Genomic DNA, 129,988 nt, shown 5'->3' on the forward strand with positions numbered 1-129,988 from the left:
GCAAAACATTCCTTGGGGAATCCCGCACCCAACAGGACCCCAACACAAACATCATGATTCGCCCTCGAGTCACTCTATCGGTGTGGAGATATTTGCATGAAGACCTCCCAACTCTGCCTAGATTTCTACAAGATCGGCAGTGCACTGAGAATTTGCCTGCTGCACTTCCTGGACACGCTGTTCAGAGACTACAGTAGTTGAACTGCTTTCCTGAACCTATTCTTTTGTTCCATGCATCTGCATAAGATTGGCTTCAATCAAAGTGGTAATGAAAAATTCCTCATCAATCCATGGTTGTACATGTACCTTCAAAACAACTTCCTTGTTTCGAGCAGCATCCACTTGCTCCTTGAGTGCTTTCGCCTGCTGCATCCGCACGAGCCTCTGTGTAAGGGCCACCGTCTACGCTATCCCTTTTATTTCATCATACTTCTGCTACAACTTGTGTGCCTATGTTTCTAGGTTTTGTATATCTGAGTCCTCATGCAGAGTAGTGAGAACCTTGAATGCCTCCTCGAACAGCTTTGTATAGTCCTTCACTGCACTATTGATCTCCGTTATTCTTGCTGTAATGGCGCTGGCATGTTATTCCTTCACCTTTGGTCGGGTTGAAGACTGTGCCTTCAATTGTAGCTCAGCTATCTAAAGGTTTAGCTCTAGTTGAACCTTGGCCATCTCTTCCTTTGCCTCATGCACCCCTACTGCGAGTTTTCGGATGTGCACCTTCACTAGGTCTTCTGCTAGGATGGCCAACTCCGGGAGCATCTGGCAGGCTTCCTTGACCACCTGCACAATATGTCGATTCTGCACCACTACCTCGTCGCGCTGCAAGCTCAACTATTCAATATTTATTCGCTACTCACTCATGACCTAGAGCACGCAACCCTCCCTGGCTTGCAGTTCTATAGTCACTCCGTCCTGCAAAACATAGAGCATCTCCTGAGGGAGTGCAGCCATATTTATTCCAACTCCCTTCAGCGCACTAACCATAGGCCTGTCAGCCTCATTTTCTGTAACCAGTGCTCCCTATGGCAACACTATAGTGTTGGTCATAAGAGTGCGCAACATTTCCTCAGCTGCGGTCATGCCTACTGTGAGGGTGGTTGATAGAGTACCAGTCGGTGGAGTGCACACCTACAACTCCTGTATCTACACCCGGAGGGCCCCCAACACCATCTGGTTTTCCTCCGCGAACTACTAGAGGGCCTCTGCATTGACATCCCTCACCGTCTCCCCAATGTCATGTAGACCCCCCTTAGTGAGGGTGATTAGGTCGAAAGAATCCTTTGAGGCCTTCGACTTCTTCCGCAGCCCCACCTGCTCTCTTTGACATTGTCGCTTCAGCTGTGTGGACGCTGTCTGTGGGTCTGCGCCACCTTCCTCTGTATTTGTTTCCTGTTCAGGCGAAGTCGACTTCTGGCCCTCACACTCCTTATTTGTTGCCTTCTGCTTCTCTTCTGTTGCCTTCGTAGCATCCTGTGCCTCCTGCGCCTTGGCTGCTTCTACTTCATTCCTTCACTTTTTTGCCAACTGCACCATCTGCAGTTTTGCCTCTGTGTAGCGGACTTCTCTGATTCCACCAGGGAGTTGGTTGGAGCGCGCCACTCCAGCAGCCACGATTCAAGCAAGGCAAATATGACATCGTCCGTCTCCAGATAAAGGACCTTGTGCCACATCTTCGCGGGGTCCTTTCGCACCCTGATGTATACGTGATGAAAGACTGCCTTGAACTCCATGAAGCTTTGCAGACTGTTATAAACCATGGCTTGCAGTTAATCCCCATTCTAATGTTCATCTCCATGAACACCTAGAATATTTTGTTGCCTTTGATCCTTTGTGCATATTTAGTTACCCACAGCAAAGCGTACTTTGTTGCCTCCGGAAGATCTTGCACAATCGTTGGGAACTGGCTATCCTCGGGTAATTCCCAAGCCATCAGCACTGTGGATAATAGAAGCCATGCATAGTGGAAAGTCTTCCCCTGTTCCTGTGCGTCGCAACAGTTCTCCAAGAAATCTCTGCACAAGTAGTCTACCTAGTTAAATTGGACCCCTTATGTGTATTGCACGACAAGTGCAACCACTGGCATGGGCACCTCATCCGTGCGACACTTCCGCATAACCTTCCCAGCCAGTATCTGTGTCACGACTTTGACCAAAACGTTGTTTATGCTAGAGATCGCGTACCCTCTCTTCTTCTTCTCTAGCTTGAACTTTTTCTTCATGGCCTCTGCGATGGCCAGATCATCACTTTTACCTTCCGAGATATTCATTGGGTCCTCCCCTTTGCAAGGGATTAGGTAATTCTATGAATTAGGTGGTTTGTGATGGGGATTAGCTCCTCCAGCCACAAACACCCATCATGCACCACGCAGAGCAATTGCCTGATGACAAAAATAGTCACTGGGGTGCGATGTTTATGTGACACCCAGAGCAAGTTTAACAGGGCTGCCTTTTCTACACCTCGCAGCCACTGGTGAGGCTCCAACTCGATGACTCTCGGTGGTGTGTTTTTCTGCTGGTGCATGAGCTGCATGGTTGCCAAATGTGGGAACTTCTTGTGGTCTACGAGATCCCAGTCTTCAAATTTTAATACCCGCACTCGCCCCAACTGCGATCTGTAAAAAATGATGTCGTCGGGGAGCAGCGAGGTCTGCAGAGAGATCTTGCTCTCATCTAAGTCCTTGGGCACCCTTTCTTTCCCCTTCTGCGGAGGAACATAGGTGGGCAGCTTGGTCAGAGGGTCCGCAAGCAGAGTTTCCACCTCCATCTCTACGTCTTCCTCCTCCTCTACCAGGATTTCTTCAAAGTCTTCCTCCTCCTCATCAACTTCCAAATTGATCACCTTCCCCTTTTCTTCCATGGTAAGTTTAGTTCTCAGTGGGTTTCTAGGGGACATGAGCACTGGTACCATAGGTTGCTTGTCTTTCTAGGGTCTCGGCGTGCGTGGCAATTTAGAGATTTCTGCGACTATCCTGGCACTTTTTGGGGCTTCTCCTACTGTTATGGCCTACGTTGCCTCCTTAGCGGTCATTGCTCTGATATCCATGGCTTCTTCAGGTGTTGACGTCATTCTAGTTAGGAGGTCATGCGTCTCTTTCAGCAATGTTTCAAACAATCAGCTTGCTCTCAAAGCCTCAAAGTTTGAAAGGTCCATAAACAGTTGATAGCGCAACAACTCAATTCTCAAATGGCCAAGTGTTGTTTGCTGGACAACCCTTTTCAATTTATAGTGCCTTTTTGAATTTGAATTCGATCGTTCCCCCCACTTTTGGTCCATTAATGCTCCCTTGGTGGTAGATTTTCCCAAATCTACCCCATAAAGTTCACGTTAAATGCCTGCCGCCCGCTCCATTTGGTCTCAAACCAAGCATCACATCATGAATAGTGACTATAACGGTCACTTTCTAGCCAACTCGCGTGGCAGTGCAACTACCCTCGCGTTGTCGCAGGCCCTATGCCACTTCACTCCTACGCGTAGTCCTAACATCACGCGGCTTCCAGGCATAGTATTTTATAGTTCTGCGCTTCCTTCCAGCTACTTGGAGCACTATGACTGTGCTTCCTGTGGCTAGTCAGATGGCCAAGCCACCTGTGTATGGCTTCAAATGACTACCATTTACTTTTCCTGGGAAGAGTTTGCCATTTAATTTCACCAACTGCACCATGCCATCCTCTATGATTTCCTTAACAAAGTAAGGTGAATGATAGCGTGTAGTACCCAATTCAATGCCTGGAAATGTTGCTTTATTGTTACCTCCCTTTCAAATTTGTCCAAGAAGTTATCTACCTCGCTTAACCCATCATAAGTAGGCAGGTCTCTTACCTTTGTCGATACGTAGTGCAGTGATCTTGTCATCATATTACAATTCAGCATGGTTACTTCATGTAACCGATTCTGCCATCATTCTATCTCTTCATCAAAATATAACGTACAGGAGCTCTCGCACTCCCATGAAATTTGCCCATCCGCAGTGGGATTCACCCAATCTTCCTCTTGCTCGGTTATCTTGTAGATGCACTCCAATTCATCATCACTTTCATAGTCATGCATAGGCTCTGTATAGCGCGATCCTTCAGCAGGGTCCAGGGGTATAACTACGCGTAGAGACTTCTACTCAAAAATCATCTTGTGCTTCTTCAGATTAATCACCCCGTTCATGTCAATGGCCCAATCAATTCCTAAGAGCGCGGGGTAGGGATTATTGTCATCAAAAATCTCTATCACTTCGAAGTCTGCTAGCGTGATCACTCCTTCAATGTCCATAGTTATTCCCTGCAATCACCCCATGGGTATTATCTTTTGTTGGTTCACCATTCGCAGTTGAATAGGAGACCACTGCAACGTAGGTCTCCCCATTCTCTCCCATGTTTGTTTTGGCAGAACATTTGCATACGATCCTAAATCCAAGATTACTTGGTCCATTTCATATTCTCCAATCTGTGCAGTAAGTCTCATTTCTCTTCCCGTCCTTGTCTTATGCTTTCCAATCTTTCGAACTACAGGCGGCTCTCTTGGCGCAGTCCCAGCGCATCTGTTAATGAGTTCCTATAATCCTTTTACAGCCTTATTGTCGCATAGTAACTTCATACATGTTTCCAGGAACATCGTGAGCATAGATGGGTCCATCTTCGGCTCCGGTCTATCTTTGCTTCCTGAAGTGGAGGCATCAACGAAGCTCTTCTTAGCTTCCATAAAGGTTTCCTAGGTGCACTCCAAATCAAACTCCGCTTCTTTCACCGGAGATTTGCCAACCCAAGTACTATCTTCTGGTTTTTTTCCTTTGTCATCTCCCATCGTGATTCCACTTCAGAGCACAATATTCACATTTGGGTCTTCCTCATGCGACTCAGACCTCATCATCTACAAGTTCTGAGTCAGTGGAGGCGGTAGTGCTCCTTTGTCACAAATCCTAGCTATTAGTGTAGGATAGTCTTCCGTATCGTGATCAAACAAGGTGCAATACAAACATGATGGGAGCGTTTGATTCATACAATCACGGGCATAATGTCCTAGCCCTCTGCAATTGTAGCATATCAACTATCCACGATCTCTTCTAGGTCCTCCTCCACCTTGGCCTCGTCCACGCCCCTGAAATCCTGTTCGCGCCATGCATGTATTCTAGTCTAGGGGCCACGATTCGACCTGAACCCTGTAGGTAGGAGTTCTATCTATCATCAACTCATAGCTTCTACAAGTGTGCTCATCGTGTCCCACCGACCTACAAAAATTACAGAACAACTATTGCTAATTTTGTGTATACTTTTGTAACAAATGGCAGTTGTCTGTAGCATGCTTTCCACCTATTTGACAAATCGCGCATCACAAAGCAGGTGCCGCGCTAGGTCTTTCTTGCGCTTCTGACCTTAACGGCATCGGTCCTCCTCATGCAAGGTAATTTGAGAAAACCGGGCAGTGGTCCTTGTCATGACCCTGACCCTTGAATTTTATACACCACACCTCTTCACGCACTTCTGGTTGAACTGTCCTGTCCTGTTTCAAACTCTGCATCTCAAGGCATGAATTCTTCAGTTGCGTGTGGATTTTCTAAAATCCCAAGTTGGGATCCTCCATCAGGGTCTCATGCAGCCTCATTGCAATCTCTAAGGCCTCTGCCTGAATTGTTAACTTCTGCTGCAATAGCGCACTCCTTAAATGTGGTGTTAGTGATGCTACAAACCACTTGCAGTGCTGTCCATCCGTCAGATTCATATTAGCTTCGCGAATCGTACATTTCAGCCTCTGATCCAACTCCCAAGGAGTCTCACCTAGTAGCATTGTGATCTCTTTGAATCCAATGATGGACTGTGCTTCAGAATTTGCCCTGTTGAATTCCTTATTTAGTGCAATTTGGATATTTGTGATTGCCGCATTCAGATTATCATTAGAATGCTTAATATACCATGTCAGTGCATGATCCTGCAGAGTGCTAACCAGTGTTTCTTTCTTTATATTTTCATCTGTAACTCCTTGCGCTTCCCATACAGCTCTCACAACATACCAAAATTGGTCCAGATCCTCATTTCCCAATCCCTTGAACATAGACGACTTTATTTCTCTTGGCATATTCAATCGCGGTGGTAGCGGAGGTGGTACGGGTGAAGATGGAGGTGATGGTGGTGATGGTGGTGAGGCTGGTGGCAGTGTGGGTGGAGGTGGTATTCACAGAATTCTTTGCCTTATCAAATGGATCACACTTGGCAAAGAGACCTTCGTGAGCTCTTCCTCGTCCCCTCGTGGAGGTGAAATCAAGGGGCTATTTTCAAGTCCCTTAATTCCTTCGTTCCTGTAATATTTTCCACTTCGTGTAGCCCCGAACATTAATGTAACTGCATAATCATCTTTTCATACAATAACATTTTAATCCAAGTATTCAGAGACTTTATGTACTTACCTCACGGTCCTTTGAGAAAGCATTGCTCTACCTCGTTGTAGCTGACTAAGGTGTCAACCGCGAACTCAGTAATCAATCCTCCTATAATCTGATCAAGCCAGTGATCAACAATGCACATGATCTTATCCTCTGATGCTTCCCATATTCACACTAACTCCGGGGTCCACACAATAGGACCATCCAATTTCCACCTTACTTGGCTATCTACTAGCTTCGCGATCCACTCGTACAGCTCAGTAGGGAAGGACACGAAGAAGATTTTGTGGATCTTTGTGTATAGGTAGCAGTCTAACCACTCTTCTTTTGTCAGTCACAGATTCATGTTCTGCTGTGCCGCAAAATCGTGAATTCTCTTGTCCAACCAACCTTCAATTTCCTTCTTAGTTGGATTCCAATGATATGACATTAGAAATCTCTATGTAAATTCTGGTCTCGAAAACAGAACCATTTGTTGGCTTGATGGGGCCTAGCCCAAGTTTAGAGTTAATTAGCCAAACAAATCCCTACACTACTAGCCCTTTCGGCATTAGCCCGTGGAGCACAGACTGAAGTCTCACCCGAAGCAGTATGGGGGGATGCTGGAACCAAGTTCCCACACCCTTGAGATGTCTAAGGTGTTGATTTAGTCCAACTGTGCCTACTTTGGCGTAGGTCACTTCGCACACTAGTCTGACCTATGAGACCTTTGCGATCTATTAGAATTACCTTTCACGCAACCCTAACTGTTATAGACATTTTTGTGCCTCGCGTCAAGGAGCAAGGAATGTCGATAATTACAGGGATCCTCAGTCCCTAAACATGTTTTTCTTACCCCTAAAAGAACAAGGTCATCAATCAACAGCACTTCCAATCAGTTCTCCACCTGAAAACACTTCAGAACAGGCTTATTTTGGATCATGTCAGCTGCTAAACTGAGCTTCTGCGCTGTATTGCAACTGTCCCACTCTGTACCTGCGCTGGAAGTCAAAAACTATGAAGGCTACCTGCGCTGGGCGAGATTGGCCAAGTGGCACAGTCATCCTGCAAGGTGTCAATTGCCCAGGAAGCTTCCAGACTGACACTTGGTTCATGAGATTCGCCCTGTGATGAGTAGGAGGTACTTGATCACCATGTGTAACCAAGGATCTCCAAGTGGACACAGGAACTGAAGATTAACTGAAGATGGAGAGGACACAAGGCAGCTTCATGTCAGTCTCAAGCTGACTCATCTTTTCCTCTTCTACCCTATATATAGAGCTCTTCTATGAGAGCTAGGGAGGCTGGAATTTTGTATAAGCAAGGAGGTGCTGTTGGTATAACGCCAGGATTATTGGGTGATTGTTTTGCTAGAGGTTAAGAAGAGAGTTCTTGCTGCCGAGGAGGTGCTGCTGGATTGGAGCCAACATCATTGGTTGTAACTTCCTCTGGAACCCTGTTACTTTCTATCAATAAAGTTTGCATGTTCTCCTATTCACTTGTTTTACATAGATGCTTTGTGTTTACATGTGTATTCGATGCAATCTAATCCATGCTTTGATTATGAGTGCTTGTATCTGTTAGTTTGCTCTCTCTTGTTGTGCAGGTCTTGTGTGTAGCTGGATCGGGTTGGAGAGCAAAGAGCTGGGAGCTGGATACAAAGGAAGAAGGATAAGGATCAATCAAGCGCAAGACACCAGGTTGGTTGACCCTCTTTCCATTCTATCTGTATACTCATAAAGAAGAACATGAATACTTTATCATTCAGTTGTTGCTAGATACTGTCACATCTAGAAAGGGTTAGGGTCATCCGCATCGGATACTTTTCCCCACAACAAACCGGCGACTCCGCTGGGGAGATCCTAGTATCTTGTTGTTGTTATTTGTACTATTTTGCTATTTCTATCTTGAAGAACCGAGTACCGAATCGAAAAGCTTTTGACTATATCAAAAGTGAAGTAGAGGGTTTGCTACTCTTGCTCCTTTGCTGAGCAACTTCAAGATTTAAAGAGCTAATCTACAGGTAGATCTTTACTCTTTGTGATAGATCTTAGTCCTCTTGATCATCCCTTTACCTGTACTTAACCCATAGCATTTTGTTTCAGTCAAAACAGTACATTTTTGAGCTTTTTATGACCCGGAATTGTTAGCAGACGTAACTCTCGTAAGTCAGTGCAGGCTGTCCACAGGCAGTCTGCATTACAGCGCAGGTAGCCCTTTCGGGAACTGCGCTGAGAGTGAAACTGGCAGACCAGTACCTGCGATGGTCCAGTTGGCCTTAGGCTAGCTTAACTCTTCCTCTGTGTCTTGGCCCTGTTTGCACTTGTTTTTGGCTGATTGATTGCTGGTTAAAGTATTTGCTGTATACCTCATCTCCTTGACTTCATTCTGCCTCAGTTGTGTGATGAAATTGTAAACGTTCTTTCAGTATTTCTTGTTTCAGTTACAATTTCCCATAGTGAAAAGCAAGCCTACAGCCTTGACCTCTTAGATTGCGATCTTATGAGTTTGTGTTATTGCTGTTCATAGCTGTTTTGGATTGGTTTGCTTTCACTTTATGGTTTGAATCTGTATTTTCTTGTATTTTAAACAAGTCTTTCATAAGGTGTTCTTCTGATTGTGGACAAGCTTGTTTATTCATACTTGAAAGTTAATTCGAAAATCATACAACAGTTTCCTTTTGTTAAGCATCAACAATAAGGAAAACGAAAAGAAATACATGCATTGTGCATTTTGCATTTGACTGTATATATGATGATTTAGGGAAATGTGCATTATAGTGTGTGTTCTTTGATCTGTGGAAAAGTTGTGTCTTACTCTTTCCTCAAGTAGATTAAGGTTTTCAAAGTTGAAAGACTGAAAAGATTTTTGCTTCTCATTCTTAGATTGCATATAGGAAGTTGTATATATACATCTCGTGGCGAACCTGAAAGGCAAACTACTAAGAAAGATCAACATTAAAATAAATTCAATTTACATAACAACGCTTTGGAATTTAACGCAAACATCTAGAGGTCTAGGTAGAGACGTGTTCCGGCGTCGTTAAACATAGTGACTGTCGATCTCTACGAAGGTGGGTGATTCCTCCTGAGAGTCGGTGGCACTAACACGGATTTGAGCTCCCGCGTACCGTCGAGTATATTGGGAGACCCCTATAGGCTTTTATCCTTTTATCCTTAGGAAGCCGTGTCGACCGCCCTACTGATCGCGATGCAGTGAACACAGCATTCACGAAGATTGACCACCCGTACCGTAAAACGTATTCTGTGGTTTCGCGAAAAGTTTGGCACTCCCTCTGCCTAGATCTCCAGAGCAGTTTCTTTTGGCCTTTTTCAAACTCTATAACTGAAAAAGTCCAACCGAGCATTTGTCACTTCGGGCTCGTTAATACATCGAAGGCGACTAGAGTCATCTTTAGCTTTTTCTCGACTCTTAAAACATGAAAAAGCAAGTTTGTGTCTAAAAGCGTCGTAAATAAAATTTATCTTAAAGCGGAACATAATCACCTGTTATTCCCACGTTGATCTTTCAGTTGAAAAGTATGGAGCCCACCAACCAAGGAAGTAACCTTGGCGGAAGTCCAAATCCCTTCTCCTCTTGGGGAGATGTTGGTGCGCCTCATATGGCCACATTGTCACTTCCAGGATTGACAATTGGCCTTCCTGTTTGGCTCTTTTCAACTAATGTAGTCCAAATCGCCACTAATCCTGAGCAATTGAATCAACAGTCAGAACCGTCTGAAACTACCCACCAGCCTTCCACTTCTTATAATACTTCCTCTGATCCTTCATCTTCACGGGGTAGAGCCGGCAAAAGTCAGCCTCCCAAGGAGAAGAAGGAGAAGAAGAAGAGAGGAAAGAAGCAGAAGGAGCCTCTGGCGAAGGCGACTGGGGGCAAGCAGAAGAAAACTGACAAAAACCCACACACTGCACCGACCGGGCCTAAATCGCCATGTGTCATTTGCAAAGGGATCCATTTCCATCGTGATTGTCCTTGTATTCCCCGGATACTGAAGGACTGGTCCCCAAGGTTGCACAATCCGGTAGCATCAACCTCTGGTTGTCAAGTTGATTGCATTCTGTCAACTAGCGAGAGTGAAGGACGAAGAAGGGGACCAAGATCACCCTGTCTATTGTGTGAAGGTAGTCATGCCATCCACAAATTTCCATTCTTAGATGAGGCCAAGAGAGTTTTGGAAGATCGCCCGGTGTCACCGTTGCGACTTCCGCCTAGATATAAAAAACTCGCGCCTAATCCCTCGACAGTTGTAAATCCAGTTGGCCCTCTTAAGTGGTCAGCTGATGTGTCGGTCATTGACAATGAACCTACAGAATCTAGACCAGACGAAAGTCTGAAGGTCGAAACGGCAGTTGACCCGGTTCTTCCTTCAGAGGTTCTATCGTCCAATGACCCCGTCGTTGAAGACCCGTCTTCAAATGACACCGTCACCGAAGAGTCATCTTCATGTGGCACTCTCACTGATGAGAACAAGGATGACACCATCCAGGTTCTCTTTATCAGCACCGACTCCGACGAGCATCTGGGCAATGCGCCCATTCCTTTATCGCAGGAAGGAACATCATCAGAGTCGTATCCGGCCGTATATTCGGTCCCACCACCAAGCAACCTGGTTGTATCCTTTGATTGGAATCAACTAGGCAGACCCCGGTTACCAGCCAGTATACCATTTAGAATCATTGTCCAGATCTATAGAATGATCATGGCTGGGACAATCATTGATGAAGGGGCATCTGTGAGTATCCTTTCCTCTATTGCTTGGAAAGCACTGGGTTCCCCAGCGCTTTTACCTGAATTGAGAAATCTCTCAGGTTTTGATAAAGGAACCAGTCGACCATTAGGAATCCTCCCCGATGTACCTGTTACGTTGAAGGGGAAGACCGTTAGGATGAACGTGTTGGTAGTTCAAGGACCCTTGGATTATAACCTACTCCTTGGACGCGACTATATTTATTGCATGGGAGCGATAGTCTCCTCACTCTTTAGAGTAATGTGTTTTCCACACGAAGAAAGAGTGGTCAAGCTCGTAGACCAACTTTCATTTCCGGGATCTCACATCGCAAATAGTCAAATACCAATTCTAAATGGTCTGTTCGCTCAAGATTCGCCTCCGCCCCCAGTCCTCCTTCCCGATGAATGCGAGTGATTCGGAAAGAAAGACTAGGACCCAGGGGGCATGCACCCTGGTCTGCTTCGGGCAGAAGAAACTCCGGGTATAAGGAAGAATTTCCGCAGAAGAATATGACTAGTCCGTACCCCGTCCGTGGAAGGAAGTGGGGTTGTTCTGGAATAATAATCTTTTGTTAAAGTTATGTGTTTGGCAAAAGAGTCATTCATCTTTGTTTAAAAAAGTGGGCAATGCCCAAGTGGGATTTTCCTTATTGCAACAAATAGTAAACATCCTTGAATTCCAGCCTCGCCCATCAAAACGTATGTTTTGAAGGATAAGCAGGGGCAGCTTACAAGGAGGGGGACTATTTTGTTTTGACAGAAGGTAACCATCTTAGGACAACCAAATGATAAACATCGCCGAAGGAAGGGATTGATTTGCGGCAGCAAAACGAACCCTCTTCGAATAATAAGAAAGAGGCAAGCCTCCCTCGATAATACTTATGTTTTATCTTTGAGTAGTGTTCTTCTATTGTCACAATAGCTGTTTGTTAAAAGTGGGCCGACAGGAAGTCTGAGTACTGCGTAAGACCCCTTAAAATAACGAGAAGACTAGTATCGTTAGCATTAGATTGGCAAGATGACAAGTAACTGTGAACACCCATAGAAAAACAAAAGTAGAAGAGAGGAGGGGCAACCTCGAAATTCTATCCTATACCTGGGGGCATGCAACCTTTTGGAATGCAAGCAAGGAACGACTATTGATTTTTTAAATTTTTAGGTCCTCTCTTTAAACCTGTAGGTCTAACCCTTTAAACTCGTAGGATTAGCCGTTTCCGAACTTGCACAAAGAAAGCCTGTGGGGCAAAAGTAAAATTTGCCAAAATAAGAGCATAGCTGTAGTAAGGCATAAGCTCTATAAAAATTGGTCCTTATAGGAGGCGTTCTTATGACTGGTATTTCGAGCAGTTTTAGCATATAGTTCATGCTCGTTAAAAAATAAACGCGAAACTCGAGCAGTTTTAGGCCTGAATCCATGCTCGTTAAAAAATAGAAGAGGGTGAGCAAAAGTTTCCCCCAGAGTTCAAGCTCATGGAAAAAATGAACCGGTAAATAACCTTTTGAGATCGTAAATTCATTAGCCATAAGAACCTTGATCGTGTTTTCATCCACCACCTCCATCGTTCATTTGGCCGAGCATTCACTTCCATTTGTGTGTTTACCTCTTTTGAGAAACAGCTGCGAAGAGTGATTTCACCTAGCCATCCTTGTGACACTGCCGTGATTGGAAATTCCAACCTGTACCTGGAATCTGTAGCTATCCCTGTTTATCACTCGTTCCTCAAAAGACGAGTCTTCTTTCAGCTCTTTTCACTGACTCGTAAAATATGAAAAGTTTGCCGAGTTTTGGCCTTCCAGCTCGTTAAAGGACCGGAACGCTATCCCTCCTCTAAATTTTAATCTTTTTGGACCTGAGGGATTATTACACAAAAGGATCGAGCGCTTGTCTTGTTCAGCTCGTAAAAGTATCGAACAGCCATCCCTTCTGTATTGTTTTATACTTTTTCGGACTTAAGGGATATGCTGACGAAAAAGGAATTATGGAGTTGACTTTCCGTACCTTTTCAGACTCTCTAAAAATGAAAAGGACCGAGTTTTCTTTGTCGTTAGACTCGTTAAAATAATTAAAATAGCGACAAACTTGTCTTTAGACGAGAACGAGTTTCCCTATCGCTAGGCTCGTTAAATCTTAGCGATGGGCTTGCCCGAAGGGCAGGTTATAGAACAAGCATATGTTATCCTCCTCAAGCTTGACAAAAATAAAGAGGTACTGGTCAGAAATGACTGGGGAAAAATTGGGAGAACATCAAAGTTTAGAGGTAGCAAGTCACTCTTGAACATGACACTTTTCCTCCGTATCACATCGGGTTGGGTTGTCTCATTCACCGGTCTCATCACCATGGTCCTCGCCACACCATCCATTTGGGGTAATGCTACCGATCCATCGCATCAGTGTCGTTATATGTTCAAGAGGGGTCATTCAGAAAGTGTCAACCGTGTCCCATCCACTACCATACATCGTCCTTCATCCATTTTCATGATCGCCACCCTGATTCATATATCACAGTTTGTTTCCACCTCCACTAAATCATTAGCTCCGTTCCGTGTCATTGATGTGGGATTCATTAAGGCCCTCCTTTGACGGATCGCTTCTTGTCGACATCAGCTCATTATCCAAGATGTTGATCTAGGAACACCCCCATCAGTACTTTGAAGCTTGCATGCCTCAATGGCAAGTTTCTCACTTCCGGCGACAGGTATACCTCAATGACCTTCGACCAGAAGATTTTGCGTGGCGTTCGACGCCAAGTCCTTTATTCACGCCACGTGAATTGTACTGCAGTACCTTGAGGGTCATTTCCATTATTGGTGATTCCTCTCGCGCTTGTTAACGGTTTTCATTATTGACCGGTAATCAAGCGATGTCTTTCCATGTTCGACTTCGACGCAATTCTCACATGGATCGACTTGTACTTAGAGTGAAGATCGAACGAGTTTGAAGACCCCGGATCTAGTTTCATCCATCCGGGCTGCGATATATATTCAAGAAATATAAAAACATTTGCCATGTACATCATTGCAGCAGATGATCATCCTATCAAAGGATGATAATTTCAGCAGAAGATTATCAGTCTGTCCACAGACGATCGTCTGTCATATGTATCAAAATGTATTTATAAAAGCTGAGCATGGGAATGCCCGCCTCAGCCAGACCATGAAATTGAATGAAAGATAATGTATTGTATTGTATTGTATTACAGGGCACTCTCCTCCGGTACTGGAACGAACTTCGGACCCTCTAGCTAAAGCATTTCACCCGATTAACGGCCTCATACTTTAGGGGGCAACTGTTATAGACATTTTTGTGCCTCGCGTCAAGGAGCAAGGAATGTCGATAATTACAGGGATCCTCAGTCCCTAAACATGTTGTTCTTACCCCTAAAAGAACAAGGTCATCAATCAACAGCACTTCCAATCAGTTCTCCACCTGAAAACACTTCAGAACAGGCTTATTTTGGATCATGTCAGCTGCTAAACTGAGCTTCTGCGCTGTATTGCAACTGTCCCACTCTGTACCTGCGCTGGAAGTCAAAAACTATGAAGGCTACCTGCGCTGGGCGAGATTGGCCAAGTGGCACAGTCATCCTGCAAGGTGTCAATTGCCCAGGAAGCTTCCAGACTGACACTTGGTTCATGAGATTCGCCCTGTGATGAGTAGGAGGTACTTGATCACCATGTGTAACCAAGGATCTCCAAGTGGACACAGGAACTGAAGATTAACTGAAGATGGAGAGGACACAAGGCAGCTTCATGTCAGTCTCAAGCTGACTCATCTTTTCCTCTTCTACCCTATATATAGAGCTCTTCTATGAGAGCTAGGGAGGCTGGAATTTTGTATAAGCAAGGAGGTGTTGTTGGTATACCGCCAGGATTATTGGGTGATTGTTTTGCTAGAGGTTAAGAAGAGAGTTCTTGCTGCCGAGGAGGTGCTGCTGGATTGGAGCCAACATCATTGGTTGTAACTTCCTCTGGAACCCTGTTACTTTCTATCAATAAAGTTTGCATGTTCTCCTATTCACTTGTTTTACATAGATGCTTTGTGTTTACATGTGTATTCGATGCAATCTAATCCATGCTTTGATTATGAGTGCTTGTATCTGTTAGTTTTCTCTCTCTTGTTGTGCAGGTCTTGTGTGTAGCTGGATCGGGTTGGAGAGCAAAGAGCTGGGAGCTGGATACAAAGGAAGAAGGATAAGGATCAATCAAGCGCAAGACACCAGGTTGGTTGACCCTCTTTCCATTCTATCTGTATACTCATAAAGAAGAACATGAAAACTTTATCATTCAGTTGTTGCTAGATACTGTCACATCTAGAAAGGGTTAGGGTCATCCGTATCGGATACTTTTCCCCACAACACTAACCAGGGCCTAAGATACTTTCGCACCGTTGTGGCCGTGATCTACACTATTTCCCCTAATTACAACATGTATCTTACTTATCTTCTTGTAGATGTTAGTTAACTTCGCTCAAACAGATATTTCAAATTCAATCAATCAACACAGATACATATGTTTGCACATCATATAAACAGTAGAAGTGCAATTTATACCCAATACATTCAATGCATAAAACATGAAATAAATACATAGAATTGAGGTAAAACTTCTCTTTATTAATGCTCCAACTGTTACAGACTCGACTCGCCCTGCGCACTCAGCTGCAAGGGTCCGCGCACTCAGCTGTGGACTACTAGGCCTCTACGCACTCAGTTGCAAAGCCTTCTCCTACTCTACGACCCAAAGACTTGACTCTACACTTAGATCTTCCACTATGATCCTATTCCATGATCATCAATTCACTGATTTACAACTTAGAGCCTTGCGCTATTTATACAATCCCATGGTTCGCAGACCATGGGTAGATCTCTATAGCCGACATCACATTACAAAATTGAGGGTGGACAACCCTATGACTCATTGAAAACTTCACGCTCTGTGCCCACAAATTGTGGAGTCTTTACATCGGATTTACATCTTTTGGCCAAAATCTAGGCTTTAAGCCCCAAAAATTTCCTTGGGGTATCCCGCCCCCAACAAGAGAAAATTTGGGTAATGCCCCACTTTGGGTTCGGTTGCCAGGGTTACCTATGAATTATTGGTTTGACACAAGAGAATTAGGGATCATCAAGGGGGTTTTTTAGAAGTGGACCATTCATTGGAAGTTATAGGGAGGATGGGAATCACTCGAATCCTAGTAAACATTGGTACTAGTGAATACATTTACCCAGACATTAATATAAGATTCAGAGGTATCACCCACAAATAGAAGTTGGATTATGAGGGCGTCCTATATAGGTCTTGGTGTTGTCACAAAGTGGGCCATTTGATGGAGGATTGTCTGCTCAGGTTTAAAGGAAAGAGGAATGTTAGTTCAAACACACATGATAATATTCATAAGGAGGTTGGTTAGGCATTTACGGAACAAACCCAACTAGTTTTCCCGTAGGGAATATAGGGACTCCTGATGGCCCAATGGACATGATGGAACCAGGTGATCAGGAAGATCAGAAGCAAAGGAATATCAACTTTGATACCCATTGTAATCTTCGTAAAGAGGTTGGTCAAGCATCTATAGAATAGAATCAGATAACGTTTCCCACAGGGACTGTAGGGACTATTCAAGGCATAGTGGAGATGATGGATTTGGGGTGCCAAGCTGAATGAAAATAATCACCTCAAGTTTCTGGATATGTACCTATTGCAGCAATCCCCCCATTAGAAGTCGAGAATCCGGTTATAGGATTTGTTCCTACTATTTCTTCTTTAACAATGTTTATTTCCTATTTAGAAATGGATTATGTTTGGAATAAAACTTATGCCTCTCAAGCTAACAAACCCCATCCCATTGTATGCCCTATCTTGTCGACAACCTACCTCTTTCACTCCACCCAACCCATCTTGAATTCGAGCCTCTATTTCTTCAGCATCTTCCCATTTGGGTTACTTTCTCTACTCATCGTCAAAATATGTGTCACACACTATCATGTCAACTAACAATTCCAGTAAGGGACGGGGCCAAAAAAATTATTATCTAACGCTAAGAAAATTTCCAACTATGAGGTAACCATGGGCCAACAATCTACCATCCCCGAGGTGCATAGATTAGTGTCAACCCCTACCCATGTTCCATCATGATCTGCTTATCTTTTAACTATCGAGGTTTGGATAGTGCCCTTAAAAAACTAGCACTAAAGAAATTGGTAAAGTTAGCAAACATTGACATTATATTCCTGCAAGAATCCTTAAGTCCCTGCGACTCTATCTCTTGGGCTTTCAAATATCTTTTGATAGAATGGAATTTTGTAGCATTTGATGTGTAGGGAAGGTATAGAGGCCATGCACTAGGGATATTTGAGATCAATAAAACTTTTATTAGCGCGAGGCTTTAATTTGGAGTTGGGGGTTGATATATTTTCAACTGAGGTAGGGATGGCACTAAAGGTTATGAACATCTATGCCCCTTACCAGGGGAGGATGGGTTTTTGGGACTCTCTTTTGGGTCAATCCTTTATGACGGAGCAAAACCTGGTGATGGGAGGTGACTTAAACTTCTCAATTGTGTTATCAAAACTTTCAGGCCCTCGTGCCTATCTAAACCCTCTTTTAGACTATTTGTCTCATACAATGGAAGAGATGGGTCTCTATGATATTGGTTTGGTTAAAAATAATCCCACATGTAGGAATAAGAGGAATGGGGAGGCTATAATTTCTAGAAGAATCGACTGGTTCCTAATAGTTGATTCCCTTACTGAGCACATCCCCTTGTTCTGTCAATGGATTGGGCAGGGAGGTGAATCTGATCACCACCTAATCTTTTTGGAATTGAAAGGTGATTACACTACACTAGGAATCCCTTTCAAATTAAACTCCTCATGGCTAAAATAGGAATATTTCCGAATTCTAGTAGTAGAAAACCGATCCAATCATGATCATAAGGTTGATAATTTGATAGCCTTAAAATTTGCTAAAAGTTTGGAAAGGTTAAAACAAAAAACCATTTCCTCGGCTACGAAAAAAATAGAAAAAGGATGAGGTCGAACTTAAATATATATAAGTGTAATTGGAAATATTAGAAGACCCGAAAAGACAGGGATACATCTCAAACAAGTCTAAACAAAGAGTGATCCATCTTGAAACAAGCAAGAGGAAAAATTTGGCAAACAAGGAGGAGATGTGGCATCTCAAGAGAAGAATGCTCTAGCTTAAGAGTGGGGACAAAAACACCGATTTTTTTCAACAATATGCAAAGGGCATGAAAGTTCAGAATACTATCTGAGAACCGGAAAACCAAGAATTTGGTAGAGCACCTAAACATAGAATCTGGAGTTCTACCAGTGTGTCGCCAAGTGTTGACGCTCCATCAAACACTCTCTAAAGATTTTCCTACATTTGAATTTTGGAGCCTAAATAGGATCTTTTGATCTGTCATTCCATGGTCCCTTCATGGTCAATTTATTTTTTATTCTTCTTCTCATATTCTAAGTATCAAAATCACTTTCTCATACATGCTCATTCCTCGAATAATTTACAAATGAACGTATTTTTACGCAATCTTAGATAGGTATTGCACAACTCCTTAATGTCAGTCTTGCATAATTACTATTGATAGTGACTATGCAATAGTGTATTGTGCAACATACGTTGATGATCAGTGTGCACTCTCCATTGAAAGTCTCTCTCACTTTGGCTGCAATTGTACTACTATTCCAATGAGTATTCTCAACTATAGCTTTCACTTTCGTGGATGTCCTTTTTTCTTACTTTCATTTAACAAAATGTTTTTGTCACGTTATCTTCACTTTTGCATGTGTCAGTTTCATTTTCTTTAACTTTTGCATGCATCACTTTCATTTTCTTCAACTTTTGTAAGGGTCTTTTTCACTTTTTCTTGTTGTTGCAAGTGTCACTTTTAACTTTTGACTTCAAGTATGCATCCCACCTTCGCACATCACTAGAGGCACTTCTAGAGCATTATTCCACAATAGATGGTCCTATATATCATGAGAATATGTGATAGCTAGATTCTTGTAGCTTAGTGCACTTTCTGGTGCCAATCGACACTTGTGTCGCAACTTGTATTCTAAGTGTCGCAATGCTACATTTTAACTATCACACTTAGAAATAAGTGTTGTTTTTCTATCATGTCAAGGTGTGATCATTCATTTTGAATCTTGTGCGTTTCCCTAGCTTGTATTGATGGAAGTCATGTGTGTGATCTTCATTTGAGTCTCATTAGAATGGGTTTCTTTCTCTCACTCTACTCGGCCCACACTCAGCCATTATAAATCTCTTCTTGGTCCTCCTACCCAATGCAAGTTATTAAGGGTTTAATATTTCACCAAGTGATTAGAACTCCCTATCCATGAGCTTCATTGATGAAACCTTTTCCTATGAACGTGAGCACTAGATATTTTCTCAAGTCAGCTCCTTTCATTGTGCATTAAGAACCTTCAAAGCATAGTCACTAACCCTTGTTTCTTGTACTGACACACTTCACTGAGCTCTAATCAGTTATGCCTTGTATAGAACATGGAGAATTTCTAGTTGATAGCAAGGACTTCTCCATCTCCTTTAAATGATAAACTGCACAATACATAGGCTCCCTCTCCTTCACAATGTAGTGAGAATCCTCCTAGCAAAGTCACTTGACTTTTTGTTGCTTTCCTTAGCTAACTACACAACTCTCTCTTATAGTGAGCCTCCCTCAGCTTAGTTCACATTTCTAGTGGACAATGAGTCCACCTCTGATCTACTACAACCCTTAACTGCACTAGCATGGAAGCCTAACCCTCAAGCACTACACATTGCGTAGGTACAATGCCTAATCTTACCTTCTCTACCGAATGAAACCCATTACTGCACCATGCCTTGTTATAACTTGTCTACCTCAATGAATTAAGTAGTTCTAGTGCACATTGAGGTCCTCCCATAGCCATTGAGAATCTAAACTATGCTATCATGGTCTCCTTCTTCCTTGAGCCCTGAGCACTGTGTTGTTTCACTCAAAAGGCTCATCAACCTTGTCCCTTGCACTTTCTCACTATGTTGGAACCTAAAGAGACCCTCCTTATAGCACATTGTGCATTCCTAGTGAGCAATGGTGTCCTCCCTAAACCACAATGAATCTCAATTGTGAAATTCTCAACAAGCCTTTTTTTCTTAGCCCTCACACAGGCTCATAACAATCAACTTCTTCCATGAGTAAAGTAGGGGTAGAATAGATTATTTCCAAACTGGTCTTTTCTTTTCATGAGTGAACTTAATTAGTAGGTGTACCACCTGAACAGGGCAAGGTGGTGCTCAAGGAAGAAACCTCTTAGACTTTGAAAACATAGCCTTGGATTATCTAGCTTGTCATATGAGAGAAGATCATTATTTGGAGAAGCAAGAAGTGACTTAATGCTCAACTATTGGAGCTAATGTCTCACCATTGTAACTATGTACTTGGATATTTCACTTAATAATTAGAAGCTCATTGGGCTAACATACTTTTATGCATGTATCATGAATTTTGTAAGATTATTCTTTAGATGTTTGTAGTATATGATATGTTCACATGTACTAAAGAAATTGAACTACTTCATTGGCTCTGGTGCTTATCTTGTTGGATGTTTGTTGTACTTTCTTTAATGATTGTTGTGTCTATGTGAACTACTTCACTAGATAACTAATGAATCTTTTGTTGTTCTCATGTTCCTCTCTTAGGATATCACTATTAATTTCCTTTTAGAGACTCGATGTTGTCTCCCCTCTCGTGAAAGCCTACTTTTCAAAGGTTATGTGCATACTCTCTTATGTTATTGATTGCAACTAAGGAAAACCGTTGAGTTATGGTGGCCAGGTCGATACTCCATATGGGGATCCTACTCCAAATGGTGTGAGGTTTAATTGGGACTTCACATCGAAGAGACCCCCTTGTATTTTGGTGGTATATAGCATAGGTGACACCACGGTAGCCTAGTGCTAGGTCAACCTGTTCTCCCTTGAACATTGTGCATGGTTACCTCTGAGAAATAGACTATGGGATAGAAATATTATTATCAACTATTGTGATAGAATTACCATCTATGTAGGCCCACCTTAAACCTCCTAACACCATGATAGGCCCGCTTTACATGGGCACTAGTTCCTCCGCCAGATAATGCATGTCCTCCACGTCATCTTAGCCATCGTTGTGATGTAGGCTACACCACACCATCTTGGTCCTTGTCAGCCTGGGTGTTTCTCTTGTGCAACCTCTTGTGAGCTTTCGAGATGTAACCTCTGGGCATACATCATCTCAAGATGTCTCTTCCTCTTAATCCCAGTCCCACCTACCTGCTTCTATTCTTGTTGCTTGCCCATTTAGATATTAATTACTTACTGCAAACAGACCTAGGGATGTGAACACGGCAAGGACACAGTCATGCCTACCCACCTCTTGGTTGCCGATTTCTCACATTTAGTATTGTCCCTTCATTACACTAGCCTCATGCTTGGTTATGTGTTATGACCACATGGTCAATAACCTAGATTTATTGTTGGGCCTTAAAATAATAATAATTGTGGATCCTCTGTGCTCCACCCGCATGCTTCAACTCGTCTTTGTTAAAGCTCTTAACAGAAAATTACAAGAATATTTTAATATTCTCATGAACAACCATTTTTAAAGTATCAAGGCTCAGTCCCACTCACCACATTGTCTATAAACACACATAGGTTTGATTCAGTGGTTTTTATGGGCACTTGGACCTAAATCTAGGGCTAAGGCCATTACACTGAAGGTTTTATATGGCATGCCATTGGAGTTATCCCTCTTAATATTACAACAGCTTTGGCCCAACCAACGAGTGTATAGTTATTTAAAAACACACATATATATACACAAGTTGCAATGCCTCTCATGAGCTTAAATATATAAACACCAACCAGATGAACAAGCTAGTTGCGCATGTCATTAAAACAAAAGGAGAGAGAATTTCAATAGAAAATATTTCTTCTTCATGCTCAGCTAATTAGATTAGTTTCAAGCTTCGAGTAAGGACAAGAGTTGAACCATTCCTTCAACAACGCAACAAAATGATAATATCACAGAGATCTACCCATCTCTCAACACACATTCCATTGTTAACCAATTTGTAGACTTTCGATGAATACATGAATAAAACATTCCTAAGATTATATTTTGGGCACTTGCAATACATTTTCATGCCAATTTGACCTCCTTGGCCATTAACTTGAGTAAAATAATTGCCTGATGCCAATGTATGATAAGTAAATATATTAAGCATAGGAAATCATGAGTATATTAGTCCTCTAGGGATGAACCATTCCTCGTTCATTGCTTATATATTTAACATTGTACAGGAATTCACATTCCTAATTATTCCATAAGAATTAACCAACAAAATGAACCAATATCATCATAAGCATTAAACCCAACAAATTAATCATATGCATAAAGATACATGCATAAAGGCTTGAATATACTTATTTATTAAAATGTGATCAATAAATGGATTAGGACTTCAACTCTCCACCCAACCATATACAGTTGTAGTCAATCCTTACTTGCAATTCTCACCCCTAAGCCAAATTCACAAGCCTGGGATGGGGTGCTTATAGGTTCTTTCAACTAATGAAAACAATGGAAACAAGATGTCATAAGGCCATGGTTTCCTTCATCCACCAGTTAATCTCATTACATCTCTCACAGTTCATCCATACATACATTCATGCCAACATTTCACAATAAAGAGAATCCCAGCTCACTTCTAGGAGAAGAGAGGCCACTATCAAGAAGGTTCATTAGTGGTGAAATTTTCAATTGTAAATAAATCACTCTCTAGGTGGTTCATCAATGATTCAAGAACCAGAGTTTTATCCCAGGGAAGCTCCTGGTGGTTCTTTTAGTCGTCACAAGAACTAGGGTTTCTTCAGCCTTACAAGTAAGCCATATTGTCTAAACCATTCAAACAACAATATTTTCTTAAAAGGTTCCTCACATATGATCCTTTTTCAAGGATTTGATACAGTTCCAAAGACCACTTGATCTCTCTCTCTCTCAGCTTTACATTCCCCCACACACAATAGCTCTAAACATCCTATTTGTTGCCAATACTTCACGACTTGTGTACGCGTGAGAGAAATATGGGGCATGTATTCCTTAATGAAAATATCCTCGTCACCTAACGAATTAACTACCTTGTTCTTCATACAAGTCACACAACAATCACGTCTTGACAACACAACCCATGTTGCTCTTAATTTTTTTCCTTTTCTTTGCTTGTTATTTGAGTTGAAGGACACTTGGACTGGTTATTCCTCTTTCAATTACATTGAATGCATAATTGTCACAATAAATCCCTTCATTCAACCAGGAATGAGTTCTAAAAGAAAACCATTTCCTCAAGCAACCCTCTTCCTCAAGTAAAGGAATCAGTGTCCCTTTCTCAACCATTTTAAAATAATTACAATTATTTACAGAAGGGGGAAATTTTAACCAGGGTATATCACAGTAGGGAAATGAGAAATCCTTTAGAATGTGATCCGCTTTGTGACACCTACAACATTTGAATGGAATTCCCTCATAGTCCATAATCTGTTTGTGGAATAACCCTCAATAAGTAATGTTAAAAGTTAAATCAAACCCTCTCACATATCCAAATTGACCATAATTATAGAAATTTCCATTATTTTTCTTCATAGGATCTATCCATATCCACAAAAGATCCCTATTTATCCTTGATAATCCGAAGATATCTTGAGATCAAAACTACATGGGAAAACCTAGGAGCCTCACCCATTAGGCCAAACCACAGATTTTCTTTGCTAGCATTGAAAACAGGACTCCATTTCTTCAATAAGACCAGTGATGAACCAATGCACCATGTTTTGCATAACACCTAGTTTGCATCTTCCATGAAGTTGAATCTTAATGAAAACCATCCCCTCCTGAGAGTTCTGACCACTAGCAACTCTTTGAGATACTTATCCTACACTGTCTTTACACATACATGAATATTTTCTACAGTGAATTCCTTTCCATGAACACAACATACTAGTACCCTATCAGATGTTTCCATAGCATCCCCAAATTGTACTCCTTCTCCAAGAACCAAATCCTCTAGTTCATATTTTACCCTAGTACATTTTACTCTTTTTCACTTGTTTTTAGTCCTTAGCATAACCTCTAGGCTTGATTAAGCTATTGGGGTTCACCATGTCTAAGTGTACACCTTTGTCCTTCCCCTTGCACTATCATAGGTCTCCATGGAAGCACTCCCATAATTTATGCAACTTGAGAGTCCTTCAAAATTAACCCCTATTAGCTTAACTAGGAAACCCCCACTAAAAGTCTCTTCCACCCTCTAAGAGTTTCCATACCCTATCCCACCTTACTCAAAATTAGGTGAGATACCCTTAGAAAACTAAGGCTCAAAACCAGACCATTCTACCTCTTCCCTTACAGCTCAACTTGAAAATCCCTGCTAAAATCATATCTTGCCCTTTGTGAGATGCCAAACACTGGCCCACCTACATTTGAGAAACCCCTAGAAAAATAAGGCATAAAACTAGACCTTCCCAACTTTTCCCATACTTGCTTAACTTCAATAAAAGACCCTTGGAAGGAACTTTCAACTAGAGTATGATCTGAATGGAAAATGGCATCCACCCATGGTATTCATCCACCCATAGTATTCATTCACCCATGAAATTTACCCATGGGATTGTAAGTGGCATCCACCCATGGTATTCATCTACCCATGGTATTTATCTAGCCATGGAATTCACCCATGATATTGTAAGTGGCATCCACCCATTGTATTCATTCACCCATGGTATTTCCCCATGGTATTGTAAGTGGCATCGACACTTGGTATTCATCCTCCTATGGTATTTATCCACTCATGGAATTTACCCATGGTATTGTAAGTGACATCCACCCATGGTATTCATTCACAAGTGGTATTTACCCACTCATGGAATTTACCTGTGGTATTGTGACCAAAAAAGGATATAAGTAACAAGTCACATTTTGTAAAAGGACAAAAGGTCCACTACAATGTAGCATTTACAATTATTATATGTTTTAATAAAAAATGTTTCTTTGTAGTTTTTATATTTTGTGTTCTCCTGTTTTATTATGGAAAATTTGAATTTTTCAGATCTTGGGGGCCTCACCCCAAGATCCAGATAAGTTGTGGCTTGTTCCATGCACTCTAGATTTAACTCTGTAGATGTGAGTTTTTCTGCAATGTTTGATGTGTCCAGTAATGGTGGGAAGTATGGTAGAAGGCATACCACATTGAACACTGGGTGCAAGCCAAGGAATGGGGGAATGCTGAGCTCAAATGCATTCTCTCATATAGCCTTGGTAATGGTGTAAGTACCATATGGGAGTGGTCTAAGTTTCCGATAGGCTCCAGTAAGGTGTTCATTCTGCAAATGAAACCAAACTTTTTCGCCCATCTGAAACTTGTGTGGCACCCGATGTTGATCATGTCATTGCTTGTACTTGGCATTTTGATTTCTCGAGAATGTCGTGGACCTGCTGGCGTATCACTTTATCAGGCTCAGAAAATACGTGTGTGGATTCGGTCTACATATTTGTATGAGGCATGGCAACATTAATCAAACACAATGGTTGAAATCCAAGACCCACTTGAAAGGGAAAGCAACCAATCAAGCTATGGAAAGCTCTATTATAAATGTGCTACACATATGGAAGACTCTCATCCCAGGTTCAAGGATGCTTGGAGTTGTACATGCAGAGTATGTGCACTATCATCCTATTGATGACTTCCATCTAGCCATCAGTCTAAGGATGGAAGGCAGTCAATTTTTTGAACGCATCCAACAAACTTCAGCCACGTGCTATGACCTCCATAGAGCACTTTCTTGGAAAAGCGGGAAGAATTTTTATTTTTTCATTTTTTTGCAGGAATTGTTTTTGGGTGGTGAGTTTGCAGATAAGATTTGAAACTTTTGGTCCAACATTTACAAAAATAAATAACATATCTGGATTCCTTGCGAAAAAAAGCCAAATTCAAAAAAAAAAAAATCGGTTGAATCAAAGTCGAGATGAGGGAGATATCACTGATTTAAAATAAGCTATGTTGCAGAAATTTTTCTGATGACAATTCGTGGATGACAACTTTCCTATCATTTTTTGCAGTTATTGTGCAGAATTTCAAAACAATTATTGTAGATATAAGTTCCTCTCGAAAAATTTCCCAATTTCAAAAAACAAATTGGTTGAATCAAAGTTCGGATGAGGGAGATATCGTTGATTTAAAATCGACTATTTTTTGATAACTTTTATGACAGCAAGATAGTTGTAGCACGAATCTGATTTTCCAGAGTGTCCAGGTAGGGATTTCAATCACATGGGAAGATGCAGAATGATCATTCTATTTCCAAAAATAGGTTTTAATAAAGATTTTGGGTTAAATTTATCGAGTTATGCCCATTTTAAATCTGGAGCGGCATTTGAAGCGGGTTCCCTTTGGAGATGTGCCCTCCCACCCGCTTTAGTAGGCACCTGCTTCACATTCATCAATTTCAGAATAGCAGCATTCAACTTGGGTTCTTTGGAGACGTGCCCTCCCACCCTAAGCTATGTAGGCACCTGCTATTTCATCAACAACCAACATCACAGTTATGGGTCAACCACCCAAAATCCTTGGCATCAAAGTCCATTTGCTAGGCCACACACTGTTAGTACCATAGTTGGTCATAAGCATTACAAGGTATCTCTATCCTTGGATATTTGTTTTTCATGGTTATGGGTCATCCACAAACCCACACTTCATCGAAGTCCATTTTCTAGGCCGCACACTGTTAGTATCGTTGTTGGTCATAAGCTTTACAAGGTATCTATATCCTCGGATCTTTGTTTTTCATGATTATGGGTCATCCACAAACCCACACTTTATCGAAGTCCATTTGCTAGGCCACACACTATCAGTTGCATAGTTGGTCACAAGCATTACAGGGTATCTCTATCCTCATATCTGTGTTCATCATGGTTATGAGTTAACCATGCAAAACCCTTCTGTTTAGTGGCTCTTCATATTCAACAAAGGTTTCTCATGAGGAACTCCACGCAATGGGGACCATTTCGTCTTTAGGAGGGAGGAATGACCCGAATGGAAAATGGCATCCACCCATGGTATTCATCCACCCATAGTATTCATTCTCCCATGGAATTTACCCATGGTATTGTAAGTGGCATCTACCCATGGTATTCATCCATCAATGGTATTTATCCACCCATGGAATTTACCCATGATATTGTAAAGTGGCATCCACCCATGGTATTCATTCACCCATGTTATTTTCCCATGGTATTGTAGGTGCCATCGACTCTTGGTATTCATCCTCCCATGGTATTTATCCATTCATGGAATTTACCCATGGTATTGTAAGTGACCTCCACCCATGGTATTCATTCAACCATGGTATTCACCCACTCATAGAATTTACCTATGGTATTGTGACCAAAAAAGGCTATAAGTAACAAGTTGCATTTTCTAAAAGGACAAAAGGTCCACCATAATGTAGCATTTATAGTTATTATCTGTTTTAATAAAAAAAGTCTCTTTATGGTTTTTTTATTGTGTGTTCTCCTCTTTTCTTCTCGCATTTGAATTTTTCAGATCTTGGGGGCCTCCCCCCAAGATCCAAATTCGAGTATCCAAGGGGAAATAGTGGGTTAGGTCTACACTGACGTCCAAACTAGGGTCTTGAAACCCTAGCGAGGATGGCTCCTCTGGCACCGAAAATAATTCATAATTCAAATTAGGTGACATCACTAATGAAAAGGGAGGAAAACCTTATGAGACTGCCGATACCGTTTCCAAGTTGGAAGGGAGGAAAAAATCCCTATGTTTGGTGTGCCAGGTGTCACCATGGTCTCCAGATCGAGTGCATGAGTTGGCATCTTAGTCCAAATGAAGATATTATCATATGGGTCGATGGAATAATCCACCTCATCCTCCATTCCACCCTTTCTCCACACTTGTTACAACCCTAAACCATTAGCAACATCTAAGGAATGAATTGTATTGCAAACCATACATCATTTTTCGTCTAACAACCACCGACTTCTGGATCAAATACTATCAGTGTCACCTCCCTCTGACACTTTTACCAACCCTTGACTGAAACCACGATCTGACAAATACTGCATAAGGCATCTCTTAAACCACAAACCCCTATATCCATGGTTGCACATATATGTCTCCACTTTGCGAGGTTATCAACTTCACTATTTTATTTGTTTATTAATTTTTTTTTCAGGAATTGGATGTTATTTTACTTTTTTAATGTATTTAATGACTATTAAAATTTCTGCAATGGAAAAGGGTAATTTTTTCTTTTTAAATAGTAAATTTGAGATGTAAGTATTTAAGTTATTCATCATAAATCTTTCATTGGTTAAATTACAAGTTTACATATAAAGAAGTCAATGAGCACTATCTCAAATCTAAGCATTTGTGGAATCCTTTTGAAATTGTGTTCCATCAGTGTGATTGGTGTTTTTCTTATCATATATACTTTTCTTCACTTTTAAGAGATAAACACAGAGACATGTACGAAAACACGATGTTTTCCTAGTTTCAGTAATAAATCAAACGAATTGTTATTCCTAATTATGCTAATAAATCCCTTTTCGTGTGATCATTCTTTCTTGTTATTTTCTTTTACATAATGTTCACCAACTTGCGCTAACTTGTAATAGACATAAAATAAGAGGTAAAAAAACAAACGACCTTCACCAATTTTAAATTTGAAATTCCAAATCTAAACTAGATGGATAGATGCATGCAGGGGAGATGAATATGGCCATGCAGAGACAAACTTTTGTTATGTCCTTCCTATTTAATTTTAAAAACATTCAAATTTATTTTTAAATTTAGAACTTATATATATATATATATATATATATATATATATATATATATATATATATATATATATATATATACATGGATAATATTTCCTATTTAAGTTTTAATCTCATATCTGATATGGGGTGTTGAACCATGAAGTACACAATGGACAAATACATGTGGGAGAGCATGTATGTTATGTTGCTAGAAGGTTGGAGGCAGTGGATGTAGGTCATAATTTCATGGTATCTATCTTGTATGGGATAGTAAATATTAAGCACCATGCTCTAAATTAATGACTGTTTTAATTGGTTTAATATATTTTCATCTTATTCATTAGATGAGAATAAAATGATATTAAATGAACAAGATGAAAGGCACTAAGCCAATAATTGACTTAGTGCATGATGCTTAATACTTATCGTTTTTAAAGTGTGAGCATGTTACTCCTCATTGAAATACCTTTTAATTTCCATTCCTTAATTTTCCTCCAAGTTTTAGTTTTGAGAGAATGAGCATGTTAATATTTAGACAAATGTAATGCCATACTACTCAAATCAAGACACTTAAATATGGAACTAACACTTAAGGAATGTAAATAACAAACAATTCCAAATTAATTAAGGAATGCAAATAACAAACAATTCCAAATTAATTTAGTTGAGAGGCTCATTCTATAATCTAGTATGAGGATGATGTGTAATTTCGTTGGTGCACAACTTGGAGTTGACACTTGTCCTTTAAAAAATACTTTAAATAGAAAAATATTCTCAGTTATAATAAAAACTTAAATGATTGTACATATTTGGTTAGTTTTAATTAAACCCATTAAAGTAATTTAAAAAAACAACTTATATTTCTCTTAGAGAGATGGAGAATGTGTGTTAATGTTGACCTTAGTAAAATATTTTAATGCTCAGAAGGAAAAACTAATTAAAGGTAAAATAATTGAGGTGTAGACTAGTAGGTTTGTGTGTGGTTTAGTCCCAAGCCCTCTTAATCACTCATTTATCAAGTCAAAAATGCAATTTGAACAATGAAAAATTACACATGGTCTATATAGAGAAACACATAAAACCACTATAGATCCATTTTAATCATTGATTTCTCTACATTCTAAAAGACAATTCTAAATTAATTTAAAATTGAATATGTTTTTTTTATTACATTAAAATTATGGGTAACAACATGATCATTGTGTTATATTTTTTCTTCCAAAAACATGTTAATATTTTTAATACAAAATTTATACTTACAAAATTTTCATTAACTATTTGATGGAATCTTATTTTAATTATGACTCTACAACAAAATTAGCACACATTCATCATATCATCCTACAAATCTTTGGCCAAATGACTTCTAATATTAATAGGACTTCTAATATTAATAGATAGGTTTTGTTTGTTTATATCTTACGATTTCCAGTACACTATTTTTATTTATCAAATTTTTAATATACCTTATTGTATGTTTTGAAGTATTTGATTGGAATTAAAAAATAATTATTTATTATTTATTTTTTTTAAATAAATCCAATTGGCATAAAATTCACAAATCAAACCTGCGAAATTCAAAACAAACTTGACTCAGGAAATATGTGTTTTATAGGTCTCTTTTTAATTGGGCATAACGTCAAGTTGTCCATTAAATATTAATGTGTTCTGAACACACACAGTAAACACATATTTTAGTGATTTTGAATAAATGAATTTTATATTAGTGCTCGACAAGATGGACGACTTGCAGTCAATAACGAAAAATATTGGTATTGAAGAAAAATATTGGTATTGAAGAAAAATGTTTTTGATTTGGAGAGATTAACTTCCATACTTGAAGCCAAGGCAAATAGATTCAGGATTTTTTTGTAGGCTGAAGCTTCTTTTACTGTAGGAATACCTTGTAACATGGTGTCATCTACAAATTGTTGGTGAGTTAGGGCCTGACCATTATCAGTTAGTTGCAGGCCCTTGATCGTCCCTGTTACTTTGGCATGCTTGATAGACCGTCCTAGTCCTTCCATCATGAGGATGAAGAGAAAGGGAGAGAGCGCGTCTCCTTGTCTGAGTCCTCTTGAAGGATTGAAAATCTTAGAGGGAGAGCCATTTACTAGAATTGAAAAGCTGGGAGACGTTGCCAGAGCCATTACCCATCTGACCCAATTATGATCAAATCCAAAAGCAATAAGAATTCTTTTGATATAGAGCCAGTTTACTTTATCATAAGCTTTGGCTATATCCAATTGCATAATCATGCCTGCCTTCTTCTTGCTTGATATAGAGTGAACCCACCTCGTGAGCTTGAATGATGTTGTCAAGAATTTGTCTGCCTTCCACATAACCGGATTGTTCCCCTGAAACCAGAACAGGGAGCAGAGGTTTGAGTCTGTTGGCCACTACCTTGGATATTATCTTGTAAACCACATTGCATAAAGCTATGGGTCTATGCTTCTCCGGTGTTTGAGCATTATCCTGTTTAGATATCAGGGCAATAAAGGAGGTATTGAGCACTCTCAGAATGGTTCTGTTCGCCTGGAATCCTCCACATCCAGCAAGCTTTAAAAAAATCCACATTGAAGCCATCCGGGCCTGGTGCTTTGCCATTCTACATATCTTTGAGGACTTCACTGATCTCCTCTTCCGTTATTGGCATGTTAAGGTTGAAATTATCCTCTCTGGATACCAGCTTCAGTATATGACAGGTTACCTCCCTGATGAAATGCTCTCTGTCTGAACTGTTCTCCTGCGTTATGCCTTGGAAGTGCTGGACTAACACCGCTTCTATGGCCTCATGGGAATTCTGAAGCTCCCCCTCCTCATTCTTTATCGAAGAGATTCTTTTGTAAGCTCTATTGGCAATGGTGGTTTTGTGAAAAAATTTTGTGTTATGTCCTCCTTCTTTTAGCCATTGAACTTTGGACTTTTGTCTCCAAAAAATTTCCTCTTGTTTACATAGATTTTCCCAATATTGATGATGCTTATCAACTTGCTCACTTTTGACTTTATCAAAGCCTTCCGTGATCAGAGCTTGGTTGAGAACCTGCATTTTGTTTTCAACGGATTTTTTTCCTCAAAAATATTACCACAATCCTTCTTGTTCCACTCTTTGAGCCGGAGCTTGATATGCTTAAGTCTTTTATGAAGTAGGAACATGCTTGTCCCCTGGATTTGCAAATCTTTTGACCACCATTTTTCAATATTGTTTATGAAATCTGGGTGGGTCAGCCAGATGTTTTCAAATCTGAAAGGTTTGTTCCTGGGAATACCAATGCCCTTGATCTCCAATTGAACCGGCCAGTGATCTGAGCCTCCAAAAGGAAGAACTATCGCTATAACTTCCTGATCTGTTAGGATAAGGTCCTATGAGATAATAAATCTATGTAACTTGGATGCAACGTGGGCTTCTCCTCCTCTTTTGTTGTTCCAGGTAAAGAGGCCCTTATTCATATCTGTATCTACTAGTTTCATATTATTTATAAAGGTTCGAAACTATAAGGAATCTTTGCTAAGAGTTCTGGTTCCCCCCTTTTTCTCCGAAAGCGATTGGATCATGTTGAAATCCCCTCCCATGATCCAGGGAATTCCTGTGTGTCTCTCCCTAAGGTCCTCAAGAGAATCTAGGAACTTGAGTTTGTCATCCATTTTTTGAGGGCCATACACATTCGTGACTAGATAGGTATTCCTTTCTCCTACAGGTTGAATAACTACTGATAAATAATTCCTTGATGCCTCCGCATCTATTATGTCAATTTTAAGGGGATTCCAAAGGGTGAGAATGCCCCCCACTGTGTGCTCTGCTTTAAATTCTAAAAACTCAAATCTACTAAGCCATTTGCTATGGAGTTGTCTTAATTTCTAAATGGAACACTTCGTTTCTTGGATGAAGATAATATCCGACATTGCTTGTTTCATTCTATTACTAAGCAATCTTTGCATTCTTTTACTTCCTAGACCCCTAATATTCCAAGATGTTAACTTCATAATTAAATATTTGTGAAGGAATAACTAGCTAGGTCTTTCATCTTACCTGAGTCTAACATTAGCTTTCCACACTCCATCAAGAGTTCATTTTTCTTTTTCTACCTCTTTTTTTTCACACATTCATCATATCATCCTAAAAATCTTTGGCCAAATGACTTCTAATATTAATAGATAGGTTTTGTTTGTTTATATCTTACAATTTCCATCTGTATTTAATATACATTATCTAAATTTTCTATGTTTTGAAGTATTTGATTAGAATTAAAAAATAATTTTTTTATGATTTATTTTTTTTAAATAAATCCAATTTGCATAAAATTGACAAATCAAACCTGCGAAATTCAAAACAAACTTGACTAAGGAAATATATGTTTTATAGGTCTCTTTTTAATTGGGCATAACGTCAAGTTGTCCATTAAATATTAATGTGTTCTGAACACACAGTAAACACATATTTTAGTGATTTTGAATAAATGAATTTTATATTAGTGCTCGGCAAGATGGACGACTTGCAGTCAATAAGGAAAAATCCGCGAAAGATTTGAGTATTAGTTAGTTGAAAGGGACGATTTGAGTCAACAAGAAAAGGAAAATCCACCCAAATCCTGTATCAGATACGACTCCTTATGACAGGAATTTCAGGAATCTAGTTGATATCCACAATAGCCCAAACCCGCAGAGCCATCTGAATTTTATCGATCGCCCATCTGAGGAGCCGATGGCAGCTTCCACGGATTTCATCCTCATCACCTCCACACTCATGCTCATCTTTGTTTCTGCAAACGCCCATCTTCTTCATCATTATCATGAGAAAAGTCGTGAACGACTGCAGGTCGATATAGAAGCCCTGCAAGCATTCAAAGCCTCCCTCACATATGATCCTTCTCACGCCTTGGCCAACTGGGATCTTGGTGCCAATCATGTCTGCAATTGGACTGGTGTCACCTGCAACCCTCACAAACTGCGCGTATCTGGCCTAAATCTCTACAACATGAGCCTGCAAGGGACTATACCTCCACATTTGGGCAATATCTCCTTTCTTGGCGTGTTGAACCTCACTTTGAACAGTTTCTCCGGCACAATCCCGAACGAATTGGGGAAGTTGCATCGCTTAAGACGTCTGTTACTCAATAAGAATCACTTAATTTCGTCCATTCCAGAGGCTTTGAAAGATTGCACATCTCTCAGGCTGCTTGATCTGTCCTACAATAATTTGACAGGGACTATTCCGGGTGGTCTCGGCCAATTGCAAAACCTGCGAAATTTTTCACTGTATAGCAACGGATTGACTGGGAAAGTGCCCGAATCCTTGGGAAATTGTTCTGCGCTGGAATTTCTGGTTCTAGCAAATAACTTCCTTAGCGGCACTATCCCTTCTCAGCTTGGCTTGCTCGCTAGAATTAAAGTTCTGTCTCTTTTTGGAAACCAGCTCAGTGGAGGAATCCCGCCTTCACTGCTTAATTGCACGGAGTTAAGCGAATTATTATTGCATGAGAACAGGCTTACCGGAGAAATCCCGTGGGAGATAGGAACCAAGCTCTCTAAAATTGAGACTCTGTCTCTTGGAGAAAACCAGCTCAGTGGAGGAATCCCGCCTTCACTGCTTAATTGCACGGAGTTAAGCGAATTATATTTGTATGAGAACAGGCTTACCGGAGAAATCCCGTGGGAGATAGGAACCAAGCTCTCAAATTTAGAGTATCTGCTGCTCTGGGGAAACCAGCTCAGTGGAGGAATCCCGCCTTCACTGCTTAATTGCACGGAGTTAAGCGAATTATATTTGTATGAGAACAGGCTTACCGGAGAAATCCCGTGGGAGATAGGAACCAAGCTCTCTAAAATTGAGATTCTGTCTCTTGGAGGAAACCAGCTCAGTGGAGGAATCCCGCCTTCACTGCTTAATTGCACGGAGTTAAGCGAATTATATTTGTATGAGAACAGGCTTACCGGAGAAATCCCGTGGGAGATAGGAACCAAGCTCTCTAAAATTGAGATTCTGGCTCTTGGAGGAAACCAGCTCAGTGGAGGAATCCCGCCTTCACTGCTTAATTGCACGGAGTTAAGCGAATTATATTTGCATGAGAACAGGCTTACCGGAGAAATCCCGTGGGAGATAGGAACCAAGCTCTCTAAAATTGAGACTGTGTCTCTTGGAGGAAACCAGCTCAGTGGAGGGATCCCGCCTTCACTGCTTAATTGCACGGAGTTAAGCGAATTATATTTGGGTGAGAACAGGCTTACCGGAGAAATCCCGTGGGAGATAGGAACCAAGCTCTTTAAAATTGAGACTCTGTTTCTTGGAGGAAACCAGCTCAGTGGAGGAATCCCGCCTTCACTGCTTAATTGCACGGAGTTAAGCGAATTATATTTGCATGAGAACAGGCTTACCGGAGAAATCCCGTGGGAGATAGGAACCAAGCTCTCTAAAATTGAGATTCTGTCTCTTGGAGGAAACCAGCTCAGTGGAGGAATCCCGCCTTCACTGCTTAATTGCACGGAGTTAAGCAAATTATATTTGCATAACAACAGCCTTACCGGAGAAATCCCGTGGGAGATAGGTACAAAGCTCTCAAATTTAGAGTATCTGCTGCTCTGGGGAAACGAATTAAACGGTACCATTCCGAATTCTGTAGGAAATTGCTCTCAGCTTTTATTTCTCGATCTCTCTGAAAATTTCTTAATGGGAGGCATACCTCAGGAATTTGGAAAGCTCCGTCTTCTACAGGCACTTAGGCTTCAGGATAATCATTTGTATAGTGAGGAATCCATTTCCATCTTTGGAGCACTTTCAAACTGCACTAATCTGCAAGCACTCGATCTTGCGAAAAATGATCTTAAGGGCAACTTGCCTGGAAGCATAGGCCGTCTTTCTCAAAATCTGCTTTATCTCTATTTGTGTGGTAATCGTTTCACTGGTAAGATACCCCAGGAGATGAGCAACCTCACTGGATTGATCCTGTTAAATCTAGGTGGTAATTTGCTCTCTGGAAGCCTTCCTTCTGCACTAGGAGGGCTGTCTACTCTTCAGCTGCTGGACCTCTCCGGGAATAACTTGGAAGGTAATATATCCTATCAATTCAGTCAATTGAAAGCTCTGTATGAACTGGACCTTTCTCAAAACGCGTTTTCTGGAGAAATTCATCATGTTTTTGCAAGTTTACAGCAGCTAAGAAGATTAAATCTCAGCTATAACAAATTCAGTGGTAATATACCAGACAGCATAGGGGATTGTTCCAGTCTCGAGCTTCTGGACCTCAGTTACAACCAGCTAAGCGGCTTGATGTCTTCGAAAGTGGCTAGCCTCCATAACCTACAGTTCTACATTAATGTCTCACATAATGCACTCACAGGAAGGGTGCCTGCCGAACTGGGAGGAATGCACATGGTTCAAGCAATTGATCTTTCAGCGAATAATTTTTCGGGTAGCATACCCGGCCAATTGGTGAATTGCGCTGAACTGGACTACCTTAATCTTTCTCACAATTCATTGGAAGGCACCATTCAAGATCAAGTTGCAGGACTTCAAGATTTGGATCTCTCTTTCAATAAGCTTTCCGGTCCCCTGCCTACCTCTATACAGAAATTACAGAAGCTTACGCATTTAAACTTGTCATACAATAACTTCACAGGAGAAGTACCATCCTCTGGAGCTTACAAAAAAATGAATTTTACATCATTCTTAGGAAACAGTGGACTCTGTGGCAGATGGATAGAGTTACCTCATTGTAAATTGACGACAAGGCACCATCATGATTCCAAAAGAAGGGTAGTTATCTTGGCCACTTCGGTTGGTTTAACTTTGCTATTGGTATTTTGCCTAGCCTTAATCATGGTTTTGATATATTTGCGTAGCAGAAAGTGTGCATTGTTGGAAATTATTTCAGCGAGATTAGGGAGGATGCTGAGGAGCCAACTCCGCGAGACGAAGATTGTAAGTGAGGAAGAGGTGAACAGAGCAACTAATGGTTTCAGCCCGGATAACCTAGTGGGGCGTGGCGGCCATGGGTCAGTGTATAAGGGCGTATTAGACAACGCCACAATCGTTGCTGTCAAAGTTATAGAGTCTGCCACACCAGGAGGTGCATACAAGAGACTGATAAAAGAATGCAAGACATTGGGAAGAGTCCGCCATCGGAATCTGGTGAGAATGGTGGGCGTATGCTCAAGTTTGCAGGTCAAATCTTTGATTATGGAGTTCATGTCGCAGGGAAACCTGGATACGCATTTGCATTGTAGGGAAAATAATTGCAGGTTGGATCTGAAAAGACGGCTGAGCATTCTCAAGGACGTGGCCCATGGAATGGCATACCTTCACCATCACTGTTCTCCGGCCATTGTTCATTGTGATCTGAAACCTTCCAACGTTTTACTGGATGAGACGATGACTGCTCATGTTGGAGATTTCGGTATTGCACGCCTCATGAACGATTCAACAGCAGCAGCAGCAGCCTCAGGGGACACCTCCAGTCATGTGATCGGGTCTGTTGGTTACATTGCACCAGGTAAACACTGATACACTAGATTGATTATATGGGAAATATTTGAGTGAGTGATAAAGGTTTTATATATGAGTCACTAATAAAGGTTTTATATATATAAAATTGGTTACAGAATATGGTACAGGAGGGTTTTCCAATGAATCAGGTTCCTAAAGATGAATCTCATGTTGAATGTTATCCTTTAAAATCCCTATGAAGGCATCAATCTTCTGTTTATCTGGAATATCATTTACCTTTATATTCAATTTTTGGAAGTCCTCAATGTGCTCTTCCATTGAACCCTTTTGTTTGAGATTTATCAATTGGCTAAAAAAGGTGTTGCTCTTTGTATCCTCATAATGTGCTATCATTTCCTTCGTGAAAATTGACCAAGTGGTTTACGAGAACAAAGCCCTTTATACCATAAAAATTCATTCGGTTCTAAATATAAAGATGAAATACATACCTTTTGTAACATCATGTAAATCAAAATATTTGTCCATCTGTAGTATCCATGTTATGGGATCCTTTCCATCAAACTTCCTCATATCGATATTTGGAATATGGTGGGTTTTCAATCCAATGTTAGATTCTATGAAATCATTAGTAACATTTATTTTTTTCTCATCATGAGTTTCCTCTACTACCTTTTCGTCATTAGGAGGCCTTTCTTATAGCAGCTTTGTCCCACCTTCCTTCAAACCTTCCATATCTTTCTTAAAATCTTCCATGTCTTTCTTCAAATATGCTTCCATACCATCGATATTAGCTTCCATGACACATATAAAACTATTTATCTTAGATTCAATCACATTCTTGAAATCATCCATTCAATTTTGCTTACTAGGTGTTTCTATTTTCTTGATTTGAGTCATTATTTTTCTTGCTTTTAGGAGCTCAATATTTAAACGATTGTAACTCTGTAATTTCATATCTTAAAGTTCTGAAATTGTGTCCTATGGTAGCTCTATAAGTCCTCTTTCTAACCCCACCAGTCTAATCGATATTGGATTCTTCAATAAAGAGTTATGCTAAATCTCCTACAATGACCCGATTATAGACTCGTTCAGTAGAGCTAACTTGTACGACCTGCCATGTGTCACTATTTCGACCTTCGGACCATAAAAACATACACCGAAAATAAAAATCCATCCTCTTTCAGTAGCTTCTCATGAAATTTCAATCTTATGCTCAGAGAGAAAGTTATGATGAGTTTCCCACGGTCACCTGTTTGGAATGTAATTCGGGAGTTTGAAAAAACCCTAAATGTCTTGGACCGTATCTCCGAAAATATAGCGCAACAAGATCTGAAATTTGGACCCGAGATTCACTAATATTTCAGCTCAAATGGGTTATAATTTCAAAGTCTGAACCTTCGCAGAAAAAATATTATAGCGAAAATTCCATGATAACCTGTTTGAGATGGAATTCTAGAGCTTGCAAAAACCCTAACTTCCTCAAATCATATCTTCGAAAATATAGCGAGACAATATCTGAAATTTGGACTTGACGTTCATAACGATTTTGGATCAAATGGGTTTTCTTTTAGCTTCTGAAACTTCGTAGAGAAAAATTTACAGCGAAAATGCCATGATGACCTGTTTGGAGTAGCGAAACCCTAGAATCCAAAGCTTTGATACCAAATGTTATGAAACCAGCTCACAAAAAGATAGAAAATATAGATCAACAACTTCAAACTCAGCCTCTTCGAGGGTGAAACCTCCTTTACGTTACACAAATGAGAAATTCTTTGATGATACAAATGACAATACCTCCTTTCTATATATAGGAGTCTAAGTGGTCCCAATATAATCAGAGCCTACATAACAATAATATTGTAGGGGCACAACAATAACAATAGTGGGCTTCTATGGGGCACAATAATAACAACATGGGGACTACATGGGCACAACAATACCATAAGGGGGTTGCACTAATAATAATAAGGGGCTACACTAGTAGTATAGGGACCTAACAATGCATATATAGTAGTTTCTTCTATGTTGAAAGCTACAACTCCTATCAAGGCAAGGAGTAGTATTGGTATGCGTCCCATTGGGTACTTGAGCAGGTAATGTAGCTCATACATAAGGATTTTCCAATGTCTATTATTTTTGGATGATATATCTAGGTGTTGTTCTTTTCTCCTTGTTTATCATATGATAGGAGTATCTCAATGCTTATACTCTAGCTTTGGCCCCTTGGATCTATTTAATTAAATTTTGTATAAATTGTAAATCAGTCATTATGATGAGGGTCAAAGCATATGATCTTAAATAAATGAACATATGTGAAAGTCATGTAAATATTTCATGTCAATTCCTAGTGTATAACACAAGGCCAAGTCCCAACTCGTGAGTGGTTAGGAATCTAATTGTGCTAAACAGGTTTTCTATGTACCATGTGGTTGTACCTTCCAAGATTTACTCAATATATGTAAATATTATTTCAAAATGTAATATAACATGGTCCAATGCGGCTATGAAGAGGGCATGAGGGTTATGGGGAAAACTAGTCGAGAAGAGGAAAGGAGGCCCAAGGGCAAGGGTTTATAGCAACATGAGCATCAAGCACCATGCATATGCCTGAGGATACTATTTTATGTGATTTCATTAACTATGCCCTATTGATCTCATCCAATCCAGTGATTTTCAATTATCATTGAGTTGTATTGCTAACCCAAAAAAAAATTACCTTAAAATATATTGATGACCCTCAATTCCTTCTTAATTGTGACATTTAGTGAAGCCTCTATTGAATATTCATGGACCATCCAAAAACTTGACCTCTTATCTTTGATAATTGTAACCATTTGGATTAACGTAGGAAATCCTTTTCCCATGTTGAGGGTATCCTACTTACGCTAATGGAAGTTGTAAAGAAATAGTCTAAACATTATATTTATTGAATTTTTCCTCAATACTTTTTTCTGATCACTTTTACCCAAAACCCAACTAGAAATTTAATCGAATTGTTGGTTTTTTTGTAATGACGGAGAAAATTCCTGGTTACAAAGGGGCTAGTGCCCAGGACATCTACAAGATTTATAAAATATAGGGTCAAAGAAACATACCATGAGAATAACAATAAGTGATCTAATTCTGAAACCTATCTTTACAACTGGATTGGCCAAGATAAGTGAGGGTTGTAGTGCTTAGGGTGTCAATAGATTATTAGAAGCAGATGGAGAAAACAAGGCTTAATCACTAAGGCACTTAAGAATCTCAACCTTTGTCCTTGTATAGTAAATGATGCAAAGAACAAGAAACATGGGTGAATGCTTGGTATGGTGGAGTTCCCATTAAGGGATTCAAACCAAAAATATGAGTGCCATTAATTCCAGGAAAATTCATAAAATTGATTTGAATCAACCTACTGCATTGTTACACTCATATTAGTGGAATAAAAACAATAATGAATGATAAAAACATAAGAAGAAAATATTTTTGCAATTACCCCAATAATTGGAATCAAAACTGGTATTTATTTTTAAGTTTCAGAGAGATGCTTTCATTACATATCATCATCAGCTTCACACTCCAAACCCCTACTTTTTACTCATTTCTGATCTTTTGCTTCTCCCCCCTGCGACCGATTGTCTCAATCAGTTTCAAAAACGGATTCTTGAAACACTTATAAAAATGATTTTTTTGAAGTGTTTGGAAATAATAAAATTACAAGAAATATTAATTTAATATCATATATATTAAATATAACCCCTTGTTAAAAATAAAACTTCGGCCCTTTTAAAAACAAATGAATACAAACATATATCGGGTATTCTAACTAAAACAAAAATATTAAATCCATGCATGTCTGATCTTTGTCACACGCCATGTGGAGATGATCTAGATGTATGGAGACCTTGGTGGCAGTGGAAAACTATGTGTGAGTCCTAGATTCGTTGTGTGTATATCATCAAAAGTCTTAGTGGTTTTATAAAACCAAAAACCATTTTTCACCACCCTCCTTCATGGTTTTGGAAAAATGAGGTAGGGATGGTGCAATAAATCTGAACGTCCATTAATCATATTGTTGGTTTTGAAATACCATTTTGCGAAACCTTGAGTCTTGTTAAACTTTGGATATGTAGACCCATCAAATTTTGGTCATCTGGAAAAGGAATATAATAAACATTGATTTCTTTTGGTACTCACACAAAAGTTAACTAATTTTTGTCAACTCATGATGCTTCAAACTCTTCATCCAAGCAACATCCACCAAATCATTATGATTTTTCAACTGAGCCCAGGTTGGTCAATACTAGATTTCAGAGTTTTGGAATCTCCTTTAAAACCAAAACATGAACATCTTGAAGTTGAGATAAATTCACTAGAAAAACATTATCATCACTAAGTTGAGTGCCAACATGGTCACCTATCTCAAACTCCTCATAAAACTGCAACAAATTCATTAGTTGTGCATAGAGATTCTCTTTTCACTGCTAACCGTTTGGTTAAAACCTACGGTATGATCTGTAGTTGGTGAAACATTACAGATACATGAATCAAGATAAGAATTGATAGTACCAAGCTTCCACACAAAGAATGTATGGTCCTTTAAAATATTAGTGACCTTCAAGATTGACTCAAATCCAGAAAAAGTAGAAGTGACAATCTCTGTCTGACCCACTTAGCTCTTTCTCAAGGAGGATTTCTTCCCAAAATAAGGAAACTTTCAATCGTAGGGTTCCAGTTTAGAGAATGGCCTAGAAAATGTTGCAAGTAAAACTTTTACCCCTTATAGGATGCATGTCTCCATCGTGTTCAATAGTTATAAGAGACTCAAACTGTAGTTCAGTTGCGAGAAAATTACCACGTGCACTTGTCTTTTTCTTCATAAGTGTCGAAGCTTGAGAATCTCATTGGTCCCATGCATCCTTCTGTTTATCCAACTAGGCTTGACTTGCAAGCTCTCTACTTCGCCCCAAGAAAGGTTTCCCTACACTTTTCGATAGCCATTTTAGGTGACACTTTCCATTTAGTGATTTCTTCAACATTTTCATAGTAGGATATCTCAAGTTCTAATAAAGAAGCCCTTTGCATTTCAATGTTAACCAATTGTTCATGTGCCACATCAACAACTCCTCTTTTTTGTGAAAGTGAACCAAATGCCTCCATAATTGTAGGGTTGTGGGAAATAATTGATCTTATTAATTCTATAATTACACATCCAACTAGGTGACGCACTAGTCTACGAATTTTAGTTAAGTAACCTTGAAAGCTCAAATTCCTATCTTCATCTACATAAGCCATTATATCCCACCATCCTAATCCATGTCAGATTGAATTTTGTCTACTCATTCGCTGAACTAAATTCACAATTCCTAAAATAAGCATACATTTTCCAACTTGCTCCTCCAAATTAGGTAAACACCATTTCCAATTTTGGTATCCTTTATATTCTCTCGAACCTACCGTAATTCACTCTATCAAATAATTACAAGTATTAAATATCTTGCCTTTCATCTTGTTGTATAGAGCAACTTTTGTAGAACAGTTAATACCTTGACCTTCCTTGACTGCAAAAGTGCACTAGTTACATGCATATTTGTTTTGAAAACAAATATCCCACATCTATGAGGCAACAATGTACCCTTTACATTTACCATCATACACAATGCCTTCCAATGCATTGTGCACATATAATGTTACTTCCACTTGGCCTTGGGCTCCTGCCTTGGTGTCTTCTATGGGTTATGGTTATATATTGGTGGACTTTGGTTGGAGATTGGGATAAAACCCAATAATATTAATAAAATTAAAATCTCAATAAAAAATTAAAAAGGAATTTGTCACGTGATATCATAGCCCCCAATGAAAATGTTGTCCTCCCTATGAGATAGAAAACATCCTATGAGTTTTTCTTGAAAAGTATTTATCATTTTTTCTTGGTAGGATTTGGCTACAATAGGTTTCAAAAATATGAGTTGTTACAATTACATAAGTCAGGTGTGATAGGGGTTTTTCAAGGCATTGTTCCCTTAATTCATTCAAAAATACAATTTAAGAAATGGAAATTCTAATCTAGCCAGCCACTACTTAGTCAAATTTCAATGATGATTACTAGAAAAGGTTTAAAAGTAGAATGATTATAATTGTTCATTCCTTAAGGGCCTATTCTTCTCCAATATCTCATCATTTTCTAATTCCCTATGGAACATTTCCATGTATCCTTGTTCTATAACCTATTACAACCCACCACACATCACCGATATGAAGCACCGACAAAAATTTGATTGGTGGATGTTTGATGAATTGTTGCATCATTGTTTCCCATGTTTGACCTACTAAACTTTCCTTCTACTTAGCGAAATATGTTTCATGGTTTCTTTATTCAAACATATAGGATTTACACCTACTATTTTTGAATAATTGAAAATTGGGCATTGCAAAGGGAAGATAAGGATTCATATTTTTCATATGAAATTATGTGTTTACAATTTGCATAATTTTTCCCTCATGGAAGTTTATTTATTTAATTTTGATGTTGCACAAGAAACATCACACACAAGGGAAACTTATGTAGTTAGAGGTGGTAAAGAGTTTTGAAATGTTATCAAGTGGCAAGCCACAACCATTAAATATGTAGCTTCCACCTATCAAAGTTAGTGCTTCCCACATGATGAAGGCACCAAAACCTATCAAAGTTAGTGCTTCCATTGTTTATCTCTACTAACTTCCTTCTACCTCATCTTGTCCCTCTAATCTGATTTAGAACATTAGTTTGTAGTGCTAAGATCTTCCTCAGATTATTAACAAAATGCTTTCATTATGCTTAAGGATTCATGAATTTTTTGCAAGTGAAATGAAGAATTTTTATGTTAATTTTATAAGTAATTTAACATAAACCAGAAATTGAAGAACAACATAAACATGTAAAAAACATCATCAAAAACACATTAAAAAAATCACATGATAAAGGAGTTCACCCCTCCTGGGCTACGTCTCCTTGGTCTAGCTTCCAATGGCTTGGGCCTCTCTATTATGCTCAAAAATGTAAAAATATGTGTTTACAATGCTCAAGTGCTTTTGAAACCTCCAGTCAGTCCAAAATACTCAAAAATGGCTATCTAGCCTCTTTTTGCATTCAATTTGGTGGAAAAATGATGAAGTTATGACTTCCACTTGTTTTCCCATTATTCGCTTCACAAATTTCTCCACATCTAACAGGAACCCACATTTTCGCTCCAAAAATCCACTAACCGAGCGAGAATTTTGCCACGTGGCGAGCCATAATTCGTCGGCACTGACTGTCCATCACAAATCACAATCAGCAAAGTCTATTTGGTCTTATGGTTTGTGAACATGGTGAGTGATGTGCGATTGCAATACGATGGACCCGACGAGACATTAAATTGCAGCCTAACCTTATCACATCTGGGATATCGCAATCGACAGAAAACCAATGGTCCTATACAAATGTAATACTTGTCCTGTTGTGATATGTGATTGCAATATCACATCGCAACCCTGATATTACCAAGGGGGTGGGGGATTTTATAAGACCTCCCTTTTCCGATGTGCGATTGCGATTCATTGCATCATGCCTCCAGCTGATTCTTGAATGCCTTCCCGCCTGCCTTATCGCATCACAACCCTTTCCTGTTCGGGAACCAAGTTTTAATGTCAACCTACCTGCGATTGCAATTTGCGACATGCAGGTACCAATGGTGGCTTGCCACTTGGTGCCTCCTCATTCGCTGAAGGACCTTGCCACATCATCCAATCCTGCCATGTGTCCAAGTCAAACCTGAACTTTGACTTGCTCTAACTTCTGCATATGAGTTCAGATTTGAGTGTCATTCACACCATTGGAATCAGAATGGTGAGCTCTTCGATATGAATCAAAGTTTAACAAGATTCTGACACTTTTATTTTTGAGCCTAATTTTGAGCACCTGATCACTCCTCCGCACTAGAAGCCTTTTGGACCCAAAAAGGATCAGTTTCAATTGTTCAACAGGTGAGGGTATAGTTCCCTCACATTTCCAACCTCTGTCCATTTGGATTTTGAAGGTATTGTACCCTTGAGCCCCACTCAAAGATAATCGATACTTCCCCTTTTTGTTGTCCTTTTTCTTCTGTCAAGTATAGTGTCTTACTGAAGCACATCATGGAATTCTCGAGAAAATTCTTCAATAGATGGGATTTGAATATTCTCTCCTTTATCTTCAATCAAAGGAGGATCATACAACCTTAAATTCTCAACATTAACAATAACATAAATTTGCATATATGAAGGAAAATCCAACCTGAAAGCATTGTTACCAATCTTTTCCAAAATTCTGAATGGACCATATCTAATTGGTTTGAGATTTTTACCTTCTCCTTGGAGCCTCTCTTTGTTAATGTGAAGCCAAACTTCATCTCAAACTTGGAACTTGTGATCTTGACAATGCTTTTCGTGCCTTGCTTTGTACTTGCCTTGACTTTTCTTAAGCTATCCTTGAACCTTTTGGTGTACTAATTTTATTTGTTCAATGAACTTTCTTGCTTTGTCTATGTCGTTATGACCTTTAATAGCAACATATTTACCAAAAATAAAATCCAAAGGATATTTAGGCAAGTATCCCATGTGTTGTCACTCACTGCATTGTGGGTTTCAGTTGGTCAGGGTTGCCCAAGAGAAGTGAAGTTTGAAGCCACATTCCTAGGCCACAGAAGCTCGCCAAGTCAGTCCCAGTCCATTTCATAGTGCCTAGAATGAGCTTTCCAACAATATATAGAAGTCCCAAAATGGACTTTTGGATCAGAAGATATGGCTTGTTGAAGATCAAGAGTTTTGTTGCCTTAAAATGAAGGAAAAGAGCTTATTAGAGGACCCCGGGCATAGTAAGTCAAGCATATTGGGCACCCCACAATCCCGCAATCCCGCATCTCGTATCATTTCAATCTCGTACATTGGCTTATCGGGCATATCGGTGGGCCCTAGGAGTTCATAGGATTATCGGCGATTAGCAGTGGGAAAATCCTGCATCCTGCAATCCTACATGGCCCCCGCAATACTTGATGGGCCATCCTTAAGGAATTGTGCAGGGGAACCGCCGATTTAATGTGAAATTGCCAAGGAGGGCCGAAATAGTTTAACAAAGGAAATGCATGCAAAGACAAGGACAGGCGGGCCCTTTCTCTATCCTCCACGTGGCAGTAGGGTTTATCGGAGGTCGGGGGCCCCAGGCACAACGAAATGAACAGATCAGCCATGTCAAAGTCCTGCATCTTGCAATATCACAGTCCCGCAAGACTGGAAAATTAGTGATCAACGTGGCGGAGAGGTTCTAACTTAAAAATCTTGCGATGTCGTTGATTTGTGATATAGTGTTAGATCACCAAGAAGGGGTCGATTCTATTTAACAAAGGAATTCACGAATAGACCAAGGCCAGGTAGGAAATTTTCTCTCTCCTCTAGAGGGCCACGTGGTGGATATGATTGACCCTTATAACTGACATGACAGCTAACGTCATTTTTGATGTGGCAGTACAGGTGACATGTGGCACACAGATTTGGCATTTTCAGGGTCCTATGGGGGCATTTCTGGGTGACATGTGTCACCAATCACAAGGTGACACGTGGTAGTGATGACATCACCCCCCGTAGATCGGTGATCGGCGATCACACAACTTAAAGTGCTCCTACACCAGAGTTCCTTCCAGGCTTGCGATTGCGATAAGCAGGGATCCTCCTGGACGCAATATATTATGTGATCTGGCTTATAAAGATCCTGCGTCTAGACAGGCAACCCGTGCTGAGAAAGAATGTAGAAGTTCCCCCTCTCTGGTGCTATGATTGCGATACTTCAGGTGGGCCCAACCCCGAAAATCAGCGATCACAAGGTTCATGGGGAAATAGCAATGGCAACGCATGGAAAGCACCGAAGTGCGAGATTTCATAAAACAAAGGAAAAATGCCTCGGATAGGAGCCTGATAAGAAAAGAAGAAAGGGATTAAACCAAAATGGGATATGGAGCATCAGAGCCCACCACTCTGCAACATTTTCAAGATTAAAAGTGTCGCTGTCGCGCAACCCCAATAACATGCTACATGGCTCTTAAGGCGGATGGGTCGGCAGTTGTGGCATTAAAGTAAGTATGACACAGAGTGTTGAAGACAGTATGGGGGGCTCGGTAATATTAAATGACTCGTCATGGAGCCTCACTCCTATACACAGCGAAGGACCACCAAAACAGGTACTTACAATCAACCCACTCCATACTCCACATAACAAGGCATTCAAGCAGTAAAGGCAGAAGCGACGGGGTCAGTTGAGCAGCACAAGAGGCCATACCGGGAGAAAATTACAATGTGAGGCAGAGGAGATCACATGATGGGAACAAAGGCTTTTCATTTACTTTTATGTCTGGTTGTTGACTTATTTTTGTCCTGTAACATGCCTTCTTTCAATGTGGTCATTAATTCCGTAATATTTTTGGGCCACAGAGCCATCGCAGCCGAGACAGCTAGTCAACCTGACAGTTGAGACTCGGCCAAAGATATTTTTTTGTAATGAATGTCCATGTGCCCCTCTCCAGAATAAATAGGAGGAAGCAAGACTTCATTCAGGTTCAAAAATCTACAAGAAAAAGACATGTTGTTTCAGATTGTATAATTTTAAGATACAGATCTTTAAGAATATGAAGAAATGGTGGTGATTCCCTCTTTGAGTATTACAATATGTTTTTCTCTCTTTTAAACCCCATTATGTTCATGTTTCTTTTGAATTCATGCAATTATAGACGCTAGAAATGTTTCTTACCTCCTTATAGATTCACGTGTATTTATTGGTTGATGCATGTGCCTGTGAGGATTTCTAAAACCACCTCTTTAAACTACGAACATGAATCATAGCACCCATTTTCCCTTCAGTCCATTATATCTTCTTGTAACTCAAATAAGTATAGGATTTCTTACTTACTTCAAGCTCTATGTGTCAAATATAGAATTCTTGATGCCGTGAGCTCTAGATGATGAGTTATCCTTTCTCCTTATCCTCTTGCATTTTCTCTATAAATCTTATTGAGCTGTAAGTCCTCAAACTACTCGGCCTCCACTCCTTTATGTTATATTTTTGTGAGTTGTGTACGAGAAGAAATACCCGAAATACATAACTCATATCTTTGTATGAATGAACCAACCCAATTCCTATATATATATATATATATATATATATATATATATATATATATATATATATATATATATATATATATATATATATATATATATAATATATATGTATGTATGTATATCATCTAGGTGGATGTTGGTGGCTACCCACCTATCCCATTTGGACCCCCACAATTGTCTCTTTCAGTTTTTTCAGTTTCCTAAACTGGAGCACAATTTACTATTTTTAGCAGTTTTGCGGGTCCTAAACTTCAAAAGCCGTTTTGAGGCCCTAAACGACGTTTTTTTGGGAAATCTAGGGGTCCCAAAGTGGTAGTGCTCAGATAGATCTTTCTAACGAGCTATTGTACGTGTCAAACGGAGATCGTATGCCAAAGTTACGGCCTCGGGAAATTGATGTACCAATTTACCCAAACGAGGCCCGCAATTTGGTGTTTCATCTTCTAGGGTTAGGTTTTGGAGGTTAAGGGTTTTCCATTGTTTCTCAACAATAAATAGGCCTTCGAGCCTCATTGTAACACAGTTCAGAGGCAGTTAGCCACCACATCTCTTCTCAGAGATAAGCTACCATCGCCTTAGCTATTTATTTCCATTTTCTGTTTGTAAGCATATCTCAGTGTTTTACATTAATGAAATGAAGTATTATTTCCACTGCCTCTTTGTGTTTATGATTATCTCTGTAATTTTTTGCGTTCCTGTTTAAATCCGAATCAATAGAACATAAGTGATGTCTCTAGTTTCCTGCAAATCATTTTAGACACACAAATCTAGATGTGCCCAGGCACTGGTCTTGTAAGCAATCCAAGGTTGTCTCTGGGAGCTACAACATCTTTTGGCGCCATTGCCATGGAATGTATTGAAGGATTTTTCCCCTGGGATATGACAAGTTGAGCACTCTTTGCGTAGGTGAATAAAGAGGTTCTTATTGCATTCATCATCACCTTGGAGACTCCACAAACCCCCATTATCATTCATCACCCTGGCGACTCCACTATCTGAATATTAATTGTAAACACTCTAGCGGCTACATTTGTCAAGAAATGGAAGAGACAATGGAAGAGATGGAAAGCTCAATAAAGAACTCCTTATATAGACTGATAAAATTGGAGTTAGAAAATATAAACCTTCGACGATAGTATTCCTCTTTCTCTGACGAAGAACAAGAAGTCAGGACGCATGAAGAAGAGGAGGATGATCTTGATGTAACGCTAAATGATGATGAGATGGATGATTGCTGCAAGTAGTTCTTTGATTTCATAATGGCTTAGTTGCATAATAGAAATGCTCTTCGGTCATCTAGAAAGACATCAATGGGACACGACCAAAACGAAGGCACTCCCTCCAAAGAGCCTCTGAGGCCAGCTGAGAAGGGGAAGGTACTTTTAGATCCAAATTGCTTTAAGCCCGAAGTCCTCAAAGAAGAGAAGTCACCCTCCCTTTCCTGGCCCATATGTGAAGAAGGAAAGGAGCCAAGTAGTCTTTGTGGCTACCCTGATCAAAAGGATATTGATCAGCAGATATTTCATGAAAATAAGGCAACTAAAAATTTCACTGGTCAGTTCTATGACCCTGTGGGTGACTACATAACGACATTCTTAAGCCAAAAATAGAGGATGTTTCAAGAGAATGTATCAGGTTCTTTGTTTGAAGACTTCTCATGGTGCATGCTTGTTTTAATTTTTATTTTTCACAAGCATGAGGACACTAGGTCCAACACCCAAATGTTGGCTTCACTCCATTGGAAGGTTGAACTCACTTAAGTGAATTGAGCCCTGTGCGTAAGCGAGAATGTACATAAATAATCTCACCAGATATTATAGCAACATTTACCACCCTTGTAGATTTGATGCTCTATGATATTGCCTAGGGCAACCCTTCCCTACCAAACTTGGTCCATTTTTTAAAAAACAATGTTTTAAATCCCATACACGATTATGCCCTATCTAAATCACGTGTACACGTCGGTCAACCTATATCCAACCCAGGTATATGCGTTAAAACATTAAAAACTATATAATATACCTTAATTTGGGCGGGGTTTATGGGTTTGACCCGATACCCACCTACTATAGCCCGTGGCTCAACTGTTTCCCAATTGAAAAAACTAATTTGGAGAAGTATAAATACATCTCCATGGGAAGGCCTAAAGGAATGGGAAGGATTAAATATTGATATTATAGTTGATTACATCCATGATCAAGTCTGAAGATATCCCTATGCCTTCTGCACTCCTAGTCATAGGAAACCCGTGTTTCCTTCTTGAGATATTCATCATCCCTTCATGACATCCTTGTGCATACTTATGGAGGAGGATTGCTGAGGCCTGGGCAGGATGGATCTGGAGGACGGTTTTTCTTGGAGCCGACAGATGACTCAGGTTGTAGTTCTGTTGTATTTTCTTTAGTTTACATTAATAAAGAGGTGTTGTCGTTTTCTTGATGATTATGGTCTTTATGCATTAATTTATGTCATGATTTGCTTATAAAATATCATGTTAATGCTTATTTTCTTACATGCTTATATGATCTCACCTTGATATTATACATGCTTTCAATTATTTTTTGTGTATATTCTTTGCCTTGAATGAATTGTAGGTCTTAAAGCGCAAGAAAGAAGAAGAGGGTTTGAACCCTATAGGAACGACCTCAAATGTAGGATCTACGGGTAAGACCTTATGTACCAAGTTTAACTGTTTAAGTATTAGGATTGCTTTTTTATGTGTATCTTTATGTTGTATGCCCTCCGCTCTGGTGGGGTTCCCAACCCAAGACCCTAGGGTGATTCTACTAGAAACAGAATTGGTGACTCCACTAGGGAAAGCATTCTTGTTTTTCCTAGAATGGGTTGTTTCTTCTTGATCAAGGCCTGCTTGATTGATTTCTTTCCTTTACAGTGCCTGTGTCTTGTTTTCTTCCTGGGCATCAAGTCCGATCTTTTGGATCAGGCCTGGATTTTTTGTTTTTCTTTATTGAGCTTTATATACACGCTTTTCAGAGGATACAATAGTGTATACACACTAGTTTCTTCAAAGAAACTCGCGTATATGCGGGTTTCATTTGTTTTAGTCGCATATACATACTTCTTTGTCTTTTCACAGTCATGTATACCTTATTTTGAATAAATTTTTCAAAATCTTGGACCTAGTTAAGATTGTTTCTTGGTGGTTTTTGTTGTTTTCTAGTCATTCACTGTCAGTAAAACTTTGCTTTCATGCAAGTTTTCAGTTTCTAATCTTCTTCTTGTTGAAAAACCTAGTCAACCTAGGGTTTGCTTTTTGAGTAAAGTTTCAGTGTGGGCTTTGGGTTCAAGGCTTCTTGTAGAATTTCTTGGTTGTTTTGACTTTGCGGAACAAGAAATTTGTTGCAGTTTTGTTTATAACCCAACTTTCGGATTGCTTTGCTTTTCTTTCCTTTTTTGGTTGACCTATTTTGTTTTTCATGGTTTTTGAGTGCCTCTTTGGCGATCTTGAAAGTCTTTCTTGACGTTCTTTTGGTTTTTTGAAGTCCTTTATACTATAGTTCAAATTGATCTATGCAATTCTTTGTTGTTTCAAGTTTTATTATATTAATGATGTGCATAACTTGTGAATTTTGGGACTCTTCATGCTTGTTTTTGGTCTTGGAATTTTAGTACTCTTTGTGTTCTCCAAAAATCCTTTGGGTTCTTTAAAAAATAAAAAGACGAAAACATCATTCTTGCCTTTCTTTTTCTTTTTAGTTTTTTGTTTTTGGTTTCTTCATTATTTTTGAGCAATTGTGAACTTTTTTCGATTGGTTTTGCTTGGTTTCGAGGGAAGTTTGTCACTGAATTTGTGCCCCCCTTGTAATCAAGTTGGCCTATTTATCTTGTGAAGGGACACATTTTATTATTTTATGAGCATCCATAGAATCTTGCACCATTGTTATAGTTTGCATTAAGTTAATTTGCACTGCAAGCATTTTAGCCTTTTTGTTAGATTTTGAGTGTGTGGAGCATGTTTTCTGAAAAAGAAAAAAAAAATTACAAGTTTATTCATATAACCTTATAGAAATCTCATTTCATCGAAGAAAAATAGTTGCATTTTCATATAGCTAAGTTTCTATTGATTTCTTTTGTGTCAAAACACCACAAGTTTCACTCCCATTTTACGCGTAACCTAAAGAACAACCTTTTAAAATCAAGCACTTAATTAAAAAGAACCATAAATTTTTTTGATTTGTCATTAATTACATCAATAAGTCTAGCTCTTTAGGGCCTTGGAATAGGTGAGTGGAGATTTAACTATCCAAGGCCACTCAAACTGTTAAACATAGATGTTGAATAATGAGTGAAATCCAGTGTCGTTAGAAAGACCAGGAAAGCTCCATTCGACTGGGAGTCAAGCACGAGGGAGAGTGATGACAAGGAAAGAGAGATACCCCCCCTCCTACTTGTTGGATCCTACCTCAAGACTATTCCACCCGACTTTTGATATGAATTGGTGTCCATTGTTTTTATTCCTAGGGACCACATACGTCGCTACGGAGGGGAATCTCGCAGCACCTGAGGTAGATGTTGCATCACGTTCATTAGTACTTCTAGAGGGTACCCTTGCAAAGCTTGGGTACTTTCATCGGCAAAGGATTTTGTCTGGGGATCAGGTAACTGTTTCTGTCACCTTCACTGGTAGGTTTGGGTCATCATTATCCCAAACTATCTTCGGAAGGTCATTGATTTCACTTTCTTGTATTTTGGTGTTCGGTCCTCATCACCCGAAACGAAAATACTTGGAAGTTGCTTGATTTGGAGAGGAACACTCCAATCCTTTCTAGAGTCCTCTTCCAATCAGAAGACGTTATAGAGGTTGAAGAACTCCCTGAGTCTCCTGTGACTCCTTCTTCTCCTCTCCCTCCCGATTATCCAAACGTTCTATTATACATTGGGACCCCAACCCACAGGCCTTCGAGCCCTGTTCTATATCAATCTTTTCCTTCAATGGTCACTGTTGGGAGCATGGTTTCAACTATGAGTGCTACTAGTGTACATACTCCTTTCTCAGTACAAGGAGGATGTACAATTTTCGTACCTTCCATCACTCCTAGCACTACAATCTTTGGCTCTATCTCCATTCCATCTTCGAGTGGGGGAACCCAAGCTTTTTCCTCCAACATTGATTCTTTCCCCTTTGGAATTCCTTCCAATGTAATTCCTTCGGTTCCCTTAACTTTTCCATCCACTGTTTCCACGTCTATGACTTCCATGGCGAGTGGATCATCTTGTTTTCAAGGTTTCCCTTTTGGGAGTGGTCATATACCACATTCTAACCTATCTCTAGGATCAATACATTTTCCCTACAAAGATCAAGGTTATAATCCTTTCCAAGGATGGACTAATCCAGATGTTAGCAACTTGGGAGTTAGGAATCAATTCTCTTTCAGCCAATAGGGGAACATGTCATACTCCTCCATGAGTTCATTTCAGATTTTTTCTCCTTTGCTAATGCATGGAACCTTTACCAAGGGCTCTCTGCTCCATTTAATACCTCACTAGGGGGAAATTTCACAGGATATGGCAATTTTTCGGTAGGAGTTGGACAAAATCTGAATTTTTCTAGGCCACGAGGTTTTCCTTGTGGTTCAGGCACTTCTATGAATCACCTCAGGCAACCTGGTGCCTTCACAAATCCAGGATATTCTTTTCATAACATTGGGAATTTTGCCCAAAGTGGGTGGAATCCTCAAGGTCCTCCACGCTTACCTTTCCTGGAAATTTTAAACTTGCCAGATCTATCAAAGTTGACTAATGATCCTATCTGATACAACTCGGTTTGGCCTCCGGTTCCAACCAAACTTCCATTTGACATACACAAATTCGAAGGGAATACTGGTGAAGATCCGACCGACCATTTAACCACTTTCCATTTATGGTGTTCGTCGAACTCCCTAATTGATGATTCAATCAGGTTGAGACTATTTCAACACACCCTAACTAGGAATGAGGATAAATGGTATATTAAGCATCCACAGGGAACCTTCGCTTCATTTGGTGACTTGGCCACCATATTTTTAAACCATTTTTAGTTGCTCATTCGTTATGATGCTGGAACTAAGCTCTTAGCTAATTTCCACCAAGACGAGGCAACCCACATTTATGATCACATCCAGGAATGGAGGAGAAGGAAGAGGCTCATTAAAGCTAATATTCCCCAAGATTTCCTTCTTGAATGGTTTCTCAAATCTTTGTAGCCTGAAATTTCTAAGGATGTATCGCTCTCTGGTGTATTCACCGAAGAACAAGGTTTTTTTAAAGCCCAACAGTTAGAACTCATATATTCTCAATTTGGGATTCTTGAGAAAATTTTGCCTGATGATCCTAGATCTAAGGTTGATTTTTCCAAGCTGAAGTTGGGTCCCCATGCTGACGGGCTAGTCAGATCAATTGATAATAGCACGGCTAACCTGCTAAACCAATTGCAACAGTTGTCTTTGCAAACTGCTTCTTCTATTCAAGCATCACCATTAGTGCCCATGACTTCTCAACCTTCGTCTATCAACGTCATTCAAACTTCTAACCCCAAAGGAAATCAACAATCCGATGGGAAGAAGAAAGGACGTGGTAAGAAAAAGAATCAGGATGGGAAGGGAAATGCAAATAAGCCCAGCAGTAACGTTGGGGAAGGTAAAAATGAGTCCAAGAAGAAATTCAAGTTTCCATTCAGGTTATGCAATGGTGACCATTTGACTCATCTTTTCCCAAACATTTAGGATGCTCAACACTTGTTGGTTCTGAAAGGGTCTTCTAGCTCCCAGGTTGTGCTAACTAACCCTTTTCCCTAAGGGCAGCAGTTGTTAGCTGGCGTGAATTCTAGTACTTGTACCCCCACTGGGGGAAACAAGGAAGGGGAAAATCCATCAAATCTTTATATGATGAGTTCACATGTTGACATTTCTACACGGTCACGTGATTATGATGAACTAGAATCATTTAAGGCCAAGAGTACTCCTGATGTTTCAGAGCCACTCCATATCGAGAGGCTTGTAGTTGAGCCTATACCTCGGATGCTGAAAGGCTTCGCAAAGCATTTGAAAATCAACCCCAATGCCAAGGCAGCTCAGAACTACTCCATTGTAGAAGATCTAGCTCAGAGTCCTTGTGCCATGTCAGCGTTATAGGTTCTCCAGTGATGCCCAACACAAAGGAGTGCGTTGCTCACTGCGATCGGAGTGGTAGAACCAAAGAACTCTCTTATCCTTACATTCGACATGTTGAATATTAAGAAGAGACTCCCACATCATATGGCTTTTCAAATCAAGTCTACATACCGAAAGACCAATATCTTTCAAACCATAGTTGATGAGGGAGTTTCTGCATGCGTAATTTCTATATCATGTTGGGAGGCTATTGGATCACCTCAGGCTGTTCCGTCACCTACTCTCTTAACAACATTTGATGGTCATTCTCATAGGCCACATGGGGTTATTTCATCCTTTCCCGTCTGTGTTGGGGGCAATGTTGTAAATATCGAAGTAGAAATAGTTGGTGCAAATTTGGATTATAATCTCCTTTGGGGAAGAAATTAGGTTTACGAGATGGATGTTATTGTATCATCGTTATTCCACATCCTCTATTTTCCTCATGAAGGGAGAATTGTAATGGTTAATCATATGGATTATTCTCCGAGTGAATCCAATGCATCTTTTGAATCTACAGTTCCCTTAGTGAACAATTCTAAGAAGCCTATTGAGAATCTAGGAGTTGGGATGTATTCTTCATTAATGGCTACCTTTGATTTTCTTGCTCCTATTTCTCGTATTAGTGCTATTTCATCTTCCAAGGCACCTTCTCGAAGAGAGTTCTTTGGAACTCATTATTTTTTGGATCCTTGGCCCTTGCCCTCTTCTACCACCATGTTAGATGGGGGCAAAGTGGGTGGAATGGCATTTCCTATGTATGCATCTTAAATTGATTATGAATCTATAGTTAACAGTGCAGACTCTGATCCTACTCCTCTTTCAATGAAGGATCTGAATGGGGATGTGGCTTTGTCTTGGACTCTAGATTCAGATTCTACTATGGATTTCCTAGATACTATTTTTCCATCCAAATAAGCACTTCTATAAGAAATGATGGGTATTGAGAGGTCATGGGATGATTTGCATCATCGGTCATGTTTCCTCCCTGATTTGCAAGTAGAATCAATATTTCCCAGTCCTTCATCTACTGGTGATGTTTACGCAGTTTTAAATCCTTTGGCTCCAACGCATGTTTCGGGTGAAGGTAACATGTCTATCATTTCAAAAATTGTCCAGTGAACATCTTTAGGAATCCCAATGTTATCAAGAATGTCTTCATTGGAGCTGATTGGTCCCCTGAAGAAATTTTAATTTATACCGATCTCTTTAAAGAGTTTTTAGATGTGTTTGCTTGGTATTATGAGGAAATGCCTGGGATATATCCATCTATAGCCTAGCATGAGATCAAGACATATGAAAATGCAAAACCTATTCGATAGAAGCTTCAACCAGTAAAACCTAGGAAAGCAGCAGCTATCAAAGCTGAGGTTGAAAAGTTGCTTAAGGCGGGTTTCATATACCCCATTCCTTTAACTGAGTGGGTCTTGAATCTAGTCCCAGTTGACAAGAAGCAAGGAACGATCCGTGTGTGCATTGACTTTAGGGACTTGAATAAGGCTTGTCCTAAAGATAATTACCCCATACCATTTATTGATCAGATTATCAATGAGTGTGCAGGTAATGACAATTTCTCTTTTATGGATTGATATTCCGGTTATAATCAAATCATTATTCCTCCCGAAGATCATAATAAGACAGATTTTATTTGCCCCTGGGGTACATTTGCATATAAGAATATTCCTTTTGGACTTAAGAATGTTAGAGCTACCTTTCAGCGGACCATGTCATATGCTTTCCACGATATCAAACATATTATCGAAGCCTACTTGAATGATTTGGCTGCTCATTCTCGAAAGAGGATTGATCATCCCAAGATTCTTCGATTAATTTTTGAATGATGTCGTTTCTACAAAATCCGTTTGAATCTAAATAAGTGTGTTTTCGCTGTCACGTCCGGTCAGTTGTTGGGATTCATCATTTCTACTGAAGGGATTCATGTAGATCCCTTCAAGGTTGAGGAAATACTTCAGTTGCCTCCCCCATCCACTATTCATCAACTTCAGAGTCTTCAAGGAAAAGCCAATTTCTTAAGGAGATTTATCACTAATTATGCCAAGATTACTAAAGGATTTATGAGACTTCTCAAGAAAGGGGTCCCATTTCTATGGGACGATTTCGCGCAACACTCATTTGATGCTTTGAAAAAATAATTAACCTCTACTCCTTTATTGAGTCCAACTGATTATAGCAAACACTTCCTTTTATTTCTCACTGCAATAGATACTTCCTTAATTTTATCAACTGCCCATCTGAGGATTGATGGAAGCTTCCATGGATTTCATCCTCATCATCACCACACTAATGCTCATCTTTGTTTTTGCAAACACCCATCTCATGATTTACATTATGATGAGAAAATTTGTGAATGATTGCGGGTCGATATAGAATCCATACAAGCATTCAAGACCTCCCTCACATATGATCCTTCTCACACCTTGGCCAACTGCGATTTTGCTACCAATCATGTCTGCAATTGCGGTGGTGTCACCTGCCATCCTCAGAAACTGCGTGTATCTTGCTTAAATCTATACAACATGAGCTTGCAAGGGACAATACCTCCACATTTTGGTAACATCTCCTTTCTTGGCATGTTGAACCTCACTTTTAAAAGTTTATTTAGCACAATCTTGAATGGATTGGGCAAGTTGTGTCGCTTAAAATGTTTGTTACTTAATAAGAATGACTTGATATCATCCATTCCAGAGGTTTTGAAAGATTGCACATCTCTCAGGATGCTTCACTTGTCCTTCAATAATTTGATAGGGACTATTCCAAGTGGTCTCGGCCAATTACAAAACCTGCGAAATCTTTCACTGTACACAAACGGATTGACTGGGAAAGTGCCTAAATCCTTGGGAAATTGTTCCGTGCTGGAATTTCTGGTTTTAGGAAATAACTTCCTTAGTGTCACTATCCCTTCTCAGCTTGGCTTGCTCACTAGAATTAAAATTCTGTCTCTTGGAGCAAACTAGCTTAGTGGAGGAATCTCGCCTTCGCTGCTTAATTACATGGAGTTACACGGATTATATTTATTCCAACACGGGCTTACTGGAGAAATCTCATGGGAGATAGGTACAAAGCTCTCAAATTTAGAGTATTTTCCACTCTGGGGAAACGAATTAAATGGTACCATTCTGAAATATTTTGGAAATTGCTCATAGATTTTAGTGTTCCAACTCGATCAAAAATTTTTAACCGGAGGCATACCTCGAGAATTTGGAAAGCTCTATCTTCTACAGAAACTTACACTTCATGATAATCATTTGTATAGTGAGCAATCCATTTCCATATTTGGAGCACTTTCAAACTTCACCAATCTGTAAACACTTGATTTTTCCATCAATGATCTTAAGGGTGACTTGCCTGGAAGCATATGTCATCTTTCTCAAAATCTTATTCATCTATATTTATATGAGAATCGTTTCACTGGTAAGATACCCCAGGAGATGAGAAACCTCACTGGATTGATCCTGTTGAGTCTAGTTGGAAATTTTTTCTCTGGAGAAGTTCCTTCTGCACTAGGAGGGTTGTCTACTCTTCAAGTGTTGGACCTTGGCGAGAATAACTTGGAAGGTAATATACCCTATCAATTCAGTCAATTGAAAGCTCTTTTTGTACTGGACCTTTCTAAAAATGCGTTTTCTGGAAAAAATCATCATTTTTTTGCAAGTTTATAGCAGTTGAGAATATTAGATCTCAGCTATAACAAGTTCAGTAGTAATATACCAAATAGTGATATAGGGAATTGTTCCAATCTCGAGCTTCTGGACCTCAGTTACAATCAGCGAAGCGGTGTGATGTCATCCAAAGTGGCTAGCCTTCATAACCTACAGTTCTACATTAATGTCTCACATAGTGCGCTCACGGGAAGGCTGCCTACTGAACTGGGAGGAATGCATATGGTTCAAGCAATTGACCTCTCTGCCAATAATTTTTCGGGAAGCATACCCAACCAATTAGTGAATTTTGCTGGACTGGATTACCTTAATCTTTCTTACAATTCATTAGAAGTCACAATTCTGACATAAATCGATCAACTTGCAGAACTTCAAGATTTGGATCCCTCTTTCAATAAGCTTTCCAGTCCCCTACCTCGCTTTATAGAGAAATTACAGAAGCTCACGGATTTAAACTTGTCATAAAATAACTTCACAGGAGAAGTACCATCGTTTGGAGCTTTCATAAAACTGAATGTTACATCATTCTTAGGAAACACTGGACTGTGTGGCATATGGATACAGTTACCTCATTGTAAATTGACGACAAGGCACCATCATGATTCCAAAAGAAGGGTAGTTATCTTGGCCACTTCGGTTGGTTTGACTTTGCTATTTTTATTTTGCCTAGCCTTCATGGTTTTGATATATTTTTGTAGTAGAAAGTCTGCATTGTGGGAAATATTTCTGCGAGATTAGGGAGGATGCTCAGGAGCCAACTCTGGGAGAGAAAGATTGTAAGTGAAGAAGAGGTGAATAGAGAAACTAATGGTTTCAACCCCAATAACCTAGTGGGACATGGCACCCGTGGGTTAGTGTATAAGGGCGTATTAGACAATGCCACAATCATTGCTGTCAAATTTATACAGTTGGCCACATCAGGAGGTGCATACAAGAGACTCATAAAAAAATGCAAGACGTTGGGCAGAGTCTGACATCGGAATCTGGTGAGAATGGTGGGCGTATGCTCAAGTTTGTAGGTCAAATATTTGATTATGGAGTTCATGTTGGAGGGAAGCCTGGATAAGAATTTTCATTGTAGTTGTTATCACTCAGGTTGTCCCTTGGCTCCTTAAGGGATACGACCGAGGTAACCACAAACCAATCTTTGGACTGCAGGTGCTAGCCCACCAGCAGTCAGAGAGGGCTCTCTCTTTAGGATTTAGTTTTGTTGATGATGATTTTAGGCTAGTTATTGAGTTCAAGGGGTTTTGTTTGAGTTTTGGTGGGAAGGATAAGAGGCAGGGATAGCATGAAAGTTTTAGAACCATTGGGCGTGGAGTCAAGGAGTGGGACTGTCGGTGCATTTTCTTAGTCACAAGAGGGAATATGGAGCAAGCTAGCTGCACATGAAACAATGATTCAAGCTAAAAGGATGGAATGAGGGGTAGGAATGAGAGGAAGTTAAGAATCTCTCGTTCAGCTTAGCAGAGGGAAGGTGAATGAGCTCTATCTAGGAGCAGTGAAGAATCCCTAGATAACTGTCAAACATGAGTGAATTAGGGGAAATATGAGCCATAGGGAATTCATATTCATTACTAATTCAGATGAAAACATAAAGAAACAACAGAAATTGAGCATAGAGTGCAGTTAAACAAGTTCTAAGCTAACCTTTCTTTCTGCTATTTAGATGGTGATACAGGTATGATAAAGAAATATATGAAATTGAAACAGAGATAAGAAGCACTTATTGAGTCATGTTGCAGCACAAGAATTCCACACTCAATTCTTCAAAAACATTAATACACAGCACACAGTCATTCCTCCAAGCTTTTCAGCAGTCTTTTATTAAGTAAAACATCAGGTATGCAGAGCGAGTCTCTCTTGGAGCTATACAACCAACCAACCCTTTAAACAGTGAATTAGGGTGGTTTTATAGATAAAATATCTACAAAATCAGATCCCAGTCAGATCTGCTGTAATAAGTGTCTTTAACCTAACACATGTCTGAAATAAATGCAGGAAAATATCCTCGAGCTGCGCTGGGTGCAGCTGTATCAAAAAAGAATTTAATGTGTTGTCTTTATGGCTCTGTGCTGGCCACTTAGCCATAACTGTGCTTTGGGTTTTGATCCATGCTCCTGAGTGGTTCTGAGGTGCATTAACTGTGATGGGAGAGCCTTGATTAAAGCTCCACCGTTTTCTTTGACTTTGTTGGAGGTCATTCAATGTTCACCTGCATTGGGAATAAAAGTTTTTCAATAAAAACATTCGACTGATACTCTTTGTCGCTTCCTTGATATGCTTTGGTACTGAATGTGCGCCTTTCTCACTTCTGATACTCTTTAAACTGTTGCATCGACCTTTCATGGCTGTTGTTCAGCCCTCTGCTACTTTACAAATTGTCTTTGCCCCTTTTTGAATGCTGCGCGAAGAAATTCTTGTCATTTTGCGACTTTCGGGCCTGCTGGAGGCCGAGCCATGAAAGGGCTTTCCATTTTGGCCTATTTCCCTTAGCGATGCGTGATTAGCGCTAGGCGCTAATCGTGCATCAAAAACTGCCTCAGATTTTCATTTTGGGCTCTCTAGGCTGCGATTTGCGCCCTTCGCGCTTTTTGATGATGACATCAGCATGACATCAGCGGTGGGTCCCAGTACGGCGGTGACGTGGCAGGGTTACATCAGCAGGGTGACGTCAGAAGTACAGCCAGGTGACGTGGCGGTACGGTGGAAGAGATGACGTGGTAGTATGGTGGCAGCTACGTGGCAAGGACACGGTGGTAGGAGGCCGACGCAGGATGATGACGTCAGCATGATGTATTGCTGACGCAGGAGGGGGGAAGGCGGTTTTAGGCACACTGCTTTTGTGCGCAGGCGATTTTGGAGGAGGGGGCTCCGCCACAGTAGTGAAAATAATTGGAGGTTGGGTCTGAAAATATTGTTGAGCATTCTCAAGGACGTGGCTCATGGAATGACATATCTTCACCATCACTTCTCTCTGGCCATTGTTCATTGCGATCTTAAACCTTCCAACATTTTGCTAGATGACACTATGACGACCCATGTTGGAGATTTCGGTATTTCACGCCTCATGATCTCGCCGCAAGCTCATGACGATTCAACAATAGCAGCCTAAAAGGACACCTCCAATCTTGTGATATGATATGTTAGCAACAAGTAAATACTGATACACTTGATTGATGAGCCATATTGTATATGGGATATATATGAGTCACTGATTTATAAAGATAATATATATAAATATTGATTATATATATATATATATATATATATATGTATATGTATATGTATATATATATATATATATATATGTATATATGTATATATATATATATATATGTATATATATATATATATATGTATATATATATGTATATATATATATATATATATATATATATATATATATATATATATATGTATATATATATGTATATATATATGTATATATATATATATGTATATATATGTGTGTGTGTGTGTGTGTGTGTGTGTGTGTATCTATATACATATAAATTGATTACAGAATATGGTATAGGAGGGCGGCTGTCCATGAAAGGGGACGTGTATAGCTACAACATCTTGGTGTTGGAAACGATCGCTGGAAAGAAGCCGACAGATGGAGTGTTCTCAGAAGAAGGGCAATCATTGCAAAGTTGGGTGAGCGATGCATTCCTCGAGAGATTGTTGGAGGTTATTGACATGAATTTGATGGAGGAGAAAAGAAAGGAAGAAGAGTATGAAGAACAAGAATCACATGATGTTATGGGGCATGGAATTGTTGTGTGGTTGGTGAAGATAACTGTGATGTGTAGCAAAGGTGTTGCAAATCCATTTGGGCACATCAATCCCATCATCCAGATTAGTGTTTTAGGGTTCATCAAATGCTAATTTCAGTTGCTACATGCCCTAAACAAGTCACCCCTTTGAATGCCTCCTTCCCAGAAAGTTTCATGACCTAAGACATCCAGAAATGGTCTCCAAAGGGACCAGCGCAGGTAGATACACTGCCAGGGTGCTCTACAGCGTAGGTAGATACACTGTCAGGGTGCTCTGCAAAGAACCTAAGCTCTCTTTAGGCTATGTTGGGCGAATTTGAGCGAAATCCAATTGGGGTTTGGGGAATATTCTTATCTCTCGGAGTCATCTAGAAGCTTCCCTCATTTATCTATTCCTATGAGCTCGAAAATGGATGAGGAATGAGTTAAGGTGCATTCTATCCTCTCATCCCTTCCTCCATGGAACTAATTCTAAGTATGGAAGGCCATTCAATGCCACCATTTATGACAAAACCTCCTTCATTCTCCTATAAATTGACCACTCATTTAAGTGATCAAGGGCTGGACTATGTTGAATTGTAAGGAGATAATGTTGTTATGAGATTTGGCTTTGAAGCAAGTGTTGTGATGCTACAAGTTTGTCATGCTTTTAATGTGATGTGGATGGGATCCAAGCTGGAGGAATGACCTTGAATCAAGCACTGATGGTTGTAGTTCCTTCTTCTATCTAATAAAGTGTTTGAACCTTTTTCCATATGTTGTGTTCTTTCATAATGCTTATATGTGTGAATTTCTTCTGATTCCTTTCAGTTATATTCAATGGATAGTATGCTTTGATCAGTTTTTGTCTTTTTTCATGTTTATAGGGTACTTCTCAAGCGGATTAAGTATGGGAAGGAGCGACGGAATCGATACAAGGGAGACGAGAGGAAAGCGAAACTACAAGTAGGCCTTCTATTTTCTTATCTTATCCATTGCTTATAGGAAAAGTCTAAAACACTTTCAACTGTTGTTCTAGGCATAGCTACTTGTATAGTGAATTAGTGTTTATCCGTAGATGTTAAATTCTCCAAATCAAATTAGCAACTCCGCTGGGGAAACTATCACCTTTCCTAGTAGCTTATTCACCTCCTAAGACATTCTTGTAGACCCTATTTGTGTTCATTGACTGTATTTCCGCTCTTTTGCATTGAATTTTGGTAAAAAATTGAGGTCAGATGACTCTTGAGTGACCTCTTAGAAATCAGAGCAGGCTTGGTTAGGGAACAGTTCTCTGTAGAGCACCCTTGAGTGAGAGAAAGTGCTCTGCATCGCAATTAGGCCCTCTTTGACCTGTGCTGATCAACCTTAGGTCAAATTCCCACCTTTGGAAAGTGATTTTGCCAACTTTTCTCTGTTTGATTTCTCGCTGATTGATCAATGAATGTCATGTCTCAGAGAACAATTTTTTATCTCCTTTGCCAACCCTACTTTGATTTGATTGATTAATGTTTCTTTAATTTTTTCTTTTTCATTATCAGTCTATAGTCAAAGTTAGAATATAGTTGATTAATCTTTGTTCAAAAGAAAGTGTCGTAAAGTCTTTTTTTCCTTCGAAACGGAATTGTTGTAAAAGTCTTCGTTCTTATTAAAGATTGATTGATTGTATGTGCATATTTCCTTTTTTGTTCATCATAAAACTAAGGGATTCGAAAATAAAAACGTGCATCATTCATATTGTAGTTTGTGAATGCTTGAAAGGAATAGATAGGGAAATTGCATTAGATGTGCTCTTTGCTTTTTGTAAAAAATATGATTGCTCTATCCCTACTAGCTAAGGATTTTCATTGTTAAATTAAATGGAAAGAATGCTTATCATATTAGTTGCATTTTAGGAATTGAAAACATACATCACCTAGTGAACCTTGAAAGGCAAATTCTAAAGAAGATCAACTTAAAATTTATTTGAATTTTCCTAATGGAGCATTTTCACATAACGAAAAACATTTAGAGGTCTAGGCTAGAGACATGTTCCGGCATCGTAAAACAAAGCAGTGGTCGCTAACTTGTCTGCAATACATCCCAAGTGTGATACCTCATTCCACATACGTGAGTATATCGTAGCTCGCCCACGTACCTTCAGGTATATAGGGCGGTGTTACAGTACGTAAAGTATATGGGAATGCTCTCACTGTGCGATTTTGCATTAGACAATGCTTATACGTATTGGGCCTCCACGTACTTTCAGGTATATATGAGAGGACAACACTAGGTTGCTATCCATCCTTAGGTAACCAAGTCGGATGCCTTGTACACTGTGATACACCGAACACAGCATTCGGGGAGATTGCCTACCCATACTTATCGGTTTGTCGAGAGGTATTTTGTAGTTCGCAGTTGCTTGGTAAACCTTTTTCCTAGATTATCCCTCTTTTGTTTTGTTATGTTACTTTGATTAAAATAAATTTAATTCACCATGGATAACATCCTCCACGCTCACTCCTTAGTTGATCTTAGGCTGAAACATATGGCGACAAATCCGGAGTCCACTGATCAAGGAATTCCTTTTGATGGGAATCCTAGTCCTTTTCCTCCATTTGGAAATATTGGTGCTCCATATATGGCTACATTGTCCCTTCCGGGATTTACCATTGGCTTGCCAGTATGGTTGTTTTCAACCTCCTTCGTTCAAAATTTCGTGATTTCTCCGCAATCGAGTACTCCTTGAACTAGAAAAAATCAACCTCGAGCTGATCCAAAAGTTGACCCGTTGCCTTCTTCCTCGGTTGTTTCTTCCTCCCCTTCTTACTCTTCGCCTGGTGAAAGTATTGGTACTAGTAACCAGGTGGCTAAGAAGAAGAAGAAAGGGAAGAAGAAGAAGAAGAACCAAATTCAGCAGAGGGGAAACCAAGCAACCATTGCTTTGAATGCAACATCTAATGAGAAATCGTTCGTCAAGCCTCACAAAGTTCGATATACATGCAAACGTTTTGTGGGAGACCATCTTCTTTGAAATTATTCTGATATTCCTCATATCTTAGAAGAATGGTCTTCCCGTTCACATCATCCTGTGTCATCAACTTCTGGAGATCATGCTCATGACACACCATCAACTAGCAGTAGTAAAGTTCATGGAAAAAAGGGTAAAGTTAAGTTTCCCTGTAGTTTATGTGAAGGGAATCACCCCATTCACCCTTGTCCCTATCTGGACGAAGACAAAAAAGTGTTGGATAACCGTCCTACTTCACCGCAACGACTTCCATCTAGTTACAGGAAACTCTCCCTAAATCCTTCACTAGTTGATAAATTGACTAACCAAAATCAACCGTTAGTCAAACCCACTCTCTCTGAAAGTGAATCCTATGAGTCTATTCCCGACCCAAATCAACAAGTCAAAGAAACAGTTGACCCAATTTCACCTTCAGTTAATCGTACCTTTTCCAAAGAGAGTGAATATGATACCACTCAGGTTCTTTTTGTCTCTTTAGATTCCGATGAGCTTGGGGGAAATCCTCCTATTCCATCAAGACAGGAGGAAAATCCTCCCGCACTTGTAACTCAAGGGGTTAATCCTTTTCCCCCCTCCAAGTAGTCTGGTCACTTCCTTTGATTGGAATCGACTGGTAGGATTTTGTCTTCCTTCTTTTGTGCCTTTCCAGATCATGGTACAGGTTTGTAATATGATTGTATCAGGCACTATTATAGATGAAGGTGCATCAGTGAGTATCCTTTCCTCAACTGCTTGGCAAGATCTTGGTTCATCGCCGCTTGTGCCAGTTACGCAAAACCTATTGTCTTTTAATAGAGGAACCATTCAACCATTAGGGATCCTTCCTCATTTGCCTATTACTTTGGGAAGAAAAATCGTTTATCTGAATGTGATGGTAGTCCCAGGCCCTTCAGATTACAACTTACTTCTAGGGTGTGACTATGTTTATGACATAGGAGCTATTGTTTCAACACTCTTTCGAGTGATTTGTTTCCTGCATGAAGGCAGAATTGTCACCTTTGACCAGCGTTCATTTCCCGGTCCAAATATGGCTCCCAGTCAACCATATTCCCTAAATGGTCCTTTTGTACCAATGGTATCATCCCCGCCATGGGTTAATTATGTGGCGACTCGTTCCATACCTACATCAACTGACGATCAATTTAGTGATGTTGTACATTATGTACTGGGGGCATTGGAACCAGATCTCAGTTTCCTTGATACAAATCCATTCTAGAGCATTGTTCTCCCATAAGATGAGAACCTCTTGGAAGTCATGACCTTGTATGGTTCATGATCAAGGATATGAGGACAGTTCCTAGTTTTGTGTCAACCTCGTTAAAAAATGAAACAAGGAATATGAGGATAGTTCCTGGTATTGTGTCAACCTCGTTAAAAATGAAACCAAGGATCTGAGGAGAGTTCTTTGTCTTGTGTCAACCTCGTTAAAAAATGAAACAAGGAGTATGAGGATAGTTCCTGGTCTTGTGTCAACCTCGTTAAAAAATGAAACTAAGGAGTTGAGGAGAGTTCTTTGTCTTGTGTCAACCTTGTTAAAAAAATGAAACAAGGAATATGAGGATAGTTCTTTTACTGTGTTAACCTCATTAAAAAATGAAATAGGTCCATGAGGATAGTTCCTTGTATTGTGTCAACCTCGTTAAAAAATGAAACCAAGGATATGAGCATAGTTCCTTGTCTTGTGTCAAGCTCGTTAAAAAACGAAACAAGGAATCTGAGCAGAGTTCCTTGTCTTGTGTCAAGATCATTAAAAAATGAAGCAAGGTCCCCTAGAGAAAATTTCCAAGTCAAGTCTTTGATTAGATCTCGTAAAATCCTAGTCGAGTCTTTCACTTGATCTCGTAAAAGAACCTTCATTCCATCCACCTGATAGCCACCAATAGTCTAATTAGGTGAATGTAATGAAGCTTAGGGGGCATGGACCTAGTGGTAAATTTAAGTTTCCCTGTAGGTTATGTGAAGGGAATCACCCCATTCACATTTGTCCCTATCTGGACGAAGCCCAAAAAGTGTTGGATAACCGTCCTGCTTCTCCACAACAACTTCCATCTGGTTACAGGAGACTCTCCCTTTCATCTTGCTCGGGGCATGTAAACCCATTTCATGCATAGTTCTTTGTTTCAAGCTTGTGTAAAAATGGAATTGAACTCAAGCATAGTTCTTCATTTCAAGCTTGTGTAAAAATGAAACTGAATTCAAGCATAGTTTTTTGTTTCAAGCTTGTGTAAACATGAAACTGAACCCAAGCATAGTTCCCTATGGTTCAAGATTGTGTAAAAATGAACCCATTTCCATTTTTAACCCTTATGATTTCCATTCTATCAGTCTCTTTCATCATATGAGCCTTGGTTTTTTTCATCCCATCGCCACCATCCCTTTGGTCGATCATACGCTTTCACTTGGTTGTTTTACCCTTTTTGAGGAATAGTTGCAATGAGTGGTCTTATGAGCCAGCGTCTTCACATAAATCAACATGTTTTGAGAAGTTCCAACATCACCAGGAACCAGTTGCTACCCTAGTCACCACTCGTTCCTCAAAGTGGAGTCCTCTTTAAGCTCTTTTCAAACTCTCTAAACATGAAAATATTGTCGAGCGCTTGTCCTTTCCAGCTCGTTAAAGGATTGGAAATGATATCTCTCTTGTATTATTTTATGCTTTTTTGGACTTGAGAGATTAATTTACGAAAAATAACTTGTGGAGTTTTCTTTTTGTCCCTTTTAAAACTCTCTAAACATGAAAAGGACCGAGTTATCTTTGTCGTTAAACTCGTTAAAACATCAAATAGTGACAAACTTGTCCATCTAGACAAGACCGAGTTTCACCTTTGCTAGACTCGTTAAAACATCAAATAGTGATGGATTCACCCAAAGGGTGAAATTATACAACAAGCATATGTTATCCTCCTCAAGCTTGATAAAAATAAAGAGGTACTGGTCAGCAATGATTGGGGAAAATGGGAAAACCACTTTATGGTAGAAGGTCGCTTTTGAACATGACACTTTCACTCCATCACTGTGACTATCTAGGTTGGGTTATTAGCTTGATGGTCATCACACAATTGGTCTATCATACCATATAGCACTTTGGTTTTGGATCAATGCTGCCAATTCATTCAAATTATTTGGGTTGGGTTATCTACTTGATGGTTATCACACTATGGTCTATCACACCATCCATTACTTTGGTTTTGGGTCAATGCTGCCAATTCATTCAGTGTCGCCAATATGTTCAAGAGAAGTCATCTTTTGCAATACCATAAACCTTCATTTTCATGACCGCCATTCCTGAACCTTGTGTTGTCAGTCAAATTCCATCTCTAAAATCACTACACTCGTTTCGTGTTGTTAATGTGGGATACATCAAGGACCTCCTGTGATGAATCGCTTCTTGTCAACATCAACACATTATCCAAGAAGTTGATTTATAAACACCCATTCAATACCTTGAAGCTTGCATGCATCAATGGCAAGATTCTCGCTTCCGGCGATAGGCATACATCAATCTCATTCAAACGAAATACTTTGTATGGTGTTCGACATCAAATCATCCATTCACACCATGCGGAATGTACTGTGGTACCTTGAGGATCATTATCATTATTGGTGATTTCTCTCGCATCTGTTAACAGCTAACATCATTAGCTAGTAATCAGATGGTGTCTTCCCATGTTCGACTTCAGATCACATTTCACATGGTTAGACTCGTACTTGAGCAAACTGTTGAACGAGATTAAAGACCCTAGATCTAGATTCATCCATCCGAGCTGTTAGTGTCAGTCTTTCCAGCCTTCCTCCAGTGATCAAATATGCTCTTACAAAGTGATTTTAAAGTGTCAAGGTCAAATTTTGTCATTTCAGTGAGTCTTCAAGCAAAATTTGGTCACTAGGCATTAGGTCTAGGGTTTGCTTTCACTCCTTCTAAAGTTGTCCAAATGTCAGTCCATGTCATCATTCAGCTGAGTCTATCATCATTCATAGGGTTGTCATTATCATCTCAGTGTCTAATGAGTCATTGTACACCTTGTTCATGCTTCAGTTGCGCCTAGGTAAGGTCATTTCCCTCTCCTAGGGTTTTGAAGGCAATTTCTCTTGGATGGTCAAATCATCGGCAAAACTTGTATCCTGATGTTCATACACCTTCCCCTATCCTTCATATACCTTATCAAATGCTTCCCATCCCTTAGATCCACCAAATTCCTCATTTTCGCACAAACCCTAGTTTCTAGCTACAACCTGGCAATTTTCTAGGTTTGGCCTGTGTTTTGCCCTTTTGGACCCCTTCCCCTTGCTCAATCTCTGAGATTCCACTTTCCCCTGCTTCCTAACATCCCTCTCCACTCCCAGAAATTTCCCCAAGAATTTAGAAGCCCCCTATCCCCTTCATTTCGCTCCATTTCGACAAAATTCCTTGTTTCGCACATCGGGACAAGTCGCACTCAAATGATGTTCCAGAGCAATAAAAGATGAATTTTGGAAACATGAGAGAGGTTTTCCTCCATAACGTGCCAAAGAAGAAAAACCTCCTTCACTTTTTGCACAGGTGTCATGGTTTTAGAGAAATGTCAAAATTGCAATAGCTAGATCCAAGGAGGTTGGCCAAGGCACTAAAACGACGGAAAAGGCCCGATCCACTCCAAATTTTGGCCAAAGCCTCTTTGACTGAGCATGGTACTTTATTGGGGACTCCCAGCCCAAATTTCAAGAAATTTGGAGAAAATTTTGTCAATTGTGAATTTTTTGTGCCAAAAACAGGTTTTCTCCACCAATGGGTCGCGCGCCGCGCGCGACCCTTTCGTTGGGCAACTCCATTTTGGGAAAACTCAGAATTTCTGGATTTGTCATGGAAAGTTACACTTGCTCAACCATTGCCAAGAAATTTCACCAAGTTTTGGGCCTCCAGAAAGTCAAAAAAACAAGCAAAAAATGACTTTCTGCCACATTTTTGACACACGGGAAGCAGTCTTGGGAGATTGCAATTTTGGAGGGGCAAATGACCACCAAATTCAGAAATTCCACTTTGGTTGGAAAGTAGACATCCAGAACCTTCCAACAAGCCCACTTTTGCCTCATTTGGACACCTTGAAGTACCTCAAAATTAGCTCCAGAGTAGCGCGACCCGTTCAGAAAGAGGGCGCGACCCGTTGGGCAGTTTTCATAGGAATTCATCTACAGCTCAGGAATTCGCCCAGCTTTGACCAGTTTTGACTTGTGATGGGATTTTTCACCCTCTTTGATGTAATTTATGTATTTTCATGTTGACATGACACTTATTTACCTACTCTAGAAGATTCATTCATGAAATAGCATACATTTAATGAATGAATTAGTTTCCTAGCTTATAGAGACAAGTTGTTTTGACTGGCTAGATTTTAGTGCTCAGTTTAGAATTGGTTGAAACAGCTCCTAGAAGGATGAGCTCGACCCCTAGAGGCAAGGAAAGGTGTTAGCTTGCCTATATTATGTATTTTCTTAGTCATTTTCAGAGGTTGGAGAGGTTGGACTCTTGAGGGAGAAAGCTCTATTGTATTACTCATTGTATCTCTGCAATTTTGGCAAAGGAAGAAAGACCAGGGTTTTGCAGTCCTTTTTGGGATTCATGTGGTTACATGTATTGATGGTGTGTTTCTCTTTGTACTTGTAAGTTTGTTATGTGATTCATCTCCTTACTTTTCCTTCTGCAAATTAGGCAAATGAAGTGTTAAAGTAGAATTCATGATTGCCATGCTCTGCTTTTAAGTTTGCTTAATATTTATGTTTTCATCTGTCTAAAGAGAACTCTTGAAGGTTTATTGCTTTCTTTAGCCCTTCACCGGTCATTCCTATCCATTCACTTAATTCAAAAGCATCAATACAGTCTCTTACCTTGCCCCAAAGAACCCCCTGCAAAAACTGTGTCCAATCCCCGCACCCAAAATTTCCTTTCCCCGATTTTCCACCAAAATCTTAAAACTTCCCAATTCAAACCTTTTATCAGTTTACTAGCCTAAAATCAGTGTTTCCTTATTGGCTATCTTGCCCTTTGAAGATCTTTATCGAGATAGACCGGAGAGAGCCCTCTCCTGCCCCGTAGGGCTAGCTACGAGGCTAAGTGGTTTGATGTTGCCTTGGAGTTTACCTTTTTCAACCTGAGGTGAAATTCCAAGCGCTAACACGGGCTACGATATCAGGAGTACTAAATCATATGTACAATGGCTTTACATTGATAGCCATTTCGATCATGGGTCTATATTTGTAGAAGAATGTTTATATACATGTAATGAAAGTTTATAAGTTGAGCATGGGTATGCCTCCCCTCAACAATTCATGTAACATCAAATATCATGATATATGTATTGTAATTGATGCAGATCACCATCCACTTCAATACGTCCTCATCACATCGTAAAGCATTTCATTCGACATTGACATTTTTCCAACTTCATGCTTTAGGGGCATCTGTTACAGATCCATTTGGGCACATCAATCCCATCATCTAGATTAGTGTTTTAGGGCTCATCAAACCCTAATTTTAGTTGCTACATGTCCTAAACAAGTCACCCCTTTGAATGCCTCCTTCCCAGAAAGTTTCATGACCTAAGACATCCAGAAATGGTCTCTAAAGGGACCACCGCAGGTAGATACACTGCCAAGGTGCTCTGCAGCGCAAGTAGATACACTGTCAGGGTGCTCTGCAGAGCACCTAAGCTCTCTTTAGGCTGCTTTGGGTGAATTTGAGCAAAATTCAATTGGGGTTTGGGGAATATTCTTATCTCTTGGATTCATCTAGAATCTTCCCTCAGTTATCTACTCCTATGAGCTTGAAAATGGATGAGGAATGAGTTAAGGTGCATCATATCCTCTCATACCTTCCTCCATGGAACTAATTCTAAGTATGGAAGGCCATTCAATGCCACCATTTATGACAAATCTCCTTCATCCTCCTATAAATTGACCACTCATCTAAGTGATCAGGGGCTGGACTATGTTGAATTGTAAGGAGATAATGTTGCTATGAGATTTGGCATTGAAGCAAGTGTTGTGATGCTACAAGTTTGTCATGCTTTTGATGTGATGTGGATGGGATCCAAGCTGGAGGAATGACTTTGAATCAGACACTGATCGTTGTAATTCCTTCTTCTATCTAATAAAGTGTTTGAACCTTTTTCCATATGTTGTGTTCTTTCATAATGCTTATATGTGTGAATTGCTTCTGATTCCTTTCATTTATATTCAATGGATAGTATGCTTTGATCAGTTTTTGGCTTTTGTCATGTTTATAGGGTACTTCTCAAGCGGATTAAGTGCGGGAAGGAGCAACGAAATCGATACAAGGGAGACAAGAGGAAAGCGGAACTACAAATAGGCCTTCTATCTTCTTATCTTATCCATTGCTTATAGGAAAAGTCTAAAACACTTTAAACTGTTGTTCTAGGCACAACTACTTGTCTAGTGAATTAGTGTTTATCCGTAGATGCTAAATTCTCCAAAACAAAAGGGGATCCCCATGAATGACAGACCCTTCGAGAGGTTGATGCATCCCTGGAGTAGCTAGTTTCCAAAATCAATAAGAGTTCAGAAAATAGGTTGAACCATCTTAGACAGGTGATGGACCAAACCATTTCATAATTTGATTAGGATATGTTTGTGGAAGAAAATGATTAGATTAAGTTACTCCATAGTTAACCTATATATGAGATTATTTCACTTAATGTGGATGACATAAAATGGTTAGATTATATAATTTTTATTTTATATGTGATTATATGTAAAAGGAGTATGTGAGATTATTTCACTTAATGTGGATGACATAAAATGGTTAGATTATATGATTTTTATTTTAGATGTGATTATATGTAAGAGGAGTATGTTTTTAGGAATTGGTTATTTTTTAGTTAATTAGTCTTGTATATTGATATGGATTGAGACAGTGCTCAATTAGTTTAGTATGTAATCTAAATAATTTTTTTATTTTAAAATAATATACATGTATTTATGTGTATCATTATTTAATTAATATAAAAATGTTTTCTAAAATTCTACATTATCAATAGAAGAAAATGATTTGATTAGATTATTCCACTTAATGTTGATGACATAACATGATTAGATTATATAATTTTTATTTAAAATGTGATTATAAGTTAGAGGAGTAAGTTTTTAGGAATTGCTTAGATTTATTTAGGCTTAGAAAGATATTTTTAGTGAATTAGCTCTGTATATTGATATGGGTTTGAGAAACCACTCAATTAGTTGATTATGTAATCTAAATAATTTCTCATCTTAAAATAATATACATGTATTTATGTGTATCATTTTTAAATTAATGTAAAACTCTTTTTTTTAATTTCTAATTAAAATATGATAGTTTTGTTAACCATTCTATTCAAATAACTTGGTTTTTTAATGTCATTCTTCTTCAAGATAGGAAAAATAAATATACATATTTTCATTTGAATTATATATTTACTTCGTCATTAAGAATATTGATCATTGAATAATATGTTTTTCAAGTGGTTTAGAATAATGATTATTGAATAAGATATTTTTTAGTGGTTTCAATGTAATAATGATGGAATACAATTTATAATATCAAGTGGAAAAAGACTTTGTTAAGAATAATCTTATGAATAGTTTCAATAAATCCATTTTATCGTTTTTATATCATGCTTTTTATCCTTCTTATATCATGCTTTTTTATTAGTTTTTGGTTGTTAAGAATAATTATTATTAAACAATTTATTTTGTACACTGAAGATTATGTATTAATTTTGGGATTTATGTGTAGTTAATGATTCAAGATTTGTTTTTTATTAATTTATTTTATAGATAGAATTGGTATGTTATTTTTTTTTGCGTGAAATGGAGATTTAATATAATTATGAAATTTTATAATCATATAAGGTGATAAGTTGGAAGGGCCTAATTCATATGTGATAATAGTTGGGATGAATTTTCTCAAAATCTTATTACCAATTTTATACTGGCCCATAACTTGTATGACAACATTACTCATAGTCTTGCATATTTAATATCACAAATACTTTTGATCTCCACAAGTGAAATATTGTATGACTGCATTATTCATAGTCTTGCATATTTAATATCACAAATACCTTTGATCTCCACAAGTGCAATACTCATACTACTTTCTTCGATTGACATTTGATTCATTAAACGTTAGAATATTGTGTATTCATTGTAGGTATGTATCTTCATTCATTAAAGATGTTTTGTTTTATTCTTAACAATAATGTGCTTGTTATAGAGTTAAGAAGCTTTCAATCTTGTCTAATTGGATTTGCATTCCTAATATTTGTTAACACATGGAAAAAGTAAAGATAACATGCTCCATTTACCTTATTGTTGGTAGGTTGTGTTATCTCAAAATCAAGCTCTGGAAGGCTGCAACCCAGGAAGACTTCAAGTAACTATTTCACACCAATCTTTTGACTAAGGCTTAGCCTCCTTAGCCTGAGAGGGCTCTCTCAAAGGATTATTGATTTTGACTATCATAAGATGGCTGTCACACGGAATCAGTCAATAGTGCGGACACAACCGACCTTCCTAGAAGTCTAAGACATTCTAATGACAAACAAAACAAACTAGAGCTATCATTCTCTAAACATGCATTATGATATGAGAAATCAAGTGTTTTGTTCTTACCTTTGTCCAAACGCTGTTGTAGGAGTCCAAGCTTTGTTGATCTGGATGAGCTCCTCCTTTTCTCCAAAACCTGCAATCACCAACAGTCAAACCATTAAATAGCACCTGATTATAACATAAAACAAAGCATATTCAACATATAGACCAAGGAGTACATGAAATAACTCATAAACAACAAGTTATTGAGAAGAATGGACTAATTTGCATTAAAGGTAATCAAAAGGAACCATTACAACCTGAGCCTTGGTGTTGTGCAAGCTCCTTCCAGGGTCCACAAGAGTTCTCCTTTACTTTGACAAAGCTCACCCACTTCCAAATAGAACAAGCAAAGATGACAATCTCTCCTCACAAGCTTCTAAATGGGAGTCCTAATTCCTGCAGCATTTACCCTTAGAAATGTATAGCTTTCAACCTCCCCTCCTTCTGGCCCAATGCCTGTATTTATAGTGTTCAAGAGGAAGTTAATCAGGTCCACCATCAATGGGATAATCCCCTCTTTGGTTGGGATAGCTCCCCTATTGATGGGATAAGTTCCTCTTTGGTAGGAGTGCATGAACCATCTGGAGGCGCTCAATACACGTCGAACAACCTTCTAGAATGCTCTAGAAATGACCACAAGTGACTTTTTAAAGATGAAACTTGCGCATTTTAACCTTTTCAGGGGGACGCACCTGCACCTTTACATACAGAGCGTCCAAAGACGCAGCTTTTGTGAAGCTTGGGTGCATCCCCGCAGGTAAGGTTGAGAGAACCTGCGTCCCCAGAGATAAATACATTTAGAAAGACTTTCTCTCTTTTTTGGAGTTTGACATGAAGAGCAGAGGCATAAGACTTGCCTAAGAGGGTAGTATGACTGTTGATAGAGTCATCCTAACTGTAAATAGTCATGGTGACATTTTTTAGTGTAACAGATTGCCCCCTAAAGTGCGAAGCCTGGAATAGATTAGGGTTTTGTATTATCTAGGAAGGGTGAAGCGCTTTATCATTTCAAGGATTATCTCGTGGAGAGCCTGGTCAGAACCTGCAATTTTCAACACAAAATACATGTATAAGATTATATCATTACTGAAGTAGGCATTCCCATACTCAGATTAAAACTTTAACTAACAGACTAACTACTCTGATACAGGAATGATCTTGCAGTACATCATAATCATAGACTTTTGTAGACACAGTATGGACGCAGCCATCTGTTTATGATTAGTCTACTTAGATAATGAATACAAAACTCCTCGCAGCCTGGATGGTAAAGACTCGATCCAGGGTCTTCATTTCTACTTCTCGAATTGGTACGATTCTAGCCATGCGAATAAATGAGTTGATGTCGAACATGGTAGAAACCACTTGATTACCAGTCGATGATGTGAACTGTTAACAAGCGTGAGAGAGACCACCAGTAATGTCAATGGTTCTCAAAGTACCCAGTACAATCCATGAGATGTGAATGAATGAGTTGATGTCGAACATTTCACGGAATCCTTCGATCGAAAGTCAATGATGTAAACTGACGTCAAAGGCGAGAAATCTGCCATTGATGCATGCAGACTTCAAGGTACTGACGATTTCTAAGTCATCTCTCTAGATAATGTGCTGATGTCGATAGAAAGCGACCCGTTGCAGGCAAGCCTACAACACGAAATCATTGTTCAAGTTGAAGAAATGTTGCTGTAAGGACTGACTCAGGGATGGTCAAATGGATGACAAGTATTTTGCAGATGAAAGTTTTGCTTGCAGACCTCTTGAACACATAACGACACGACAGATGGCTTGGTGCTGAATAACTCAAAGTTAATCCCCGGAACCCGGCTGAAGACTTTCAAAGTGGTTTGACCAACTGTGAGGTAAAGGATTTCCCAACCCAGGTGAAAGAGTGTCGTATTCAAGAGTGGTAATAAAGTTTCTTCTGAGACAAAAGGTAACAAATAGGCTCATTCTTCTCTCTTTTCCCCCACCATTTCTGGCAAGTACCTCTTTATTTTTAACAAGCTTGAGGAGGATAACATATGCTTGATTATAAGCTCATCCTTCGGATGAGTCCAACCTAGTTTTGATTTGAACCCTAGGAAGGAGTGGTTCGTTCCTGTTTGTAATTGAACAGGTCCTTTACTGTGAAATGTTTAACAAGCCCAGTATAGGAGAAACTCGGCGTTTTTCAATTTTAGAGAGTCTGAAAAACTTAAGAAGACTCCAAGTTGAACTTTTTCGTAGATTTGTGTCCCTCAAGCCCGAAAAAGTATAAAATAATACCTGGGGGAACCGCTTGATCTTGCGACCAAGGAGTACTTTCATAATTAGTGTCACTGACCTGAAAAGTAAAAAGCGATCAAAAACACGTCGTTTTATTTCCGTATCGAGTTTGAAACGACAAAAACCCGGCAATCTTTTCCTGATTTTACGGTCAGAAAAGAGCTATAAGGGGACCGTCTTTTAATTCCGTTTTAACGAGTGTAAAAGAAACGCTCGGCAATCTTTTCATTTTTTAGGAGTCAGAAAAGGGCTTAAAAGATGACTCTGATATTTTGGTTCGTGAAAAATGACAATTTTTTCTCTAAGTCCCTTTGTCCTGCACAAAAGCAACACATTACTCATACCTGTTTAAGATAGGCAAAAATACATCGAAAAACATCTTTCCATGGTGAAAAATGAACAAATTCATCCAAAAAACCTATAAAAAGACTTTTTACCATGTCATTTTTACCGTTTGACTGTTGAGGTTGAAAAAAAAGCTTTTGGCAAGAAACTTCCCGTGGTCGCTGCGGAAAATCCGACCGTCAGAATCGAACGCCGTCTCTTCCAAGTATTTTACAACATCCTACTCTTCAATTTCATCCGATTAAAGTTTATTTTTAGGTTTTAGTTTTGGTTTTTGGGGGGGTTTAGGTTTTAGAATGCGCCCCTCGGTGGACGCAGGTGCCCTTCGGGTGACCTGCGTCCCCCGACTTTTTCCTATACAGGAAAATGGTCGGGGGACGCAGCCCACCTTCAGGCCAGCTGCGTCCGGACGCCCTGTGTTGTAAACGCGGGGTGCGTCCTCCGTGAAAGGCGGATTTTAAAACCCCAATCTCCACAAATAACCATTCAAATTTCCCCAAATTAGTTCTAATCATTGTTTCTTGGTGTGTAGGGAACTCACCATGTTGGATTGGAGAGAAAGAGAGCATGAAGACGTTGATTTAGCTGCAATTGAACATCAACCTTCCATTGATGCCCTAAAAGAATGCGGGCTATATAAATACTGGGCCATACCTGGCATGAGGGCTCAGGTAAGATTCTTAGAATGGCTGGTTGAGAGATGGAACGTTCAAGAGCAATGCTTTTACATAGGAGGGCACCATCTCGAGATAGAGCCCTCGGATGTATACTTTCTCACTGGCTTGCCAAACAGAGGTGAGCAACTCAATCTAGCCGGGACTAGGCCGGGTGGCCAATCCCTTGTTAGTCTCCGGGAAGATTTGTGCACACCTGGTGCACACCATTCGAAAGGCGTGGAGATCAAACACATCTCTCTGCGCGAACTCAAAGTTATAGCGTTCACGGTTACCAGAATTTGCGGCGCGGCCGCTTTACACATTGTTTCCGGGTCCCAAATGCGGATGGCAATTGACTGTTACCAAGGCACCATTTTCAACTGGTGTGATGCTGTGTCGGCTAACGTGAAGAGCCAACTGACTAAGGCAAAGAACGGATGACTGAAAACTTTTGGATATGGGCCTTTAGTCGTGAGCTTTGCCTTAGAGAGAGTTCCGATGTTGATCCCTCAGCAACTCACTGTTGATATCTTGGGTCCTCGGGAGCCAAAGCTGGTACGATGGGTTGCGGTGATGGCCCGGCATCCTGACGAGGGCGTGGCAGTTGTTCGATTTTCTGATAGTTACTTTCACTGGTTGGAGGACCAGGTTTTCTCGATCCAGGACTTTCCGTATGCCGGAGTAGATTTTCGAGGTGATCCGGACATGGTTCTTCCACAGGGAGAACAATGGGATGACAGAGGTACTTTATTTTTCACAAGTTTTCAAATTATGTATTTTTTTGTTTTTTATATATATCGTCTCAAAACTGACAGTAAAATTTTCAAAATGCAGATGTTGGTCCACAGTGCCCAGCCAACCTCCGGCCTTTTGAGAGAAGACATCCAGTTGCACCGGTACCGGCCCCACAGGACGCGGCGACTGCAGAGGTACTAGCTGAGTTGGAGCATGATCTAGAGCGTCTGACGGCGGATATGCCTGAGACTACTATGGATGATATTCCTATCAGACTTCAGCGCTATGTAGTCGCGGTCCCTGGACCGTTTAGGAGATTTTTGCGTAAGGTAGCCCGTGCAGTGGTGTCGTATAGGGAGCACCACCAGTGATTGGCTAGTCACTTTGTAGACACATGTGACATTTTTTACTTTTTGTACTTTATCATTTTTGCCGATCATAAGGTGTTTTTCAACCTATGATCGAAGACGATGTATATTTTTTGACACACTCCTATCTATATATATATCACTATTACCGGCTTATCTTGTTTAACATATATGATGAAATGTTTTTAAATTTACTTGCATGATTATCGTAAATGTCTGTCCAACACTCGAGAAGCAATTGCATCTGCTAATGTATTTAAAGACCTTGGAATATGCTGATATTCAATGTAATCAAATTCACGTTCCAAGAGACGCACTCTCAAAAACAACCTTAATAACACAGGATTTCTAATGGCATAAACTCTATTAAGCTGTAATACAACAAGTTCAGAATCTAACCTCACTATCAAACGTCGAATTCCAAATGAAATAGATTCGGATAATAATTCAACCACTGCACTGTATTCTGCAATGTTGTTCGTTGTTTGACCGAGGCTTACCCCATGCATAGAAACTAACTCGTCAGAGGGTGAATAGATAACCCAAGCTGCGGAAGAGATATTCCGTGTACTACGACAAGCACCATCAGCAAATCCAATGTATGTTTGGAGAGGCGTCGACATCTGCAATATCAAGAGTAAAACCAAGATAAGCCAGAATAACGACGAAAAAAACACACTCGCTAAGCTAAGCACACTGACTAACTAACAAACATACTAGCTAGAAAGAAAACCTAACCTAACTAAAACTTCTCCATACCCACCATTTAAGCATAATACCTCTTTAGGTAAAGTCCATTTCTGGGTTTACCCAAAGAGTCCCCATCAAAATCTACCAGCTCATAAGCCCCTTTTGCTAGCTTTCGCTTTACAATATAGGGTCCATGCCACATAGGAACGAATTTTCCAGCACCTAGCTTATCGTTAGCTTGATCATATAAAAGTACTAGGTCTCCCTCCGAAAAACTTCGAGGGGTCACATTTCTATCATACTGAGCTTTCATTCGCTTCGCGTGAGTCTCGATTGCCAATGCAGCGTCACGTCGAGTCTCATCTAATTTAGCTAAGTACAATAAACGTTTCTCCTCTTCGGAAGTAGCTGGGAGTAATTCGACAGCCATTTGAAGTGATGGGATTTCGCATTCAATGGGTAACACAGCTTCCAAGCCATAAACTAGCTGGAAAGGAGTGAACCCTGTTGAGGTTTTCACTGAGGTTCGGTATGCCCATAGCGCCGAAAATAACATGTTGTGCCAATTCGACCGATGAATACCAATGGTTCGTCGGATCATGATAACCAGAACTTTGTTGATAGACTCAACCAAACCGTTGGCTTGCGGATAATAAGGAGTAGAGCTATCGTGGCGCAAACCAAGCTGGCTTGTAAGCTCAGTCATCATGATGTTTCGAAAATGGCTCCCATGGTCAGTAATGATTGCTTGTGGGACACCAAACCTAGTTATAATATGATTGAATACGAAAACTGCAGCTGTTTTGCCGCTTGCGTCGAATGTAGGCATCGCCTCGGCCCATTTAGTGAAATAATCAACCGCGAGGATGATATACGCATGCCCCCCGGCCGAGTGAGGGTTACAAGTAATAAAGTCGATACCCCATTTGGCGAATGGACCAACGGCAATTATAGGGTGGAGAGGAGCAGGTGGTGCGCGCATCTTTCGATCAAACACTTGGCAGTTGTGGCACTTCCGGACTGCAATGATACAATCCTTAAACATAGATGGCCAGAAGTAACCAGCGCGCAACACCTTCTGAGCTGTGGCATACCCAGACATATGACCGCCACATGCTCCAGAGTGACAATCATTCAAAACCCTCTCAGCCTCTTCGTGAGTTAAACAACGTCGAAAAACTAAGTCTGCCCCCCGGCGATAAAGTGTATCTCCAATAATTTTGTATTGCTGGGATTGAAACCGAATTTTTCGACGTTCCGCCTTTGAAGCTTCAGGCCGAAAGGTTTGGGTTTGGAGATAGATGATTATATCCCCGTACCACGGATCTAAAGTACTGATAAGAAACAAAGATTCGTCCGCAATGGACTTCTCTGCCACAGTCTCTGTGTCAGTACGCGGGAAATCACACATCAATTCCGCAAAAACTAAGGATTTCTTAGACTTGGACTTCTCGAACTCCAAGTCGAACTCTTGCAGGATAACGATCCATTTAGAGTACTTGCCCCCTAGCAGTTGTTTTGTCAAAATGTAAATCATAGGGTTGCAATCCGAAATAACTGTAGTTTTACGGAGAAGAATGTAGTGACGAAAACGCTGGACAGCTTGAACGGCTGCCAGGGCCAATTTCTCCACATGCGAATATTTTAGCTCAGTGGGATTTAAGGTCCTACTGAGATAATATATCACATGCTCCGCTCCGAATTCATCTTCTTGAACTAACACCATTCCAATGGTGGAATGCGAAGCTGCGAGGTATAAGAAGTAGTCCTGGTTGTAGTTGGGAGGATGCAACAACGGTGCATGGGTCAACGCGTGTTTAAGTGCATCAAAAGATTGTTGGGCAATCTCGTCCCAAAAGAATTGAACGTTCTGTTTCAACAACCGTGTAAAACCTTTAGTGACCTCGGCGTAGTTTGGGATGAATCGGCGTAAAAAGTTCGCTTTCCCTTGCAAACTTTGGAGTTGGCGCAAACTCGAAGGAGGAGGCAATTTGATGATAGCCTCGACTTTTGAGGGATCGACGCGAATGCCGGCTTTTGAAACAACAAATCCCAGCAATCGACCTGTTTCTATACAGAAAACACACTTGTGGGGATTCAACCGAATTCGATAATGCCTACACCTCATAAAGATTGCTCGTAGGTGGACAAGGTGATCAGCTCGATGTAATGAATGAGCAGGCAAATCATCGAGATACGGTTGCACAATGTGCTTGATGTCATGAAATGCGTAAGACATCGCCCGTTGAAAAGTGGCCCTGGCATTCTTAAGCCCAAAAGGTAATTTGCAATAAGCAAATGTCCCCCATGGACAAATGAATGCCGTTTTTGGTTGGTCGGCAGGTAGAATATTGATTTGATTATAGCCCGAAAAACCATCCATGAAGGAAAACATTTCACTTCCGGCACAATCATCAATAATTTGATCGATATAAGGCGTAGGATAGTTGTCTTTTGGACAAGCTCGATTGATATCCCTATAGTCGATACAGATTCTTATTGTTCCTTGTTTCTTATTGACCGGAACAATATTCGATACCCAATCCGTTAACGGGATCGGATAAATGAAACCTGCTTTCAACAGCTTTTCGACTTCTGCTTTAATCGCAGCCGCTTTTCGAGGGTGAATCTGACGCAACCGTTGCCGGACGGGTTTAGCATCCGGGTAGGTTTTTATTTCATGAACAACAATGGCAGGATCGATTCCCGGCATTTCCTCGTAAGACCAGGCAAACACATCGCGGAATTCTTGGAATAGGGCCTTGTAAGTTTGGATTTCATCTTCTGTACATGCGGCACCTATATGAATGTTCTCCTCAATTCCGGGCTTCACTGAAATATCAATGGGAATAGTACGAGAAATATTCCCTAAATTCAACTCTGAATCAGAATGTTTCGTTGGATCCTGAGCGTCTTTGACATATTCAGCGGTAAAGATAGATGAAAAATCATTTTCAAATGCATCATCCTTAGGTAAAAACGAAGATCTGTGATGGAGATCCTCCCATGGTAGATCGTCTACACTTAGGATTTCGCGAAGTTGTTCGTCAGATGACACGACTTCGGGAAACGCTATCCGTTCTAAGGTTGAGGTGAAAAGTGATTCTTCACTGACCACATTCATTTGGTCGATCTCGGTTGAATGAGAGTCGGTAAAAGACATGAGAGCTTCATAAGCAATTTCATATGGACTCAAGGGCATAGCATCACCGAATGAGTCTATCTCAGAGTCAGATGGGACAATCCAAGGATCATCATAAATAATGTTTTCTGATGTAATCATATGAATTGTTGCAAATGAAGGTTCTACGCTGAGTGGAGGGAGAGGAAAAGTTCCCAGTAAACCGGAATCCTTAACTAAACCTACACCAACGTCCCTATAAGGGATTGTCGTCTTACCGACATGCTGGATACTCTCTGAAGAGGCTGGGTCGGATGAAAAGTATGTCAGCTGATCAATAGTCACGATCTTACCGTTATGTGGAAATTTAATTACTCTGAAGACCGATGAAACGACCGCCGTCATAGCATATGACCAACTTCGACCCAAAAGAAGGTTGTAGTCTAGAGGGGCATCAACCACTTCCACATCCAGACTAACGGTTTTACCTTCTACCCCTATAGGCAATTCCTGTAGAATACCAAACGGACGGAACCCACGGCCATCAAAGGCCTTAAGGATGGTGGGGGATTGGTTCAACGAAGGAGAACCAAGGGATCTCCAACATTGAATCGACATAATACACGTAGAAGCTCCCTCATCAATCACAGTCCTATGAATAGGCCTGTTTTTGACTATCACTGGAATTTGGAAAGCCATTTGATGGGGGAGACGCGGTGTACTATTTTCTAGATCGAAGATTATTAGATTCGGGTCCTGAACATCAACAGCTCCTATAGCCGACAAAAGCAATTTTCGTTGTGCTGGGCATGATTGCAGCACTTCTAACGCCGACATTGCTGAGGGTGAAACAGCTAAGTCCTCAACAATGTTGTAATTCTGGGCCGCTCTCGCATGTGGATTGAAAGCAGACCTTCGAAGTACACCCTTGGCGGGCGGTTTAATTACTAAGTCCGGGTTAGGTTTCTCGATCTGTAGTGGATCGGAACCAGGAGCTGAGGTTGATGGGTTAGAGTGAGAAGATTCTGCTTCCTTACCATCAACAGGATTCTTACTACCATAATCTTGCGATCGAGTCGCAATCCTCACATGAGACATCATCAAAATGGGTTCTTCACTGGCATTCGAGGAAGAACCTATCATCTTATTCTCCTGCTCCGGAAATGGATTTTTTAACACAGCAGGAGTGGGAGAACCTTTGACTATTTTCACAACCTCGGCCCGATGAGGGCAATCTCTCGTAAAATGATCCTCTTCACAAATAAGACAAGGATATCGAGGTTTGCGCTTTTCGTCATTGGTTTCCGACTTTTCGGTTTTCTCCTTCGGAGCCTTGTCTGCTTTAGCCTTCTTCTTTCCGCCGTTTTTTGATTTGGCCGTAGATGACTCTACAGCGTGAATATCGGCGGTAAGTTCAGGAGAAGACTCTCCTGTCGGGGAATCGGGCAAAGTGATAATAGGAGTAGTTGAAGCCTTGGAAGACTTCTTCTTGCTCTTTGTATTCACGATACCAATCATACCATCAGCGGCATGAGATCCCGAAGGAGCAGCAGCGATTTGATTCGACTTTGGAAGATCCGGAATCTTCTCGTGTAATGTACCCGACTGAGTGTAAACTAAGTCAAGGTATTGTGCCTGAGCAATGACTTGCTCCTCAGTAACTACTCCGGCCTTAGCTACATCTTCAGTAATCTTCGGTAATAATGATTTAACAAACCATTCAGCTAAGATTTGGTCCGGGATAAAAACTTTCACTAGCCTTCTTCGACGTCTCCACTCATGAATGTGATCAGAAATATACGTGGACGTTGATTTTTTTAGTGAAGTTAATAACTCCGTGCCGTTATCGTATCTGACCGGCAACTGAAAGTGAGTTAAGAACGAGGTAGCTAACTGGCTAAAATTGTAAAAAGAGGCCCGTGGTAACTCAATGTACCACTTGGCTGCGAGACCAATGAGTGTACGCTGGAAAAGACGTAAGCGGATCGAATCATCCGAGATAGAATTTGAAGCACACCAGAGGTGGTAAGTCATCACGTGATTGGACGGATCCTCTCCAGACTTACCTTCGAACTTGGGTATATCGCTGGGCAACTTATTTGGCATTGGCGGCCAGAACGGAAGATATTGAATTGGATCGTTCGTTAGGCGCGTCAAGTCTGGTAAATCCAAAGTTGCGATAAACGGTAACTGCCGGTTAGGATCTCTAAAACTCTGGGTCACAATACCGGCCCCAGGAGGAGGATATCCAGGATAACTAGGAACAGGAGTCGCATTTGGGATATTATATCCTCCTGGAAAACCAGGATTAACCGGACCGTACTGGGGTTGCTGAGGTTGTTGATAAGTGTACCCAGGATACGGTTGATACTGGTAAACCGGTTGTTGGACAGCTTGCCCAGGTTGGTACTGTCCCTGGTACGGAGGTTGAACAAATTGAGGTTGAGTAGTGACAACCGTACTTATACCAGGCTGGCCTACAGGCATCTGGACCGTGGTTTGAATCGTAGATCCAGACAACGGTAAAGATGTCTGAGGAGTGGTTACAGAGACAGTAGAAACCGGAGCCGTCGATACTCCAGAAGTAAGTATGGTAGATGTGGCGGTAGTTGCAGCAGCCGTTTGAGATGGAGTACTAGGTGCAATTGGCGGCTGAGTAACTACCGAAGTTACAGAAGTTTGAACACTTGACTGGACAGGTTGCGGTTGCTGGGGTGGACCAGAAACTACGGGTTGTCCAGCTTGAGGTACCGACTGTATACTTGGCTGCAACACCTGTTGACCCTGTGACAGATCCCACACTAACATTCCAGGGTATTGACCCGTAACAGGTTGAGGATACTGAGATCCATAGCCGGATTGAGGATAGGATTGATAACTGTAAGGTGCAGTTCCCATAACTTGACCATATGATTGACCTTGAGGTGGTTGATAACCTTGACCTGAGTATTGACTTTGAGGTTGATAACCTTGAGGTAAATACGGGTACTGGGGTTGACCTTGACCTTGAGGTTGATACCCTTGGGGTTGCCATCCTTGAGGTTGCCATCCTTGAGGTTGATATTGATACTGAGGTTGACCTTGGGGTACATATTGAGGCTGGGGTTGACCTTGAGGCATGTATTGCGCCATAGGCGCGTACTGACCTTGAGGTTGCCCCCCAGACACAAATGATGTACCTTGAGGTTGCCCCCCAGGCATTAACTGAGGCTGCCCCCCAGGCGGTAATTGGCCACCTTGAGGTTGGGAAACGGGAACTGAACCTGACATCATGTAAATGTCTCCTACACCCAATGGTATATTACCACTGTTTCCAACTAATAACCCATGATCAACGGGTTGAGGAGATGCCCCCGCAAAGGTACCAGAAAGAGATTGATACCCAGTGGGAACAGAAGGACCGCCGTGTAAGAAAGATTCAGGACTTTGTGTAAACACGGACGACTGACCAGACATATTTACAGGAGTATGAATACCTCCAGGTGGAAAAGGAGTACGAGGTGTGGAAAAACCTAGCCCAAAGTTGTCTAAATAATTGGTTAACGAAAGGTACCAAGTAGTACTTCTAGGAGGACTGTAAAAGATAGATTCACGCTCCCTTAGATCAATAGTAAGTTGATCTTCAAGGTTAGAGACGCCTATTTCTTCCTCTGGAGCAAGTTCTTCAATAGCAATCAAACCAGTAGGAAGATTTTCGGTGATAATTCTTTCTATTCTCGGTGAATCAGGAACACTAGAAGTCGGAGTAACAGGTTCAGATATTTCTGGTTCTTCGCCTGTATCACTAGCAGACGAAAAACTACCAACAAGCTCAGAAACTGTAACAGCTTCGGGATTATAACCTGTCTCTAAACTTTGGTAATCTGGATGGACCACCAAGGAAGATTCTCCTTCTTCAGGTGAACCTACTCTACTGCCACTAGGAGGAGTTACAAGGACCTTCAACCCTTTGTACTGACCCAGAACGTCTTCAGGAGATCCACCCCGCGATCTACGGAGTTTTTCTTAACAAATCTGTTCCGGTAACAATTTCAGGTGACTTGCCTCGAAGTCTACGGGACTGTCTCGGTAATTCCGCCACAGCTAAAAACTTTTAACTACTACACACGAAAACAAAATAAAATTTCAAATCAAACCACCTAAAGTCTCTAAAGAACCAAACAAATTTGAATCACACGCCTAAAGAATCTAGGGCGTCAAACCAAACACAAACAGTAGCCTTCCAGACCGAAAGCGCTAGTTGGTGATGAAGCCCAACCTCGCTGGATTCAGTACAGAAGTGGCGAGTGGAACAGTTACCCCGGCAACCTGCTTAATGAATAGACTGGACCAAGTTCCTCCACTTTAACCGTCTCGAGTGAAGTGAACCCCCCAGAAAATCCAAGTGAGTCTAGCCGACGTCTGCTCCAGGTACAGTGGGACCTTCCCTCCACCGTCACCTCGGTAGAATCCTAAAGATAATGGTCACTAAGGTTACCAACCGCAACAAATGCACCTGGGGGAACAGTCTAAACTCCGACAGCACGCAAGGGCAGAGTAGCAAGCTCAATCCCCTTGCCGGCTCCTTGACAATAATCCAAGGTTTACCGACAAGTGACCCCTGGCTCCTCGACAATGGTTAATCCGAGGTTTACCGTTTGTAATACGTGCGTGTCTGGCGTCGTTCCCAACGAGGGGGGATTGATCCCCTCACTGGTTCGGACACGAGCTCGTGCTTCTCCTTTAAGAGGAGCTTTCCCAAAGTACAAGTGAGACAATTGGATTTATTCTATCACAAGATAAGCTACTTGTTTGGTTTTGTTGTCTTGGAGAGTTAATTACTCACCTACTCCAAGACACTAGCCTGATCTAAATTGGTGTTTCAGAGCCCTAGTAAATAAAAGTTACTACGTCGATTTTACTTTAAGCGTTAATTTTATGGTTTTTCTTTAAAGACAAAAGGTAGTGGAAGTGAAACCAATGGTGTGTAGACTCGACTCAAACCACTACAAAGATGCACCTAAGATGATTTACGCTACTTTCCTTTTTCAATGAAATTCTTAACTAAGAGAGTTGAGAGAATGCAAATTTTAGAGAAAACAACTTTCTTAATTAAGACAATCAAAGAAACAATTATCTTTATCTTTTCAAGCATACAAACATGACCACTCCTTACGTGTACGAAAAAACTCTTTTTCTTTCAAAACTTTTCAAAGCTACTTGAAACAAAACTTTTCAAAGGAGATGTTTTTGTATTTTCTCTTTTTAATAAAGCATATAAACCTATCTTAACAAAAATAATCTCAAAAGCTATAAAATCTATGAAAACTTGACTCACAAGCAAATCAAAAGGAAAATTACTCTAAGCAAACCTAACAAGGCAAAAGCTCACAAAGATGATTCTAAGTTGTTTTACTTGACCAAAATCAAATCAAGGACCAGCTAATGCAGAATCAAAAGACTAGTCAAAACAAAACTCAAATCTTTTTGTTCTTTTTGTAAAATGGAATTCAAGACTTAAACAACAAGCACTTCGAAATTGGCCCAAGAGACAACTCAATGGTAAGTTGCTCTCACAGGTAGACTTTATGACAGGTCTGACTTCTTAGAATGCTGACAAAACCAGAGAGATCTAAGGCTTGACAACTTCTACCGCCAAAGTCACTACAAGACCTACTCAAAATCAAACCCTAGGGCTTATACTTCGATGAAATCCACTAAAACACTCAATGCTATCGAAACAAGTTCAGGTGAAGATCTTTGACAAGGGACTAATGAATCTGGGCAGTAAAAACTAAGAAAAAACAAAATCTAAGAGCAAAAAATGCAAAAAATGGAATTTTCTCAAATTTTAGCAGGGGACGCAGGCAACCCGTTAGCACAGGTGCGGGCCCGCTCTGTGCACACAGCAAAAGTGCGTCCAGGGACGCACTGTGCAGCACTCAGAGGGTGCGTCCTACTGAAAAACTTAAAAAAAACCAAAATTAATCTAATCCTAAGCTAACCCACCCACAGACAAAGTCACAGAGCCAAAACCAGAAAAATAAACCAATTTTCTCAACGCAAAGTTCACACAAAGGAAAAACTTTTCTCATCAATGGAATCCCCAGCGGAGTCGCCAATTTGTCACACGGAATCAGTCAATAGTGCGGACACAACCGACCTTCCTAGAAGTCTAAGACATTCTAATGACAAACAAAACAAACTAGAGCTATCCTTCTCTAAACATGCATTATGATATGAGAAATCAAGTGTTTTGTTCTTACCTTTTTCCAAACGCTGTTGTAGAAGTCCAAGCTTTGTTGATCTGGATGAGCTCCTCCTTTTCTCCAAAACCTGCAATCACCAACAGTCAAACCATTAAATAGCACCTGATTATAACATAAAACAAAGCATATTCAACATATAGACCAAGGAGTACATGAAATAACTCATAAACAACAAGTTATTGAGAAGAATGGACTAATTTGCATTAAAGGTAATCAAAAGGAACCATTACAACCTGAGCCTTAGTGTTGTGCAAGCTCCTTCCAGGGTCCACAAGAGTTCTCCTTTACTTTGACAAAGCTCACCCACTTCCAAATAGAACAAGCAAAGATGACAATCTCTCCTCACAAGCTTCTAAATGGGAGTCCTAATTCCTGCAGCATTTACCCTTAGAAATGTATAGCTTTCAACCTCCCCTCCTTCTGGCCCAATGCCTGTATTTATAGTGTTCAAGAGGAAGTTAATCAGGTCCACCATCAATGGGATAATCCCCTCTTTGGTTGGGATAGCTCCCCTATTGATGGGATAAGTTCCTCTTTGGTAGGAGTGCATGAACCATCTGGAGGCGCTTAATACACGTCGAACAACCTTCTAGAATGCTCTAGAAATGACCACAAGTGACTTTTTAAAGATGAAACTTGCGCATTTTAACCTTTTCAGGGGGACGCACCTGCACCTTTACATACAGAGCGTCCAAAGACGCAGCTTTTGTGAAGCTTGGGTGCGTCCCCGCAGGTAAGGTTGAGAGAACCTGCGTCCCCAGAGATAAATACATTTAGAAAGACTTTCTCTCTTTTTTGGAGTTTGACATGGAGAGCAGAGGCATAAGACTTGCCGAAGAGGGTAGTATGACTGTTGATAGAGTCATCCTAACTGTAAATAGTCATGGTGACATTTTTTAGTGTAACAATGGCTAACTCTTATGAATAACATTAACAAATATGACGGTTGGACAAACATTACATAAGTTTCCATTGGGCTTATGGAGTCAATCAAACCTCAGTAAATAATGATATTGCTTTAACATAGAAGTCAGGGCATGTGACATTTAAATGTTCAAAATACAACTCTTATAAAACCACAGCTCATAGATGAGTACAGGAAGTCAGAGCAGCATAAGTGAATTCTGAGTGATTACTCATCTAAGCAACTGAAAAAATACATGAAGGACAAAGTAAAATAACACATCTTGAACATGGAAATGTTGTATGAATCCTGAGAATAAAAGCATATATCTTATATTACTAAACTCTGTTCTTTACATAAGCCAAAACAACACTCTGTTTTTATAAAAAATCCAACCCTTTGTCCATCAGCTTTTCTGCTATATATAGAGATCTTTACACAACTTATATTCATTTTCTAGGATGAGGAAAATACGAATTCTACCTGACCTGACACCTAATGACACTCAAAACTAACTATTAAATGCAAATGACACCTAACTAGCAGTCCTAGAGACCTAATACAACTAGGAGTGTAACTCCTTATCATGATTCAACAACCTTATCTAAGCATTTAAAGCATTCCTTGACACCTAAAACTCCATGAAGTCTAATTTGATGAAGCCTCCCACGTGGTCACCCAACTACTGATGACAAACCCTAGAAATTAGGGAACATGTTTCTTTGTTTTTAGGTTTAGGATCCCTGAAAATTGGCACGTGGGACAGAGCCTTTATCTCCTCATCCATGACACATTTTACGAAACTTAAGGAGGTTTTTGTATCCCATGTTGTCTAGAACAAAAACCTCTCCTGGTTTTTTAAAACATTCCTCCAGCTGTTCAGAATCTGTCCTTGAAAAACACGTGTCAAACAGGAAACTGTCCCTTGCTCTGTTCTGGCTGAAAAATAGGTCTTGGGACAGAGGTCATAACTTCTCTTAAAAAATGTATTTGGAAAAACTGAAGGAGGTTTTTGTGAACCAATCCGTGCTTAACAAAAACCTCTCTTGGTTTTTTGAAACACTTTTCCTACCGCCCAGAATAAGTCTTTGAAAAACAGGTGTAAAACAGGAGATGAAAAACTGCACCTACAGCAGTTTCGTAGTGCAACGTTGACCACACATTTCTCCCACCTCAGAATGGAATTGAATAAACTGAAAGAGGTTTTTGTAATTCAACATGTTTGGAAGAAAATCCTCTTTCATTTTGCAAAATTGAGTTCTCAGCTGCTCTAGAAAGCGTCTGGAAGTTACCTAGTAAAACAGTTTTCTCTGCTGAAACAGGCTGCTACAGGGGTTTCGCAGCGCGCTGCGAAAACACTGATTTCGTAGCGTAAGGTTTAGCATGAGTATGTATCTTCATTTCTTGAATTTTCATTTTGATTAGGGCTCAAACCTTCCCAAGTGATCTTATTTCACCTCTGCAGCAACATCCCTTTCAAAATAATCTTCTTTTTCTTTCAAGGTAGATCCTCAAAAAACAAAACTGTCACCTTCAGCAGTTTCGTAGCGCGCTACGAAACTGCTGAGTTGTTTCAAAAATCATAGTTTCAACCCAAAACTTTGCTATTTGAGAACTTTTCTATTAAAACATTCTTTCAAATGTTTCAAGACCCTCCAAAACTGAATGGAAATGTTTGAAAAGATTATACCAAGCATAACTACCAAAACTTTGAAGCATATCCTTACTTGAAGTGAGATTTCTTTATGGAGATCCCTTTTTTTTCTTTGAAATTTTGTCAGTGATAACAGTGGCTCCACTTGGGATAGTGTGCCTTTGTGGTACACTAAGAACCTGCAGTTCCAGTGCCTTATTCTCTTATGATGAACAAAATTTATTTGACAAACATCTTCTTCAAGCTTCTTGGGCCTTCACCTCGGGCTTAAGCTTGATGATCATTGTGAGAGAAAGAAATATACATCTACTGAAAAAAAAAATGCTCAATCACCTTGAGCTTATTTGCACTTTCCCACCTACCTACCCTATCAGCTGCAAGCTCCACTTGTAGCTCAAGCAACATGATATTTCCAATAAAGCCAATCAATTGTCTTCTCTGATATTGGAGGCTCTTGACTGCATTCAACCTAAAAATAACCATGGTAGTGAGATGACCACATCAATTCATAATATACTTGATCTTCATAATGCAAATGAAAATGAAAGACCTGAGTGCAAGGCTTGTCCATATATTCACTTATAGGGTCAAAGAATACATGGTTATGTTGATGATCATCATAACACTCTTCCACATCTCTGGACAACTGATTCTCAACCACACCAGATTCTTTAGATATGCTATCCAATTGCCTTTCTAAATGATGCCCGCAAACAATGTAATTTTCTTCATTATAAAGGTCATTCTTTGATGCAAGCTGCTGCAAGGAATCACAAAAATGAACAACCTTTTCCTCCGCCTAAGGGTCATAGGAAATTTCCTCCAGTATTTCTTCTTGCTGTGTGTAATCATTTTTATCTTCATTATGATTCATATCAAAGGATGAAACATGGTTTTCACAAGTAAACCCCTGCTGCTCTTCATGCTGCGTTTCATGAGATGTCATACTTTCTTCTTGGTGCTGAAATGCATTGTTATGAAGAGCCTCTAAAATTTCTTCATCCATAAATTCATCATCATCATAACAATCCTCCAAGTATTGAATAAGACTTAAAGAATGTCTACAGCAATCTTTGAGCAGCAATAAGGAGGGATGACATTCTTTATACATGTCATAGAACACATCATGGAAATCAGCAAGAGAATATAATGAACCATTTTCCAAACTTTTATACCAAGACCATGCTTTTCCTTCTAAAGTGGTCATAAACATCTTCATGAGACAATCTTCAGGGAAATGAACCTTAAGACTGCGTACATGCATATGAAACCTAACCAAATGAAGAGCAGAATCATCTTTCTTTTCATCTTTGAATATTGGAAGATCCTCTAACCAATCAACCTCTGGCATAGGATTTGGAAAACCAGGGATATGAGACCGATTCATAGGAGCATACCTGGCATTCATTCTTGCAGTGGAATTCATCTTGAAACTTCATCAAGCTACTGATCTTCTAGCAGTGGAATCACCTTCCAATTCCTTATTCGATGAGTGGAGTCGCCAAGGTAGTTTTGCAGCCTCAAAATGATGTCTGAGCTCCTGCTACCTTCAGAAGTTCAGCTTCATAATTTCGGGAATGATTAATCTTCAGGCTCCCGGCAGACGCACCAAAATGTTATCTCAAAATCAAGCTCTGGAAGGCTGCAACCCAGGAAGACTTCAAGTAACTATTTCACACCAATCTTTTGACTAAGGCTTAGCCTCCTTAGCCTGAGAGGGCTCTCTGAAAGGATTATTGATTTTGACTATCAGTAAGATGGCTAACTCTTGTGAATAACATTAACAAATATGAAGGCTGGACAAACATTACATAAGTTTCCATTGGGCTTATGGAGTCAATCAAACCTCAGTAAATAATGATATTGCTTTAACATAGAAGTCAGGGCATGTGACATTTAAATGTTCAAAATACAACTCTTATAAAACCACAACTCATAGATGAGTACAGGAAGTCAGAGCAGCATAAGTGAATTCTGAGTGATTACTCATCTAAGAAACTGAAAAAAAGACATGAAGGACAAAGTAAAATAACACATCTTGAACATGGAAATGCTGTATGAATCCTGAGAAGAAAAGCATATATCTTATATTACTAAACTCTGTTCTTTACATAAGCCAAAACAACACTCTGTTTTTATAAAAAATCCAACCCTTTGTACATCAGCTCTTCTGCTATATATAGAGCTCTTTACACAACTTAGATTCCTCTTCTAGGATGAGGAAAATTCGAATTCTACCTGACCTGACACCTAATGACACTCAAAACTAACTATTAAATGCAAATGACACCTAACTAGCAGTCCTAGAGACCTAATACAACTAGGAGTGTAACTCCTTATCATGATTCAACAACCTTATCTAAGCATTTAAAGCATTCCTTGACACCTAAAACTCCATGAAGTCGAATTTTATGAAGCCTCCCACGTGGTCACCCAACTGCTGATGACAAACCCTAGAAATTAGGGAACATGTTTCCTTGTTTTTAGGTTTAGGATCCCTGAAAATTGGCACGTGGGACAGAGCCTTTATCTCCTCATCGATGACACGTTTTACGAAACTGAAGGAGGTTTTTGTATCCCATGTTGTCTAGAAAAAAAACCTCTCCTGGTTTTTTAAAACATTCCTCCAGATGTTCAGAATCTGTCCTTGAAAAACATGTGTCAAACAGGAAACTGTCCCTTGCTCTGTTCTGGCTGAAAAATAGGTCTTGGGACAGAGGTCATAACTTCTCTTAAAAACTGTATTTGGAAAAACTGAAGGAGGTTTTTGTGAACCAATCCGTGCTTAACAAAAACCTCTCTTGGTTTTTTGAAACACTTTTCCTACCGCCCAGAATAAGTCTTTGAAAAACAGGTGTAAAACAGGAGATGAAAAACTGCACCTACAGCAGTTTCGTAGCGCAACTTTGACCACACATGTCTCCCACCTCAGAATGGAATTGAAGAAACTGAAAGAGGTTTTTGTAATTCAACATGTTTGGAAGAAAAGCCTCTTTCAGTTTGCAAAATTGAGTTCTCAGCTGCTCTGGAAAGCGTCTGGAAGTTACCTAGTAAAACAGTTTTCTCTGCTGAAACAGGCTGCTACAGGGGTTTCGCAGCGCGCTGCGAAAACACTGATTTCGTAGCGCAAGGTTTAGCATGCGTATGTATCTTCATTTCTTGAATTTTCCTTTTGATTAGGGCTCAAAACTTCTCAAGTGATCTTATTTCACCTCTGCAGCAACATCCCTTTCAAAATAATCTTCTTTTTCTTTCAAGGTAGATCCTCAAAAAACAAAATTGTCACCTTCAGCAGTTTCGTAGCGCGCTACGAAACTGCTGAGTTGTTTCAAAAATCATAGTTTCAACCCAAAACTTTGTTATTTGAGAACTTTTCTATTAAAACATTCTTTCAAATGTTTCAATACCCTCCAAAACTGAATGGAAATGTTTGAAAAGATTATACCAAGCATAACTACCAAAACTTTGAAGCATATCCTTACTTGAAGTGAGATTTCTTTATGGAGATCCCTTTTTTTTCTTTGAAATTTTGTCAGTGATAACAGGTTGTTTGCAAGTTTAAAACACTAATGAATATTGTCTACAAATTCTCACCTTGTGTTGATATAATTTTGATGGTTTGTCTATAATTGGTCATAGTTGGCCTATGTCTATGAAAAAAAATTATAATGAAAAATAAATTTCAAATTGATATTTTATGATAAAGGCTCACATAAGTGGCTCTCAATTTGCAGAAAATTCCTTATATTGCTAATCCCATTAATGAAAATATTGTGAATGTGTTTTGTTTCTTCTTGGAATACTTCCAATGATTCTCCTTGTATAGGATGCAATGTTTCCTTTATATGCATCGTAAGAGGTGTATAGATAGTAGTTGATTCTATGTTGAAAGCTACAACTTCTATCAAGGCAAGGAGTAGCATTGATATACATCCATTGAGTGTTTGAGCAAGTAATAAAACTCATAAGTTAGGATTTCCTGATGTTTATTATCCCTTGGATGATTATTGTTAGGAGTTGTGCTTTTCTCCTTGTTGATATTGCTATATGAGTACGCCAATTTTTGTACTCCATTTTTGACCCGTTGGATCTATTAAATTAAATTATGTATAAATTGTAAATAATTATTTATGATGACGGAAGCCAAACTATATGAGCTTTAATACATGAACCCATGTGTAAGTCATGTAAATATCTCATGCCAATTCCTAGTGTATAGTGCAAGGCCACCAACTACTGAGTTGTGAGGCATGTAATTGTGCTAAGCATGTTTTCTATGTACCATGTGGTAGTACCTTCCATGGTGTACTCAAGATATGTAAATATTATTTCAAAATGTAATATAAAGTTCCAAATTGGCTATGGAAAGAACATAAGAAGGGCTATGGTTTCACTAGTGAGGAAGATGAAAGTAATCCCAAGGGTGAGGGTATATAACAATGAGCATTAATCACCATGTATGCACTCGAGGATAGTGTCTTCTTTGATTTTATTGCACGGTGACCTATTGATCTCATCTAATGTAATCATTTTTCAAATCTCATTAAGTTGTATTGCTAACCCACAAGAATGACTTTAAAATGAATTGATGACTCTCAATTCATTCCTAATTTTGACATTATGTAAAGCCTCTATCGAATATTCATAGAATATTCATATTGATAAGTGTCACCATTTGGATTCAATTTGGCACTCCCTTTTCCATGTTAAGAGTATGTTATTTACGCCAACTTGCCATTTGTATAGTAGTACAAAACATTCTACTTTTTTATTTTTCTTGGGTACATTTTTCTAATTAATTTTACTCAAAATCTAACTAAAAATTTAGCAAATTGTTGGTTTTACAAATATGAGTTATTGAGATTGCACAAGTTGGTTGTGATAAGGGGTTTTTAGGGTATTAAATACCTTATTTCATTCAAAAATGCAATTTAAGCAAGTTAAATTGTAGGTTAACCAACCAATATTTAATTAGATTTTAGTGATGGTTACTAGAAAATTCTTATAAAGTAGAATGTTTAGAGCTATTCAATTCGAAAGGGGTAATTCCTCTATAATTTTTCATCATTTGTCAATGCCCTATGGAACATTTCCATCTGACCTTCCCCTATAGGGTATTATACCCCACCACATGTCACCCATATAGAGCATCCATAGGGATTTGATTGGTGGATGTTTGATGAATTGTTGCATCATTATTTGCAACCTTAAACTTACTACACTCTCCTTCTACTTAGTGCAACATGTTTGATGGTTTTTATATTCGAATATCTAGGATTTTCATCCATTGTTTGTGAATAATGGAAAATTGGGAATTCTAAAGCATTCTAAAGGAATTTGTCTCATAGACATGGTGCCCATGGGTTAGTGTATAAGGGTGTGATGGGAATTTTGTGGATGAGATTAGAAGGAAAGAAGATGATAAAGATTGGGAATCACATGATGTAAGTGAATTTATGGGGCATGGAATTGTTGTGTTATTAGCGAAGATAGTGTGATGTGTACTAAAGGGGATCCCCATGAACAACCGACCCTTCGATAGTTTGAGGCATTAGGACATGTATGTGGATGAAAATGATTAGCTTACACTATATAATTGATTAGTTTAGATTATCTCATGTAATGTCAATTATATGGAATTTAGAGTATATAATTTTTAATTGTTATAAGTATTAGGGATAGTTATAAGTTTAATTATTTTTTTAACTTTTAGGAGTTGGTTAGATCTAGTTAAATTGAGAGAAATTCTCTATTTAATTAGAATTCTATATTTTTTTCCCTCGGAAAAATCGTAATTTTCATTTATATGAGAAAATTACACATTGTAGATGCAGTTGCATATGCTATATGGTGAGGTTGTTCGCATATAAAAAAGATAATGTATCAAAAAAGCGATATTTGATTCTCCATGCAAGGAGAAACTTGTCTACTGTGTTTTTTAAAGAGGTCAAAAAACTCCTCGCAGGGAGTATTTTTATATGTCATATATATACATCTAGTAAATCGAAATATACATTTGTGTCTGATAAATTAAGAAAAATAAACATGTAAATCAGGCCCCTTAGAGCTAGTTATGTTGTGTGGTCCATATATGGGTGGTGGTAGTATTGATATTTTTCATCGTCTCGTTGCTCCTGAATCATCCATGTACCACGAGGCCGGTTCACAACTTCCTTGGATAGCTGATCGAAAATCTAATTGTGTTCCCTATAGATATGGCAGCAAACAAAATGATCAAAATGTCCAATGATTCTGTGTGCCTCCTCCAAAATAGGTCTTATAGAAAATGCATGATAGTTTGGTGTGTTGTTTATCTCGTTGATAACATTCTTAGAGTCCCCAGAAATTTGTATATTTCTGCAATGTTTCTCCATGACAAAGTGTAGGAGATGTCTTAGAGTGATCAGCTCAGAATAATTATTGGTGCCCCTTCCCAGTCCCATTTGGATTTTATAGTAATGAGAGGTGGAGATGTATAGTATGGCACCCCCCCACAACCTGCATCATGTGCAAATCCATCGAAATATGCCAAGGGGTAGTCTCGGTTGATGACCTTGGGGACAATGTTCTGATAGGCAGGAGTTGCATCGTCATCAGGGATGGAGTTATAGGTGGCTAGAATTCGGGTAGTGATGGAGGGCCAATGAGGTATGGTATTATGGATGATGTATTGGTTTCGTGCTATCCATATCACCCAACAGAGGAGGAGGGGTAGGTTCTTAGCCTTATTTGGAGCAGCATTTATCCACCATGATATCCATGCATCCAAAATAGATGTACCATGTTATTGAATATGTATGTTGATGGCTTGAAGGGTGGTGTTCTAGAGATCCACAGTGATCAGGAAAATAAGGAAGAGGTGGCCAATAGTTTTTGTGATGTTTTTGCATATGCAACACTAGGATGGACCATGATGAGCTCTCTTGTTCAGGTTGTCCCGTGTAGGGGCCTTTTTCTTGAGTATTGTCCACATAAACAATCTCATTCTAGGGAGCGCCTTAAGTTTCCACAAATGTTTCCACCAATGTTCAACAATTGGTGGTCGATGGATGATAGTGATACAGAGGTATCCTTCCTTTGGAGAGTATATACCATTTTTTTCTTGAGCCCATATGATCTCATCTTCCCCCTCTGTGATCCTAATATGTGATTCAGTTAGTGCAACAATGTTTTCCCCCTAGTGTTGATGCCAGATCTATGGGGGATGTAGCTGATGAGCAGTCTTCCATTCCTATTGAAATATGGTGGAGTGCTCTCGATCCGAAATATGGTTAATATTAATTATACTTGCAATGTTGAGTAGGTGCATCAATTCTTGTGGGAGCCTTTGTGAGTTGTTTATTCTGATCCAGGGATCTAGTCAAATGCGCACTTTTGAGCCAAATGGTATTTTCCAATTGATCCCATCTCGGATGAGGGGCAAGGAGTTTATTACTGCTTTCCATATGATAGATATCCTAGTATTATTCTAGTTGGGTCGATGAATCTAGTCCATCATGTTGTGAGGGGATATATATTTCAAGTATGCCACCCTTGTCCATAAGCTACATGTAGTGACCAGTTTCCATCCTAGCTTAGCAGCCAGTGCAGTAGAGAAATCATCCAGTCGTTTAATTCCCCAACCCCCCCATTTCTTTGGTAGTGCTAGTAAGTCCCATCTAGCCCAGGAAAATATTCTTCCGACTATTTTCCCTTCCAAAGAAACCTGCAGTAGAGATTTTGAATTTGAGAGATTATACCCCTAGGGATCCAAGATAAGGACATCCATTATACAGGTGTAGCTTCCAGTACAACTTTAATAAGAACCAGTCAGCCCTCTCTAGAGAGGTACTTGTGGTGCTAGATATTAAGCCTTTTCTCTAACTTAGAAATTAACCATGTCCAATCTGCAATCTTGTATCTGAGGTATTTTAGCCAGTAACCCAAGCACCTAAGTCCATCATCCAACTGCAGAACAGTCAATGGGAATATGTGGAGGGCGAACTGTATTTCATGAGGTGTGCATCTTGAAACTGATAAAGTGGACTTTAGGCTATTGATTTCCATACCATTAGCAGTTCAGAATATGGCCATGATATTCTGTAGATTGGTCAGATCTCCTATACCTACATTAAGGAATATCAACACGTAATCTACAAAGAGGAGATGGGTCAGTATGCAGCTGTCTGTAATCCTGATGCCCCGTAGCCTTCCCATCCTGTGTTGTTCCAAGATGAGTTTGATGAGGCCCTCCATAATAAGCAAAAATAATAGAGGGGAGAGGGGGCATCCCTGCCTGAGACCTCTTTCTGAGTGAAAGAAAGGAGATGTCGACCCATTGATAAGGACATTAAATGTAATATTTGTTATGCAGCACATGATCCATTGTATAAAATCTATGGGGACACCAAGATGAGTTAAGAGCATTCTGATATATAACCAACTAAAATGATAGAAAGCTTTTGAGAGGTCTACCTTGAGAATCATACCTTTCAACTTCTTCATCTGTATAGAATGCAACACCTCTTGTGCCATTCCAACAGCTTCATGGATTTGACGGTCCTGAAGGAAAGCGAAATGTTCAGAGGAGATATGTGAGGATAAAATGGGACAAAGGCGATTGGCAATGATCTTGTAGATACAGTTATAGAGGGAGAGGGGACAGAAGTCTTCAAAAGAGCCAAAGTTATCAGATTTAGGGATGAGCACAATAAATGTGGTGTTGAAAGCTTCATACATCAACCCAGTGATTCTGCAATATTTAATGACCTTGAGTAGGTCTTCTCCAAGAAGTTCGAAAAAAGCAGTGTAAAACTCAACCGGCCAGCCATCTGGTCCTAGGCTCTTGTCTTTATTGAACCATTTCAGAGTGGCTTCGAGCTCCCCCATAGTGATAGCCTTTTTGAGGTCCAAAGCATCCTCCTGGTCCATGAACCGGGGAAACAATTGTGCCACTCTGATGATTTCAGCCAACGATGCATTGAGGGTATCTCTGTAGAGCTATTTGAAGTGAGATGTGCCAAGGCAGGCTAAGTGTTGAAAGGAATTCACTATGTTGCCGAGTTCATTATTCAATTGCCAAATGGCATTAATTTCTTTTCTTCCATTGGAAAAATTGTGATATAATTTGATGTTATCATCGCCTTCAAGGAGCCAAATGGATCTGCTTCACAGCATCCATGATTCCTCTTTATCTTTCAGTATTTTTCCTCTTTACGCTACTAGGGTTGTGAGCCTCTCCTTTTGTGCTGGTGTTGTGTATCCCCTTCCATGTTCATCCTCTAGGTCTGCAATCTCAGCTTTAGTGTCCCTCAGGGTTTGTTCATCCATCAGCCTCTTGTTGTGTGCCCATATTTTTGATAACCTCTTAAGCTCACTTAGATTGTGGGCAAAACCTTTAGCTATATTCCCACCCATAGCAGGAGGGTGGGACTTCCAATAATTAGTTACCAGTTTGATGTAGTCTTCATATTTTAACCATGTTGAGTTGAAATTGTATGGTGCTTCGGGTTTATTCATACCTCCTCTAACTTCAAGGTAAATCGGCAAGTGGTCTGATAGTCCCCCTGAACCAACCCACTACCTATAGTTGAACCCCATACCCATCAATCGCTCTTTAATGAGGAAGCGATCTAATATTCTAGCCAGCCTATCCTCCCCAGTCGTTCTGTTCCTCCAGGTGGGTTGTAATTTAGTAGAAAGGATATCGATTAGGATATGGTCCTCCAGTACATTTTCGAAGAAACCAGATAGTGGATCAATCTGAGCATGATGACCCCATGATTCTGAATATCCAATAGAGAAATTAAGATCTCCTCCAAGAATAAGGCTTTCTACTTGCAATAGATTGGACCTTAACAGTTTCTCCCAGTAGGCACCTCGATTTTGGCATGGATATATACATTGATGAGTCTGATGTCAGTACCTAATTAAGATGAGTAAATATAAGCCCTAATATGACTAGTACCTTCCCAAATGTTACATAGCTTGATTGTTCTGGTATTGTATCCCATCGCAACACCACCTGATCGTCCATTAACATCCAGGGCATGAAACAAACATTCGGGGAGAATGGGTTCAAGGAGGCAAGTGATGGCTTTTGCTAACCCCAGGGTTTCCTGAAGGAGCATGACATCTACCGATTCATTACTAAGAAACCTCCGAAATGCTAGTTTTTTTCTCGGGACTAGCTAACCCTCGGCAGTTGTAGGAGAGAAGCTTCATGAGGGAGATGGCCCCAGGGTGTTCTGTGCTCTAAGAACTTGGTCTATGGCTAGATGATGACCTAAGACGACTTCCACACCCACCTGTTGTTTGGATTTAGAAAGTGAGGAGGGTCGTCCCCATGGAGGTTTCAGAGGGATGGGAGGGGATATGATTCCAATGCCAATCGTATCAATAGGTTGTGGTCGAGATTGAGATCTAAGCGAGTAGTTGTGAGAGTGAGACCCCTTCTCAGAGTCAGAGGATAGGGCAGGAGAGTTTTCCTCCGAGAGGGATGGGGGGGTACATGAAAAAGTGGGTGGGGGAGGCTATAGAGAGCAGGCCAAGGAATGAGGAGTTGGGCCAGAAGATGCTATACCATGTTGATCAATGGAGGATGATGTAAAAAAAACAAGACGATGTAGTGAAATTCAAAGAGAATGTAGTAGAGAGAGGCCTACCCAAAGATAGCGCAACCACAACAGCCGCCCTGGCCCTGGTCATAGGAGGAGAGGGAGGCCAAATGGGTTCATTTTCACGCTTCTTCGTATTCTCCTTTCCCGTATTTGTCACTATTGCTTCAGTGTTGGTGCACTGCTCATGTTACTTGGTAGATTTGGATGGGATTGTCTTCCCCTGGTCCACTGCTTTAGTTTTCCCATTCAAAGGGAAATCCTTGCATAAATGACCCACCTTGTGGCACCTCCTGCACCTAAAGGGGACCCCCCCATAATCAAGAATTTGTACTCGAGACTAATGTTTCTAGAGTAGGGTAATTTTCTCTTGTAGTCCTTCCCTAGTATCAAGATGAACCAGTATCCTTGCATACGCCATGATACCCGTGGATAGGTATGATTTATCATGCTCCAAATAGGTACCAAATGCATTCTTGATGCGCCTAAATATGTCCTCCGACCAGAAGTGTATAGCCAGGCCTGGTAATCTGACCCACAGAGGTCCTGTGCCCAATTGCTCTGTCAAGGTCGAAAAGAGTGTTCCATATTTGAGGAGCACAGAGGCTTGCTCAATGTGCGAGAAACTAGATAATACCCAGGTGGTATGTTTGTCTCTTGCAAAACGCAGCGCAAACCATCCTTGCACGAAGGTTTGTAAAAAAGGTAGTTCAGCCATGTGCTATCCCCAAATCTCTGCAGTCCATTGCCTGAGCCTAACCGTGGAGTAGTTCCTCCCTCGAACCCTACCCACCAAAACCCTATCAGCAGTGTCCATGGCTTCGCCCCACTGGATATCCTCCCCCAAACGTAGAGCGATATCTAGAGTCTTAGCCTTGACACACTTCGCCTTTTTCCCTAGCCTATAACCCTTTTCGAAAATGTCCACCTGAGGATCGCGTTGGTGGGAGTTCTATAAATTCAGTCCAAACCCTCTAGGGTTCGCTTCCAAAACCAGAGGAGAGCCTGCAAAACAGCCAGAGGTCGGAACAATCGAAAGCGGAGCGAGAGGGGTTTCCTGCAATTGTACCAAGGGTCCTCCTTAAGGGACGGATGAAGTGTAATGCAAATCAGCAAGCGGAGGGTGAGGTGGATAACCCAAGGGGTCAATGGTGTGGTCAAACCCTATGCACCTAGCCAAAAACTGTAGGGATGTCGATGATAAGGGGGGGTGTGGTGGAATCCAGCCATGTGAGGGGGTCTTCAGGCAGGGAAACAACTGGGTAGGAGGGACCCAAAATCGATGGCAAGGGAGCAAGGACATCTGGCATGTCACTGTTATGAGGGAACAACCCTTCCGAGATCAGGGGAGGTGACTTCTAGATGGAGACATCAACAAAAGGGTCATCAGAGTAATCAACCTGGTTGAGCTCCATACCTAACTGTCCAAAAAAGATGTTCCAGCTACCACTAGGTGCTGCAAACCATTGTCTTCGTAACTGCACCGCCTGTGGAGAGAATGCAGTGAGGCAATATTCACGGTCGTATAGGAGTAAACGGAGTCAGGCAGTAATCATGGGCGCGTAGGAATAAACGGTGACGAGGAGAGGATGAGTCTGTTCCATTGAGGGTGGTCAAGCATGGTCAATATGTAGGCTCTGGAGTGTTCCGAACCCTAGCCCGTATCAGGAGTTGTTCGAGGAGTTTTCCGTAACTCCATCCTCCTTCCTCCCTTATAGTTATATGTTATTCTTGTAGAACCAATAAGAATTCTATATCAATATGTAGTTAAGAGATTTACCTAATCAAGATATTTTCTCTATTTTAAAATAACACACATACACACACACAATGTAAGTCTCTTTTTTAAAATTTTAATTCAAATATAATCAATTTCTTCATCATTTCACTCAAATAAATTATTTTAATGTGTCATCCACTTTCAATATGAGAATAAGGAATATACATATTTTATTTTTGGAAAATCTCTTTATAAACTATGATACTTTTTTCGTCATTAAGAATAATTATTACTGAATAAAATATTTTCTTAATGGTTAATAATAATAATTCATCTAAAACAATTTATAATATCAATAAAATAAATTGTAAGTGAGGAAGAGTTCAACAGAGAAACTAATGGTTTAAGCCTCGATAACATTATGGGATGTGGCACCCATGTGTCAGTCTATAAGGGCATATTATACAACTCCATAATAGTTTATGTCAAAGTTATACACTCTGCCACATCAGGAGGTGCATACAAGAGACTCATAAAAAAATGCAAGACGTTGGGCAGAGTCCGACATCGGAATCTAGTGAGAATGGTGGGTGTATGCTCAAGTTTGCACGTCAAATATTTGATTATGGAGTTCATATCATAGGGAAGCCCGGATAAGGATTTGCATTGTAGTGAATATAATTGGAGGTTGGGTCTAAAAAGATGGCTGAGCATTCTCAAGGATGTGGCTCATGGAATGGAATATCTTCACCATCACTGCTCTCCGACCATTGTTCATTGCGATCTGAAACCTTCCAACATTTTATTGGATGACACGATGACGACCCATGTTGGAGATTTCAGTATTTCAAGGCTGTTGATCTGGCCAAAAGCGCCTGACGATTCAACAACAACAGCCTCAGGGGACACCTCCAGTCTTGGGATAGGATATGTTGGTTACATTGCACTAGGTAAATACTGATACACTTGATAAATTGAGCCATATCGTATACGGGAAATATATGAGTCGCTAATATATAAATATTATATATATAAAGATTGATATTGTACATGGGATATATATGTGAGTTGCTGATATAAATTGATTACAGAATATGGTATAGGAGGGCGAATGTCCATCAAAGGGGACGTGTACAGCTACGACATCTTGGTGTTGGAAACAATCACCAGAAAGAAACCCACAAATGGAGTGTTCTCATAAGAAGGGCAATCATTGCATAGTTGGGTGCGCGATGCATTCCCCGAGAGATTGTTAGAGGTGATTGATGGGAATTTCGTGGAGAAGATAAGAAAGGAAGAAGAGGATGAAGAACAGGAATCACATGATGTTACGGGACATGGAATTGTTGTGACATTGGCTAAGATAGGTGTGATGTGTAGCAAAGTGGATCCTCATGAATGACCGATTCTTCGAATCTTCAAGAGGTTGAGGCATCGCTAGAGAACCTAGTTTCCAAAATCAATAAGAGTTCAGAAAATTGGTTGAATCGCCTTGGACAAGAGACCAACCAAACCATTTCAGAATCTGATTAGGATATATGTTTGTGGAGGAAAATGACTAGGTTAAGTTACTCCATGGTTAACACACATATATGTGGAGGAATATGATTTGATTAAATTATTTTACTTAATGTGGATGACATCAATGGGTTAGATTATATAATTTTTATTTTAGATGTGATTATATCCTAGAGGATTATGTTTTTAGGATTTGGTTTGATTTATTTAAATTTAAAGATATTTTTTAGTGAATTAGTTTTGTATATTGATATGGGATTGAGACATTGCTCAATTAGTGGATTATTTAATCTAAATAATTTATCATTATAAAATAATATACATGTATTTATGTATATCATTTTTTAATTAATGTAAAAATGTTTTCTAAATTTCTTATTAAAATGGTTAGCACATATCAATAGAGAAAAATGATATGATATGATTAGATTATTTCACTTAATGTGAATGATATAAAATGGCCAGATTATATAATTTTTATTTTAACTGTGATCATATATTAGAGGAGTAAGTTTTTAAGATTTGTTTAGATTTGTTTAGATTTATTTATATTCAGAGAGATATTTTTATTGAATTAATTTTTTCTATTGATATGGAAGTGAGAAACAACTCATAGTAATTCATTATGTAATTTAAATCATTTTTCATCTTAATAATATACATGTATTCATGTGTATCATTCTTTAATTAATTAATGTAAAATAATAATAATAATAATAATAATAATTAAAATATGATAATTTTGTTAATCATTCTATTCAAATTATTTTTTTTAATATGTCATTCTTCTTCAATATAGGAAAACGAAATATGCATATTTTCGTTTGAATTATATATTTTCTTAGTCATTAAGAATATTGATTATTAAATAGGATGATTTTTTAGTGGTTTAGAATATTCATTATTGAATAACATATTTTTTAGTGGTTTCAATGTAATAATGATGGAATATAATTTATAATATTAAGTGGAAAAAGACTTTGTTAAGAACAATTTTATGAATAGTTTGAATAAGTCTATTTTATCCTTTTTATATCATGTTTTTTTATTAGGTTTTTGGTTGTCAAGAGTAATTATTATTAAACATTTTATTTTGTAAACTAAAGATGATTTATTAATTTTGGGATTTATGTATAATTAATGATTCAAGATTTGTTTTTTATTAACTTATTTCATAGATAGAATTGGTAGTGGTGTGTTATTTATTTATATTTTTGTTAAAAAATATTTAATATAATTATGAACTCTTATAATCATATAAGGTGATAAGTTGTAACAACTTAATTCATATGTGATAATAATTGGGATGAATTTTCTCAAAATTTTATTACCAATTTTGATATTCGCTCATAATTTGTATGACAACATTACTCATAGTCTTACATATTTAATATTACAAATACGTTTGATCTCCACAAGTGAAATACTCATTTGTACGGATTGACATTTGATTCATTAAACGTTAGAAAATTGTGCATTCATTGTAAATTTGTATCTTGATTTATTAAAGATTTTTTGTTTTATTCTTAACAATAGTGTGCTTGTTCTAGACTTAAGGAGCTTTCAATCTTGTCTAATTGGATTTGCATTCCTAATATTTGTTAACACATGGCAAAAGTAAAGATAGCATGCTCCATTTACCTTATTGTTGGTAGGATTTTTGCATGTTTAAAACACTGATGAAGATTGTCTACAAATTCTCACCTTTTGTTGATCTAATTATGATGGTTTGTCTATAATTGGTAGTAGTTGTCCTATGTCCAAGAAAAAAATTATAGAGTGAAAACTAAATATGAAATTGATATTTTATGAGAAAGGCTCACACAAGTGGCTCTCAATTTGCACAAAATTTCATATATTGCTAATCTCATTAATGAAAATATTATGAATATGTTATCTTTCTTCTTGGAATACTTCCAATGATTCTCCTTGCATAGGATGCAAAGTTTCCTTTATATGCATCTTAAGGGATGTATAGATAGTAGTTGCTTCTATGTTGAAAGCTACAATTCCTATCAAGGCAAGGATTAGCATCGGTATACATCCATTGAGTGTTTGAGCAAGTAATAAATCTCATAAGTTAGGAATTTATAATCTTTATTATTCCTTGGATGATCATCTTTAGGAGTTGTGCTTTTCTCCTTGTTGATATTTCTATATGAGTATGCCAAATTTTGTACTCCATTTTTGACCTGTTGGATCTATTCAATTAAATTATGTATAAATTGTAAATAATTCTTTATGACGATGTATGTTGAACAATATGATCTTAAATACATGAACCAATGTGTAAGTCATGTAAATATCTCATGTCAATTCCTAGTGTATAGTGCAACGCCGCCAGCTAGTGAGTTGTCAGGCATGTAATTGTGCTAAGCATTTTTTCTATGTACCATGTGGTAGTACCTTCCATGGTGTACTCAAGATATGTAAATATCATTTCAAAATATAATATAAAGGTCTAAAGTGGCTATGGAGAGAAAATAAGAAGGGATATGGTTTCATTAGTGAGGAAGAGGAAAGTAAGCCCAAGGGTGACGATATATAACAATGAGCATTAATCACCATGTATGCACTAGACAATAGTGTCTTCTTTGATTTTATTGCACTGTGACCTATTGAGATCACCTGATATAATCATTTTCGATTCTCATTGATTTGTATTGCTAACCCACAAAAATAAGCTTAAAATGTATCAATGAGCCTCAATTCATTCCTAATTTTGACACTATGTGAAACCTCTATTCATTATTCATGGAACATCCAAAAAAATAACCTCCTATCTTTGATAAATGTAACCATTTGGATTCACTTTGGCACTCTGTTTTCCATGTTGAGGGTATGCTACTTACGCCAACTTTCCATTTGTAAAGTAGTACCAATCATTATACTTTTTGAATTTTTCCTAGGTAGATTTTTCTAATCACTTTTACTCAAAATTTGGCTAAAAAATTAGAATATTGTTGCTTTTTCATATATGAGTTGTTGAGATTGCAAAAGTTGGATGTGATAAGGGGTTTTTAGGGTATTAAGTACTTTATTACATTAAAAAATCCAATTTAAGCAAGTTAAATTGCAATTTAACCAACCAATACTTAATCAAATTTTGGTGATGATTACTAGAAAATGTTTATAAAGTAGAATGTTTAGACTTATTCATTTTGAAAGGGGAAATTCCTCTCTAATTTTTCATCATTTGTCAATGCAGTATGAAACATTTCCATCTAAACTTGCTCTATAGGGTATTTTACCCCACCACATGTTATCCATATGAAGCATCCACATGGATTTGAATGGTGGATGTTTGATGAACTCTTGCATCATTATTTACCACCTTAAACCTACCACACTCTCCTTCTACTTAGTGTGATATGTTTAATGTTTTTTCTATTTCAATATGGATTTTCACCCATTGTTGGTGAATAATGGTAAATTGGGAATTCTAAAGGATTTTGTCTCATGGACATGGCACCCATGGGTTAGTGTATAACAACGGATTAGACAGTGGTAGAATCATTGATTTCAAGGTTATACAGTAGGCCACATCAGGAGGTGCATACAAGAAAATAAGGGCAATCATTGCAGAGTTGGGTGGGCAATGCATTCCCCAACATATTGTTGGAGGTGGTTGACGAGAATTTGGTGCAGGAGATGAGAAGAGAATAAGATGATGAAGACCATGATTCACATGATGTAAGTTAATTTATGGGCATTCACATGATGTAAGTTAATTTATGGGACATGGAATTGTTGTGTTGTTAGCGGAGATAGGTGTGATGTGTATCAAAAGGAGATCCCCATGAACGACCGACCCTTCGAGAGGTCGAGGTAGAAAATCCATAAGAGTTCAAAAAATGGGTTGAACCGCCTTAGACAGGTGATGGACAAAACCATTTCAGAATTTGATTAGGACATGTTTGTGGAAGAAAATGATTATCTTCTATTATATAAAATGATTAATTTGTATTATTTCATGTAATGTGGATTATATGAAATTGTTAGAGTATATAATTTTTAATTGTTCTGGGTATCAGGGATAATTATAAGTTTAAGTATTATTTTAATTTTTAAGAGTTGGTTAGAATTGGTTAAATTGAGAGATATGCTCTATTTAATTAGCATTCAATATTAATATAAGAGATTTACCTAATCAAAATAATTTCTCTATTTTAAAATTACACACACACACACATAATGTAAGTGTGCTTTTTTAATTTTTAATTGAAATATAATCAATTTCTTCATCATTTCACTCAAATAAATTATTTGATTGTGTCATCCACTTTCAATATGAGAACAAGGAATATACATATTTTCTTTTGGAACAACTCTTATAAACTTTAGTCATTAAGAATAATGATTATTGAATAAAATATTTTCTTAATGGTTAAGAATAATAATCCATCTAATATAATTTTTAATATCAAGTGGAAATATGTCTTTGTTAATAACAATTTTATAATATCACGTGGAAAGATGTCTTTGTTAATAACAATTTTATAATGTCAAGTGGAAAGATGACTTTGTTAATAATAATTTTATAATGTCAAGTGGAAATATGTCTTTATTAATAACAATTTTATAAATAATTTAAAAGAGTACAATTTCTCCTCTCTTTTATTGTATTTTATTTTATTTTATATGCACATTATTTTCACATTTTTTTTAGTTGTTAAAATAAAATTTATAGTAAATTAAAGATTATGTGTTAGTTTTGGTATTTATGTATAGTTAATGGTTTAGGATTTGTTTTTTATTAATTTATTTTATTAATAGAATTGGTATGCTATTTTTTTCCTTTTTGTTATATAAATATGTAATATAATTATGAAATTTTATAATCATATAAGTTGATAAGCTCAAAGGGCCTAATTTATGTTGAAATTCTAAAAATTATATAATAGAATATGATTTTTTGCTAGATAATTGCTTCCTAATTATTTCCAACCAATATTTTATGCCACTACTATCATTGAATAATTACACTTTAGAAAATATCAACAGTAAATGGAATGGAAACAGTAAAGATAATATAAATACAACCATGCACAACAAAGTCAACCAATTTATCTAAGGAAACCCAACATTGGAAGAAAACCCAACAACTTTTATTTACGAGAAATTATTCTTTAGTAAGGTTTACAAATCAACAAATTATCTAGAAATGTGTGCCAATATTCAAGCCCAAATAGTAGTCAAACCTGATCAAAATAGCAACAAGTCAATTCAGGTCAAACTAGTCATAATAACCAAAATTCAATGTTGGTCAACTCAATCTAGTCAAATAGGCCTGAAATCAACTTTGGCCCTACGGTCAACTGTGGTCAATGGCCTATAGTGTGCAGTCAAACAAATTCAATTAATGTATATTCAAATTCAGTCAAACAAAGGTCAAATTAGCTCAATCATTGCCCAATCAAACTCGTCCTTCTTGTTCAAATGTGCAACTATCCAAGAATGATGAAGAGAGAGATGATTAATTACACTTCCTAGGTTTTCAAATGAGACATCACTTATTCTTATTTATACTTTTCGAATGAGGGTGTGACAAGCCAAAAGACACCTCTTCATAGGTTGGCTCACTTGAATTCTTCCTAGGCTGACTTGTCCTTTTAATGTAAAAATTTGTCTAATTCATATAAGCTGACTTGGAGACCATTTAGAAAAGCAGGAACAACTCTCGATGTTACAAAAAAAAAAAATCAAAACTCCCTCTTATTGAGGGAGGTATTCTCCTTAGATGAAAACAAATTTCCCCTTAACTGAATTTTTTCCTTCAAAATTCTCCAAGATGACTACTATTGGCCTACTCTACACCAAGATGCTAGGAGATACACTGATATATATGATGAGTGCCAAAGGATGGGAAAGCCTACACCAAATGATGAAATACTCCTACAACCTCAAGTGACCCTTGAGCCATTTGAGAAGTGGGGCATGGATTTCATTGGACCAATTGATCCCCCATCTGGACAAAGGAGATGCATCATTATATGCACTGATTATTTAACAAAGTGGGATGAAGTAAAGTAGAAGGTGGCAAAGTTTCTAAGGGAAAACATCTTTTATAAGTTTGGATTCCCAAGGGAGCTGGTCACTAATCAAGGGGCTCAATTGAGGGGGTCAATGTATAAGGGTGTATTAAACTCTACCACATCAAAAGGTGCATACAAGAGAAATATAAAAGAATGAAAGACGTTGGGCAGATTCCGACATCGAAATCTGGTGAGAATGGTGGGCGTATGCTCAAGTTTGCAGGCCAATTTTTTATTATGGAGTTCATGTCGTAGGGAAGCCTGGATAATCATTTGCATTGCAGGGAAAATAATTGCAAGTTGGGTATGAAAAGGTGGTTGATCATTCTTAAGGATGTGGACCATGGAATGACATATCTTCACCATAACTTCTCTCTGTCCATTGTTCATTGCAATCTAAAACCTTCCAATGTTTGATTGGTTGAGACGGTGACATCCCATGTTGGAGACTTCGGTATTTCACACCCTCATAATCTCACAGCAAGCGCATGATGGTTCAACAGCAACAGCCTCATGGGACACCTCCAGTCTTGTCCCACGAGGTAAATACGGATACATTTGATTGATGAGCCATGTTTTATATCGAATATATACATTCATGAGTCACTGATAAAGGTTTTATACATAAATGATTGATATTGTATATGTATATATATATATATATATATATATATATATATATATATATATATATATATATATATGAGTCACTGATAAAGGTTATATACATCAAATTTGTTTACAAGATATTGGTTACAAAATATGAAAGGGGATGTATACAACTACAACATCTTGGTGTTGGAAACGGTCACAGGAAAGAAGCCGACAGATCTAGCATTCTCTGAAGAAAGGCAATTATTACAGAGTTGGGTGGACGATGCATTTCCTCGATAGATTGTTGGAGATGATTGACCGGAATTTGGTGGAGGAGATTGGAAATGAAGAAGACGATTAGGAACAGGAATCACATGATGTAAGTGAATTTATGGGAATGGAATTGTTGTGATGCTGGCGAAGATAGGTGTTATGTGTACCAAAGGGGATCCACGTGAACAACCAACTCTTCGAGAGGTTGAGGAATCGCTAGAGCAGTTGGTCGCCAAAATCTGTAAGAGTTCAAAAAATGGTTGAACTACCTTGGATAGGTGACTAACCAAACCATTTCAGAATCTTATTAGAACATATTTATGGAAAAAAATGATTTGATTGCAGTATTCCACTTAATGTGGATGACATAAAATAGTTAGATTATATAATTTTATTTTAGATGTGATTATATGTTACATGAGTATGTTTTCACGAATTGATTAGATTTATTTAGATTCAAAGATATTTTTAGTTAAATAGTTTAGTATATTGATATGGGATTGAGAAACTTGTTCAGTTAGTTGATTATGCAATTTAAATAATTTCTCTATGTTAAAATAATATACATGCATTTATCTATATCATTCTTTAATCAATGTAACACTATTTTCTAAATTTCTAATTAAAATATGATAATTTGGTTAATTATTCTTTTCAAATATTTTTTCTTAGTGCCATTATATTGAAAAAGAAATATACACGTTTTTATTTGATTTTTTTTTCGAAAACTAAGGTACTTTCTTAGTCATTAACAATAATGATTATTGAATACGATGTTTTTCTAGTGATTTAGAATAATGATGATTGAATAAGATATTTTTTTAGCAGTTTCAACATAATAATGATGGAAATAATGCAATTTAGAATATTAAGGGGAAAGAGACTTTGTTGAGAACGATTTTACGAATAGTTTGAACAAGTTCATTTTCTCCTTTTTATAACATGATTTTTTATTAGTTTTTTTGGTTGATTTTAAGAATAATAATTATTAAACAATTTGTTTTGTAAACTAAAGATTATGTATTAGTTTTGGGAATTATGTATAATTAATGAATCAAGATTTGTTTTTTATTGACTTTTTTTATAGATAAAATTGGTATGCTATTTTTTATTTATTTAGAGATTTAATATAATTATGAAATTTTATAATCATATAAGGTTATAAGTTGAAAGGGCCTAATTCATATGTGATGATAACTCGGATGAATTTTCTGAAAAAATTATTACCAATTTTATAGTGGCCCATAACTTGTATGACAACATTATTAATAGTTTTACATATTTAATATTGCAAATACTTTGGATCTCCACAAGTGAAATAATTAATAGTACTTTCTTGGATTGACATTTGATTCATTAAACATTAAATATTATGTATTCATTGTAAATATATATCTTCATTCATAAAAGATTTGCAGCCCATCCTCCCACATTTACCACTTTCATCGATTTGCTGAGGGTAAACATGAGTTGAGGTTCACTATGATAAGAATCAACCTACTTTATGACCTTAAGGAAATGGATTCAATAAATTAAGACTTTACTAACTTCCCTCAGGTGTTACAGGACCTACAGGAGCAACCCAACCCATATAGGTGTCTAACCCCTGAGATAACTCTCTTTTTCACTAACCTAAAGCCTTAGTCACTCCCTTTCTAAGGAATGAAAGTGAATATAAGCCTCTAGTCACTCCCATAGGCCTACCTACCAGCGAATATGGAATTTTCTAGTTAGTTCTATGCCAACGACCCTGAATTCTGAGCCACTTTTTTAGGGCTAAGACTCATGCCTCTACCTCGAACTCAGTGAAAATTTCATAAATAATGAGTGACATATAGGAAAAGCTTATAAACCAAATCTTGAACCAAGAATTGACCCGACTCTTCCAAACCGGGACCGGAATTCCGTTAAATACATGGTAAACATGCAACCTATAGGTTATGAATGCATATATGAACATAAGGATATGAAAATTTATTTGAGGTTTAACAAGAATGACCAATTCCTTATCACAATAATTGTTATAACACTAGTTAGGTCATCAATGAAAATGTGATAAGAGCCATACTTAGACCCATCAAATAACCATGCTTATAATGAGCATATAACCAGATAAATACCAATGATAGAACAATTATTAAAGCCACAAAACAACAAGTAAATTTACTCATCAAAGCAAGAGAAACTTAACTCTTATTAACAATACGTAAAAGTCAACTAGATCTAGGACTTCCACGTACCACTCGACCATAGATTGGGTTGAACTATATATTTCTTTTATTCAATCACCTCTGTGCCATATTCCAAGCATAAATGTGGGATCTCATGGGATAAACCAATCCATAAACAACCAAGGGAATCCAGAGGTTAAACCACCTCCACCCTCACCATACTGTGATCTCACCTAAACCATTCCTGAGATCACAAAACCAAACTGAGATTGGATGCCTCATAATTCCTTTACCATCCCTCGAGGAATTTTCATGTCTCCACCCACCTATTGAGGGCATCCCAGAGAAAACCATGTCGATCCCAACCCTTGGTATTTTCCCGATACCACCTCACCGAGATCCAAAATCTTCTGGTAATCCAAATCTCAACTGAGAAAGAATCCCATCACACCATGGCTATCTGGAAATAGAAAGGGAAGGCTAAAATCAATGTCAAAACACGTCAAAATACATTCCATCAATAACAAACAAACCAAGTATACACATGCATGTACCATGCATGCCAAAAACAACTAGGAAATCATACATGTAACCTGTTACCTACAAGTATTCCTGCTGAAGTTGCTTGATCTATCCTTTCCTTTGCCTTCCTTGTCCTCCCTTTGCTTGTTTTCTTTCTTTCTCCTCTTGGTGCTCTTCTCCTCACTGAGACTAATCTTGAAACTGAACTTACCAAAGGCTTTGAATTGATTCTTAGAAGCCGTTTTATTATTGATGCCTCTAATTTCTTCATTTCCCTTAATTTTCCTTCAATTTCCTCCTCACATGCAACCTATGTCCTTTCACCTCCCTTTTCTCCTAATTTCCTTTATTTTCATAAATAAAGTGCCAAAAATATATTTTTTCCTTTTCAAAGCCTTTGTCATTGCCTTTTCCAATTTCCCCTTAGCCTTAAACACAACAAGTGATGCCCATTAGGATATTTTTCCCAACAATAATCTTGTAATACATGTCCCATGACCTTGGTCTTACTTTGCCTTTATTAACTTTATTACATGAAATTTTAACGCGGGGTTGTTACAAACCCCTCCCCCTTAGGGCAACATCATCCTTGGTGTTCTATGACACCTACAACCAGCAAAACCACTGAAAAGAAAAACATACTTCCCATGGATCTTTATACCCCAGCTTGTTGCAGTATTTACAATGACCACGACTGAAAACATGACAATCATATCATTTATTAGATATTTATAACACAACTCATTATGGTATTTAAAATAAAAACCAAATATACTTATGCACATTTGCTTCAACCAACAAATAACTATACTGTCTATGGAGATTTTTAATCCAGCTCAATACAATATTTACAATAATATACATATGCACATTTGTTCAACCAACAAATAAAAGGAGACAATGATTGTATCAACAACAAGGGAATCCAGAGGCTCACACCTCCACCCTCAAAGTAATACCAGGATTCGCCTCCTTCCTAGGAATTCCAAAACCCACTTCCAAACTCAAACTTGCATTCAATGTCTAATGCTATAATCCTTGTGTTACCTGTTCCTTTAGCGAACAGTTATCGACTCATTATTCTAGGGAACACTCCCAAAGTGCATCTGATTCCATCTAAAAATGATAATGACAAAAACAAATCCATCCTCTGACCTTCCCTTCTCTACTGCATAGTCCCTCAGGCAATCCGGTCACCCCCTTCCATGCAGTCGCTCACCTTCCAAGTTCCCTGAAATCCCCTTTCTCGGGCTATCCATCCCTTGGTAAGGTTTCCTTGTATCGGAAGGTCCAAAAACCAAGGCATATTCCTACCTCAAAACCAAGGCTTATCCCTGCCTCCAAACCATCATATCAGTCATAACATGCTCATGGAAATCATTAGACAATATTGGGTACTAATGTCCCACAACAGCCCTCGTCCTAAATGCTTTACCAACATATTGTTGCCTATTCCAATTCCTTTTTCCCTTGTTAATTCTTGTAGTTAGTTTCAACCATCCAACCAGGAATTTTCCATACTTTCTTGTACCACGTATTGTTGGGCATGGCCCAACTTGGTCCAAATTTTTTATAAAAGGCTTCGCAAAAGAAGGAGTGGATAGCGAGGAGCACGCTAAGTTAGTTAGTTGCGTGAAAATATTGGGGCTTTGGGGCGGGTCAAAGCCCCTTATTTTGTAATGGGTATCAGGTAGTTGTCCATGTTTTGTGGATCCATGGTATGTGGACCATGGTTTTTGTAAGAACGAAATGTATTTAAGGATGTGTAATACCTTAGAGAAGAATAATAAATGATAGGAGGAGATGACCAATTGGCATAAAGTCTGTAATATGTAAGTTTCGGTCTGTATTTTGAGGAAAGGCTCCGCAACTAAGTGTGCAGAGGTCTGAAGAGTCTGCAGTTGAGTGCGCAGAACACCTACAGCTAGGTGCGCAGGTCGACAAATACTGTAATCATTGAAAATTTGTATCAATAAAGAAGAATATGTTTCAAGAAACACTGTGTATTTTGAGTTATATTTGTGCTTATAGTTACTGTTATGCATGTTATGTACTCCATTTGTGTGAATTAATCTGTATTATGCTACTTTTTTGTTATATTTCTGTGCTAAGTAAAATCTATTAAGCACAGTATTTGCTTGAAGTCTTTTATAATTGTGAAGTTGTAGATAAGGTTAACATAGAAGAAAATACATGGGAACCTTAGCTCAGTATCCCTCGGAATGTAGAAACCTGGTTATGCAATCTCCCATAACTACTTCAGGTGAGACTGCGACCTGCTTGCAGGTTGCTGCCGAAAGGGATAGTGGTTGAGGGTTTTGATGGTTGTGAAGTGCATTCTGGACCTCGGTCAAGCCCCTTAAGCCAACAAATGGTTCTATTGTCGGGCCCAGGATCTGTGTGAGGGATATGTTTTGGCATCTGTCATAGAAAGAGATCGAGAAGTGGGTTGATCAAAAAGAAAGAGAATTTGTAGAAAAAGAAAACAGAAACCCTAGACATTCGACTGAAGATTGGTTGCAGAGGTATATTTTTTAAGAGAAGTACAAATTTTTATTTGGTTCATTCCATGTTGAGCTATACGAGTGGGTCTCAAAGTCGACTGAACATAGGACCTGTTTCAAGAATGACGAACCCAAGGGATGGAATCCTGATTTGATACAAATACTCAAGAATACCAACAACAAAATTTCCAGAGTTTTTGGCTTCTGGATCGATAGTAGTTTGTGAGGATTTATCACTAAATTTATGATAGACGCAGTCGTATCATATACTGAAGTTGAAAGAGTATTTTTCAAAGGTCCGCAAGGTAATTTTTCATATTCTCTCAGTCTCTGGATTAAGATGCTTTTGTGTGAAAAGGGTATACTATGCATGCAGTCAGATTGATGTTCGGGCAAAGACAAAACTAGTCTGAATGAGGATCTACACGAAGAGGGAAGCGTTACAAAGTAGATCACGAACCAATTTTTTTTATTAAGACTAACTATAATCCATTACTAGGAAGATCTAAAAGTGAAGAAGAAAGAAGTAAACCCGCCACCCTGCCATATTCCCCTCCCCAATCCGAAGGAATCAAGTTGCCTTTTGGATTCCACATCCATCTACCCCACTCACACCCCATGCCCCTCGACATAATTCACCTACACCACCACCCCCTCCACCTAACCCCCTGAGAAGAAGAATGGTCGATGATATTAGGATGCCTACCTTTAAAGGCCTCGTCGCAGAGGATCTTAAGCAATTTTGGTTCGTCACTAATGTAGTATGGAAGGCAAGATAGGTCAATGATGAATATGTTAAGAAGGCGTAGCTCATTACGACATTGCGGGAAAGAGTGCTAACCTAGTATATGAAGTATTTTGTGAATAATCGAACTACTATGTTAGATGAGATTAGGAAAGCACTGGTGCCAGAATTCAGAAAGCCGAAGTCATAATCAAAATGTATAACAGAGTTGAAGGAGATCAAACAAGAAGTCAGTGAATCTGTATGGGAGCTAGATCAGCAATTCAAAGTATTAATGGGACATGTGAGCTTCGAAATATGTCCAAAGAAGCACAAGGAATGGTTTATAGCCACGTTGTTGCCACATATCAGGTTTCCCTTAATGCAGCAAAAGATTGAGACTCAAGCTAAAGCATTCGAGATCACGATGAAACTAGAATCATCTCCAATAAGAGACACTCATATAGGAGTGCAACAAATTCAGAGTCAATTAGCGAACTTGACCTTGGAACTGCGAGACCTCAATAAGGGTAAAGAAACTATATCGGAAGTCTAGTGTACGAAATGTAAAGTAGAAGGTCATTATAAGGATCAATGCCCTATGTTCAGAGATTATTTGGCAAGTGGAGCACCTAATCTAGTTAATCTAGGGTCGAGTTTATGGTGTGAAATATGTAGAACCATAGGTCAACATCTCTCAAAGGACTGCTACTTATTGCAGAAATATGTGTAGACTCCAAAGCAACTATTTTGTTCTTTCTGTAGATTGGTGGGCCATGACGAGAAAAATTGTCGAAGTAATGATTTAATGATGGAACACACTTCTAATGCCTACACATTACAAGCTGAAGTACATACCCATGATGGGTCAGGCCAACACCCTGGTAGAGGAGGTTTCCCTGGACGAGGGAGAGGACGAGGGGGAGGAGTTGGCTGAGGGCACAATCAAATTATATGTTACAAATGTGGCCAGGAAGGACACTTTGTGAGGGATTGTCAGAACCCTACAACAACCTGTAGCTATTGTAGGTCTTTTGATAACGTAATAGAAGAATTCCTTGTTCTCCTTGCGAAGATGTAAGGAGAGAGGAACCACCAGCCTGCAACGAATACCCAAATGATGACCGCTAAACCTAGAGAAGAAGAACCATGCGTTAACATTGTGACAAGAAGTGGAATTGTGACAGGAGATGATGAAGGTAAAAATAAAGTAGAAGAGACTTGTAGAAGGAAGACCAATGAAAAGGCACCTGGGTTTAATATCCAGGCAGAGAAATAAACATTCATGGGAGTGAAGTGAAGTTTCATGGATGTTGGGGCCTCTACTTCTTCTACGCAATCAAAATTGATACCACAAAAGGACTGCGCTCAGGTGACTGCTCCAACACAAGATGTAGACCTAAGAATTTTGAACTCATTTTTGCAAACCTACTTGAAGTTATTAAGAAATCAAAGGGTTGTTGAAGGACTTCAGGAGTTGATAGACTCACGTGCTACTAAGGAGGTACCGTGAAGTGATTTGTGCACAATAAACAACTTACATCGACAGAAGAAGAGAATGGGGAAAGAAATGAGGCTAACTACGCAAATTGGACAATATAACAGACATGGGAATCGATGGGGAGACTAAAGCTGCAATGGTCACTAATGCAATTGAGGATGGCTAATTAGCGGAAAATCGTCCCTATGGGAATATTTCCTAGCATCATTTTAGATATTGAAGGAGTCATAACTATTATTGATTTTGAAGTAATTGATATTGTAGATGATAGCAATCCCTATCCAACATTGCTTGGACTGGATTGGGCCTTTGAAAATCTAGTAATACTTAATCTGAAGAAAAGACAGATGGTATTTGAAAAGGATGATATGAGGGTCATTGTCCCTCTAGACCCTTCAGAAGAAATGCGGTACACTGAGCCTGTACGAGATGAGGACTATGCTACAGATGTAGATAATATTTATCAGATCACTACCAAGGAATAATATTGGAACAACCCTACTGCAAATGGAATATTGGGCTAGGAGCATGACAATTCGCACACTTCATATTCTGAAGAAGAATTGGAGAATTGGTAGAACATGTTATACAAAGTCTCTACTACAAAATCATTGCGTTGCGTAGCTTTAGAGGTACGTGAATTGCCTTATTATGATGGACTTGGAGATGTAAGTTTGTTCCTTGATGAATACAAAAGAAGGATACCAGAGGAACAAACATTGTAAGATCTAGATGTCGTGCTGAGAGCAACACCTACTAGATGGTGGGGTACTCATAAGAAGAATATAGCAGAATGGCAGCAGTGTCGGAGATTAATATGGATTGGGTTTGCCTTGATTGATACGAAGATGGAAGTAAAGTATGATGGTCTGGATGATCCTTGCAAGCATATTAATCGCTATACTTCAGTATGGAAGGAAATTCCAGAACAAGAATGGGTGCATGGGTTCATCCACATGCTTGAGACAATTCCGATGAACTGGTATCTAGAGACTAAACTGCAACATGGCACTACGAGTTGGAAAGTCCTGGTAGAAGGATTCATACTAGCATTCAATTTTGAGGATGATTTGCCAGGCATTAGTTCAAACCCTCAGGTAATTAAAGAGAAAATATCCACGAATCAAACCCCAATGATTTGGCAGCATGATTGGGCGACACAGTTGAAAAATGCTATAGAATGTTATAATATCACTACTGAAGAAGACGAAGATTTGCGCAACATTGATATACCAGAGTCGGAGGGACATCGCAAATTCATTGGACCGGAACCAGGAATTCTAGATATAACGCAGATGGTAAAACCAAAGAAAGTAAACATTGGGATAGAAGAAGACCCAAAGTTCACGACGACTGGAGATTATTGGGACAAAGATACAGTTAGTAAAATCACATAACTATTACATGAATACGAGGAGTTGTTTCGACGATTTCAGAGATGAAGGGCATATTAGGGGACTTAGGAGTTATGAGAATCCCTCTGAAACCTGATGCGAAGCCTGTAAAGCAAAGACCCTATAGGCTCAATCCAAAATAAAAGGAAAAGGTGAAGGAAGAGTTAGATTAGATTCTCATAGCAGGGATTATTGAGCCTATAGAGGAGTCTGAATGGATAAGCCCCATGATAGTTCACGAAAAGAAGACTAAGGGAGAAATAAGGATTTGTGTCGACTTGAGGAAATTAAAGGATGCATGTGTGGATAACCCCTTTCTTACACCATTTATCAATGAATTACTGGAAAATGTAGGAGGTCATGAAGCCTACTCTTTTAAAGATGGGTTTTCATGCTATCATCAAATTCGAATTGCGCAGGAGGATCGACATAAGACAACTTTTGCAACATAATGGGTTTCATTTTAGTACACTTTGATGTCGTTTGGATTGAAGAACACGCCTGCCATATTCTCAAGGGTCGTAGTTGCAACATTCAAGGAGTATATACATAAGTTTTTGGAAGTTTATTTTTATGATTGGACAGTTTTTGGGTTATTAAAGAAGCATATTGCAAGCTTGAGGCTTACGTTGGATACGTGTAGACAACATCAAATTTCATTAAACTTGAAGAATTGTATATTTTGTGTGCCTTGTGGCATCTTGCTAGGACATATTGTGTGTAAACATGGATTGTTGGTGGACCCCGTGAGTATCGCAGTAATTGTAACCTTGGAACCTCTGAAAATTGTCAGACAATTGCACACTACGGTGGGACACACTAGTTATAATAGAAAAAATATAAGGGGATATGCGCAGAAAAACATGCCGATGGAGAAGTTACTGAAGAAAGATGTCACGTTTAAATGGGATGAAGAATGTCAAAAGAGTCTGGATATCCTGAAGGAAATGATGGTAACTGTGTCGATCTTAGTTTTTCCAGACTGGAGTAAGGAATTCCATGTGCATGTTGATGCATCATGCATAGCATTAGGCGTAGTGTTGGAACAACCAAGAGAAGACGAATTTGATCATCCTATAGCATTTGAAAGTAGGAAGTTGTCCAAGATAGAAAATAATTACACTAGAGAGGGAAGGCCTAGCTATGGTTTATGCGATGCAGAAGTTGAGGAACTATTTATTGGGACCACATTTTAAGATGTTCATTGATCACTCTACACTGAAGTACTTGGTGAATAAGCCTATCCTAGGAGGAAATATATGTCGATGGCTCTTACTATTTCAAGAGTATGATTTTGAAGTTATAGTCAAGCTAAGAAGATTAAACGCTGGACTAGATCACTTGTCAATATTGGAGTCAGGTGAAGAATCCAACAGTCTCAAAGATAACTTACCTGATGCACAGTTGTTCACAATCAAGGTTGTGGATGAACATTTCACTAACATTATTCAATTTTTGGCCATAGGAAGGGTGCTTGAGGAATACTTGACACAACAAAAGAATGAATTGGTAGTCAAAGAAGCTAATTTCACATTGATTGCATGACATCTATATAAGATGGGACCATATGAGATATTGTGAAGACATGTCCCTAAGGATGAAAAATAAAACATCCTGATAGAAGCTCATGAAGTTGTTATAGGTGGACAATATGCAAGGAGGGATACTGCGCAAAAGATCTTGAGAGCTAGGTTATGGTGTCCCACGATGAATAAGGACACAAAGGAGTTTTGCAAAGCGTGTGATAGATGTCAGAGAATAGGAAGACCATCACAAAGAGATGAAATGCCATTAAATCCGTAGGTGACATTAAAAGCATTTGATAAATGGGCACTGGACTTTATTGGTCGTATTAATCCACCTAGGAAAAAGACCAGAGAGAGTTACATCATCACTGCGACGAATTATCTGACGAGGTGGGTTGAAGCACAACTGTGAAGGATTGTAATGCAGAAACTGCCGCGAAGTTTATTTTTGAATCTATTTGGTCTAGATTTGGGTGCCCAAAGATACTAATGAGTGATCGAGGTTCGCACTTATTGAATGAAACTATAGAGGTGCTGACCAAATAATTCTAGGTATACCATCAGAAGAGTACCCCGTATCACCCTTAAGAAAATGGGATCGCTGAAGCATTCAACAAAATTCTGGAGAACGCACTTACCGAAGATGCAATGTGAATAGGAATGACTGGGATTTAAGGATTCCAGTGGTGTTGTGGGCTTACAGAACTACATGCAAGAAATTGACAGGCCAGACACCATTTCGACTAGTATATAAGCAAGAAGTGGTCATGCCCATGGAGTATATTATGCCTAGTTTACGAATTGCAACTTTCACAGATATCGCGGATTCTGAGATAATGGAGGAGAGGATGGCACAATTGGTCACTTTAGAAGAAGACAGGTTTATCGCAAGCTTTCATCAATAAGTCTAGAAAGCAAGGGAGAAATCCTGGCATAACAGGCATATTAAGCAAAAGACATTCCACAAAGGATATTTTGTGTTATTGTACAATAGCAAGTTTGCAAAGTTCCCTGGGAAGTTCAAAACACACTGGTTGGGACCTTATATTATTAAGCATATCTCGGATGGTGATGCAGTATAACTCACGAAGTTGAACGGACAGATGATTCTGGGACAAGTGAACGACAACAAATTGAAGATATATACGGACGACACTGTACCTGGAACCTTGCGATAAAACAACGAAGCGAAGACAGTCTTAGAGCCACCATCAGTTGAAAGTGGGAACGGGAATATAAACTACTCTACAGGAAGGGACTTCGCCAAAGGGAAATTGTTATGCGATACTGAGGAGTATAACAAAGTCCAAAGGAGTTGCGACAAAGAAGAAGTGTTTGCGCCAAAAGGAGAGGTCTGGTGAAGTTAGTTGTAAATATGACCGTTGGAAGGAAAAAGGGCACCATTAAAAGGAAATTACCATTAAGAGGCATAGGAGAAAAGAATTTATGAAGCACAACTAGCTGTATCTAGCCCATACCTGCATTAAAGAAGCCAAATCTAAACCAATCATGAGATTGGGAATTCAAAATTGTTATAAAAACTGCATCCCGTGCCACATTTTACACTTTGCTTCCCAAAGAATTCGAAAATTGTGTCTAAGTGTGAAGGATCTATTGCATGTCTGAGAGGAGTTTTGAAGAGATGGTTAGGATATTTGCAAAGAAGGGGCTAGCTGGTATTATGGAGTCACAAGCAAGAAAAACAACACCAGTCAGTGTGCCTATGTCCTCGATGCGCTTGAGGTCGCCAAGAAAACAGCCACGGTCACAAACACAACCACAGTCGTAGAAGACAAAGGAGAAAAGACCAGCTGAGGTCTCTGCAGCATAATTAAGAACATCACCCAGAAAGAAAACACAGAAAAAAAGTGTACATAAATAATAAGGAGGATAAGGGTAAGAAGCCAATGCAGAAGGGCAAGAAGATGGTGCAACAGGTCAATGATAGTGAGGAGGAGGCCAAATTCAAGCATAAGGAGGTAGAGGTCAAAGAGATCCCCTCTGTGCTCCCACCCTACATGCCACCTAGAAAACCAAGCGCAAAACCGGTTAAGGAGCTGAAGGAAGGAAAGTTTGCTACATACACTCTGTTGTTGCCAGAGTAGGTGCCTTTTGAAGGTGAAGCGTTGGGGAAAATTCCCCAACTAAAGATGGAAGATTAGGACTTCAATGAAAGGAGCAAGTATCCTCAGTTCAAGCCCAGTTGGTATCTGAAGCAGGTTCATTACCCAGAAAGCGGAGTTACAAGGTTGGAGCCGCACACATGGGATGTGGGATTGCATAGAGAAGGGATTCTAAACATGCTAAATGCTCCACATTTTGGTCGAAGCTCATCCAGCACAGCCTCTGTGTGACAACTCCTCACACTGGGGCATGATATCCAGCACAGCCTCTGTGTGACAACTCCTCGCACTGGGGCATGATGGGAGTCTGTGGTTGTTATAGTATCAAATATCTATTAAGTTTTGTAATTTTATTCAAATTCTTTACATGGTCTAAAAAAATTGTGTTATGCTACTAGTTTGGTTTTCCTACTACACCCCAAGTATTATATATAAATTTATACTTAAAAAGTACACTATAAACACTACCCAACAAACACAAAAAACATAATACCATATACTTTTATGTTATTTCTCAAATATCTTTAAATCTCTATAACACAAGTTATTTTTATTATTTTTAATTGAGAAAAAAATTACTTTTGTTTAAGGTGATTTCACATTTACATAAACATAAAAAGCTTGGATCTAATTTCATACTAATAATTACATACATCATGTTATTTATCAAAAATATACATTTTAAAATTTATTATGTATTATTTTTATATTATTTATTATTTTATTTTTATTAATTACTTAAATTAAAATTATCTTCAAATTTATTTGATCAAAATGTATATATAGAAATTTACAAAATTTAATAAAAATTATATATATATATATATATATATAATATATATATATTATATATTTATATATAAAAATATGTTATATATAATATATATATATATATATATATATATATATATATATATATATATATTATATTTCATAAACTTAGGTTTTTAGAAATTTGATATCATCTCTGTTGGAAATAATACTGAGAGGGTGGGGGGGGGGGGTGAATCAGTATTAGCAAATCAATAACTTTTTCATTTCCATACTTAGATTCATATACGCTACTTCAGTTAAGGGAACACGCGTGTACACGCAACTGTGTTTAATGCAACTAGCGTATATCCAGGTGACTTATGATTCAGTTAATCCATTATATGTTGATCTTTAATCAGTGCATCAGAACTTCATTAACCATATGAATAGTAAACAGGTGCAGTAAAACAGAACAGATCATCACACATAAGAAGCACACATGAACACCATGATATAAGGTGGAAACCCAATGCGGGACAAAAACCACTTGTTGTTGTTTTCTTTAATATAAGAAAAACCTGTTTACAATCTTGTACTGGCGCAAACTCATACCAATACGCAAGCACCCACCTGCAAAAGGCTACAACCTTCTCTCATTCTCCAGTTTCTACTAGAAGGGAGCTACAACCCCCTTAGCTCTTGTACTAGCCGATCCGTTTACTAGTACGTAGGCGTCGGCCTACTGAAGGCTCCAACCTTCACTCGTTTTCCAGCTGCTACTGGAAGGGAGCTCCAACCCCCTGGCTCTTGTACTGGCCGATATGTTTACCAGTATGTAGGCGCCAGCCTACAGAAGGCTACAATCTTCTCTCTTCCTCCAGGGACCACATTTCATAAATTTTCATACTGGATACTCCTGAAGCACAACACCATAATCTGAAGGCCACGTTTCATCCAATTTTCATACTGGACCCATCAACAACATTGAAGCACAAAATCAATCACCACTGCAATACATCCATCAACTACACCTGCATCATCGATCTCTGAATCACCCAATACTGAAACACTGAAACCCTGTCAACAACACAGTCACTAGAACACAGAACAGACAACAAAACTCTGCAATAACAACCAGATCCAACTGCAACTTTAAAATATCATACTTCATACTGTATATGCTACTATGATGAACCCAACCTGTGTGTATACGCGCTTTTACCAAAGCAAACCCGCATACAGATCTGCAAATTCTAACTTATAACTTTGCAGCTATTCCAGAAATCAATTATACCCAGAACATTACATTTACAAAATAAACATGCGTCAATAATTCAGATCTAGTCTATCCATGATCAAACCATATAATGATAAAACGTTCCAAGCCTTAAGATCCCGATCCATTGTTCCTCATCATCCACATGGGTGCATCCTTGGTTCAGATCAAGCAACGCATCACAAACCCATTACCTGCATACTAGATCTCACACTTCATCAGATATTCATCACTTGCTCACATCACCTCTTGGCCTAATGATCTTCTCCTTATATAGGTTTATGCCTCTCTCAATACCATGGTCCAAAACCACATAGAACCAATACCTTGGACCCAATACCTGGGGTCAACACTTCGAACCAAATACCATGGACCAATACCAAAATACCATGGACCAAATACCACGGACCAAAACTTAGTTTTCCAACATGTATGCACCTTTCCTTCTGTGAACTTGCGTGTGTACGTATACGTGCCTTTTGTTCTGGTAACCCGTGTGTATACACACTTTCATCAAGGTTAACCTGCATATACCTCTCTCTTGACCTGCTGCACTATGATCTGTCATCTGAGTGAGTTGCCATCAAGGACAACCCCTGTATCATAATGCCAACAATCTCAAGTAAGTATTATATATTTAAATTTATTTATGGTAAGAAAAATAAAATCTACAATTATAAATAAAATAATATATATGTATATATAATTAATTACTTACTTACAGTAAAAACAACTAAAATTTATAATTAATTACTTACAGTAAAAAAAACTAAAATTTTTGGACGTGCCACACTTTTCAAACGAGGCCCGGCTTAATCACAAACTTGCAGTAAAGAAGACCCCACCATGATCGTGAGCCCAAGACGAGAGAAAAGAGAATATACTAACCATGGCATTGAAGCTGCATGTCAAAGGGATACAAGATTTTATAAAAAATATATATATATAATTTTATAATTACATACAATTTTATTTTCAATATTATATTTTTTAAATTTTTTAAATTTTATTTTAAATAACTTTGTGATTTGTGGCCTCGTATTAATTTTAATATGTAGATTTTTTTCCTCTTAAGAATATAAATTTCATCTTATTGCTCTCACAAAATAAAATCTAAAGAAAATATTATTGAGGTATTTTATGTAGATCAATTTTAAAAATATTTCAAAACTTAATAGATAAGATTTAATGTTTATTAACCTTGTTTTTTTCAATCAAATTTGAAAAATAATTAACTTTCTATCTCTCAAAAACCAAAATATTTTCAGAATCCAGTGGAGCCAATTTAAAAAAATGAAAAATCACAAATAAATGTATTGAAGACTAACCATACCACTCTCCCCAAAGCTAAAAACATAACGGAAAGGATTAAAACAAACAAGCTATAGAAGATTGCAGGATGAGGCGACTACAATGCTGAAAATGATCTGGATGAGAGCTCGTTTCTCTTCATATTCTTTATACAATTACGGTTAAAGAACTAGAGTCTCGTCCATCCCAGAGCTTCCAGCGATCCCAACACTACAATTCCTTCGTATATTTCCCATCCCCGTCCCATGTCCACGGTAAAAGGTTTCGAGTTCAAATTATGGTTCCCCAACACACCTGGTAACACCCATGCTCCATCAAACTATTCTCAAAGACCGTCGCATATGAATCACCACGAGTTAACACATCTCCAATAGATATCTTCTTAGGCTGAAAATCCCTGGTTGTGTACTTGTCCAAGATAGGCACAAATGCTCCTTGAGAACTACCAAGTATTCTAGACCCCAACTCTACATACAAAGGCTTATGTGTCCGCGAGACATGATCATTCACATTAATCCTGTAGTCTCTTCGTAAACTTGAATGGTGGCAAAAATATGCGTTAACTGTATCATAACCAGTCAAAAATAAATAAATCATCCACATAGCTATTATTATATTATTATTATTATTATCATTATCATTATTAATTACGCCCATAAGGTGTTGCCCTCTGAAAGCAACAAC

The 129,988-nt window shown here is 39.0% G+C and overlaps 1 protein-coding gene across 1 annotated transcript; it reads left to right on the top strand.

The window, feature by feature from the left end:
* Positions 1 to 33,643: 33,643 nt before the first annotated feature.
* Positions 33,644 to 121,406, top strand: LOC149173450 (uncharacterized). The gene is made up of 4 exons (XM_089426701.1): positions 33,644 to 37,456; positions 37,566 to 37,598; positions 62,913 to 63,206; positions 121,186 to 121,406. Exons 1-4 carry the CDS (start codon positions 33,673 to 33,675, stop codon positions 121,404 to 121,406), a joined length of 4,332 nt encoding a protein of 1,443 aa, XP_089282827.1. The 5' UTR covers positions 33,644 to 33,672.
* The last annotated feature ends 8,582 nt before the right edge of the window (positions 121,407 to 129,988 follow it).

The sequence above is a fragment of the Pinus tabuliformis genome, chromosome 4_2, assembly GCF_031772625.1.
Source record: "Pinus tabuliformis cultivar Carrire ecotype Pingquan chromosome 4_2, CPIR1, whole genome shotgun sequence".
NCBI lineage: Eukaryota > Viridiplantae > Streptophyta > Pinopsida > Pinales > Pinaceae > Pinus > Pinus tabuliformis.

Excerpts from the sequence above, each read along its gene's own strand:
- LOC149173450 (XM_089426701.1), top strand. The coding sequence starts at position 33,673 with ATGGCAGCTTCCACGGATTTCATCCTCATCACCTCCACACTCATGCTC. Across the intron at positions 37,457-37,565 it reads TGTTGGTTACATTGCACCAG|AATATGGTACAGGAGGGTTT; the intron begins GTAAACACTGAT and ends AATTGGTTACAG. Across the intron at positions 63,207-121,185 it reads AACTGTGATGTGTAGCAAAG|ATGATAGCAATCCCTATCCA; the intron begins GTGTTGCAAATC and ends TTGATATTGTAG.